General features: G+C 50.5%; 4 protein-coding genes across 12 annotated transcripts; 2 read left to right on the top strand and 2 right to left on the bottom strand.

Moving 5' to 3' along the window:
* Positions 1-20,395: 20,395 nt before the first annotated feature.
* CSRNP1 (cysteine and serine rich nuclear protein 1) lies at positions 20,396-33,217 on the top strand. 4 transcript variants are annotated; one of them, XM_047099269.1, is made up of 5 exons: positions 20,396-20,519; positions 26,837-27,087; positions 29,856-30,115; positions 30,645-30,959; positions 31,043-33,217. In XM_047099269.1, the coding sequence occupies exons 2-5, from the start codon at positions 26,877-26,879 to the stop codon at positions 32,021-32,023; spliced, it is 1,767 nt and encodes a 588-aa protein (XP_046955225.1). In that variant the 5' UTR covers positions 20,396-20,519; positions 26,837-26,876; the 3' UTR covers positions 32,024-33,217. The 4 variants fall into 4 exon arrangements, with proteins under 4 accessions (XP_046955225.1, XP_046955224.1, XP_046955222.1 ...); XM_047099268.1 differs by lacking the exon at positions 20,396-20,519 and adding an exon at positions 25,295-25,420; XM_047099266.1 differs by lacking the exon at positions 20,396-20,519 and adding an exon at positions 25,453-25,904.
* A 1,593-nt stretch (positions 33,218-34,810) lies between these two features.
* On the bottom strand, positions 34,811-70,962 carry TTC21A (tetratricopeptide repeat domain 21A). Its single transcript, XM_047100046.1, has 29 exons — positions 70,807-70,962; positions 69,385-69,514; positions 68,753-68,863; positions 67,936-68,102; positions 66,902-67,024; positions 64,223-64,380; positions 59,679-59,763; positions 57,497-57,595; positions 56,299-56,491; positions 52,550-52,647; positions 52,182-52,382; positions 51,256-51,385; positions 49,380-49,537; positions 48,937-49,152; positions 44,408-44,646; positions 43,539-43,611; positions 43,329-43,439; positions 42,824-42,962; positions 42,529-42,632; positions 41,117-41,305; positions 40,106-40,216; positions 39,341-39,422; positions 38,380-38,530; positions 37,964-38,125; positions 37,588-37,780; positions 37,275-37,499; positions 36,726-36,846; positions 36,542-36,609; positions 34,811-36,438 (listed from the first exon to the last, which is right to left on the bottom strand). The coding sequence occupies exons 1-29, from the start codon at positions 70,831-70,833 to the stop codon at positions 36,361-36,363; spliced, it is 3,942 nt and encodes a 1,313-aa protein (XP_046956002.1). The 5' UTR covers positions 70,834-70,962; the 3' UTR covers positions 34,811-36,360.
* A 122-nt stretch (positions 70,963-71,084) lies between these two features.
* On the top strand, positions 71,085-81,577 carry GORASP1 (golgi reassembly stacking protein 1). Of its 3 annotated transcripts, none has more exons than XM_047100175.1 (9): positions 71,085-71,177; positions 74,849-74,929; positions 75,449-75,652; positions 76,885-76,971; positions 77,121-77,251; positions 77,481-77,673; positions 78,429-78,579; positions 79,051-79,203; positions 79,440-81,577. In XM_047100175.1, the coding sequence occupies exons 1-9, from the start codon at positions 71,115-71,117 to the stop codon at positions 79,700-79,702; spliced, it is 1,326 nt and encodes a 441-aa protein (XP_046956131.1). In that variant the 5' UTR covers positions 71,085-71,114; the 3' UTR covers positions 79,703-81,577. The 3 variants fall into 3 exon arrangements, with proteins under 3 accessions (XP_046956131.1, XP_046956130.1, XP_046956129.1); XM_047100174.1 differs by having other exon boundaries at positions 71,085-71,255; XM_047100173.1 differs by lacking the exon at positions 71,085-71,177 and having other exon boundaries at positions 73,010-74,929.
* On the bottom strand, positions 81,578-125,287 carry WDR48 (WD repeat domain 48). Of its 4 annotated transcripts, XM_047100172.1 has the most exons (20): positions 125,224-125,287; positions 113,332-113,472; positions 109,626-109,704; positions 108,863-108,945; positions 108,618-108,747; positions 108,423-108,536; positions 106,578-106,666; positions 106,097-106,198; positions 101,491-101,715; positions 99,107-99,181; positions 97,907-98,009; positions 96,287-96,384; positions 95,038-95,145; positions 94,634-94,730; positions 91,440-91,535; positions 89,130-89,235; positions 87,945-88,032; positions 85,565-85,641; positions 84,220-84,412; positions 81,578-83,581 (listed from the first exon to the last, which is right to left on the bottom strand). In XM_047100172.1, the coding sequence occupies exons 1-20, from the start codon at positions 125,269-125,271 to the stop codon at positions 83,486-83,488; spliced, it is 2,148 nt and encodes a 715-aa protein (XP_046956128.1). In that variant the 5' UTR covers positions 125,272-125,287; the 3' UTR covers positions 81,578-83,485. The 4 variants fall into 4 exon arrangements, with proteins under 4 accessions (XP_046956128.1, XP_046956125.1, XP_046956126.1 ...); XM_047100169.1 differs by lacking the exon at positions 108,423-108,536 and having other exon boundaries at positions 94,577-94,730; XM_047100170.1 differs by lacking the exon at positions 108,423-108,536.
* Positions 125,288-139,971: the final 14,684 nt, after the last annotated feature.

Below are 139,971 nucleotides of genomic sequence, written 5' to 3'. Positions count from 1 at the left end.
ACCTGACTAGGCCACTCTCCCACTCTAGGGGAGGAGTCTTAAAATATGGTGATGTGACAATAACAGGTGATTGCCTTAGAGAACGTGGCCAAGGTAAACCTCTCTAAGGGGGAAAAACTCACCTAGGATCTAAATAACAAAGAGTCACATATGTGAAAATCCAGGGGAGGTGCACGCTAGGCAGAGGGAAGAGCACACACAAAAATCCGGAGATGGGGATCAGTTTAGCTCCTGAATTTCCTGGATACCCCTCCATCCACCTGCCTCCCCCTACATCCTGCCCCCCACAAGGTTATGTGGGAACTTGTCCACACGTTGCTTCAGTTGAGCAGGTAGGCTCCTAGCCTCCCGCCAGCCCTGGATTCAGCCCTCTACACCTGTCACAGCTCCGGTATTACCTGCTCTTCTCATATGGTGAGTTCCCCTGGGGCAGCAGAGCTCTGAACCGGAAAGAGCCAGTCCCGTGGAAGACAGTGGTGTGTGGGAGCAATTAAGATAGCAGATCTACCCACTTGGGACTAAAAGCTACATCCCTCTGGGTTCCTGGCCACATGTCCCTCTCCTCTGCCCTCTGTGCAATCTCACTTGATTACAGCAGCTTACAGCAGGACCGTTCTCATTTTTCTCATCTGAAAAGTGGGTGTGATTACGGTACCTCGTCTTGTGAAGACGAAGCAAATTATTATGTGTACAGGGCTTGGAGCTATGCCTAGCATCTTGGAACTCAAAGATGTCCATTTGTAGTGTTATTGGTAACTATTAGTTTTAATGTATCTTTCTCAGCTCCGGGTGGAGGTCTGTCTTGTTCATCTCAGTATCACTGCTGCTTATCAAAAGTGCATAGAAGGCACGCTGTAGATGTCAAACAAGTGATGCAAAGATGAATGAAATGATGAAGTGAAGTCAGTGATTCGCCCAGCTAACATTTATCGAGCCCCTACTTCGTGCCAGGTTCCATTCAGGATGCTGAGAATAGAGATGAACAAGGCAGAATTTATCCCTGACTTCATGGAACTTGGGCTTAAAGAGGGAAGACAATATATTAGAAGGAGATAATATCAGAAGAAGATAATGTCAGATATTGTGAAGGAAATAAAAACAAGGTCAGTCCACGAGAAGAGGAATGGCTGTTACTTTAGCTTGGGTGATCAAGGGCAAGCATCTCTGCGGAGATAACCTTAATGACTTTGGAGCCGGGCCCAACGACTGGAGGTGGCGGCCTAAGGGGACGGGCGGGTGGGCGGTGAGCACGCCTGCGGCAGCGGGCACCTAGGAGAGTAGCGGCCTCTCGGCGAGGCCTCGCCCGGAGCCCTGCACACCTGCCGCCACACCTGCCGCGGAGCCCGAGGCTCCGCCTCTCCTCCTGGCCGGAGTGGGCGGGGCTAGAGATGGGGCGGGACCGGAGGCCGAACGCGCGCAACCCAGAGCCCGCCCCCGGAGCGGGGCGGGGCAGGCGGAGGGGGGGGTGTCTTCCCACCCGCGGTCGCCAAGGTGATGATGACGTCACCCCGGCCGCCGGGTTCGGGGCGTTCAGGCGGCCGCCGCCGTTGCCCGGAAACGCCGGGCAGGCGCGCAGCCAGAGGCCGGCTCCTCGCGGCAGACGCTGGACGCCAGGACGCGCCGTCCCGGCCGGCCCTCGCTCGGAGCCTCCCTCCGGGATTCCTGGCGGGTGCGGGTTCCGGTCCTCACCCAAGTCGCGGCCCCACCCGGGGCCGACCTGCGGGGCAGGGCGCCTCCTCCCTTCTCGTCACTGCCCTTCGCTGCCAGCACCCTGCCTTGGGCCACCTCATTCCCCCCTTTCCCGAGCCACTGCCGTAGTCTGCCAAGTGGTCTTCCTTGCTTCCCCCTGTCTGTCCTAACAATCTGTCATCCACCCGGCAGCCAAAACTCTTGAGAGTTTACCAGATAGAGTCGCTTTCCTGTAAATACCCTCCAGTGGCTTCCCAGCTCATTCAGTCTTAAATCCAAGTCTTCTCTGCCTTTAGGACCAAAATGACTGTCTCTCTGTCTTCCTGTCCCAACTCCTTTACCCCCACTCTCCTCCTTACCCACAGCTCCCTAGTTACATGGGCCTTCTGGACCTTCACAGAATCCTTACAAAACGGATTCCTGCCTCAGGGCCTTTGCACTTGCTGCACCCTCTGCCTTGAAGTCTCTTCTTTCAGCTCTTTAGTGGCTGGGCTCCTTCTCACTCAGATCGCATTCAGATGTTTCTCCAGAAAGGCCTTCTTGATCTATCCCTCTCCTGCCCATTGCCCCTGCCCCGCCATCTAAAGAGGTCTTCCAAAAAGTTATCATGCTATTTTATGAAGACCTGTCGATATGAAATTATCTTGCTCACATATTTGCTTACTGTCAGTGTTCTCAACACTATTCCTGCATAGCAAATCACCTCAACCTTAGTGGTTTAAACAACCATTTTGTAATACTCATGAATCGGACAGAACACAGTGCGGATGGCTTGTCTCTGTACCGTGACGTATGGGGCCTCAGTTGAGAAGACTCGAAGGCTGGGGTAATTCAATAGCGAGTGCCTGGGAACATCTGAAAACTCATCCACTCGTGTCTGGCCGTTGACGCTGGCCATCGGCTGGGATGTCAGCCGGAACACATATGCACGGCCTCTCCGTGTGGCCTGGGCTTCCTCCTGGCATGGCAGTCTCGGGGTAATTGGACTTTCTACATTTCATCTCAAGGCTCCAGAGGCACGCTTCCCAACTCAACAAGGCAGAAGCTGCATCACCTTGTGTGACCCAGCTTTGCAAATCACACGAAATCAACTCTGCTACGTTTTGTTGGTTACAAATGAGTCACAAGTCTGCTTAGACTGAATGCAAGGGGTATTAGATACCGCCTTTTAATGAGGAAGAGGCAAAGTTCTAGAAGAACTTGTGGCCATTTTTGGAAGGTGCTATTTCCACATGGAGTTTTCCCCCACTGGAATGTCATCTCCATGACAAACCACTTCTCATTTATTGTTGCAACCCCTGTGCCTGCCAGAATTGTACAAAAGCACTTCGTAGCTCCCCGATCCATGTTCCAGAGTGAATACGTGAAGGTTTATCTTTCAAGGAGTCATTGGAGCCCAGATCCTCTTCCTGAAAGTGTATTTCCTGACCCAGCCCTTCATTTTGGCCTGGTCTGCTGTGGAGGAAGCCCACAGCAGTTTGCACTGGAAGATGGGAGTCAAGTACAGTTGTTTGTTTCTTTGTGTGTGGGGGGGGGGGGGCGGGTTATTGGAGATTGAGGAAGCCACATGAAGTTCTAGAAATGTTCTCCTGGAGAAGGTGTTGAAACCTCAATCTGATTTTTCTCACTGTAAACTCTGGAAATGCCCAGGTGAGGACTGCAGTTTGTCCTCTGGGCCACAGGGAGCAGGAAAGTGACCCAATGGAAATAGAGCTTTGGAGAGGTGCCTGGGGCAACAGAGAGGGGGCTGGAACACCTCCTAGGAGCGACTGCAGAGATCTGGGCCAGAGGTGACACAGAAGCCACCCACAAGCCTCTTACGGTATGCACATTTTCCCTGCTTTGTTATTGGTGAAGGACTTTCCTTCTGATCTTCCTGCAGTCCTGAGGCACGAACGGTTTCTCCTCTTTGTTTTCTTCTTTTACATGAGAATCAGCCCAGGCTTCTCCCTGCCCCACCCCCAAACATCAATCTGCTGGCTTCCCGGATCTCTCTTCTCCCGCCCTGCCATCTCCACTGTGGCTAAGACTTGGATGTCCTACTGCGGGAATAGCCAGCCCGGTGTCCTACCCAACTCCGCTGCCACCTCCAAACCCGAGTCCTCGAATCCAGCCCTGCCGTGGACTCCTCACCAGATCTCCCATAAAATTCACATTCCTTAAGGTCATTCAAGGCTCTTCGTGTACGGCTGCTACCTGTGTTTATACCCTTTCTCCATCCACTCCCCCACTGATATTCTATCCAGGCTGTGTCACACAGCCCTGGTTTGGCCAGAGGCAGCTTACCCAGTGCACACAGCAGGCAGGGGGTCTGGGGCCCAGAATAACTTTTAGGGACCCGTGAAAATGTTTTCACTTCTAAAATCAGATGGGAAACAAAGGACCGGTTTTTTTTGTTCTCTTTTGTTTATTTTTATTTTATTTTCTAATGTTCTAATGTTCTTCTTTTTGAGAGAGACAGAATGCGAGTGGGTTAGGGGCAGAGAGAGGGAGACACAGAATCCTTAGCAGGCTCCAGTCTCTGAGCTGTCAGCACAGAGCCCGATGGGGGGGGGGTGGCGGTTGGCTGGAACCCACAAACGGTGACATATGACCTGAGCCCAAGTCGGATGCTTAACCGACTGAGCCACCGAGGCGCCCCAGGGTAAAAAGGAATTTTTAAGTGGAAGAAATGATCTCAATACTTAACATCACCGGATTCGTCTTTATACCACCACGGTTGTAAAATCTATTTTTAAATACTTATTTTATGGAGGAAGACTCAGCTCTGAGGCCACCTCTTCAAGGAAGGAAAAGCCATCAAGAGTGTCCCTCTTTGACCTCTCAACCTTATGCAGTTTTGTAGCTTGGAAAACCCGAGTGTAGCCTTTTGGTTTAGTGCATCTGTCTTCCGTTGGCACCTGCAAGTCAATCGCCACCCCACCCCCGTCCTCCCCTCCTTGGTACCTGCTCCCCGCCTGTAGCGGACCTGACTCAGAGGCTCAGACTGGGAGGCCCCGGGAGTGGCGATCGGGGCTGGGCTCCGCGTCCGGGGGAGGGCGCGCGCGGGTGCCGGGCTGCCGGCCGCGGGGACGGGGGCGGGGACTCGGCCACACGCCCCTGCCAGCCCCGCCCGTCCCTGATCGGAAGAAGGAAGCTGCCTCCGCGGTTCCCTCTCTTCTTCCCCAAAAGCTCGGCGCTCCTCCTTCCGTCGCGCCCCCTTCCTCCCGCCCTCGCGCCTCCCCCGTTAGATTTCGTACGAAAAAGTGCTGCGGAGAATTCCCAGAAGGTCCCGGATGTGAAGTCACCGGCGTGAGGTCACCGAGCCCGGTTCCAGGAATCAGAAGCTTGGGGGCTGGGGCGGGAAGGAAGCGCAGAAAACCCGGGAGCGAGCGGAGCCGGGGGCGCCGTGGGCGGGGCGCCTGGCTCGGCGGGTCCCACGCCGGCCTGCAGCCGACCCCCGGGGAGGTGCCCCGGGAAAGAGTGCTTCGCTGCTCCCACGGGCGTAGGCATGCCGGCGGGACAGCAGTATCCCGGGGTGGCCAGCAAGAGCAGAAAGGCTGATACTGCTTGAGAGCAGAGCGGGTGGGGGAACAGGAGCGATACCCGCTGTTGGAGGAGGGGGCGGGGGAGGTGGGGTGTAGGTGGGGGGCGGGGCGCACGGGCACCGGTTGCGGAGCAACTCGACTAGATGAGCCGAACTTCATTTATTTTTTTATTTTTGTTTTTTTCAATATATGAAATGCATTGTCAAATGGGTCTCCAACGAGCAGGATTTTAAAGGGAGCAACCTTTAACGTAAGAATGGCACACGTAGGGGTTGACTTGTCCTGCGGACTTGCATGCAGAGATAAATTCTGAAGGCGGCTTTGGCTGCACGGCTTGCTGAGAGACCCGACGCGCCTGGGAGAGTCAGGCGTACCCGCAACCTACAAGCTTGAAGTTCCCGTTTACCAGGGCGGGGGAGCCTGGGAGGAGCCAGGCTCTCGGTGAGCCTGGGGAGGGATCAATAGCTTGAGCTGCTTGTGTGGGTCAGGAGTTCAGGGATGATAGAACTCCCAGAAGTTACTTGGAATCTGTAGCAGAGATGTTTCCAGAGGGAAACAGCTGGAGCACTTGGAGGGGGAGATTTGAGGAGGGTTTAACAAAAGGGCCCTTTAACAGGAGGGTAACAGAGTGAGGGGAAACCACCAGGACAAAGTACGACCCCTGGACGGGTGCAATGGGGACTTGACCATCCGTAGGTATGAGGGAGAAATGCGGAGGGTTGCCGGTACCTGGAGACAGAGTTCAATGGAGGGGACAGTATCCAGACGTATGTGATTTCCTCCAAGGAAGGGGATTTATTTTGGGGGTACTCGTTTGGAGGCTGCACCCTGCCAGGAGTGGAGAACTGCGGAGGAGGAGTGTAGGTAGTCCCTGGCAACGCTACACGGAAAACATACATCCTGACCTCACTCTCCTCCCTCTGAACTCATGTCTGCGTTGGCCAGTGGTCAAACCCCATGGAAAGCCAGACAGTTCATTCCCCGGGCGCAGAGCTGGGAGGAGAAGGGCGGAGAGAGGGTCTGGGGCAGCAAGTGGGAAGCACAGAACCCGGCCCTGGGGTCCGTGGTGAGCACCGCTGGGCAAGGCCATGGCTGGAGAAGGGGCTGCTTAGGGACAAAGGTTGCTGCCCCTGAACCTTCTGATATGTGGAGATTGAGAGAGAAAATAGAACAGGAAAGGACCCTCCAAAGCTACATTGATTGAGACAGGGGAACCAAGAAGGCCATGCTCCTGGCCAAGTGATACCAGTGTGTCACCAGAAAGAGGAAGGGAGAGAGTCCAGGAGCTGGGACATGCTCCCCATGGGTCAAGTAGAATGAGGGGGTATATATGTGTGGGATGTGTGTGTGTGTGTGAATAATGTACACAGACTGCTTCTAGAAAAAGACAAAAAGAAAAAGCCCTGTTAATAGTGCCTCTAGTAGAGACCCAAGGTAGGCAGAGACAATGAGGCCCAGCTTTTTATTTTCTTCCATTTTGGATATTTTTAACAAAGTACATGCATGGCTTCTATCAAAGGGAAGAAAATACAATTTTATTTTATGTTTTTAAAGAATCCCTCATGGCAGGAGAGAGATAATTTTACAGAAAGAGCAGATCCACAGTTTTCCAACAAACTGGAAGATAGTCTTGGGGTAGCCTTGGGATTTGAAGAGAACTGACCTGGCGTCTGGGAGGGTGTTATTGGAAGGATCCCCTCCCTGTCGGTCCAGCCACCACCTTTGGGAGCAGTGACCTCGGAAATGTGTTTGAACTGTGTTCTGTTTGTGCTGTCGTCCCCTCAGTTACTTGCCCTAACCCCGCTCTGCACAATCCAAGACTTCAGGAGAACTTAATCCTTCCCGTTCTAGTGTCTTTTTAATAATTGTACATGTCATGCTTTAAGTATTTTCAATCTTGTATGTTAAAAATAAACGAATAAATAAATAAATCCCCTGCCTTGGAAGGAACCACACGAGCTTGGATGTTGTCATCTTGGAACTGAGTGATGCCTCATCATTCTCTCTCTGCTGAAGCTGGGCTTGGATAAGGTAGTTCTTCCCGGCACAGCACAGAATCCTTGGGATTAGAAGCATCCCCTGCCCCCCCCAGCCCCAGTTCAGAATCAGCTCCGAGTGGATATTACTTCAGGATTGGGCACTGATTCTGAATCCCATCGCAGATCCTGAGGACAGGGACCCAGTTAAGGGTCCCAGTGGAACCAGCCCTGAAGAGCCTCAGGCCAACTTCAGGAAGCTTCTCCTAGCACTTGGAGGGGTGTCTATGGGAGGGGTGACTAGAATAGTGCCTGGCACATAGTTTGGTAAACAGCATGCATGACTGCCCCAATGGACTTTTCCACAGCTCTACCTACAAGAAGACTCCCCTGCCCATCGCTCACTACAATCTCTGTTATCTCAGAACATGGTTCCCGGTGTCGGCAGCCTCCAGTCAAGGTTGCTGCCCGGCGTGTGCCCATCTCTTCCCAGCTTCGTGCGCAGTGCCAGTAGCTTGAAATCAGCCGTGGTGGGAGAATTTACACCATGAACGTTGGCAAACACTGCAAATCATGGTTCCTCCCCACCCCCAACTGATTGTCAAACATTAACCAGCACACTACTGCCTCCGGTCTCGTCTCTGCCACTTACCAGCTCTATGACTCAGACAAGTCACATAATTACTCTGAGCTTCAGTTTGCCACAGTGTGGAGATCCCATGGTATCTACCTAAGGAATCGTCTGGAGGATTAAATGCGATTATAGTTCTGTAACGTGTTTAGCGCAATATTTGGCTTCTAGTAAAATACGCAGTACGCTTTAGTATAGTTCCAGTGTTCTATTGCTGCATAACAAACCACCCGCAAAATGTAGCGGCTTCATACACATTTATTTTGCTCATGAATCTGTAATATGGCCAGAACTTAGTAAAGATCACCCCTAACTGGAGAAGCGTAACGGCTGGGATCATCAGAAGCCACGTTCACTCAGACACCTGCCATTTAAGCTGGCTGCCAGGGCCCTTAGCTGTGGCTCTTGATCAGAACACCCATGAATGACTTCTCCACGTAATCCAGGCTTCCTCACGGACCAGACGGTGGCTGGGTTTCGAGGGTGAATGTCCCAGGAAACAGCCAGGGAGCAGCTCTATCACTTTTTCTAACTTAACCTTGGAAATCACCCAGTATCACTTCTTCCACATTGTATTCGTGAGAAGCAAGTCACTAAGGCTGGCCCATATTTAAGGGGAGAGGAATGAGATTCCTCCTTTTGATGAGAAGAGCGTGAAAGAATTTATGGGCATGTTTTTACACCATCACGACTGTTACTATTGTGGCCCTTAGGATACTCTAGTTTCTTGTAAGTGAATTATCCCACTTCTTAGCCTATGAGCTCTCTGCAGGAGGAAAGGGATCCTTTGCATTCATTAAGATCCCTCTCCCTCACTGCTCTCCAAGTGAACCTAGGGCCCTGTTTGCTGCAGAGTTCAGTAAATGTTATAGAAGTGAATTTCTTCTTACAGGAGCTGGCCCTGGACATTTGTACTTCACTGGATGACACCCTGTTGGTCCCATAGAAAACGAGGTGAGGGACTGGGCAGGGCACAGCCAGGAGGCCAGGACCACGACCCCAACAGCCTCTATTCATCCTGGGGCTGTGGGTGACCATGAGGGTAAGTTCATGGCCTAAACAAACTCCCTTACAAGCCTGCCCTGAAGATGGGTTGGCAAATCACTGTCTGGGAGTCAGATCATGGGTTCATGATATAATTTCTGTCTTGGCCTTAGATGTCCCAGTCTGTCAGATGGAAATAGGAAAAGGTCTGTGGGCTGGGCATTTGGAATAGATGATCATATTATTTATAACATTGGGCTAGAATCCAATTTCTTCTTCTGGAAATGGTTGACAAGGTTGCAAGCCTCTCTAAGAAAAAAAAAAAGCCGAGAGAAATCTCTTCCCTTGTGCTAGGGACATGAATCCCATCTCATAGTGTCTTTGAAATCCACAAAGCTGGGATCCCGGAGAGAAGTAAGTGTGTGTGTGTGTGTGTGTGTGTGTGTGTGTGTGTGTGATATTTGGGGAGGACTTTTTCAGGAAAGACCCAGGAAAGAGAGACTCAGACGAACCTCCATTTCAACGGTGGGGGCAGACAACAAGCTGGGAGGGGACGTGGAGGTGCAGACCGGCCAGCCCCAGCCCCTCAGCTGCCCTTTCCCTTATCCCTCGAGGTCCCTGTGTGCCACGTCTGGGTCAGGAGTTCTGGTCAGACCTTCCAAGACAACCCCTAAGGACATCGGGGCCTCTTACTGGGACTGCCTCCAACACAGGGAATTGGGCTGCCTGTGACCATAGAATGACCGACTCTAGGCTCATCAGGTGCCCCAGCTCAGTCACTTGTAAAAGCAGCAGAGTCGTCTGGAGAAGACTTTCCTAAAGTGGGGTTCATGAATCTCATAGCCAGCAGGGATGATATTTCAGAGGAAAAAAAAAAAAAAACTGCCTTGGGCCCATTTCCCCCAGAAGCAGACCCTGAGACAAAGATTTGAGTAGAAGTTTTTCACTTGGGAATGATCCCAGTGATCCTAGTGGAGAGGTGGAGAGAAGGGGAGGTGGGGAGGGGGAAGGAAACCGACACGGGGTGTGTTGACGAGTGTTTGCCCCGGCGGGCAAGTGTGGCTCAGTCCCCCTGGGGCCTCTGGGATGTTGTGTGCAAAAAACACGCCCCAGAGAGCCTCACCGTGGCCCGCTCTGCTTAAGGGCTGCGTCTGGGGCACTGGCTCCCTGGCACCACCAGCCTACCCTGTGTGCCAGCTGAGCGTGGTCCTGCGGCCGGAGAAACGCCCCAGGTTGACCATCAGGACACAAGCGGGGCATGGCAGGATCTGCCACACACAGAAGCAATTCTGTTTATGTACATTTCATAAGGTACATAATGATTTCCATAGAGATCCATTACCTTGTGATCATTATCATGGTTTTGTAGGTACACTTGTGCCTCCAGAACTTAGTTGGCCAGTTCAGCTCAGCTCGTGTGTGGCAGAGAGAGGGGGCCATTAACTGTAGTTCAACTTGCTAAGATATTTTCAACTGCCCTCGTGTTATTGTTTCCATCTCCCCTATTTCCATTTTATTGTCACTATCGTGGGGTAGTGTGGCCCCCAGTCATAAAGATGGATCCATAGTTCAAAAGAGGTTCATTAAAGCAAAGTTGTGGTACTGAAAATGGTTACAAACATGCTACAATATAAAATGTGAGCATATATATACCAGGGTAGGTGAGTGTGTAGAAGGAGATGATTTTACACAAGTAGAAAAAAAAAAAAAAAAAAGAGTGAATCAGAAAGACCGACGTGGGAATGGAGATCTGAAAATAGAATTTTGTTAGCTGATAATGCATTTCCTCCGGTCCCGGAGGCATCGTCTATTATGAAACTTTGTCAAATACTGGCCTGAGGCCCACTGAGACTTTTGCATCATCTTCACATCAGGCCCTGTAAGCTAGTTAGAAAACCAATCAAGCCTTTCCAGAATATGGGTAGAATAATCATGTGTGCGTGATAATTATGCATTTTGTCACCGAGGACAGAGAAAAGATCAAAACCAGAGAAGCGGGGCGCCTGGGTGGCGCAGTCGGTTAAGCGTCCGACTTCAGCCAGGTCACCATCTCGCGGTCCGTGAGTTCGAGCCCCGCGTCGGGCTCTGGGCTGATGGCTCAGAGCCTGGAGCCTGTTTCCGATTCTGTGTCTCCCTCTCTCTCTGCCCCTCCCCCGTTCATGCTCTGTCTCTCTCTGTCCCAAAAAATAAATAAACGTTGAAAAAAAAAATTAAAAAAAAACAAACAGAGAAGCACCGTTAAAGTTGTGTAATTTGCAGTGAAAACCAACACAATTCAAACCACGGCTTGCAAATGGAGTCATAGGCTACTGGGGGAAAGCAGAGCAAGCTCTTGGCAAAATTACTTGATCAAACAACACTTCCGGATGTCACATAAAATTATCAATAGCGCATAGTGTGAGAGAGCAATTTCTGTCCTGAGTGAGTGCTAGCAGACAATGGGCTTTATTGTTGACTGAAACCACTTGTGGTAAGGCTTGTTCATTGTTGATCCAGAATGTATTCCACCCCTACTTTCTTGATAGCAGATTCCTGACTTTGGTCCATGCACCAACGTCTCCAATCTCCGGCAATTAATTACAAGTAGTCTCACTCACTCACGGGCAGCCCATTTCCCACTTTCCCAGTCTCCCCAGCTGCTATAAGGGACCATGAAACACTGTCCTGGCCAGTGAAATATAATGGAAAGTGTGGTGAGGCTACATCTATGAAAGTTTTGTTTTGTTTGTTTGTTTGTTTTGAGGGTGGAGGGGCATTGAGAGAAGGAGAAAGAATCCCAAGCAGGCTCCATGCTGTTAACACAGAGCCCAACTCAGGATTCAGTCTCAGGAACCGTGAGAGCATGACCTGAGCCAAAATCAAGAGTAGGATGCTTAACCGACTGAGCCACCCTGGGGGCTGCAAAGGTTGTTTTGTTTTGTTTTGTTTTTTGTTTTTTAATAAAATGGGCATGTGTGCTGGTACCCCTCTTCTCCCTCTTCCCAACTTTTTTTTTTTATGTTTATTTATTCATTTTTGAGAGAGAGAGAGAGAGAGAGAGAGAGAATGAGCAGGGGAGGGGGGGAAAGAGAATACCAAGCAGGCTCTGTGCTGTCCGTGCAGAGCCAGATGTGGGGCTCAATCTCATGGTTGGGTTCATGAGATCATGACCTGAGCCGAGATTCAGAGTCGAAATCCAGAGTGCCAGGTTTAACCGACTGAGCCTCCCAGGGGCCGCCCCCTCTTCCCAACTTAACCATGGTCATGATGCCTGGTGCTGGGGCAGCCATCTTGCACATATGAAGCACCCAGCACAACGTAAAGGCTGAGAGAATTCTAGAGACATCAGCACTGACATTATTGAACGTCAGTGACCGCCTCCTTCCAGCCTTCTTGTAAACTCCTCTATGTTCAAAGCCATTGTGGCTTGGATTCTCTAGTCCTGGCCATTGAAGGCATTTCCGGTGGGTGTACCACTGAGGTGTGAGCTCTCCACAGAGTTTCAGAAAACACGTGAGGGAAACGTGTACCTGATGACTTTTTGCGCGATTTACCACAAAATCCCTTCGCCAGGTGAGCTGAATGCGCTTCTGGTTTCCAGGTGGGCTCAGCTTCCCCAGCAGGAAAAGGAGAGGCTAGAGAATGAGATCAAGGCATTGGGTCCCCTGGTTCCCTGCCTGCCTGTGAGTCTCCGGGCCTTAGATGTGCTCTTAGCGTGGGGGTGGGCCAGTTCTCTCAGTTCTCTCCTTCCTGGTGACCATCCCCCTTTCCCTTCAGGCCCCTGGGTGGTAACAGCTGCTCCCACCTGATTGCAACATCCCCTGAGGTGCTCCTACACCTACCTGTTGGTAAACAGTCCTTGTAAACAAGCTTTCCTAAAATCATCCTACTCCAGGCGTGCCTTTATCTGTCGGTAGGCCAGCTGATCTACCGGCATCAATCCACAGATTTGAAAGAAAACACGCGCACACGCGCGCACGCACACACGCACACAACTTGCATCAGATCACCGGCCACAGACCACCGCATTCACAAAGGCCAGCTGTCGGGCAACAGGCTGGCTCCTGACCTCGGTATGTGTGAAAACAAGTAGCCGGAAGAGTCCAGGCACTCAATTCACGGCCTCTCTGACCGTGTCTCTTAAAATACTGCGCAGAGAAATGGGCGGCAAGTAAAAGACAGCGTCGGACAAAGTGTGCCGGCTTGTTGGGGAAAGATAGCCACGTGAGGTGCTGAAATAGGAGGGGACATACAGCATCGCTTTGTGGCACGGGCGGTTCCTGGCTGTCCGTGGCTAGCTCACGCAGCAACTCAGCCGCCTGTTCAGCATCTTGATTACCCTGAACCTTTGGCTTCAGGGCGAGACTACAACCATTTTTCATGTTGAGGATAAGATATCAAGAATTTGAAGACAGAACTGTGGTGCCAAGGCTCAGCCTTTGAGAATATGACCCTTTCCCTACATTTGAAGATTTTCCTTCTCTTGGCAGAGAAATAAATCAATAGAAAGGCAACCACTAGACAAATTAGAAACAGACTATAAACTTTCAAATCATCAGACGAAAATACAAACGCATGGGCGCACACGCATGCATATCAAAGAAAACAGAAAAACACACATAGTAAAACAAAAAACAGAGGAAGCATTAAAGTAGAAAACATAACAGCGATAAGATGATAGAATTAAGACTAATATGTCAGTTACATCAACAGATGAAAATAGGATAAACCCATCCTTATAATAGGAAAAAGATTCTCACATCGAATCATAGAACAATCTCCCAATGTATGTTGTATAGAAGAGAGGCATCTGTACCAAAGTAACTTAGAAAACTTAAAAATGTAATATAAATTAAGTTATACAGGAAAATACTGAGCTGAGGCTTCAATGACCATCAGTCAGGGTTAAATTAAAAATGAAAACGTTAAATGAGACAAAAGGAGAGAGAGCAGTATCCAACATTAAGAGTCTACTTTTTAGAATTCCCCATGTACCGAATAGCATAGCGTCAAAATCAAGAATGAGATATGACAGGTAAGACTAACAATACACAGATAATGCAGGTATAAACTGAATGAAGCGCAAGAAGACATTTTAATCGACCCCATCAGCTCACGAACTATCAAGAAAACAAATGGTGAGAAGGAATGTGGAGAATCTGAATAGTAATTAAACATGATTGAATTTGAGAGGCAAAAAAACCCTTAAAATCCTTGCAAATGCAAATCAGCTATATCTCATATGAATCATTCATCATATCCAAGTAAGCTGATCCTACTAATGCAAATAGTTCAATAATATTAGGGAATCTGTAATGAAATAGACCGTATTAATAGATCACAGGAGAACTATGTAATAATTCAATAGATGCCAAAAAGACATTTGACAGATATTCCACATCTATCCTTGCTTAAAACAAACAAAACCATAACTGACCAGTAAAATTACGTATAAACGGCATGATTGAAAATCACAGGGGCACCTGGGTGGCTCAGTCGGTTAAGCGTCAGACTTTGACTCAGGTAGTGATCTCACCGTTGGTGAGTTCAAGCCCCCCGTCGGGCTCTGTGCTGACAGCTCGGAGCCTGGAGCCTGCTTTGGATTCTGTGTCTCCCTCTCTCTCTGCTCCTTCCAGGCTCTCACACTGTCTCTGTCTCTCAAAAATAAATAAACATTAAAACATTTTTAAAAATAAATAGATAAATTCCAAATGGATAAAGGATTTATATCTTTAAGCTAGACCATAAAACTCTAGAGGAAAGAACAGGTGAATTTATAATATTAGGACAGGAAACACAATAGGATCCCTAATGTAAGTACTTAAGAAATTTGACTTTATAAAAATGTTACACTTCTCTATGGTAAAACATACTATAATCCAAGGTAGAAAACAAAGCAGGAATGAGTACATCACGAGTGACAGGCAAAAGGGCTCATCCCCTTAATCCTCAAAGACTTAACCGTATACGAAATACGTGATGAATATAAACCAGCAGTTTGGAGAGAAACACAAGTGGCTTATAAAAGTCTCAACTTCACTCATAACTAGAGAAATGCTAATTAAAACAGTAAGGCATCTTCTTTGTTTTCCCTATCAGATTGGCAGAGATCACTAAGTTTGATCACGCCCAGTGCCAGAGAGAGTGTTGGGAAACACGCTCACTCGGATACCCTTGAGAGTGAAATTGGGGCAACTTTGGGGGAGGGTGATTTGGTAATATCTGTCAAAATCCTTTGCCCCAGAATTCAGCCGCTCAGATTTTTTTTTTTTCAAAATGTTTTTCATATTTATTTATTTATTTTGAGGAGAGAGAGCATGAGCAGGGGAGGGGCAGAGAGAGGGAGAGAGAGAGAATCCCACGCGGGCTCTTGTGTGGAGCCCTACGTAGGGCTCGATCCCACCAACCCAACTGACTGAGCCACCCGGGTGCCCCTCAACTGCTCAGGTTTTCAATCCGCAGATTTCCATTCAGAAACCTTCCAGTTTGGACAAACAAGTGCTCAAGACCTTACTTGCAAACCTTTCCTGGGTTTGCTTCCCAAGGCCTTAGCACAGTGGGTCCCAAATCCATTTTGTGCATCAGAATCCACTGGAGGGCTTGTGGGAGACAGGTTGCTGGGCCCCACTGCTATAGTTCCTGACCTAGCGGGTCTGGGGAGAACCCAAGAATCTGCATTTCTAACAAGTTTTGGGTGATGCTGATGCTGCTGGTCTGGGGGCCACCACCCCTTTAGCTTGTTGTGGGGACTCGGGTGGGTAGAGGGATGGGGACCTGGGGGGGGGTGAGTTCCTTTGAGGGAAGGAGGATGAAGCAAGGTGGAGAAGAGCAGGACTCCCCAACCCAGGACTGCGTAGAGGAGGAAGTGATGGAGTGAGCTGCCCAGAGAGGGACGTTTGAGCCACCTAAGGAGATAGGACTTTAGTCCTTGTTCCCTGCCTCACAAAGACTTCTCCCATACCCCGCCCCAACTCAGCTATTCTCCATAAATCCATAGGGTAAGGAGCATGTTAGCTGTGAGCAGACAACAAGGATTGCGAATCAGAGAGCCAGGCCGCCCTGGACAGGGAAAGGCACCCCCATTCCTCACACAAGCCTTGGAGGTGGTGACGTTGGGGTGGCACACTGGAGGGTATCCCAGCCGAGGGAGGGAGGTGGAAAGTGCTCCTGGGGACTCAGCTGCTTTGATTTGATTTTGAAAAATAACATCTTTTCCAAATATGGTGCTGGGAAAACTGGATATTCACATGCAAAAGGGTGACATTAGACTCGGACCTCACACCATATATAAAAACTAACTCTAAGCGGATCAAAGCCCTAAACACAAGACCGAATACTATAAAACTCTTCGAAGCCAAACGACACGAAGCTCCTTGCACCTGAGAATCAAGGTAGAGGAAAATTCTTACCCGTCTAAGAAATCTAAACAGCTGAACCTGACCTGGGAGCCCCAGGTATCCCTCACTGGTCAGGAGGCAGACTGACTTCCTGGTGGAAGGCTGAGAACAAGGGCATCCTTTTCACAATCGTTGCACCCCACACCCTGCTTTTATCAAGATAAAACAGTGAAGTGAACAAATCTGAAGTGTAGAAGTTGAGTTTTTACATATGTATGTACCTGTCCAACCAGGGCCCAGATCAGGATACAGAACATCTCCAGCATCCTAGATGCCTCTCTCTTTTTTTTCAAAGTTTATTTATTTTAAAGAGAGAGAGAGAGAGAGAGAGAGCGAGAGAGCGAGAGAGCATGAGCGCAAGTAGGGGAGGGGCAGAGAGAGAGACGGAGAGACAGAATCCCAAGCAGGCTCTGCACTGTCAGCACGGAGCCCGACGTGGGGCTTGAACCCATGAACTGTGAGATCGTGACCTGAGCCGAAGTCGACACTTAACCAACCGACTGAGCCACCCAGGCGCCCCCGCAGAAGCCTCCCTTATGGCCCTTCCCCATCAATACCCTCTAAGGTAATGTTCTCTATCCCTGTTTAGTTCTACTGCTTAAACGTCATAGAAATAAATGGAATTATAGTTTTTGCTCTTTTGTGCTTGGCTTCTTTCAGTCAATATAATATTTGAAAGACCCACCCTGTCATCTCATGGGGCGAGCGTTTGTTCTTTTTCATTGCTGTGTAACATTCCATTGCAAGATAAATCACAGTTTGTTTCCATTCATCCATTGGACACCTGGGTTTGTTTCCAGTTCTAGGTTGTTGGGGATAAAGTTGCTGTACAATTTTTGTAAGCGTCTTTTGGTGGACATAAGCACTTTGTTTCCCTCCTGGGTATACACTGAGAAATGGAGTTGGAGGATTGTAGACCTTACCTATGCTCAGCCGATTTTCCTGCCTCAAGAGAGTTTCCAAAGCGATTGCATAAATTCACCCTCCCACCCCAAATGCATGATAGGTCTGCCTCATTCATGACGGATCTTGGCATTATTCTTTTTTTAATTTTTCTGATGGGACCATTCCTTTATAACTTTGAAAAATATTTATTTAAAACTAGTAATAATTGTTTTATTTACCTAAAATGGGTGGTCCAGGGATGCTGAATGTTTGAGAAAATTTTTGGACTCAATTGTTAAGTATTCAGAAATTCCCCGAGGATGTGTGGGTGTGTTTCTGCCTATGTATGTGCCACAGTCACAGACGATTTGCTCCAGACCCCACCCTCCTTGCCTTGGAACAGACCCTGCACTTCCCCGTGAACAGGAAGAGCTTAGTTGGGATCCCAGAGGGAGATGTTTCCCATCACCAACAACATCTGGGGAACATCTGGAGAGCCCATCCCAGGACAGGGAGACACTTTGCTGGAGAAAACACATCACTTATTGGATTATTTTTGTTTTCCTATATTTTCTCTTATTCTCTTCCTTTCCTGCCCCCCCCCCCACAAGCCCCATTACCCACTGGGTCCCCTGCTCTAAGTCTCCACTCCAGCCCTTGCCGACTCCCTGCCCTGGCCTCTGTCTCATCTGGTTCCCCCAATACACAGCCCAGCAGGATGCAAACCTGGGCAGCCTGAGAGACCCCCTATTAACTCCAGTGTTCAATCCTGCCCAGTTGGTCAGCAGGCAGCGTCTTCTAGAAAATTAACTCAAGGAATGTTGAAGCTGGTGCAGTTCTCTGGTCCAATGCCTCCATTTTACAAGTTGGAAGACTGAAGTTAAGAGAGAGAGGGAGAGAGAGAGAGAAAGAGAGAGAGAGAACTAGAACTCCACTCCACTGTAGGTCATCATAGAAACCCCCTTTTCTCCTGGGGACCTGACCAAGGGAAGGGATTAGAGGCAGGAAGGAGGCGGCAATGGAAAAAAGGATTCTTTGGAACCAAAAAGGTCTGCAACCAGCAGCCACAGGGAGGACAGGGCTGACTGTCTGAGGGGGTGGTGGTGGGTGGGTGGCCACCTGCCATCATACCCTAAGGGCTGAGTCACCTCTAACAACTGACACCCAGCTCTGTAGCCTTTAAACTCCCTCCTGAGCTGTCTCAGCCACACCCATGGCTTCCTTACACCGCTGTATGCTCATGACCCTTCTGTCTCCACTTCCAGCCCAGCACTCCCCTAGAGCGCCAAGTGCACGTTTCCTAGGTAAACTTAATTTATTCAGCTGGTTCTTACCGAGCACTGAGGAGAGTGAGACACAGCCCCTGCCCTCCCACGACTCCTAGAAAACACAAGGAAACCCACAAGTAAAACACAACTGAGTGCAAGGTAAAGGGCAGGCTGGAGAGGAGCATCTTTGGAAGTCTGAATCAGGATGAGGAGGACACAGACCAAAAACTCATCACTGACAACCTGGGCTGGAGTGATTATCGAGAGTGTGGGTGGGAGCGCAGGGATAAGGCTGGGAGAAACTTAACGAGACTTAGGACAGAATACCTCCTGTGTAAATTAAAACTACACGCATCCGTACCAATATTAGGTGTAGAATGTGTAAAAGGCCACGTACACAGATTAGAGATGCTGAAATGGAGGAGCAGGGAAGGGAGTGGGGGGGGTGGGACCATGAAGAGAGAGAGGCCAGGCTGCAAAGGTGGGCACGGGCCAGGTTATCTGGCCTTTGTAGGCCCCACAGAGTTGCGACTTCATCTTGAGGACACTGGGAAGCCACTGGAAGCTTGGTGCCAGCGGTCCAGATACCTAGCGCACACAGGCGCACACTCAATGCATGCAGGAAGGACGAGGGCTGTAGGAAGCTTCCTTCAACCTGCTTTCCTCCCAGTTTTCTTCCCTGGAAAGGTACAGGGCAGGTAGACCCCTTCTGGCCCACTCTACATAAGCACCTGTGGCTCAAGAAGGGCCTTCGCCATCATCTCCACCCCAGAGCCGTCCAGGCAGGAGAGGTCACCCCCACCCCCCACCTGGAGGAAGGTAGAAAGGAATCCCGAGGGTTGGGCTAGTCAGAGACAGCATTCATCTAGGACAGTCGGAGAAAAACCCAGAATGCAGCGGGAGCGGGACTGGAAAGGGGGAGGGTCAAGCTCCCACGAAGGCTCCCTGGAGGAGGCAGTGCAAGCCGAGACCTTAAAGGCGATGAGATTCCGGTAAGCGGCGGCGAGAAGGCAGAAAGGCATTCCAGGCGGGAGGAGCGCCCTGTAGCAAAGGTGTGAAGGTAGAAACGCTCAAGGGACACGGGTGGTGGGTAAGGTTTGATCTGAGGTTGGGAGGAAGGGTAGAAGATGGTCTCCCGGCCAGGACTCGCTGCGGGGGCATGCACACACTTTTCCCTGTGCAGTGATACAGGGAGAGTTGGCCCCTAGTCAGGGAAGGCCTTGGCGGGAGCAGAGAAGGCAGTGGGCCATGTTAAGTGGCTAGGGTCTGGCTCAGAAGAAATTCTTCTTTTTTTTTTTTTTTTTTTTTTTAGGGAGGGATGGGATTGCGGGGCGCGGGGTGGGGGGGCGAGGGAAGTTGTATCCAGGACCCCCCCCCCCCCCCTCGGCTCAGTACTTCTGCAGGGTCTCTGGCCCTGGGGCCGAGGTGAAGGTCACGCCCACCGATTACCTCCTCCCCTCCCCCTCCCCCTCCCGGACCAGGTTGGTCTCCAGTCACAGTTTACTTTTCCGGCGCATCGTGGGGGGGGGGGGGGGGGGTGGTAAGGAGGGGGGCAGAGGAAGGACGTTTAGATTGGACGATAGCAACTGGCTCGGGCAGGGTTGGGGTCTAGGCCTGGAAGGAGGCCTCGGCTCCGCCGCCGTCGCCGGGCGGCCTCCCGGACGCTCCGCGCCGCTCCGGGCCTCAGTCTACCCATCCGCGAACGGGGGCCGCGTGGCGAGGTGGGGATCCTCGCGACCCGGCTCCGCCGGCCGGGCGCGTCGGCGACTTCGGGAAACCGCGGGAGGGGGACGGGCGAGGGCGGCGGAGGGCCGAGGGCGCGGGGCGGTCGCGGCGGCCGCGCGGGGTCAGAGTCCGCAGGGAGGCCCCGCGGCCGCCGCGCCGGGCTCCGGGCGGGGGGGAGGCGGCGCCTCCGGGGCGGGGCTGCCGGGCGGCCTGGCGGGAGGCCGGGCGTGCGTCAGCGCTGCGAGCCCCGGAGTTTTCCACTGACGAGGAGGGCGGAGCGGCGGGCGGGGCCGGGCGCAGCCAGTCTCCCGCCGCCGCCACCGCCGCCGGACGCTCAGAGAGAGGGGCGGCTGGGCCGACTGCGGCTCGGCGGAGCGCGCACGGGGTCGCGGCACCGGGGGCGTCCCCGGCCGGGACGCGGGTCGCATCGGTGCCCTTGGCGAGCGTGCGGATCGCAGGTGAGCACCGAGCAGCTGCGGGCCCGGCTGTCCGGGACGTCGGGGAGGGGGCGTCCCGCGCGGGGCGGGGGGGGGGGGGCTGCGCCCCTCCGGTCCCTGCCACTTGTCCCCCCGCCTCCCCGAGCGGGCACCGGGGCGGGGGGACGGCCCGGCCCGGCCCCTGACTGCGCGCCCGGCCGGCGTCCGGGGCGAGGAGGCGGGGAGGCGAGAGTGGCAGGTTTTCCGCTCCCCTCCCCCGCGCCACCGAGGGTACCCCGAGAAGTCTCGGCGCCCCGAGCTCAGTGCGGGTGACGGCCGAGCCCAGGTTGGCGCGGGCGGCTGGGTGACGGGGTGCGCGCGTCCACGGGAGAGTTTCCTTTTGACCCAGTTGCCTGAGAACTTTTCAGAAGTTCCTCGCGTGGCCGGAGCAGGTGACATTTGTCGCCTTCCTCCTCGGGCTCCCCCCGGGGGCGGGCGCCAGGGCTGCGGCGCGTGCCGTGCCCGGCGCCCCCGGCCAGCAGGGGTCAGGGAGGGAGTGGAGGGAAGAGCCAGAAGGAGTGAGGCTCCGTGAGTCACGGACCCCGGAGGGTGGGAGGGCGGAGGGAGGGAGGGAGGGAGGGAGGAGGGATTGTGTCGTGCGCTCACCTGTTTGTCAGTCACCGTCACACGCGGAGGCCACCGCTGTGAGTCACGGGCGCAGCCCCGCCGGACACCCGCGGGCACACGTAGGCTCTCTCCCACGCACTTCTCGGCTCCCCTGCACGTACTTCCCCCAGGTCCTCAGTTTCCCCTCCCCGGGGGCCCCTCCGCAGGCACGCACCTCTGGATGCCCTGGCCACAGCAGCCGGCACACACTTAGGCACTCCTGCTCCCTGGCACAATCACACTCGTAGCCCCCACTCCTGACACCGGAGGGACCCTCCCCAGCTCCGCGGCCCACGGCCCACCCCACACCTCCACGCGGATAGCTCACAGCCCTCTGGATGGGGCCTCTGCCGCTGGCCCCCCATCCTTGACATCACTGCCCTCTTCCACCTCCACATCCAGAGGTTACCGAGTCTATTCCCCTTTCTCCTGTGCCCTCCCTGTCCTGTCATCTCTCACCTAGCCCTGGCACCGGCCCAGCAGGTCACACCCCCTCCAGTCGGCGACTGAGCCATCTTTTTAAAATGCAAATCTGGTATATTGTCAACTCCCTCCTTAAACCCTGCTGAGGCTTCCAGTGCCCTGGGGCTAAAGCCTGTCCCGGCAGCCGGGGCTCCAGAAACCTGTCGCTGGATGCCCCCCCCCCCCCGCTGTGCCCCCCTCTGGAGCTCTTTCTACTTCCTTTCCTCCCAGAGACTGTTTTAACCCTCAGCTTTGCCCCTCCTGCCCCACATGCCTCAGACCTGCGTTCCCAGCGCTCACCACCATTCTGTAACTACACACTCCTTGCCACTAAATTCAAAAGCTGGGAGAGTGCAGCCAGTGTAGGTCTTGCTGTCCCTGTGTGCCCGAGTGCCTGACACTGCGCCTGGCATCTTATAGGAGCTCAATAAATGTTTGTTGAATGAATGAATGAATGAATGAATGAATGAATGAAGGAGAACGAAGGAGGCCCTGCTCAGGTGTCAGGTACAATTTCCCTTCTGCAGGAGCAGTTGCCTTCTGTAGCCAGCAAACATTTGGCACCTACCCAGTGCCAGGCTCTGGAGGCCAAGGCTGAGGAACCATGCCCTCCCCCCCGCCCGGATCACTTTCAGAGGGATGGTGGGGGAGGGGTGTGCTAAGGCTTCCCTTCTGCCCTCTTTGTGCTGCCCAGGTTGTTTTCCTAGCCAATCCCAGTGAGGGCCAGAGGGACTCAGGGGTGCCCTCCCCCTTGTCCCAGGAAGTGGCTCCTGAGAGTCTGGGGTCGTGTGCCCCCAGGTGTTGGGGGTACTGGCCTGACCAAGGCCTGGGGCTCTGAGGTTAAACGACATAATTCTTCAGATTCCCAGAGGAGGATAGGGCCAGCCCAAGGTGCCCTCTCCCCAGTACCAGCTGTGGTCGGGGGTTGGGGCACTGGGACTAACGAGTGGCACAGAGAAGTTGATGAGACTTCCCAGAGGCCCTGAGATATCCCCCTGACCCCCAACGAGCCTTTGTTTGCCTGGTACCCAGGCTGAGGTGGCCTTCCCTGGGTTCACATAGTGTGGCCTGAATGTGGAGATAGTTGTGGGTAGTAGAGTGGGGAAGTGTCACCCCTTCGTCCTGAGCTGTCAACTCCTGTGTGTGGTGACAGGAGGGTGGCCTGATTCTCAGGGCCCAGGCAGATCCCGGAAGAAGCCTGGCTGTCTTTGATTCAGAGCCTGCCTCTGGGGCTCCTGGGGGTGTGGTATTTCTGTCTGAGCCAGCTCCTGGGAATCGCTTCTCCTTCCCCCGGGACCCTAGGATGGGGGCTGTGTTCACCCTGGGAACAGTGCCATGGTTGGGATCTTGATTCCTGGGTGGCTACTGAGGGCCCCTCCCCCCTCCTCTGACTCACTGTCTGACACTTTTCTTGGACTCTTTCACTATCTTTCATTCCTTTCTCTGACTTGGCCTGTCCTTGTCTCTGGCTGTCTTTTTGTCTCATCCCCTGCCTCTGGATTCCCAGGTGGGACAGGGAGGCACTGAGATCCAAGGGCTGTCCCCTCTCCCTCCACCCCAGGGGAGCCTCAGGGACTTTGCGGGTGTGCAGATCTTGGGGGGGGGAGGGTCACCCCTAGAATGGACAGTGTGGCGGGAGCTTATCTGTGTCCCTGTTTCCCCGTCTGCAGCCTTGGAGCCTCTAACCCCCTCACCTTGAGTTCCCATTCTGTAGACAAGCCTGAGGCAGAACCAGGGTGTCAGGCTTAAACCTGCTTCCTTGATATCTATTTGTTTACTTCTGGGGAACAGGGAGCCTCCTGAGATGTCTGTGTTGGCACCTGTCTGCAGCCAATACTTCTTAACTCCCAGAACCACTCCCTTCTGTGGCTCAAACCCTCCGGTGCAGGCTGGGGAGTGGGCATGGCACCCCCCGCCCCCCTCCCCGCCCCGCCTGACTGTGACAGGACCAGGAGATCACTCTGAACAGTCACCCCTCAGAGGTCCACCTCTGCTAGAGGTGCCTTCTCTATGCCAGGCTGTTCTAGGCATGGGCACAGTAATGGCCAGGCAGAGAGGCCGTCAGCCTGGTGTGAGGGAGGGGCAGTGAGACCGTGAGAGAAGGGCCCGAATAGGGGAATCCCAGGGCCCGTGGGAGCCCAGAGAGGCATATAGTCAGGAGTGAGGGGTGGAGGTTTCAGGGAGGCCCTCTTGGAAATGACTATTAAAGGAGAGCGAGGCTGGGTTCCAGCTTGTGCAAAGGCCAGGAGGCGGGCAGGTCATGGCAATTAGGGAAACTGCAAGTTCAGCTGGAATATAGTGAGGGGAGGGTGGGGAAGCAGGAGCCAAGCCTGCCTCAGCCTCTCGTGGAATTCTAGGCTTGATCCTAAGGGCCAGCTTTCCTCAGCATGGGGGTGGCAGGGAGCCATGTGGTTTAGGAAGACCACTCTGGCTGCAGGGGGGGGTGACAGGAGCAGAGGCAGGGGACATTGGGCAGTAGCAGTGGGGACAGAGGCATAAGGGTAATAAACTTTTAAAGGTGAAGGAGACATACATAAAATGCATAAAGCCTATGAATCCCACGTGTACAGTTAGGTGAATTTTTAGCTTTAGACATTCATGGGACCCCCAGCTAGGTCAGCACAGAATGTTTCGAGAGGATTCCACCCCCCTCCCCCCCCGTGAGATTTCTGCTATCTCTCGCCCCCCTCCCCCCCCCCCATTCTGACTTGTATCATCACTGATTGGGTTTGCCTTTCCTTGAACTTCATTCCCGTGTATTCTTGTGTCTGGCTCCTTTCATCCCACATGACATCATTGAGATTCACATGTGTGTATCGAGGAGCTCGTTTTTCTCACAGTTCGGAATGACATATCCACTAAGCACTTACTGCCGGTCTAAGAACTTGGCATGCATGGATTCACGTAAACCTCCCAACCCTAGGAGGTTTGAAGGCCAAGAACCGGAGAAACGGAGAGCCTAAGGACCTTGACTGGGGTCACGCGATCAAGCAATAGCCAAGCCAGGGTTCAAATGCAGGCAGTCTGGTTTCGGAGCCAAGGTGCTTAACACTCTGCTGATGGCCCCCACAGTGCTGTGTCTGTGCCTAGCCTTGCGTGCGCGAAGTGAGCTAGTGTGCACTTGGAGGACTGGGTGCCTGGATGTGGCCGGAGGGAGCGGGAGGAAGGAGCCGAGTGAGGATGGCTGCAGGTTTCTGGCTTGAGTAACTGGGTGGGTGGCGGTGCCGTTACTAAGATAGGGAACACAGGAAGAGGAACAGATGGCATGGGGGGTGGGGAACAGAGACAAGGGGTTCGATTTGGGGCCTATGGAATTCTATGTTTCTAAGGGACAGCCAGGCACAGATAAAAAGCGGGCATTTGGTTTTGGCGGGGGTGGGCCTGGGGCTTGGGCATGGGATTAGGCATTCGGCACCCTGTGGACAGCATCTGGGGTTTGGGAAAGGATGGGGTCTCCCAGCGGGGCCGGTAGGGGCAGGCTGTGTGGGTATGCTCTGTCTGTGTGTGTTTCTGTGTGTGTCTGTGGGCTGCACGTGTATGTATGTGTGTGCCTGGCTCCAGGTCATGAGTTTCCCCATCTCCTGGGAGAGCCTGCAGGTCAGCTGGGAGCTGCGTTGTTTTTGTTTGTGGTTTTGCAGGGGGTGGGGTGGGGGGGGGCGCCCGGCCTGAGAAACTCCCCGCTGAGAAGCCCCCGGAAGCACCTGTGCGTTCTCTTCCCCTGGCCCAGTGTGAACGAAAGGTTAGCAAGGAGGGGGGTTTCTCTTGCTTGTCTCATGCCTGCGGGGAGAGGCTGTCCCGGGGACGAATTTTATCCGGTAAGTCCGCCGACCGCGGACCCCCTAGGTCTGGGATCCAGACACTTTGCGGTAGGCTCGCCAAAAGGGGACAGGGGCCTTTCGAAAGGACACCTGAGTAGGGGAGATCGGCAGCCTTCTGGTTGGTTTTTCCTGTTCTCATTTCCTGTGATGGCAGTGGGGGAGGGGCTCCCCAGCACTGGGGCCTCTGCATCGTTTCCCCTTCCTCCTGGTGACCTCCTGGGGCCCAGGCCTGAGCACTGTAGGACACAGACAAGGTACATGGTAGCCCAGCCCTCAGGACTGAGTCCTTTGGGGACTGCCAAGGGTGGCCGAGGCATTTAGGGGAAGGAGCCCCAAGTCCAGTCCCCTTACCCGAGGCCAGCCAGGCTGTGGGAGGCTCTGTGGTTGAGACCCTCCAAAGGGGAAGACACAGTAAGCTCTGTGTCCTGACGTGGCCCATGTCACCAAGCTACAAACAGGAGAGAGTGGAACATCTTGACCGGTCAGTTTCACTAAGAGTTGTGTGTGTGGTGGTTGGTTGGTGGGTTGGTTTGTTTGTTTGTTTTAAGGGGAAACAAACAATCTCCATAGGAAGTTAAGTCAAACAAACGGGGTTAGATATTGGAGGAGAGACACCATGTAGATGGGTTTTTAAAACCAAAACAGGAGTTGTTAGAGAAGCACGAAGCACGGCCAGGCCTGGAGGCAGGGGACTTCGGTGGGGCGGGGGTTTCTGAGGGAAAGTCTGAGCGGCTCTGTCACAGGAGAGGAGGGGCTCTGGAAAGTCCTGTGTCTGGGAATCGGGGCCAGTGTCAAAGCCAGCCTGTTTCCCGGAGTGCCCTGGTCAACCTGGCCCCGGAGAGGGAGAGGGAGAGGGAGAGGGAGTCTGTGTGTGTGTGCAGGGTGGTGTGTCGGTGGGTGTGCTGGGGCAGCCGGTGGTGGAGGAGGAGGAGGAGGAGGAGGAAGCAAAGCCACCACACAGGGCTGTGCGGGCTGTGGCAGACGGCCTCACACACACAAAGGCACACAGATGCGAGCCGTGTGAATCAGCCAGCCAGTGAGTCAGCCCCCAGGATTCCTGTCGGGGAATGAGCGAGGCCGGGCTGAGGGCTGCCGGTCCATCTGTCGGTCTGGTGTATGCATGTGTGTAGGTGGGTCGTGGGAGGTAGCGGGGAAGGTGCCCGGTGGTGTCCTGGGAAGGCGTTTGGGCAGCGGTGGTGGGAGTCTGCAAGTGCCAGGAGGCGGCCTTGGCCCTCAGCGCCTGCGCTGGTGGAAGGAAGCCTCCTGGAGCCGGGCCCCCCGGGCCCCCCGCACACAGAGTCGAGGGGGCGGCCCGCGACACCTGGGAGGGCAGGGGGAGCGGGGGATCGTGGCCGGGCGCCCCACCGCCTGCCCTCAGGCCTGCCGCTGAGAGCGCTCTCCTTTCCGTTCCAGGCCGCCCGTGCCCAAAGCCCAGAGTACCCCCGGCGCCACCATGACTGGGCCGCTGAAGAGGAAGTTTGACCAGCTGGATGAGGACTCCTCCTCGCTCTGCTCCTCCTCCTCCTCCTTGTCCTCTGGCCGCCGTTCTGGCTCCCGCTCCCCGAGCTCTTCCGTCTCCCTGGCCTGGGACTCAGATGAGGAGGGCCCCTGGGATCAGATACCCTTGCCCGACCGTGACTTCTGTGGCCCCCGGAGTTTCACCCGTGAGTCTTGCCCCGCCCCCCTCCCGGGAACCACCACACCCCTTCATCCTTCCTGAAGATGAAATTGGGAGGCCCACCTTGTCCCCTGACAGAGCCATTCTGGCCCCCGGAGGTCATGTCCCCGCGGCTTTGGCTCCCCACCTTGTCCACTTCCCGTAATACAGTGGTTACTCAGGAATGCCCTCTGTCCAGAGGCACCGGGCCGGCTAGATTCACCTTTGACCTTGGGACTCCCTGCTTAGAAGTCCTGCCGGGCAGGACGGAGCTCCTCACTGTGGCCCTCGGGCCCTCCGGCTGCAGCTCCTCCCTTCTGTTCCAGTTTCGTTTCTCCAGCTTGCACACCCTGTCCTACCTACGGAACCACCGGAGTCCCACGCCCCACACTTCTGCACCGCGGGGCCTGTCAGGCCGGTCCCTCTCCTGTCAGAATGCTGTTTGGCTTTGCCTGAACATAGTGGAAAGGTTTCTTTCCCCCAGTTATTTTTCAAGCTGGCATAATTTTGATTTCGAACTGACAAAGACAGCCCTAAAGTAGTATTCCTCAACCTTGTTTTCCATTATTATTGCCCCCAACCCTAAGGAGCCTTTTTAGACATATTTTTCTTTCTTTTTAAATTTCTTTTTGTTTTGTATATATTTTTTTCATTTTATTTATTTTTTTAGAGAGAGAGAGAGCAGGGGAGGGGGACAGAGGGGGAGAGAGAGAACCTGAAGCAGGCTCCACGTTCCGCGAGGAGCCCGACGCGGAGCTCGATCTCATGACCATGAGATCATGACCTGAGCTGAAATCAAGAGTCAGACACTCAACCCACTGAGCCACCCAGGCACCCCGAGACATAGTTTTCCTAATTATGACATTCCTGCCATGACATTTAAAATTTTTTTTTTTTTTTTCAACGTTTATTTATTTTTGGGACAGAGAGAGACAGAGCATGAACGGGGGAGGGGCAGAGAGAGAGGCAGACACAGAATCGGAAACAGGCTCCAGGCTCTGAGCCATCAGCCCAGAGCCCGACGCGGGGCTCGAACTCATGGACCGCGAGATCGTGACCTGGCTGAAGTCGGACGCTTAACCGACTGCGCCACCCAGGCGCCCCCTGCCATGACATTTTAATACCTCAGATATGGTGTCTTTGTTTATGTACTTGTTGTACATCTTTATATTATACTAGAAAAAGAGTATGATTTGTAGCACATAGAATCTAACAGTATGTTGACTAAACTCCTGTAGGTTTATTCTGGAAATACAAGAATGGCTTAATGTTATAAATATCATAAAATATAAAATACTATAAAATCCGATCTTATACTTTTATAGTTTACTATAAAATATAGGAGCCACTGTAGATGTTGAAGGACATTTGATAAAAATGTCATGTTCCTTCTGGATAAGACCCTTGATAAAGTAGCAATAAATGGATGCTACCTTACATGATTAAAAAATATGTGTCTCGACCCAAAAAGCTGGCATTCTGATTAATGAGGAAATATTAGAAGCAGTCCAACTAAAGAAAGAGATGGGGATCCTGTCACCACTGGTAGTTAGCATTGTTCAGTAAGTACTCGCCAGTTAGCAGAGAGGATGAGAATTCTATATATTGGATTGAGACAGACAAAATAACATATTGCGTGGAAATACATGAAATTGCCAGTATTCAACTGCTTTATGGTTCAGCCTAATAAAAAGGAACGGTATACCAATATGTGTACAGAAGATACCAAATACATAGCTTACTACCCAGTATACAATCCATAATTTAGAAAGGTAATCCCAGGGGCGCCTGGGTGGCGCAGTCGGTTAAGCGTCCGACTTCAACCAGGTCACGATCTCGCGGTCCGTGAGTTCGAGCCCCGCGTCAGGCTCTGGGCTGATGGCTCGGAGCCTGGAGCCTGCTTCCGATTCTGTGACTCCCTCTCTCTCTGCCCCTCCCCCGTTCATGCTCTGTCTCTCTCTGTCCCAAAAATAAATAAACGTTGAAAAAAAAAATTAAAAAAAAAAAAGGTAATCCCAAATAATAGCCTAAATGTGTTCCAAAATGCAGAAGCTATAAAGGAAAAGATCAATATATTTTTAATTATGTAGCCTTAGAAGTTATTTTATAAAATGCCTTGGGCAAAAATAAAAGACTAAAGGGGCGCGAGGGTGGCTCAGTCGGTCAAGCATCCCACTGCAGCTCAGGTCGTGATTCCCGGAGTCCGGCTCTGCGCTGATAGCTCAGAGCCTGGAGCTTGCTTCGGATTGTGTCGCCCTCTCTCTCTCTGTCTCTCTGCCCCTCCCCCGCTCATGCTCTGTTTCCCTCCGTCTCTCAAAATGAATAAACATTTTATTTAAAAAAATAAATAAATGAACAAATGAATAAATAAATATTAAAAGACTAAAATATTTGCACAGATAGGCTAGATGATTACTATCTCTAATGTCATATATAAAGAGCTCCTGCAAATCAATACAAAACTACAGAAAACTGCATAAGGAACCTATAAATGGCTAATAAAGATGGGAAAGATGCTTAATGTCACCAAATGCTCTCATTTGGACTGGTAAATAACAGTAAGCCCATGGTGACCTAGGAGTGGCGTTCAAATGGACCAGCTCTCATCCCAGCCAGGCTGGCTCCATTTCTCCAGATCCGTTCGGATCCATTGCTTTCTTTGGGCTAGGAGATCGGAGGGGGAGTGTGAGGAGAGGCAGCTCGCCATCTTCCTGGAGGTTAAGCCGTCCCTCACGGAGAACTAATGCCCTGCCCCTTCCCTCCCTGCCTTCCCAGCCCTGTCCATCCTGAAGAGGGCGCCCCGGAAGCGCCCAGGCCGCGTTGCCTTCGATGGCATCACCGTCTTCTACTTTCCTCGGTGTCAGGGCTTCACCAGCGTGCCCAGCCGCGGTGGCTGCACTCTGGGTATGGCCCCCCGCCACAGCGCCTGCCGCCGCTTCTCCTTGGCCGAGTTTGCACAGGAGCAAGCCCGGGCTCGGCGGGAGAAGCTGCGCCGGCGCTTGAAGGAGGAGAAGCTAGAAGCCCTGCGATGGAAGGTAGGGAGACCCGCTGCCCCGCGCCAGCGCCTGGGCCAGCTTCTCAAGTCCTGGCCGTGAGGGGGCGGGGCCTCCGGGGTGGGAGCCCGGGTGCTCATTACGTATTTGGGGAAAGAGGCCCCTGGGGCCAGTGTTGCTCGGCCAGGGCCTGTCGCCTGCATTATCTGCAGAGTGGGGTGTGGGAGGGCCTGTTTGCTGCAGGGGTTGGGGGCACGGCGCCGGGAGCTGTCTGGGGGCGGGGGGGTGCCAGGAGCATTGCAGGGAGGGCGGGAATCTGGAGTTGATGTGACCCTGGGGGTCACTGTGTCTGGCTGGTTGATGGTTGGGTGGGTTTGTCCATGGACTGGGGAATGACAGGAACGGGAAATCTCTGCAAATGCCCCGAAGGCAGTGTTCTTGGCCTCCCAGCTCACTGTGGTGTCTATGGTGCCCGACCCAGAGCGCTTGTCGGGTGACCGATGGCCGTGGGTGGGGGCAGAGACCCCTTCTGTCTCTCACATCCCTCCTCTCTCCCATTCATTGGATACAGCTCACGGAGGCTGGCGTACCCGAGACGGAGGCCGGCCTGCCACTCACAGTGGACGCGATCGATGATGCCTCCGTGGAGGAGGACTTGGCTGTGGCCGTGGCCGGTGGCCGGTTGGAGGAAATGACCTTCCTACAGCCCTATCCGGCCCGGCGCCGGCGGGCTCTGCTGCGGGCTGCCGGAGTGCGGAGGATCGATCGCGAGGAGAAGCGGGAGCTGCAGGCCGTGCGCCAGTCCCGCGAGGACTGTGGCTGTCGCTGTGACCGGGTCTGTGACCCCGAGACCTGCAGCTGCAGCCTGGCGGGCATCAAGTGCCAGGTGTGGGCCGGGGAGGGAGGCCCGAGCGCGGGGGCTTGTCTGGGCTCGGGGGGACCCTCTCTCACGCTCTGCTCTCTCTGCAGATGGACCACACCGCGTTCCCCTGCGGCTGCTGCCGGGAGGGCTGTGCGAACCCCAAGGGCCGCGTGGAATTTAATCAGGCGCGGGTGCAGACCCATTTCATCCACACGCTCACCCGCCTGCAGCTGGAGCAGGGGGCCGAGAGCCTGGGGGAGCTGGAGGCTCCCGCTCAGGGCGGCCCGGCCAGCCCCGGTGAGCAGGCGCTGGCTCCCACTTTCCCGCCGGCCAAGCCCCCCGCGAGCAGCGAGCTGGGAGACGACAGCTGTAGCAGTGACATGACCGACTCCTCCACAGCTTCAGGCACGAGCGAGGCCCCCAGCGGCCCCACCCGCCCAGCCCTGCCCGGCCCCGGCTTCCAGCCTGACATGGATGATGACAGCCTGGCCCGGGTCCTGAGTTTCAGTGACTCGGACCTGGGAGGGGAGGAGGAGGAGGAGGAGGAAGGGGGAGTGGGGACCCTCGACAACCTCAGCTGCTTCCACCCAGCTGACATCTTTGGGACTGGTGACCCCGGTGGCCCAGCCAGCTGGACCCACAGCTATTCCAGCTCCAGCCTCACGTCAGGCATCCTGGATGAAAATGCCAACCTGGATGCCAGCTTCTTCCTAAACGGTGGCCTTGAAGGGTTGGGAGAAGGCAGCCTCCCGGGCACCTCGGTGCCGCCCGGCTCGGACGCTGGCCAGAGCAACTCCGTGGACCTCAGCTTGTCTTCCTGCGACTCCTTCGAGCTGCTCCAGGCCTTGCCAGACTACAGTCTGGGGCCTCACTACACCTCCCGGAAGGTGTCCGACAGCCTGGACAACCTCGAGGCACCCTACTTCCCCTTGCCTGCCTTCTCTCCGCCTGGGGACGCGGGCTCTTGCTTCCTGGAGTCCGTCATGGGCTTGCCTGACTCAGCCGCCGAGGCCCTGGCTCCCTTCATAGACAGCCAGTTGCTTGAGGACACCGCCCCGGCGTCTCTGGTGGAGCCTGTGCCCGTGTAAGGCCCCGGGGCACCTTGTCACGGCCCCAAGAGCCCTGTTGCTGCTTTGTTGTAATTTGGGGGCTCCCTGAGGCCTGTAGGTAAGGGTCTCCCGTTGGCCGGCTCGCCCGTGCGGGCGCTCCTGATTTTTGTGCAACACTCTGGATTGATTTATTTATTTTTGTAAGTTTCTGTGCCGAAGAGAGGGCGGGGAGGGGGCCTTCCCTTTCCGCCACCCTGCTCCCCCGCCCCCCAAGCCCACACAGTCTCTCCTTCCACTTCCACGGTGTGCGTGCCAGGGACAGGAGGACGTAAGCCTTCCCTGGAGCTTCGCAGACCCCGTTTCGGTCTCAGATGATGTTCCTTAGCCCGAAGACAGCAAGACAGGGCAGCAATCAGCCACTTCTTACGGCTTCTCCTGCCATCCTGAGCCCCAGACCCATGGGTGGCTGCGTTCTCTGGACTGTAAAGACTATAATTTATTTCCATAATTTATTTGGAGACTAGGAGGTGTCGGCCTCTCCCCCCCGGCTGGCGGGCAGTGCTGGGGTTGGGGTGGGACACAGGCCCCCGTGAGTCCCTTTTGCCTTGTAGTCCTATATCCCTGCCCTTCCTGGGCTTTGGTATAAACCAGGTGTGGATTTGGGCCCTGTGGTCTGCTGTGGCAGCTGCCTGGCCCCGGGTGGCTGAGGACAGCGTCCAGGCAGGGGGCTGGGTGGGGCTGACCAACCGTGACCAAAACCTGCCCCACACGGCCTCCTCTTTTTCCTGTCCTCTGCCATATCTTCCTCCTCCCCAAAGGTCACAGCCTTCATTCTGGGCCCATCAGTGTAGAAGGGAAGCAGGAAGCCCCAGCGAGGGCGAGGGGCTAGCCTCGGGGCCCGCAGCACGCCCCTGACCACTATCTCAGGGCTTTCTGGGCACGCATGCCAGCCTGGGCCGCCTGCCCGTGCCCTAAGGCCACCTGGCTGGGGTGAGGGGCGGCTCCTTGTGGCTTTTATGCCGTTCGTTTGCTGATGTTAAGTTTTGCATCCTAATTTCTATATCGTCCCTGAGTGTTAGAGCTGTATAATTTATTCATCTTTCTCCATGTCTGTGCCAAGAAGTCCAGGCTGTGGGCCTGCCTTCTTGCCTAGGAGGCCTTACCAGCCCGCGTGCTTGTGGGAACACCTTGTACCTGAGCTTACAGGTACCAATAAAGAGGCTCTATTTTTAACACCGGTGGTTTGCGTTTGTGGGACCTGGAGGTGGGGGTGGGGGTGGGGGTCTACCCTCAGGAGGTGCTGGGGAGGGAGGGGGAGGCGGGCCCTGCAGGGCAGCGGGGACACCGAGCCTCTGCTGGGGTAGGGGTGGAGACACCACATAGTGGGCCTCCTTCCGCGCAGGCCAGTCATGGCCAAGTGGGAGGCTGGCCGGGCAGGCCTTTGTGTAAACCCGTCTCTCCCCAGCGGTCACCTGGGGTGGTGGGAGCAGCAGGGCAGTCTTCTGAGACAGGGCCATCTGCCCGGGGTTTTTCCCACTCGGTCACGCGGAGCTGGGGCCTGGCTTCGAGGGTGAAGCACCCCCCCACACCCTCCCCCTTTAGGGGCAGACAGTGGGATGTAGCCGGTAGATGCCTCCTGTGGGGCCCAGCGGCTGGGGTCCCTGGGGACTTGAGCCCCGGAAGCTGCGGGACCTCCTGGGACCTCCTCCTCCTGCACCAGCCCGACCCGTCTGACCTGTCCCCAGCAGGCGGTCTGACCTGTCCCCGGCCTAGGCCAGAGGAGCAGGCCTCGCCCTGCCCTGGGGAGTCCCAAGTGTGGGGCCTGAGGAGGAGCAAGGTCGACCTCCCCCTTAGGAATAATGGCTTATACGAGAGCTGGGAGGGAGGAGGACCAAACAAGGACAGATTTGGGTCTCCCTTTTCTCGCTCTAATCGTCTGCCTTTCGGCCTGGGCTGGGCTCCCCTTTATTTCATCTCTGTGGCTTACGGGGTAAGAGCATGGACCCTGAGTGCTAGGTTCAAATCCCAGCTCTGCTATTACCTAGCAAGGTGACCTATGCAAATCACTTCCTTTCTACGACTGCAGTGTCTTGCTGTCCCCAGTGCTGTGCAAATAATAACACTACTTGCCTCATAAAAGCTTTTCCAGTTCACGCATACACAGCACTTAGGAGAGTGCCAGGAGGGTGCAAGCCTTGTGTGCATGTTTGTGACTTCCGTTCTGTTTTCGTATTGCTGCCTCTATGTTTTACCCCCCTCTCTCTCTCTCTTTTTTTTTTTTGCCAGTTCTGTCACTCTTTGGGTATCTGTCTCTTGCCTCTGGACATGCATGGATGTGACCGTGTGGCCATATTGTCAGTGGCCGTGAGAGGACCCAGAGCTTGGAGCCTGGCCCGTGGTGCGCAGCCTGTTCCTGTAACCAGCGTAGCCAGGGACAGCCGGGACTTAGGCTCCTCGGGGTGGAGTATCCCCACGCGGTCAGCGATGCTGCCTCCCCTCTCACTGGTCCCTGGGAGCCCTTTTGCAGAGATTGTGTCAGCATGGATGCTTCAAAGTCTGGGTCTCTCCAAGGGCTCTGAGGCCCTGCTCTGACGAGCCTGGGGGTCCAGGTGGCAGGCTCCTGCAGCCCCACCCCGTCCCTGGCTGGAACCCCCACAGGTTCCTGCCCCATGGATACGGCCCATGGCTGGACTGGACCTGCCCACCTCCCCCCTAGGGCAACAGGATCACTTCCTGGCTTTCTCTTCTTTTCTTTCTTTCTTTCTTTCTTTCTTTCTTTCTTTCTTTCTTTTTAGGTAAATGAAGACAACTTAGGTTTTACAGCAACAAAAATGTGATTAATATACAATCCATGACAGCATCATTCTCCAGACGGGCAAACCTGTCTCTCAACAACCCACCCCCAAGAAACCGGATTGTAACGCAGATGCCAGGAAAAGGGACTGGTTTCCCAAAGGAAGGATGCTAAGTAACCTAGGGAAAGCGTTCCAGGTCATTGACTCAGACCAAGAGGCCGTGCACCCGATCAGCAGGATGTTATAGAAGCAAGGTTCTGCTGTCACGAAGGATAACTGTCTGTTCTACAAGGGACCCCTACCGGTTCAGTTTCCAAGCTGTAGTCACTGGACGACAACTCATAAAAACTGTACCACAGCCGCGTCCTCGCACTCACGCTAAGTGCGTATTTCACTTTACATCAATTGTATCCATGTGCTTAAAAGTTAGAACCATTGTAACAGCACTCATGAGTTCACCAGTTCATCGTGTTTTCCTCTAATAGAGAATACATAATATGGAGGAATGATGTTTTAACACATAGTTATTCAACTTCAGCTGTCTGCCGTATATCATTGGCAGGGATTTGTATCATGGTTTGGGAACACAGATCTAGTCTAATTTCCTGCCACGGAGGGGAACACGGAGGCCCAAAGAGTAGAAACTCTTGGGAAGGTCACACTCCGGGCTTCCAGTTCAGAGGTCCTTCCCCTGAGGCCTGACTGGCCCATTCTTGCCGTCATGAAACACAGAAGAGAGGTGTTGGGAGCTCCAGCCAAAAGTGACCGCTGTCACCCTCTTGCCAGGTACAGGTAATACAAGTCATCTAACTAGAGACACTGCTTTTGTCCCCAGAGGTGGCAAACGGGTTTCTGGAGGACTAAGTTTGTTGGTCAGTGTCTTTTACAAAATCTTAAGTGAGAACTATTTTTTCCTGGGCTGTATTTCCCCGTACCAGGCATGGGAATCACGTTTGTCCCAAACCAGAGAGGACCAGCCGAGGCCAGCCGAGGACTTGACGAGGAATCAGAATGTACGGACAGAGTGAGCCAATGAGCCTCAGAACCTGCGGGATGATGGCGTCCCTCGCACAGAACCTCAGCTACGGGGCCTTCTGAGCGGGCTCTCCTATCTGTGCCACTTCCGGGAAGGGTGTGCGGGCAGCAGGACAGGGGCGAGCAGTCACTTCTTGAGCTCGGGGGCTCTGGGGACCAGACGGGAGAGGGGAGGCACTGACCTAACCATATTAAAATCGCTGTGGGGATTTTTAAAAAAAATCACCTCTTTGCTCCCTCACAGAGTCTGGAATAAAAACGGAGCCCAACAGAAGGTGCCCAATGAGCCCGGCAGAAACTAGCTTGGTTGGTGCCCTTTTTTCCTCTGAGCAAAACTGCTTCTTGTGCCTGAAAAACACAAAGCTTTGGGATGCCCCTTAGATCAGACGAGGCACCATCCAAAGAAACCACACACCATACAGACACGAGAAGAATACGTCATTTTCGAATCTCCTCTCACTGACCCACTTCCGACCTCTACTTCTGTAGAAGTGAAATGTCTGTAGGTTGATGGCTTCTCCCCGCCCTGGCTCCCACTGACCACAGCTAGGGCCTCAGAGACCCTTGGGCCTTTTCCAAAATTTCTTCTCTGATTTGGGGGTAGTTAGGATGCTCTCCGAGGACCTGGGAACAGAGGGAGAAAGCGTGTGCGGCATCAGGCAGGGCCCTGTCACCAAGCCCCTTCACCCCTCCTCCTGGTGCCTCCCAGCCGCTGATGGTGGCTTACCGTGTGACAGACTTCAATGGCCTCCACAAATCTCTTATCCTTCAAGTAGTTGAAAGCGAGTTTGAAGCCTGTCCAGGGGCAGAGGAAACACACACGGTGGCACCTTGACCACCCAAGAGCCAGGGTGGTGGTCCTCCCGCCCAGCTTCCTCCTCACCCACATGGGCCCTGGCTGGTGGCCTTACCCACGGCCGGGCTGGCGTGATGACTGTACTTCCAGGCCAGCTCGTAGTTGGCGGCTGCGTCTTTGTAGGCCTGCTCCTTCTCCATGATGAAGCCCATGTACTCGTAGGCCCTGAAGCAGGACTGCAGGGAAAGCCACACCGGATCCCAGCACAGGGTGGAACCAGCGGTGGGGGGAGGGGACACGGGGCGCGGGGCGGGGCAAGGGAGGGTGGGGAGCCGCGTTAACGCCGACCTCTCACCGACTCCAGCAGCACCCCCCACCTTTGCTGGGGAGGGGTCACCTGTGCGCCCCTTCTAGGATACCCCTATGCTTGCATGGCCCCTTTCTCCACAGCGCTCTTCGCTGACCTGCAGGCCCCTGGACCTCATGAACCCTTCCCATCTCTCTTCACCATCCCGCATTCTCCTCTCCCGGCTCCCCGACTCTGCGCGCCTCCTCTCGCCTCGCCCCGGCCCTTGCATCTCCTCTGCCCCCACGCCCCGCGCGCCCCTCCCGGCCGCCTGGACGGGGCGTCCCCGCTTTCCCGACTGCAGCGCGCCCCCCCTGCCTTGTTGTATTGCACGCAGCGCCGCAGCAGCTCCGAGGCCAGGTCGAACTTGCCGCCCTGGCAGTAGACGTCAGCCAGTAGGAGCCAGCTCTTCTCCAGGTCCTCGGCCTCGTCCGGCGTCCACGGGGCCTTGGCCAGACGCTTCAGCTGCGTGCGGGCCTTGGGGACCTGCTTCAGCAGCGCGTGGGCCTGCGCCGTGGCCAGCAGGGCGGGGACGCTGTCCTTCTGCACACGGGTGGGAAGCAGGCGTCGGCGCGCTGGGCCCCCCCCCCCCAGCCGGGCCCCCCGCGGCCCACCCAGCGAGCCGGCCCACCTCGGCCTGTGCCATCGCGATGAAGGTGCCCAGCGCCGCCTCCACGTTGGCCTTGTCCCTGGTGGCCAGCAGGCAGAGGCTCTCCAGCAGCCGCAGCTGGGTCTGGCCCCAGTCCGAGCGCGGGTAGAAATCGCGCAGCAGCTTCTCGGCGGTGCGCACGGCGTGCTGCTCGAGGGCCTTCCTGTCGGTGGAGCTGCGGGCGTCCGACGTGAGAGTGGCAGGCTGGCAGGCCGCCTGCGGGCCCACGGCCCACGGGCCTCACGTGGTCTCTACCCCGCCACGTGGCTATCCCCGCTTCTCCCAAGGGCCCGGCCCCTGCACCCCACCTCTCCCCCCCCCCCCCTCCACCACGCCCGGAGGTCAGCCGGGCCCCTACTTGCTCTCGGCCACCAGGTTCTTGAAAACCTCTCCGCCCACGACCTCGTTGTCCGGGTTCAGGCAGATCTGCACCATGTAGTAGGTGGCACTCTGGCCCCAACTGCTGTCCTTGCGCGCCTTGTTTAGGAACTTCAGTGCTTTGTTGGGCTGCCCTATGCGCCTGTAGTGGAAATGAGACACAGATACCAAGAACCAGAGAGGGAAACTGAGGTCCGGGGAGTGCAGGGACACACGGGCGCCACTCCCGGAGTCTGCACGGAGCGGGGCTGGGTGGCCGGTCTCCCAAACGCCTGCCCCGCAAGTCAGTCGAATTTCTGCTTCCCCAGTGCTGAGCGGAAGCCCGGCTTGCCTGCCAGGAAGGGCCCCCTGCAGGGAACTGCCCCGAAGACGAAGACACCCCACTCCCCAGCTCACCAGCAGTAGATGCCTCTGCAGTAGTTGAAACCTGGCTCCAAAGGAACACGGCTGGACATCCTCTTGACCAACTCAAAGAAGACAGGGGCATCCTCAAGTCTGCCGCTTCTCCATAGCAGGTCAATTAGTTTATTCCATGCCAGAAAGTTGTCTACAATAGGAGAGAAGATGCCAGGCTGTGAAAACCAACGGCCAAGGCCGACTGGGCGCTGTGGCCTGGCATGGAGAAGTGAGGGGCCCAGCAGACACTGCCTATTTGGGCTGAGCGGGGGCTTCCAGCAGCTTCAGTGTCTCCCCTGGTCTCCAAAGCTGAGCAAAGGATAATCATCACACTGAAAAGTAGCAGCTAGAGCTTACACAGTACGTTAAGCATTAAGGGCTTTACCCACACACACCGAGGTAGCTATTTTTCCCTTTCCACTGAGACACAAAAGTTTTCGGCCAAAAGTCACACAGCTGGTAAGTGGAAGACCGTGAGTTAGACGTAGGCAGTCTGGCTCCAGGACCCCGCGCTCCTAAGGGCCGCAGTCCGCTGGGCCTCGGGGCAGAGTTGGCTGTGGGCCCGCAGGGGCTGTCGTCCGAGCCTCAGGTGTGGCGGGAATGTAGCTACCTAACAGGGAGGGTTTCTAGCCACCTCCAGGTGGCTGTCACCTCAGAAGGGGGCTATGTCCAGTCCAGTGGCCGTGATTCGGAGACAGACAGGCTGTCCTGGGTCCAGGGCCAAGCACTGCCCTGCCTGAGACCAGGAACTGGCCCCTCGGACTCGGGAAGGGCCAGCACGTTCCATCGGTGCTTTATCAGTTTCCTGTCTCTCTGGGAACAATCAGAGAGGAAGGGGCTTCCTCTGCCCAGTCAGGAAGGAGGGGAGGCGGCCCACCCTTGTGGGGGAGAGCAGCCCTTGCTTGGTGGGAACTGACACAGGCCATCTCAGTGGGCAGTCTTGATGTGGGCAGTTCGCTACCTGGTGCTTTCTCCAGGACTTGGTGGTAGAGATTGACGGCAGCTTCGTATTTCTGTTTTCGAAACATCAGGTCAGCCATCATCTGTCAGAAAACACACAATGCTCCGGGACTCCTGACAGTTCGCCGGGCTGTGGTGGGGAGGCTGGGTGGGCGTGGGGGTAAGCAGAGAGGGTGGACAAGGACGTCCAAGGTCGCCTCTCTGGGCCCTGGGAGGAGCGGCCACAGGAGGAGCCCAGAAGACAGGGCCTGCTTGGGGTGGGAGGAGTGCGGGGGTGAGGTCACAGGTGGGAAGGTAAGCCCAGGGGTAGACACCAGTGGGTCCCTTTGACAGCCAGCAGAGCCGGACCCTCCACCCGTGTCCGAGAACTGCCAGCTGCAGGCAGCGGAGGCAGAATGAGGTCTCCCCACTCCTGTGGGGCGGCCCTGGCGGTGGTCTGGGTGTTAGGGAGAGAAGTCAGACTGGAGAGGCCTTTTCCCACATACTTCTTTAAACCCAGGAACCTGTCCACCCTTGCCTTCACCCACTGTGGGTGTGGTTTCCCCTGGAGCCCGTCAGCCTCCCCGCCTCCCCTTGGAGTTGCCCCGGCTGCCTGCCGGCCCACCCCTACCACGTGAAGGGCATCAGGCCCAGTGCTCAGTCCCCTCTGCCTGGTGGCCCCTGGGGGTGGGTCAGCCAAGCATCGGAGTTATGGGGCCGGGAGGCAGCCCTCGCGCGGTGGCGGGGACCCCGGGGAGGGCCGGGGGGAGGTCCTGTGGCCCCATACCACTGAGGCCATCTCGTGGCTCTTCTCCGTCTGCAGGAGATCGGCACAGTGCTGCTCACACAAGTCCAGGTGGCCCTGCAGCAGGTAGAGGCGGGCCAGCTCCAGCAACACCTGGGACGAGGCCGGATGTGATCAACCAGGGAGCATCATGGGAAAACTCGGGCTGGTGTCTCACTCTCGCCTAGTCCATTTTTATTCGTTCCGCCTTCAACATATGTCCCCGGCTCCCCCTTCTCCCCCAGTCATACCACGTGTTTTACCAACCAACCTCTGAAACTGGGGGCCTGGGCAACTCGTCCTCCTCCTTTGGCTTGGACCTAGCCCCCTCTGGGCAGCCCTCTGTGGTAGCCTCTGGGCCAGGCACCCGTCTTCTGAGTTCCCGCAGTGTGCAGACCCACATGCAGGCAATGGAACTAAAAATGTGCTCATCTGTCCCTCTGCCTGAGGCAGTCTGTGGGCAGGGACCCTGTCTTGCCCCCCGCGGCCCCCCGGGCCTAGCACCGTGCCTGGCGCGTATGATACGTCTCTTAAATGAGTGCGTGTTGAACGAATGAATGGCTGTCACTAAGCTCTTCATCGGTTCTCCTAGTGTGGACTCCAGCCACCACTGCCTCATCTGGGCCACGCCCCCCTCACGACTCTAAACCTCCTTGGAGGCTTAGTCTGGCTTCGTGCCCAAAGACCCCTGGCAGCCACGGCTGTCACTGTGCCCGTGCCTTCAAGGGGGACCTGGAAATGCCAGACTAACGTGACTTTTGGGAGCATCTTCCCCGCTCTACCCCGCACAAGGAGCTGTCCGAAGTGAGGCCTCCCAGTCTTGGTCCAAGGGCTGATGGCTGAGGGCCCTGGGGTCAGCCAGAGCAGGCTCCCCACACCAGGGGTCCCGGGCCCCTTGACCTGCAGCTCCTCAGGGAGGCACAGGGAAGGACCCGGCCTCTGCCCCTAGTCAGGGGACTCCGCAAGGCAGCAGGGCCCAAGAGAAGGAGCAGCCTCTGGCTTTGAGGACCCCACCTTATTGTCATCAGGCGAGTAGAAGAGGGCATCCTTATAAGACCGTACTGCCTTGGCAAACTCCTTCTCTGCCAGGTGGTGCTCCCCAAACTGGACACAGATGGAGGCTGCCAGCTGTTTCTGGGAGGGGATCATTTCTGGTTGCTCCAGTGCAACACGCTTCAGGATCTGAGACTGGAGGTCCATGGCCTTGGGAAAGCAGTAAACTCGGGATCAGAATCCCGGGGCCTGATGCGCCAGATCTCAGGCCAATTCACGGAAAGAATCCCTACTCTCGTGTCTGTGTCAGCAGATTATCAGAAAGGGCATCTCAAGTGCCCTTGAGCAAATCTGGGTCACTCTGGGCAGGCAAGACCCCTGGCTGAGTACTCAGGAGGCAAGCTGGCTCTGCCCCTGGGGCAAGATGGGAAGCAAAGGCACTCAAACAAAACACTCTGTTGTGCCTGTACTTGTTTACCTGTTTCCATCACGCCTTGATACTTACCGTGTCTAATTTGCTCTGGCCCTCCTACGGGCTAGAAGAAGCACACAGTAGGTGCGCAGGGCAGGCTGCGTTTTGATGGATGCATTTGCTCTGAATGTCGCCCTGCTGGGAACTTGGGGCAGCCTCCACGAATATCCACAACATAAAATGATCAAGTGAGTAACCAGGGAGCATCGGGACAAGAAGAATTGGTGATGCCGGGGTTAAGTCTTGGGAAGTGGGCACAAATCAGCACTCGGCTTTCTAAGGGCCAAACGGGAGTGGGAATCCAGTGGGAAACAAGGGAATAAATCGTCTCAAGCCGTCAGAGTGGGCTTTCCTGGTACAAGTGCAGAAGGCATCTCAGGAACAAGCAGCCAGCCACACCCTTGCGGAGAAAGATCGAGGGAGGTGGGATAGGAACGGCCAGGAACTGTCCCACTGGGGCAGCCCAGGGGAGAAAAGAGCTTAGGTTGGGACAGGCCAGACCTGGTTCAAATGTCAGCTCCCCCATTTACTGGCAGTCTGACTTTGGGCACATTTCTTAACCTCTTGGAGCCATATCTGTGAAATAGGAATGTCACAGTGCGTATCTCAAAGGGCTACTGTGAGAATTAATAGGAAAGCAAAAAGCCCAGTACAGAACCCACCATAGAGCATTCAGTGCCCGGGAGCTGCTCGCATTGTCCATTATTATCCCACGGGCATCCCTGCCGACTCCCTGCTTTCTCCGACCCAGCCCAGCCGGGCTTGGGGCACTCCGGGGCACCATCAACAAAGAGCACAGGTGGGGGAATAAATGGAAGGCCGAGGTCAGAGGTGTGACCCAGGTCCTCTTTTGAGTGCCAGCCCTGGAGCCTTCCAGACCTGCAGTCCTATCCTTCCTTTTATAGCTCCCACCAGGAAATGGCCAATAAAGAGCTTGAGTCTATTGTCTAATGTCGATTACCTTGTTCAAAGTTCCCATCACGTCTTCTTTTTTATGACTCTTGTAAACCTTTGCCAGCAAAAGCAAGCACTTGACGTTGTTCATCATGGATGGGAGGTCTTTGGCTGCAAAGAGTAGAAACTACTCCGATTTGAGTAGAAACTCAAATCAGTGTTCTCTGGTGCCTGGGAAGCCAGGGATGGGGGAGGCAGGGGACTGGGCTCAGGACCCCAGCTAGCGCCCATCCCCATTCCGCAGGAAGAGACTGCAGGGCGGGGGCAGTAGGCTAGGGAAGTGACTTCGAAGGGGGCCTCACCAAAGTCGTGTTCCAGTGACTGTTTCAAAACTTTTTCTGCTTTGCTGAACTTCTTTAACTTCAGGAGCAGTTCAGCGAGATCACAGCACAGAAAGTCCTGTCCATTGATCTTCTGCGCAGCCTCATAATAATTAATTGCCTTTGGGCAAACAGGAAATATTGGCCTCGGGGTCTGGTTCTACCTTGAGTGCCTCAAACCGTGTTCTCCTCGGCGGCCACCACACCTGTGTGTCCCTCCAGAACACAGAAGCCTGCGATGAGAAGGCCCTCCCAGCTGGCAGAGGGCTCAGGCTCGGCGTGTGTGTGTGTGTGTGTGTGTGTGTGTGTGTGTGTGGACAGCTTCTGAATTCTCCTCTAGCCAGCCCCCCTCCCCCACCCACTTCAACAGGGAGCTACGGTGGGAACGCAGCCACTCCCTTCCCATCCAGAAACTTCCACTCATGCACCCCCCTCCCTCTTCCCTGTTGGGCTGGCCCACACCTCTCCCCACCCCAGCTAGCCTGACCTTGGTGTACTGGTGGGTCTTCACATAGGCTTGCCCGATCCTGCTGACCAGCGATGCATCATGTGGGTTCTTTCTATAGGCCTCGTCATAAGCCTCCAGGGCCTTCTCAGGCTGGTGGGGAAAGCGTCCAAAGGTCTCGGTCTCTCTTCTCTCCCACTGGAGACGTGAGATTGGGGGGCCACTTGGCAAGGCCACGAGGCTTTCACTCACCTCCTGAATGTTCATGAAAGCATCCCCCAGTAGCAGGCTGGTGTGGGGGCCAGGCAGTTGTTCACAGAGCTCCCTGCAAAAGTAACCAAAGACTTAGCTTGAACCTATGCACTCTTTGTGTTTCTGAATTCATCTCCAACTCTTCTTTCCCATTCATTCATTCATTCATTCGTTCACCTAATACTTACTGAAAGCCCACTGTGCACGAGGCACTGTGCTAGCTACCTTAGTCCAAGCTCTGCTTATCTGTTATCTGGACCATGCCAGAACATCTACCCTTTCTTCTGGCCTCCAGTCCTAACCCTCTAGGCCCCTCTGCATAAGCAGGCATCCTGCTCTTTCTAAAACTCCGGTGTGGCCGCGTCACCCCACCCCACTGTTTATTAGTGTCCCACGGCTCTTGGCTTTGCCTCCCCCCACCTCCGCCCCCCAGCGCTGCCTCCCACCTGGATTGCCTAGATAGGGTTCTGCTTGAGGGAGGGGCTGGGAAGGTCAAATCATAAAGACAGCTCTCCACCTTCCTGCACCTCACCTTGGCCACATCGAGTCACTGGACATTTCTTCAAGGACAGGCAGAGTCAGGGGCCAGGGCAAAAGTGCATACCCGTGGTGCCCACCAGAATGTGGGCCATTCGGGGGAGGCCAAGCAGGATGGATTCAGTTCTGTATCTTCAGAACTCGGCAGTGAGCCGGCCTGGCTAAGCTATCACGCTCAAATGCGGACGCATGGGAAATTCTGTACTTGCATTGCATCTAACACACTTGGACGGTGCAGACTGGAGACCCAGGTTGAGGAAACACAACCTGGAGAAGCCACTCCCTAAAACACCACCGGGAAGGAGGCTGTCAGGGCGCTGCCTGGGGCTTACCGGTAGCAGCCGATGTAGAGGCCGATGTCTTTGCGGGTCTGCAGGTAGATGTTGGCCATCTTCTCCTTGGCTTCCACGTAGAAGGGCTGCTTGGGTGCGACGTTCCTCAGCGTGCTCAGGGCCACGTCCACGTTCCCACTGCTCAGGGCCAGGTCCACGTTGGCAATGGCGATGCGGATCTCCTCCGGTGTGCCACTGAACTCGTTGATGGCGTCCTGCATGACCTTGGTGGCCTCATGCTAGAGCATGGGAACCCAACAGACCTCCGTTAGCTGTCACCCACCACGGGTGACCTGAAAACACTTGAAATCTCGGGGCGCCTGGGTGGCGCAGTCGGTTAAGCGTCCGACTTCAGCCAGGTCACGATCTCGCGGTCCGGGAGTTCGAGCCCCGCGTCGGGCTCTGGGCTGATGGCTCGGAGCCTGGGGCCTGTTTCCGATTCTGTGTCTCCCTCTCTCTCTGCCCCTCCCCCGTTCATGCTCTGTCTCTCTCTGTCCCAAAAATAAATAAACGTTGAAAAAAAAAAAACACTTGAAATCTCTTGGAGGCGACTTAAAGGGATCCCTCTTCCCACTCCTGCCCCCAGAGAGAAATGAAATATGGAGACAGCCAGGAGCAGCCTTGCTCCACGGAGGGTGAGGGGAGGATGGCTCACATCCACCTGCAGAGAGTCTCCAGTGGCAGAAAGAAGAGAGATCCCTTCAGTGTCCACCACCACTCTTCCTGGGGGCAGGGGAAAGGTGCCCAGCTAGCTGGGGGTACAGAAACCCTCGACCGTTCCTTAGCACCTCTACATCTGTTGGCAATTCCTTCTTGTGGGAGACCGATGGATGCATCTCCTTGTACTTTCCTGCTTTCGGTCAAAAGTATTTTAATGTTACTGTATTTGGCACGTTAGCGGTCTGTTTGAATGATTTCCTCATTATATTCATGCCCTTGGTTATTTTAACAAAGTTGCTTTCTTTCCCCATTTTGGTACCTTCGGACTGGGATTCAGCCTTACCGGACATTTCTTCCTCAATCTCTGCTTTCTTTTTGTTGGCTTGGTATATTTGTATCATCTTTTCCCTCTCATCCTGGGCCCTTTGGTGTTTGAAGTATAGAGAGTAAGGGTTCTCTCTGTTGCTAGTTTGAACCACGCTGATGCCTCTTTTATTTAAGAGGTACATTTATTTCATTTACAATTTTGTTACCACAGATACGTTCTTGGGTTTTCTGGCAACAGAAAACTTTCTGTTTTCATTTTTTGAAAAATATTTTTTTTTTGAGAGAGAGAGAGAGAGAGAGAGAGAGAGAGAGAGAGAGACAGCATGAGCAGGGGAGGGGCAGAGAGAGAGGGAGACACAGAATCCCAAGCAGGCTCCAGGCTCCGAGCTGTCCGCACAGAGCCCGACGCAAGGCTCAAACTCACAAACTCGAAGATCATGACCTGAGCTGAAGTTGGATGCTTAACCGACTGAGCCCCCCAGGCGCCCGTTTTCATTTTCACATGCTGTTGTGTTTGGCTTTACTTCTGCCTTTATGACCTGCTTGATCCTTTCTTTTCTTCTTAACTCTTGATTAATGTGGTGGAGATCGCCTCTTAAATTCTACCAAGAGTCATCTTTCTATTAAGAAATGTCTTGTGTACATTTTTTCCCCACATTCTATAAAGTGGAAACAATTAGCATGCTTATAATAATGCCACCTTCTCCCTGAATTTTTTTTATGGGATGTTATTGTTATTTTGATTTTAATAACTTTTATGTTAAGAACTTAGCAATTATACTGGCTTTGGGTCAAGCCCAAAGGTATAGAGAGGTATATGGGGAGAGGTATAGAGAGTGGGAGGACAGGGGATCCGAAGTGAGCTCTGTGCTGACAGCAGAGAACCAGAGGTGGGGCTCGAACTCGCGAACCGTGAGATCACAACCTGAGCTGAAGCTGGACGCTCAACTGACTGAGCCACCCAGGCGCCCCCAGTGACCGTTGATCCTTGGTTCCCATGACTCCATTAGGATATTAGTATTAGGATTTTTTAAATATTTATTTACTTATTTATTTATCTGTTTATTTATTTATTTAAAAGTAATTTCCACACCCAACGTGGGGCTCTCCCCCGATCCATTTCTTCTCTCTTCTGCAGGAACGTTTATTTTGCCTCGGTTGGATATCTGTGGTCTCTCTCTTTCTTACCCGTCATCCCCTCACATCACTTCAATGATTTTCTCACCCCTTTCCTGCATCAGAGAGCTTCAGCAAGGGTTCAGCCACTTTCTGTTTTGTCTCGTGGGACTATAATTTTCTAATAGCATCACTGTTTTCTATGCGTACTTGCTTTAATTCTGCCAGCTGAACACCTCTGGGGATCTCTGGTGCTCTGCTTTGAGCTGGTTTTACAAGATTCCATGTTTCCATTTTCATCGAATATAGACAAGTTCTCTTAGAAGTATTTCTTCTTAGGGATGCCTGGGTGGCTCAGCTGGTTGAGTGTCTGACTCTTGATTTCAGCTCAGGTCATGATCTCAGGGTTGGTGAGTTCGAGCCCCATGGTGGGCTCAGTGCTGGCAGTGTGGAGCCTGCTTGGGGTTCTCTCTCTCTCCCTCTCTCTTCCTCTCTCTCCACCCGTCCCCTGCTCACACGCTCTCTTTCACACTTGATCTTAGCCAAAAGGCCAAGAAGCGATCACATGCTCTCTTTCAAAATAAATAAACTTTAAAAAAAGTATCTCTTCCATTTTTTATAGAACTCTTTCTCCCCAAGTGTAATCTTCACTTGTCTTTTGCTTGTGATTTTGTTTCCTCTCCCCTCTTTCCTCCCTTTCTTCCTTCCCTCCCACCCTTTCGTCTTTCCTTCCCTTCTTCTCCTCCCTCCCTCACCTCTGTCCTTCCCTGTAATCACCATATTGGACCCCTTCCTCAAATGGGACCGGTCCCCCCTAACCTGGCCCTTTGCCCAGGAACTAGGCTGGGGACGGACAGGGTCTAGCACAGCTGCCCTAGGCTCACATTTCCCCTGAGCTTTCTGTGGGTCTTCCTTTTGGGGGTGGGCTTAATGAGAAGCTGGGGTCAGGACAGAACCCCTGGCTCACTGTGAAGGCCCCAGTCTGCAGACCTGTCATCTTGGCAAAGCACGCTGCAGAACTCTTTTTCGGGTTATTTCCCTCCTTACTTTCCTCGGGCCACGTCTCCTAGAAAGGAGCCCGGACAGAGAGAAGCAAGGAGGCATGTGAGCAGGGAGTTCTTGCTCAGTGGCCCTGCCCTTCCACGGGCTGGACCCGAGTCCCTCTAGGAATGCCCCTGCTTCTCCCCGCTTGAGCACATCTCCAGTCCAGAAGGTTTCAAGCAAAGGCAGGAACCTCGGGCCCCGCCTCACTGCACCCTGCTTTCTTTCTCGCCCACCGATAGTAAGTTCCAAAAGGACCTTGCTAGCTTCTCTCCTCTATCCCCAGCTGCCAGATGGTGCCTGGCAGCTAGCTGGCCCTCAATCAATAGCTGAATCGACTGACTGAATCGACTGTGCTGGGATGTGGCCGTTCCCTAGGTTTGTCCTAGGTGGAGATTCCTTCTCTACTTTTAATTCCTGTGCTCCTTTGGGCAGATTTAAAGGAGGAAAGGACAACAAACAGGCTTCCGCATCCCCACCTCTACCCAGAAGGCGGTTTTCTTTTTTAATGTTTATTTTTGAGAGACAGAGAGAGAGAGTGAGGGAGACAGAGCGTGCGTGGGGGGAGGGGAGAGAGAGAGGGAGACACAGAATCTGAGCCGTCAGCACAGAGCCCTACACGGGGCTCGAACTCACGAACTGTGAGATCACGACCTGAGCGGAGGTCAGAGGCCCAACCGACTGAGCCAACCAGGCGCCCCCCGGAAGGCAGTTTTTAACTTTAAGGAGAAAAGGGCCTCGCGAGCTGTTCCTTCTCTATGGCAGCCAGATGCCCCCGTACTGCCGGATTAGAGATGCTCCTGGAACTCTGCCGACCCTCTCCGCTGAGCAGGTGAGTGAGTGAGGACAGCGAGGCCGTGGGAGCCTGTGGAGCCAGCTCTACCCCCCGCCCCCCACCCCGTGTTCCCCGCTGCTCCTTCACACCAGCGTAGGACGCTCAGGTGCTTCCTGTCTTTGCCAAGCCAGACCTGCCAAGGCCCCAGGGCTGCCTCATACAGTTGAGCAAATTATATACCACAAAACTCCCAAGGGGACACAGTTCGTAAAGACCGTGGTGTGATTATGGCGTCTACCGGGGCTGTGCCTTACCCAATCTGCACAACCACCCGTGGCTGTCCTGATGGGCCTGTGTGCTCTAACTCTGTGAGATCCTCACGGGGACAGTGAGGCAGGCAGGCAGGGGACAGATCAGGTGGGGCTCAGCAGGCTTTGGACGTTATCTAGAGGGCACCGGGAGCCATCGAGGCCTTTGGGCGGGGGTAAGACATGCTCCCAAATGAATAAAGGCTCGAATGATAGAACAAACCCAAGAGCCTGGTTCCCAGGCTTACCCCGGACCTCCAACATGCCCCAGTCCCCAGGGACGAGAGCGTGGTGTTTCTTACCAGCTCCCCATTCATGCGGAGGGCGTCTGCCAGTTCCAGTAAGAGGGACGCCCGCTCACTGGGCTGCACGGAGGGCCCGCGGAGTTTCTTGCCTTCTTCCGTCTTCCGAGTTGGTAATTTTATGATCATTTTCAGCGTCCTTATGGCTTCTGGATAGTCCCCACGCTTGTTGAGGGCCCTGGCCTTGACCAAGTGGTACAGGGGGTGGTTTCGGACCTAGAGGAGCAGAGTGGAGTGTGGGGCCCCGGTTCACGGCTGCTGCTCAAGGCACCCGGACTGGAGAAGGCCGCGGAAGCCCACCGAGCCTGCCCTGGCCTTTGGCCCGCAGAAGGGTCTGAGGGATGCCGGGAGCTCCTGGGGCCTCTCCCAGGGCAAGTGGGGGCTGTTGGCCAGCTGGGCTTGGGGAGGCGGGGGCGGGGCGACTGGGCACAGAGGACCCCCACCTGGAAGTTGTGACTGACGCCCAGCTCTAAGCAGTGGGAGCACATGGCAAAATTGCCCTGCGCCAGGTAGATGTGGGACATGAGGAGGTGGGCGTCCACGGAGGTGGGGTCCAGCTCCAGGCAACGCTGCAGGGTGCTCTGGGCATTCTCTAACTCTCCTAGAAGCGATAAACAGACCTCTACATCCAGGGGTCCCTGGGGGACTCCCAGGACCCAGTATGTAGAGGCAGAATGAATTTTGTGTGTTCCGTTACCCAGAAATACCCGAGTTGGCCATTTCACCCAGTTCTGTTCTGTTTCACTCAGAGGTCTCTTCTTGAAATTACAACCACCCAGACGCAAGCCTGGAAACTCAGACTGTGGGGCAACCCTCGAGGAGATGGCTAAGGCACGTCACTGCTCTGTCCAGAAGCTCCGGGGGACGCTTAAGTCTCGAGTCCCACACCTCAGAGCAGAACGGAACCTAACAATAGCAGCAACTGTAATAGCCCCGTCTTACGAAGCACTTGCTTTATGCAAAGCACTTTTTGGAAAGTCGGGGTTACTATGTGCCCAGCCCTGCAAGATGGGCGGTATTGTCTGTGTCTTTTTGATGTAGGACTGGAACCCAGTTACATAAGTAACTCAGCTTACGAGGGACAAAGTCAGCATTTAGACCCAGGGCCATCGGCTCCTGAGGCTGAGCTCTGCCTGCCTTGGCGCTCAGGGGCTGAGGGCTCTCCCTGCAGCCAGACTGGCCCACAGCCGGCAGCAGTGCAAGCCCAGGGGCGGGGTGCAGTGAGCTGGTAGGAGAGTCCCCCTCTCTCTCCATCCAGGTCCCTCAACAGCTCCCGCTCAGGGCCCATAACCTGGCGGGGAGGGGAGCAGCTGCTTCTGGGTCCCACACTCCCTGCTCCTTCCATGTGCGCTGCTGCAGAAATGCAAAGATGTCACTATGGCAACCTAAGCAGCTGGAGACCTTGCTTTGGCCCTCAACTTGCTTGTTGCCAGCTGCCCGCACCCCTGGGGGAGTGCTCCTGCCCTTGCCTCGTACCCGGGAGCCCCTGAAGCTTGTGGGTAAACCTGGAAACCCAGATGACAACGGGGAGGCCCACGGATGAAGACAGGGTCGGGGGAGGGGCCGTCTCTGCACGGTGTGACCCACGCCAGGCCGTGCCAGAAGCCAGACACATGCCATGGCATTTGGGATCCTTCGGAAGCCCCCAGCACACCAAAGTTCAGCCTGCCTTCCAGGCAGACTGGGGTGCAAGGCCACAGGTGGAGAGTCCTCAGAGGGGACAGCAAGGTTCCCCCGGACGCGTCTCCCCTTTCCCTCTCTCTCCAGGACCTGGGTCTCGAGACAGGAGAAGCTGGAAGGACATTGCTCTGGCCACCCTGAGGCTCTGAGAGCCGAATGCTACAGGGTCCCACCTCCCCGTGATGCCCTCCGGCCCACCTTTTAATAACTGCGACCCTGCCAGTTCCCATCCCCTCCCCCGCTTTGGTTTCCTCCATGGAATTCCTGTGTCCTAACAAACAAGGCCGCGTGCTTCTCTGTTCCGCGTAGCGTCTATTTCCCCTTACTAGAATGCAGACCTCATGAGGGCATTTCTGCCTATCCTGAGGACCAGTGCATCCTGTGCGGAACTGAAGTTCAGCCACTTCAGCCGCGGTACCCCCGGTACCCCCGCGCAGAGCGAGGAAGCCGCCAGTAGCAGGGGGGCGGGTGGGAGAGACCCCTGCTGGTGAGGGAAGTCAGGCCGGTTTCTGGGGAGTGGAGGCCAGGGAGGTGGCCGGGCCTGGTGAGGGTGTGTGTGTGTGTCTGTGTAAACCGCCTGAGGCAGGGGGCTGCGACCCCCGGGGCGGTGGCTGAACGGATGAGCAGACGCGGGCTCACCTGAGAGGTACTTGACCTGAGCCATCACATACAGGGGGTCGATCAGAGCTGGCGCCGCTTTGACGACAGGATTCAGGATCACAGCGACTTGTTTGAGAAGTGGAGACACGATCTGGCCCGGTGACCGGGGCTGTAGGAACACGGGGCCTGGCTGGACGGTTTGCCCCATTCCAGAGAGACTCCTAAAGCTCTCAGGAAACACTCTCTCAGTGAAAGAATTTTACTTTCTTCCTCGTGTTTCTTATCCAGTCCGTGCCATCTAGTGCTACCGGGTAAGCTGCAGAGAATGGGGACTTTGTTTTGCTGACGGTTGTGTCCCCAGTACCTACCACGGCGTCCGGCACACGGTGGTGCACTTAATAGATATTTGTGGAATGACTCATTACGTGGCACTGGGGGGGGGACATTACGATAGCAAGATAAGATCCTTGCCCACGGAGAATCTTGACTGGCTGGGCAAATAGGCAAACAAGTAAAGCAGGCAAAGAAGGAAAGACTAACAGACTTCTTAGAAGACTTGTGGGGGAAAAGGGAGCTGGTTATTGTCTAGGATAAAGGCAGAGGCGTGGAGCAGTGCCCTGTTCCCGCGAGTGTGGTCTGTGGGCCAGCAGCAGCGGGATCCCCCTGGGGGCTGTGCTGACAGCTCAGAGCCCGGAGCCTGCTTCAGATTCTGTGTGTGTGTGTGTGTGTGTGTGTGTCTCTCTCTCTCTCTCTCTCTCTCTCTCTCTCTCTGCTCCTCCCCTGCACACGCTCTGTCTCTCTCAGTCTCTCGAAAATAAGTAAACATTAAAAAAAAAAATTGAAAAGCAATGGGTCCCCGAACTTCAGGGGCTCAGAGCCGTCTGCTGATGGGGCCAGACGAGGTCTTTGCCCCCGTCCAGGCCTATGCTCCTGACCCCCGCCGTGCAGATGGGACTTCCTCTAACCTGCTTGGGGCAGAAGAACAAGTACTCCCTGGCGATGCAGACCAGGAAGAGGGGGTCCAGCTTTTCAAAGTACTCGCAGCCCAGGGGGAGGCCCTGCATGCCGGCGAAGTGCAGTCCCGCAGCCTCCCTCAGGAGCCGGGTGGCTTCCTGCTCCCCCTTGTGCTTCCTGGACGCCAGAAGGGCCTGGAGGAAAACCAGCACCTGGGGGAGGCAAGCCCAGGTCTCGGCACCAACGCCAGCCGGGCCGTGGGGAGGCGAGCGCAAAGCAGGAGTCCGGGCCGTGTTGGCTGCTGGGTGCCGGAAACTGGGGCGAGGGGAGGGCCGGGGACACAAGCCTGGAGCGGCCCGCGTCCCCAGGGAGCTCTGACCTCAGACTTCCCGAGACACTGCTGCACCTCCTTCATAAATTCCAACTGCTGTTCAGCCTCCTCCAGGTGGCCGTCCGAGATCTGGCACCAGATGATCCCTGGGAACGGGGCAGAACAAGCGTGAGGAGCCAGCTCGGACACGGAGCCAGCAGGCCCGCGGGCCAAGAGCAGGGATGAGACGGCGGAAGGACGGGCGGCTGTGCAGGGGGCCCTTCCCCACGTCTCCGCAAACGGAAAGAGGGATGCTCGCTCCTGGTAAAGAATTCGAGGCACGAGGCAGGCGGGGAAGCATATCCCTAGCTCGTGCTCTGCCTTTAACCATGCACCGTGGCTGGGACATTTTATTTAACCACTGCCCCGTTGAAGGACACCTCATTTCGCATCTAGTTTGCTTTCGATGCTTAAATGCTCCAGTGCCACGGTAAACATATTTCCGCGTTCTGATTCCTGCAGTCGAGTTGATTGGTCAAAGGGCGTGTATATCTCAAATGTTGATAGATAAGGCCAACTTGTCCTCTGGAGATGTTTGAATTAGTGTTACTGCCAAGAATTTGAAAGTAGCCTTTCCCCACAACCTCGACGACGTGCTTCACTCTTTGCCAGTGAAAACGTGAAAAACAACTCATTTTAGTTCCTTTTTTTTTTTACTAAGAGGGGAAAGGAGCATTTTTCCATACATTTAATGCCCCTTTCCTTTCTCCTGTGAATCTCCTGTACCTAGCTTTAGCCTGATTCTTTTTTTTTTTTTTTAATTTTTATTAATTTCTGAGAGACAGAGACAGAGCACGAGCGGGGGAGGGAAGAAGGAGAGAGAGAGAAGGAGACACAGGTTCTGAAGCAGGCTCCAGGCTCTGAGCTGTCAGCACAGAGCCCGATGCGGGGCTCGAACCCACGAACCGTGAGATCATGACCCGAGCCAAAGTCACCCGCTTAACCGGCTGAGCCACCCAGGCGCCCCTAGCCTGATTTTATTTTAGGGCGATTTGTTTTCTCTTCATAAATATTAAGATTATTAACCCTTTATAGCAAACATTTTCTACCAGTTTGCCATTCACCTTTTAACTATTTTTCACTGTCTTTTGCCATCCATTAGTTTTAAAGTTTTACATAGAGCAGTAAAATATTTTCTTTTAGGGCTTCTGAGTTTCCTCCAGGGAACCCAAGTCCAACTGAACTTTTATGTTTAAATGTTTAATTCATCTGGAGCTTTTAAATTAAAAAAACATTTTTTAAAATAATTTTTACCCCTGATGTGGGGCTTGAACTCACGACCTCAAGATTAATAGTCACATGCTTTACCAACTGAGCCAGCCAGGCGCCCCTGAAGTTTATTTCTGAATATGGCGTGAGCTGGGAACTTCCCTTTACGTTTTTCATACTGGATAGCCAGATGTCCAACCATGAATTGTTGAAACCTACCGCCATATTGGTTTGAAATATCACTTTATTTGTAAGACCTGTTTCTGTTCTGTTTATCACCTTGTTTACTCCAGCATTGACTTGGAGCTGACTTACCTACTGGCGTTCTGTAATGTGTTTTGAGTTTGGGAAGACAAATCCTTCTACTCCTACTACTATAAAAGAGGAATCTCTTTCATAGATATTTCTTGGTCATTTTGGTGTATTTATTCCTGACTGTCTTCCTAATGAACATCTTGGTTTTTCACTTATATGCATCCCGCTGTTTGGCTCATCTATGGAGTTAATTTACTTTGCAATCGTATTTGTAATTTTCAGTAACTTTTTCGTTCTCTACAATCTTTGCCATAGTAGCCTCTTCTTTACTTATTGACTGACATTGTAGCCTCTGAAAACCCTGGTGTTTTAGTGGGGGGTGGTGAAGTCTTTTCTGTATCTGGCTTTAAACTTGGCTCCTCAGAGGGCCTTGGCTTTGCATGGTCCACTTGGCCCCTTTCAAACTGTTAGCAGATTTACAAACGGACTAGACTGATGAGTATTAGCAGCTGAGGCAGATTTCCCAAATTGTTAAGGTCACTGTTTTTCTGGGCACTGGACTTCCCTTCTGGCTGACTGGCGAGGGGGCTCCCCTGAATGAGGAAGTGGGGAAGGACTGAGCTGGGTGGGGGCTGTCCTAGGGGGTGTGGCCTGTGTGTGGAGCAAGTCTTTTTGTCCTTCATGTCCCTGGTGGTGGTGGGAAACAGGGCTCTGCTCTGCTCCCTCCTGCCCCACCGCCTTGAAAGGTCTCCTTGATTCCATTCTCTGGTCCCCCTGTCATCTCGCTGACTGCCCCGTGGCTTGTGTAGCTCCCAGCCTCCAGCGACCAGGAGCTTGCTTTTTTTTTTTTTTTTTGCTCTTTTTATAATGTTTATTTTTTTATTTTGAGAAAGAGAGAGTGAGAAAGAGAGGCGAGAGAGGGAGAGAGAGAATGCCCGGCAGGCGCTGGGAGCGCAGAGCCCGACGCGGGGCTCAGTCTCACAAAGCGTGAGATCATGACCTGAGCCGAAACCAAGAGTCAGACACTCAACCGACTGAGTCACCCAGGCGCCCCTTGTTATTTGTCAACTTTTGTTTTTCTTGGAGCTCTTTGGGAGAAAACGGGTCTACTCGTTTCTTTAGCTGCCCCGTCTGTGTACCATGTTGGCATACGGCTTTCCAGAGTGGCTTGTCATTTCCTTACTTTTGATGCTATCTGTTTTATATCCTCTAGAAATGTGACGTTCTCAAAGTTTCTGGTCCACCAAAGGCAGCTTTCTCTGTTTCTAGGCCTGCGTTATCTTTTCAAAACGTCTTCCAGGATTTTATGGGTTTGGAAGTGGAGGAAGATGCATGGGCTCACGAGTCAGCTGACGTGCTGAACAACCTCTCAGATAACCGTGCTGTGCTGGCGAAGAGCCTGGACCATAGAGAGAAGTGGCTGGACCCAAAAGACACGGCTCCTGAGAGCTGGGGCAAGGAGCCAGCCTGCCTTGAGCCTGGGACCATACAGTTTCCTCAACCGAAATTAAATTGCTGGTTCAGAGTTCACCAGACGCCGTAGATTTGAAGGCTTAAAAACAAAATGTGTGAAATGAAAATTGGGGTCTGGGAAATTTACTGACGTTTCTCTAGAGCGGGGTGGGCGGGCCTCTGGACAGACAGGGAAGTAAAACTCTCAAAACTATTGCTCTGGTGGCCTTTCAGCTCAGGGCCTGCAGAGGGAGAGTCCAGGGGCTTTGGGTTGGGGTGCTCCCGGACTGGGACCCTCTCCACCACTGGCCTTGCCGGGCCTGAGAAGAGGCAGGGCCCCCGAGCGGGAGGGGCAGGGTGCTGGTCCTCCAGGGGGTCACAGTGTGGACATCGGAGGTCTGATGCAGATCCGAGTGGCTGTGGCCACACTCTGACAGTTCCTGTGTCTCTTATATCTATGCTTGCTGATTCATGGGGTGCCTGGGTGACTCAGTTGGTTGAGTGCCTAACTCTTGATTTCGGCCCAGGTCATGACCCCAGGGTTGTGGGATCGAGCCCCGTATGTGGAGCCTGCTTGAGATTCCCTCACTCCCTCTGCCCCTCCCCCACTCACACACACACACACACACACACACACACACACACACACACTCTCTCTCTCTCTCTCTCAAACAAACAGACACCAATTCATGGAAAGGCACCCCATCATACAATGTACTCCAAAACTCACACACCCTCTAGGGAAGATGCTTCCCAGCACCTCTCTTCTGGACCCACGGAGGCTACCTTGCGACCTGCCTTCCCGCACCCCCCACCCCCTCCCTTGCCCGGACCGCATAGACCTGTCAAGGCAGCCACACTGCTCTCGTCCAATTTCATGGCCTCCGAGTACCACAGAGATGCCTCCTTCACTTGGTCCTGTAGGATGAAGAGATAGCCCAGCTCCGTGGCCACGTGGGCGTAGGCGGCTGTGGCCACGAATGTGCGCTCAATGAAGCCACACACCAGCTGCAGAATCGCCTGGTGCCTTCCACACTGCAAGGAACGGACACGTGGGAATTGGGAGACCTGTCAGTCCAGCCCGTCAGAAGTGGCCGTGTCAGGCTGTCAGAAGCAAGGCCGTGTCAGAAGTGGGGGACACTTCTGGCAGTCCCGTTTCAGGTGCTTGGGAGAGACTAAGAGGGGCCCATGACCCATATAGCCGGGGCTGTGCACTTGTCCAGCTTCCAAAGCCTCACACTGGCCACATCTGTGGAATTTGCCTCCAGGCACAGGTCCCTCCAAAGGGCCCACCTCCTGTCTGAGTTGCCAAGAAGTTTTTCAAAAACTGAAGGGGGGGCAGAGTTCTTTGCGCCCTGTTGGTGGGACGTGGCCCCGAGGGCAGCCATGTTCCCGGCCGTGTGTAGAGAACGAGCACAGAGAAGCAGACACAGGTGTGTGTCCCTGAGGGAGGGATGGTGTCCCAGTGGCATTCAACCGCACGGTTCTGGTTCCTGAGGCCTCACAGCCACCCCAGATTTTGCAGCAACTCCTTCTAGTCAATCTGCTTTGGGGCTGAAGGGTCTGACAGAGACAGACTGTTTGGCGACCTGGTCTGTTTGCACCTGCCTGATGGCAGAGGGGGTGCGGGCAGGCCTGACTTTCCAGGTCACTTCCACAGAGAGACAATATGGCAGTTGGGTGCCCTGGCACCCCGAGCTAGAGGCAGGCATAGCTCTGCCGTGTAACAGCCACAACACTGCTCTCTTCCCCCAAATAAGGAGCCTCCTACTCTAAAAGCGCTGTCAGACCCAATGGCTCTGATCTTTACAGCGTCCCTGAGCGACATCTGGGCCAAGGAAACGGAGTGTATGAGACACAGGTGTTGTTCAGAGGCGGGTAGGGGCCGCTAGGTATGGGCCATCGGCCTGAGAGGCCAAGTTGGAGCCAAAGAGGGGAGGGCAGGGTCCCCGGGGGGCTCCCAGGGGGGGCCATAGGACTCCCCTTAGGAACACCCGGCCAGAAGCACGATTTCAGAAACCTGGAAAAGAGCCTTCTTACCAGCCTGCTAACCACAAGGATTTTTTTAAGATGGAGGTTTGGATTTTGGGGCTCTCTTGTCTCCAGTGCCTTAATCAGGTTTCTAACATGATTGGCAGCCTGTGGGGACAAAACAGACAACGTCAGAGGCAACATATAAAGTGGAAGCTGGGCAGAGGTTCACAACCCCGCCGTCCCTTAGCACCCCCTGGGAGATCTTAAAACACCCATGCCCAGAGGCCAGCCCCAGAGATTTGGGTTCAACTGGACCGGGCTGGGCCCAGGCACCAGTATGATTTCAAAGCCCCGTAGTGGAACTTTCAGGAGCTTATGCACCCAAGAGCTGGCAGTGCCCCTTTGTTCATGGATTTGCGAAGAGAAGTTGCCCTTTCGGACCCACCCGGCCAGAGCCAGAAGCCAGCTGTCATGGTGCCCACACAGCGGCTGACCAGGCCGGCGGCACATCACCTGGGCTGGCCCAAGAGCAGATGGTCATGGCGAGTCCCTGGCCTCAAGCCTCTGCTCCATTGTGACATGAGTCACCACACTGGTGCCCCTTGTCATGCCAGTGAATCCTCTCAAAGGCCCTGGAAGTCAATAGAGCTGTCTGAATTGTCCAGTCCGGCAGACAGAGGGTCAGAAAGGTTAGGTAATTTGCTTGAGGTCACTCAGCCAACCGGGTGACTGACTCCAAAGCCTCTGTCCTTTCTGGTTGACTCCTCTGTCCATTCCCTACCGAGGAGCGAGGAGCGGGGAGTTCTTAGTTCCCGGTTGCAAAGAAGCGCCAGGAGTGAAACCCCGGATGGGGCAGGTCTACTCTGCTCTGTCAGTGCAAAGCAAGCTTAGCACTGAGCAGCCTGGGCCAGGGAGAGGTGGGGGGTGAAGGAGGGGCATTCAGACAACTCTGCCCTTAGAATTAACCCTCAGGCCCCGGGAAGGCCTGCCCAAGGCTCCTGGGTTGCATAAAGTTAAAGACAGGCCCATCTGTTCTCTGGTTCCTACCCAGCGATGGTGCTGGGGACTCTTTTGAGGGTTCCTTCTAAACACGGACTGTACCCTCTGTCTCACCCCACCGCACAAAACCCACAATCTCAGAGCTGCGCATAAGGAACCGGAAGCTTCTTCTTCCTATCATGACCCCTTAGCGACTCCTGATTTGCCACGCTTTTCACAGAAGCAGTGTATTTACTCAAAAGGCAATGTTATGGGTTGAGAATGCAAACTCTTCTTAAAGATAAAAACCTATCCTGGTATTGAGGTTTTCATGAAGAACTGTTTCTGTGTTTGGGGGCTGTTTTGGGTTTCTGTGGAACACTACAGGGCTTAGGAGCAAGTTTGGGGCTAGGCTCTACCTGGCCAATACCTGCTTTTTCTGCAGACCTACATCATTGGAAACGCCTAATAGAGTATATGTGGGGTTTCCTTTATTCACAGAACTATGTGTTCGACAAGACATCTATCTGCTAAAACTCTGCGAAAGACCCAACAAATTTAAAAAATCTTAGGTAGTGGAGTACCCCAACAATCTGTACAATTCTAGGGTGTGCTGGTTTAGGGGTGAATATGATTTGGACTCATTCACATTCAGAGGCTGTTTGAAATTGAGAACGAGGCAGATGTATCTACTCTGACCCCAAACGTGGCCCTAAGGTACAAAAATTGGATCCCAAAGACTACAGGTGGGGAATTTTTGAGGTACGTCCATATTCAAGTGGAGATCAAAGATGCCCAACAGAAAGAACTCTGGGTTATTTTGAAGATTAGATTTGGACTTAGGGGGAACTATGGTGATTGGCAGTGGAAGGAATCACATGTGAAAATCCTTACATAAACATTTATTGACTTAAAAAAAATTTTTTTTTAAATGGCATTTCGTGACATCAGGCACTGTTCCAAGCTCTCCCGTTTGTCACCCCGTTTAATCCTTATAACAACCTCACAAAGTGGTGGGAATTTTCTCCACTTTATGAGTGAGGATCCCAAGGCTTATCCAGGTGAACCCGAACCACAGTCAACTTCACTGCCGACCCAAAGAGCAAACCAGAGGACTTCCCCTTGACAGGGAGTAGGAGGGAGGGAGGGAGGGAAGGAGCTGAGATCCAGGGAGCACCCTCCAAGACCCTGGGGATGAGGGCACTAAGAGGGCTTCCTCTCAGGCTGTGCGTGTTTCAAGGTCTGACTCCTGAGTCTTGAAAGAACTTACTATGGTTATGTTTCCTTCTCTTGCAAGTTCATGCACAGCTAGGATTTGGCAGGCGTCAATATTGCTTTCATCTTTTTCTAGGATTCTGAAATAGGAAGAGGAACCCCATGAATCGAGAGTATTCACAGGCAAGGCCAGGGTGATGTGGCAGCCACTTCTGATTGTCTTGTATTATCCATTCTACCCTTCTCCTTCTAATAACAGAACTCCCAGGGCAGCACCTGGGTGGCTCAGTAGGTGAAGTGTCTGACTCTTGATTTCAGCTCAGGTCTTTTTTTTTTTTTTTTTTAAATAGGCTCCACCCCCAGCGTGGAGGGAGACCAGGGCTTGAACTCACGATCCTGAGATCACGATCTGAGCTAACGCTCTGGAAAACAGTGTGCAGGTGCCTCAAAAAATTCAAAATAGATCTACCCCATGGCCCAGCAATAGCACTGCTAGGAATTTACCCAAGGGATACGGGAGTGCTGAGGCACAGGGTCACTTGCACCCCAATGTTTATAGCAGCACTTTCAACAAGAGCCAAATGATGGAAAGAGCCTAAATGTCCATCAACTGACGAATGGATAAAGAAGATGTGGTTTATATATACAATGGAATACTACTTGGCAATGAGAAAGAATGAAATCTGCCAATTGCAGCAACGTGGATGGAACTGGAGGGTATTATGCTGATAAGTCAGTCAGAGAAGGACAGATATCATGTTTACACTCATATGTGGATCTTGAGAAACTTAACAGAAGACCATGGGGGAGGGGAAGGGGAAAAAAAAACCAGACAGGGAGGGAGGCAAACCACAAGAGACTCTTAAATACAGAGAACAAACTGAGGGTGGATGGCAGGGGGGAGAGGAGAGAGTGGGTGATGCACATTGAGGAGGGCACTTGTTGGGATGAGCACTGGGTGTTGTTTGTAAGCCAATTTGACGATAAATTATATTCATAAAAAAAAAAAAAGATCTGAGCTGAGATCAAGAGTCAGATGCTTAACCAGTGAGCCACCCAGGTGTCACTTCAGCTCAGATCTTGAGCTCAGGGCTGTGAGTTCAAGCCCTGTGTTGGGCTCTGTGCTTGGTGAAGAGCCTACTTAAAACAAACAAACAAACAAACAAACAGAATAGAACGCCCCACTTGGCTGGGCACTTGCTACCCAGAATAAACACTACATCTCCTAGCCTCCCCCTGCAGCTTAGGTGTGGCCCTGTGACTAAGTTCTGGCCGACAGGATGTGAATGCAAGTGTCCCATGTGACGTCCAGCTGTATCCTCACAGCATATGCCTTCCATTTCTTCTCTTTCCTCCTTCCTACTGGCTGACATGTGGGCCATGTGAGCCGCATCTTAGATAGAGTGGCAAGAAAGAAGGGGCATGGGACCCTCCAGAGTAGTGTTGCTGTCCCTGTCCTGGGCAACCACCCGAACTTTTACCTGACAGAGGAATAACCTTTCACGTTATTTAAGTCATGTGTGTGGGGTGTCTTTGTGACAGAGGCCATTCATATTGCAGCGAACACAGGCGTGATTATCGTACCATGGTCCTGGGGTGGCGGAGAGGTGCCTGGGGGCAATCCGTGGCTGTCAGATGGAAAGGGAACCTCGCTTTCCATCATGTGTTTCATTGTGAACATGCGGTTTCTGGTCATACGTACTGTGGGGTTTTCGATGTTCTGTTTCTTTATAGGAAATTTCATATATTTTTCAGCCTGCTCAGGGATGGCCTTCTGCTTAATAGAGGGTTACTTTAGGGGCACCTGGGTGGTTAAGTGTCCAACTTCAGCTCAGGTCATGATCTCACAGGTTGTGAGTTCGAGCCCCGCGTTGGGCTCTGTGCTGACAGCTCAGAGCCTGGGACCTGCTTCCGATTCTGTGTCTCCCTCTCTCTCTGCCCACCCCCCCCCCACACACACACTCTCTCTCTCTCTCTCTCTCTCTCAAATAAACATTAGAAAAAAGAGTGTTACTCTAATGAACACACAAAATTCTAACATGATTAGTTAGGCACAGTTAACATTCAAACAGTTCTAACCATTCATGGTGATTCTGAAGGTACTCACCAAAAACATTTGGATATTTAAAAAAAACTTAAAATTAAAAAAAAATTATTTATTTAGAAAATTTTTTTTAATGTTTATTTATTTTTGACAGAGAGAGACAGAGAATGAGCAGGGGAGGAACAGAGAGAGAGGGAGACACAGAACCCGAAGCAGGCTCCAGGCTCTGACCTCTAAGCAAAGAGCCTGATGTGGGGCTTGAACCCACGAGCCGTGAGATCATGACCTGAACCCAAGTCAGTTGCCTAACCGACTGAGCCACCCAGGCTCTCCTAAAAAATTTTGTTTTAAAGAGAGAGAGAGAACCAACAGGGGAAGGGCAGAGGGAGAGGGAGAGGGAGAGAGGGAGAGAGGGAGAGAGAGAGAATCCCAAGCAAGCTCAGTGCTCAGCACAAAGCTGGTCTCGATCCCATGACCCTGAGATCGTGACCTGAGCTGAGATCAAGAGTCAGATGCTCAACCACCTGAGCCATCCAGATGTCTGCCCCCCAAAAAACTTTTAAATAACTTATGCACTAAAGAAGAATCAGAGTGGATATTAGAAAATTCTTAGAGCCAAAATGATCCTGAAAATATATGCATCCAAATGTGTAGATACTACTAAAAATGGTGCCTTGAGGGACATCCACAGACTTACACACTGATATTCTAAAAGAAGATTGAGAATGGATCAGCCAGGCATCCACCTCAAGAGTTGAACAGCCCTTGATCCAACAAGAGCAGAACAGCCCCAAAGGAAGAAGTCACTGGAAATCATAAAGGGCAGACATTAATGAAGTAGAAAACAGAGATGCGGTAGAGACCATTAACAAAACTCAAAGCTGCATCTTTAGAAAGACCAACAAGGGGGCTCCTGGGCGACTCCGTCGGTTACGCGTCTGATTTTGGCTCAAGTCATGAACTCATGGTTCTTGAGTTCGAGCCCCACGTCGGGAGCCTGAGGCCTGCTTCAGATTCTGTGTCTCCCCCCGCCCCGTGTCTCTCTCTCTTTCTCCGTGTCTCCCTCTCTCCCTGTCTCCCCTGCTCCTGCTCTGTCTCTCTTAAAAATAAGCATTAAAAAAAAAGTTTTTGAAAAGACTAATAAAAGAAATAACTTATTCTAATGTTGACAAAGGAAAACAAGAGGACAGGGAAAAATAAATAATATTAGGGATGGAAAGAGAAACACACGTAGAGGGGGGCAGAGATTTAAAAAAAAAAAACAAAAGCAATGGGGGCTAGGCGCCCGGCTGGCTCAGTGTGAAAAGCAGGAGACTCTTGATCTTGGGGTGGTGAGTTCAAGCCCCACGTTGGGCGTAGAGATTACTTAAACCAACAAACAAACTTAAAAAGGTAAGTTCTGGGAGCACCACTACCTGGGAAAACCTCCAGGAGGGCAGGCATCGGGTGTGGGCCTCAGCCCTTTGGCACTAAACACCGGGGCAGGGGGGCTGGGCGAGGGAGGTGGTGGCTTTCGGCCAGGTGTCCCCAGGTATCCCGCTGGCCGAAGGCCAGGCCTCCAGAGCAAGCTCTTGAGCTAGCTCCCGCCAAGGACACTGGCCAGGTTATCAGCCAGGCCCACACAGGCACCGCACGTGGGGGCCCCCGCGGGCCGAGCTGGCAGGAATCCCGTTCATTTGTGACCGGCCGCCTCTCTCGGAGACGCAGATATCAGTGAAGATCATCAGAGACATTACCGTCCGTCCACAGCGGGGCAAGGGGTCTGCTTGCGATTTGTTTTGTTCTTGAACTGTGTGGGGTGTATTACTACCACAATTCAGTAACGCTTCACAGTGATAACTTGTGATCGCTCGGGGAAAAAAAAGAAATTAGCCTGCGACTCTCTTTGGGGGAGAACATTTAGAGTTACTTAATAGAAATAGTTGAGGCGCTAAGAGTTTAAAGAGAGAGGCTTCAGTTTATCTAGAAAATCCCATCCTCAGAAAACCTTCCATCAGACAACCCTTCCCCTGAAGTGGTCTTGTTTTCTATCGACGAGGACAGTGCTCCCAGGTCACCCTGACGAGGTGCCTGGCTTCCACGTGGCCCAGGGACTCCCTAGAGCTGGCCGTCTGGCTGACGTGCCCAGCCTCAGCTAAGTCACCGGGGACCTCTCCCCCTGAAGCTTTTATCACAGTATATCATACCCATAGTTGAAAACAATTAAACAGTGCAGCGGTCCCTTTACTCCCCCCTGCCCTCCTCTCCTTAGAGACAACTGCTTGTCGTCCCATAACCTGGTTGCTTTGGGTTCTTTGGGTCGTTCCCTCCAGCGCCCTCCTACACGATCAGCTCGTGCCTCTAGATAATGCCCATTTCTCTGTGTGCCCATCAGACCGAGTCCTCCCTGCCCTCCCCGTGTGATCGCATCACCATTCATACCTCCGCTGTCAACAACAGTCATTTTTTGTCTTGTTCCGTCAAATACATGGCGTCTCCTATCTCCCCAGCTCGTACGATGGGACCCTATCGGCGCCCTCGGCTGGCAAAGAAAGGAAGCGACCCCCGCCCCTCACCTGTGTCCTGTTTCTACCGCCTGCTCCCAGTCCTGCCGAGCCAAGAACAGCCGCATCTTTAGGACGAGGGCGGGCAGGAAGCTCCCCGAGGTGCCGGTGATCTGGTTCACCACCTCCAGGGCCTCCGAGTAGTTCTGCTGCAGCATGAAGTATGTCGCCTGTTGAAAGCCCAAGAGAGGAGTCTCCATCGGTGCCCACGAAGGGAGGGGGCGGTGTCAGTGTCTCTGCCAGGACAGGAGCAGAGCCTGACACGTGGGCACTGTAGGCCCCCTCGAAGCCCCTGGGGAAGCAGTCAGCGCTCAGAGCGACAAATCAGGGTCCACAGCAATCGTGGGCTCCTGGACAGGCAAGGCAGGGGCTCCAGGGAGACGGGTGAGCCCCGAGCAGGCGTGGGATCTAGCAGGGCCACGCGAGGGGACCCGCCGGAGGGAGGCCTGGGGGTGCCGGCCACTTCTGAGTTCCACCAACGGCCCACTCGTTTCCCATTCGCTTTCTTTTCTAAATTTTTTTTTTTAATTTTTTTTTTCAACGTTTATTTATTTTTGGGACAGAGAGAGACAGAGCATGAACGGGCGAGGGGCAGAGAGAGAGGGAGACACAGAATCGGAAACAGGCTCCAGGCTCCGAGCCATCAGCCCAGAGCCCGACGCGGGGCTCGAACTCACGGACCGCGAGATCGTGACCTGGCTGAAGTCGGACGCTTAACCGACTGCGCCACCCAGGCGCCCCAATATATTTTTTTTAATGTTTATTTTTGAGAGAGAGAGAGGGTGTGAAGTGAGGGAGGGCCAGAGAGAGGGGGACAGAGGATCTGCACTGACAGCGGAGGGCCCCGTGCGGGGCTCGGAGTCACGAACTGCAAGATCATGACCTGAGCCGAAGTCAGATGCTGAACCCCGTTCGCTTTCTTCAAGCTTATCGCTGAAAACCGCTCAAAAAAACCGCTCACCCAGGCCCAGGGGCGGCTAGTGCTTGCAGGTAACCCCCTTAAAAAGCGTCTTGTTTTTCTCTGTCAGGGCCCCCTGGGCCAGAGTTTGGCTTCTGCAGGCCAGTGTCAGCCACCAGGTTCTCCTGAGTGAGGCACGACATGTGCCTGAGGGGCAGAGGGCACTGCTCCCAAAGGACTTGAAACTGGGCTCTGAGGGGAGCTTTTGTTAGACCTTCGGCAACCCGCCCTTCCACGACTTATTAAGAACAAGAGGAGGACTGTTCTAGATGAAGTTATATGCATACATGTGCTCACTGCAGCCCTCTTTCTTTCTTTTTAATGTTTATTTATTTTTGAGAGAGAGAGAGAGAGAGAGAGAGAGAGAGAGAGAGAGAGAGTCAGGGAGGAGCAGAGAGAGAGGGAGATACCGAATCCGAAGCAGGCTCCAGGTTCTGGGCTGTCAGCACAGAGCCCAACACGGGGCTCGAACCCATGAACCGTGAGATCCTGAGTCAGACGCTTAACCGACTGAGCCACCCAGGGACCCCACTGCAGCACTCTAAGTATAAACTGTAGACGATCTCAGGGTCCAAACAACAGGAGATCGGGGTGACAAATTATATTGGGCCCAGGCGACAGGGGACTGGCTTGATGGAGATGTTCAAGGTGACATTTACATATGGTGGAATCTTACGTGAAGGAAAGGGAACCAAATGACAGGATGCCCTGTGACTACAGCTGTATTAAACATATTAAAGATGTCAATATTAAACATACCAAACAACGCTATCTCCTGCCCTACGGAGGTGCTCAGTGGGAACCCTTTCAGGACCAGGAGAGCTGGCAGCTGACAGCTGACCCCTGTGGGGTCATCCGTGGCTAAAGGAAGCGGCCTCGTGCCAGGGTCACACCCGTCCCCAGGGGGCAGCCCCCATCCAGCACGTGGTCAGGGAGGGGCCGCCCCAGCCCTAGATCCCCGACTCGGCTGAGGCCTGCGCCGTGTCATGATGCCACTTCTGTCACCCAACCCTGCTCCTGTCCCTTTCCCCACAGGTGCTGGTCCCAAGGGCGCCCCCCGATAAACCTCCAGCTCCAGGATCACCTTGGATCCTGCTTCCCAGAAAGCCCGGCGAGGGCACATGTGGAGCCGCGTGCCTAGAAGAAAGACTGGGAGACGCTGCCCTAAAATGGCCGCGTGAGTTGTCTGGAGCAGGGGGGCTGAGGATGTCGTTTTCATTCATCTTTTGACTTTAGTAGCCTTCTGTTTTGTTTTGTTTTTAAATGAGGACACGTTCACTTTTCTAAGATATATACAAAGAGAAGGGAATAAGAGGCTCGTTTTTCTTTCATAGGCTGATTCCGTGAGGGTCACGTAAGAAAAAAGGAACTTCACTTAAGTGGAGATCAGAAAACATAAAACTTGCAACGCACCTCCCTCCTCTTACGGCCCACTGAATTTAACGGGTGAGAAAGGAGAGGCAGAGACAAAAGGACAGACCCTGAGAAGACCCCCCCCCCCGCCCCACCCATGCAGAACGAGACGGGAACCCACACCGAGCCGAAAGGACTGTGAGAACCGAGTGGGCCCTGGGCTGCCGTGTGACCCTGACTGTCTCTGGGCCCCCGCTCCTCATCGGCCAGGAGAGGGCCTGGAGACAGAGCGTCTGGCCCGAAGTCCCCTGGTGGATCTTTGGCTCCAATGGCCCAGGCAGAGACAACCCCCCGCCCCGCCTCCGTCCCCCGCTGCCCACCTTTCCCATCAGCCCCAGCACATCTTTGGCGTCCTGCATTCCTTGTTCCAGGTACTTGATGGATTTCTTCACGATGTGGGGCTTGTCTGAGGTGAGGTCCACCCAGCCTCTGAGCACATAACCCTGGGATCAGAACAAGACAGAAGATGAAGTCCTTGGCCGCGCAGATAAGCAGCCGGGCCTGGGAGGTGAGGTCCGAGGTGTAGTCGGACCACATTGCCCTGAAGCATCCCTCTGCCCTGGACCAGGGTTTCTCACTCTTTACCGTTACTCTCCTCCTAAGGAGCCTTTCCAGACATTTTCCCGAATCGTTTCCCCTCCCTCCAAGACATTTTAATATCACAGATATACTATCTGTTTATGTAGTGTGTAAATCTGTGTTTTATACTTTTTGGTTTTTTTGCCCCCACCCCTCCGTGTGTTATATAGTAAGATTTTTTTCACCCCCTCCTCCGGGAACCAATTTTCACCCCTTTGGGGGAGGGGGTGACATCACCCCTGCCGCGGTGGTGACTAGACTGAGCCTAGATTGAGGCTTCAAACTCTACCATTAGTACAGATGCCCCACGTGTGAGATCCCCCACGTGTGAGATCCACAGCATGTGAGATCCAATATGCGATCCACGGTATGGGCCGCCGCCGACGGCCAGCAGACCCCTGCAAGAAGGCAAGGTAGGCCCACGGTGGAGACCGCTCATCTAGTTTGCCAAAAGAACCAGGAAATCTGGCCTTTTAGGTAAAAACCTTTTGGTTTCTCAGTGTCAGCAACTCATCCGAGATTTTAAAAACATACAGCCCCGGCTACGGAACACCTGTCTGCAGATTAGACTCCGGACACGTGCCAGCGTGTACTCGGCTGAACCCTGAGACAACGTGGGCGGGGGCCCCTGTGAGACCCAGGGTCTCGTCCGTGCTCACGTGCGGCCCTCTCCCAGTCCCCGGGGTGCCCCGGGGGGAGTAACGGTCACCCCAGGCTGATGTGTTTGGATGCGGCTTTCTGCAGCTGCTGCCCTCATGATGCCCGAGGCAGGTACCTCTCTGGGGCTGCTGGCAACTTTCAGCATGCGGTCGATGTACTCCTTGGCCTTGTCACGGTGGCCCACGAGCCAGAGGAAGAGGCCGGCATAGTACAGGGCAGCTCCGCCGGCTGTCTTGCGGATTTCCTTCAGGCTGTTCTCGAGCTCCTGAACGGCTTCTCGGTCTGTGAATCCGAGAGGAGGGGGAGGGCAAGGCAGAGTGAGCAGGGCGGCCTGGCCCCGCAGGAGGCACTGAGGGCTCGGGGACCTCTCTGGCCGCTCTGAGCCTCCTCTAACACGCGGGAGACTCCGAGGAGCCCGGGCGCTGGAAACCCCAGGAGCCGCCCACGCCCGCACTTGGCTTTGCTGGCTGAGATGTATCTTCTCTCCTCTGTGCCTGGCAGCTTGCTGAGCAGACAGACCGAACCGAATCGCCTACCTCAGGCCCACAGTCCGTCCTGGGAGGGGACATCGTGGTTCGTAGCGTCTTGGAATCTTTCCCTGCCTCTAGAGAGGTGGACATTAGGGGTGGGACTATTTACACCAACTCGATTCGCCCTCATCAAGATCTTGGCGAAGGAAAGAGGGTGTCTCCCCAGCTCTTGGGAGCTGGAAGGAGGACCCCTCCCGCTGTCACCCTCTCTGCGCATGGCTCCCACTCAGTCGGGCCTGGGCACGGGTCTTCCTTGAGGCCCCTGGGGGAGGGAATGGAAGCCCCTCCTCACTGGCCAACAGCATGTGCTGTCATCGGGGCACGTATCTCCCGCGGCGGCCCTTGGGGGCTGTATCTCAGGAGCGGGGCGGTCTCTGCCCCGCTGGGCACGGCCGCACTCACCGACAGCTGCACAGCACTTGTGAGCGTAAATGAGGGCCATGATGGAGCACAGGGACACGTCTGGGTGGTTCCGGATGCTCTCCAGGTTGCTGATGGCATCCTGGATGCGCTCTGCAAAGAAGAGCCCACGTGGTTACCTTCCGGGGCTCCAGGACGCTCTGCGGCAGACACGTGGGAACCCGTCGCGGAGCTGACCCGAGACTTGGCACCACCTGGCTCCAGCCAGAATCATTGGGCTAACTGGTCCCAAACGTCCCCAGTGGCCCAAGTTCCCTGAAGGGGCTGTTGGTACCAGGGTCCAGGCTGCAAGGGGCGGCTGGAGGGCTTGGAGCTCAGATGTACCTGTGGGTCCTCACAGGCTGGGACTTCGGGCTGGGGGCCATTTCTGAAGAAAGGCCTCAGGGCATTCCCAGCCAGCTGCCCAAGAGCCACAAATTACATGTATCCCCCTGCGCCCAAACTAGATACGGATCACACAGCCATCTGCGGATTAACCTGGGAGTCTAGCCGCTGAGCGTAAGACCTCTTCCGTGGGAAGGTGACTGGGGTGGAGGCAGGCATCCAGGCGGAGCAAGAGCGACAGTGCTGGGCTGGTGCCTGAGGTCGGGAGGCCGACACTGCCCAGTTCTTACCTTCTCTGAGGATCCCATAGGTTTTAAAGAACTGCAGTACGGGGTCGTTGCTGAATTTGTCCAGGCCCGAGGCCGCAGCCTGCTGCACGTGGTGGAAATACCGTTCCTGGCTGTAGTAAATGACCCCAGCCTGTGGGGAGGAAGTCACGGCTGCAGCAGCCCCAGTCCCTTCTCTGTCTCGGTTCTGACCCACTTTCAACCCCGCTCCCTGCTCCTCCTCTGTTCCGGAAAAGGAAGAGAGAAAGGACGTTCAGGCCTCACTCTGTTCTTCCCCAGCCCCGAGAGCAACTCCATGCCATTCCCTAGGAAGGAGTCTGGAGGTGTTTGTGAATCATCCACAGATTATGGGTCAACGTGATGGAGAATTCAGCCGAGGCTTTGTCTCAGGAAGGGAATAAGGGGAAAGAGAGAGGACAAATGATAAGAATGGTGACGCCACTCGTGAGAGTTGCAAGTTATTGTGGGTTAATCGCCTGTTGGGAACTGTATCTAGGGCTTTCCGTCCATTATCCTATGCATTATTCTCTCCATAGCCTTCACAGTTTAAGAAGCTAAAGCCCATGCACAGTGTGGCTTCACAAAGGTCATGCAGTAAGACGGGCTGAGATGTCAAAGTGAAGTCTCACTTCCCCTAAAGGTTGTGGGTACGGGGGTTGGGGAGAGATGTGGTTGGGTTGTAAACAGCCTCGTGGGCCATTTGAAAGAGCTCAGACATCATCCTCAGGGTAATAGGAAGCAGCTAGAATGGGTTTAAGCGGGAGGAGGGATGTGTTCATGTGTGTGTGGGGGGGGGTGTGTGCGTGCGGATGGATGAGCAATGGCTCTGGTGCAGGGACTGCTCGTGAAGAGAGGTGAAGCAGAGAACTATGTGGGGTGGGGCTGGGGGTGGGGGTGGGGGGGCTGTTCCAGGTGCCTGGGGAGGGACGGTGGTGATTCTGGACTAGGAGATAAAAAGCAGTGGGTGATGTCAGGAGACATGTAGGAGCTGACATTTCCCGCTGATTAGAAAGGACCTGAGATGGGTTACAGTTAAGGCTCCAGAATCAAACAGCGGTGCCATAACTGAGATGGGGGACGCGGAAGAGGCAGAGGCAGGGGAGAGGGAGATGATGGCAAGATGACAGAGATGGGTTCGGGATACTTTGGTTTGGGGGAACTCGAGGACAGGATTGGGTGGGGATACCGATTTGGGGCTTAGGGTGCACAGAGAACACCAGAGAAAAAAAGATGCGCTCGCCAGGAACAGTGAGGCCAGAGGGGGCCAGGCCCTTCGTTAGCGGCCGGCGCGGGGAGCGAAAGGCGGGTAAAAGGCGCAGCAGGAAGGGTCGGAGAGATGGCAGGAGAGCAGCCGGGCGCGAGGGTCTCGGGGCCAGAGGCGGAGAGTTCCGAAGGGCAAGGCTGGGCAGCGCTCGGGCCACGCACCATAAGGGAGGAGTCGCTGGTGCTCATCTCCGGCGCTCGCGGCTCCGAGCCCGGCTCAGGGGGCGTAGAGCTGAGCCGGATTCCGGAGTCAGGGTCCTGGGCACGCCTCTCGCGGCCGGAAGTTGGAAGAGCGCGTCCCTGGAAACGCAGGGGGCGGGCCGGTTGCCTAGGGCGTCAGAATCTAGGGTGGGAGGGGCAGGCGCCCACGTGACAAGGCGCGGGCAATCGAGCGCCGAGACGGCCGGTGCGCGCTGGTGGCGCCGGGCCGGGCCGGGCCGCTGGGTGGGCGCCGCCGCCGGGCCGCCGCCATGGGCCTGGGCGCCAGCGCCGAGCACCCCGCGGGCGGTGCCGAGGGCTTCCACCTGCACGGGGTGAGTCGCCCCCGCGGCGCCGGTGACCTTGGCTGGGCGCCCGCACGGAAGCGACGGGACGCTTATCGGCGGCCCGAGGTCGGCAGCGGCGGGGTCTCGGCCCCCGAGGGGCCGCCGGGTGGTGTCGGTGGGGGCGGGGGCGGGATGTGCCTCCTTCCCGGTGGGAGCCTCCTCCGGGAGGCGGCGCCGCGGCCCTCCGGCCCCCGGCCTGTCTGCGGCCGCGGTCGGCCCGGCGCCGGCCCCGGCCCCGAGTGCCAGCCAAGCAGGAAGCGGGAGCGTTTCCTGGTCCCGGAGTGGCACTTCGCCCGGATGAAGATTGCACCAGGTTCAGCCGGGAGGCACTTGTGCACTTAGGTCCTATTTGCGGTCGCCTCCGGGCTGGGCCTGGGGAGAGAGCCAGCGACACTGAGACGCTAGCTCGCCGCGCTCGGGTCCAGGGAGTCGGGGTGGCCGAGAGGACGCCGACTGCCAGGGAGCCGGCCGGCCCGCGCGCCGCCGTCATGGGGTCGACAGGCCTCGGGCCGGGGGCTCGAAGGGCAGCGCGAACCAGCCAGGGAGAGCGGGAGCGGGAGAGCCAGGAGAATGGCGCAGAGGGCACGGGGAGAGCGCTGGCAGCAGGGGAGGGACCTCGGGTGAAACCCGCGGAGAGGCGAGACCGAGAAAGTCGTCTTGGTGCTGCGACCAGGAGGTCTGGACTGGCAGTTCTGGGCAAAGTGAAGACGGAGTGGGGTTCCTCGAGTCTGAAGAGGAGGAGAGGGGCCAGCAGCCAGATGGAGAGTTGGGGTGACAGTGTGTACCCCGGAGAAGGAGGGCTGGGACAGGAGGGTCTCTGACCCCAGAGCGCAGTGGGTAAGGACCCTGTGTTTTCCCTTGGGCACCGTGGATAGATGCAGGGCTGAGTGTAGGCAGGGCGTGTCTGTATCGTGGCGGGAGGCTCTGTTAACAACCGCAAGAGGGGAGGGCTAGAGGAGGGTTTTCCTAAAAGGAAAGCCAGGCGGGCTTCAGGATTCTGCCTGGGTGATGGGCTTTCCCTGGTTGGCATCACGGTGAGGCCCCCGACAGAAAAGGTGGACGTTGGGATGCATCCAGGAGAGTTTTGCAACAGGTTGATGGAAAGGGAAGGAACTGAGGATTTGGCAAGAGGGAGGGGTGGGGCGATGGGGGCAGTGAAGACAGGAGGGGCCTGCTGGAGAGGGCAGAGTGGAGAGGACTGGAGGCCTTCCATTCCCCCGAACGGACATTTGTAAGCACCTGCTCTGGCAAGCGGAGTTCGGGGTGCCAGAGATAAAGCAGGGGACAGAACAGACGTTGTCCCTGTTCTCATGGAGCCTACGTTTGGTTGCTGGCCCTGAGAGGAGGCAGGCACAGACGAAATAGATCTCGCTGCTGGGGTGGAGGATAAAGCCGAGGAAGTGACAGATGGGTCAGGACAGGCCTCTCATCAAAGCACCTCGGAAGGAAGGAGTGGGCAGTACGGACACTTGGGGGAAGAAAGAGCCTTCTGGGCAGAGGGAGGCCCTGAGGTGGGCTGGGCTTGTTGTGTTGAGCAAGTGCATGGACGGGGCGGCCCCTGTAAGCAGGGCAGCGGTAAAGGACGAGGCCGGATTATATTGGGCCTGGCATGCTGTCCTGAAGGTCTAGGATTTTATTCTGCCCTGTGGAGCCATCGGGACGTTTTACGTGGAGGTGCGACATTTCCTGCTAACCTCTTTTTTCTAATGTTTATTTATTTGTGAGAGAGAGAGAGAGAGAGAGAGAGAGAGGGAGGGAGGGAGGGAGAGAGAGAGGGAGACAGAGGATCCGAAGTGGGCTCTGATCCCTACGCGGGGCTCGAACTCACAAACCGTGAGATCACGACCTGAGCCACAGTCAGATGCTTAACCGACTGGACCACCCAGGCGCCCTTTACTAACGTCTCTTTAAAAATGGAGGACGCATGTGCCGTCCTCTGTCAATATTGGCGTTCTCATCATGTGCCAGCGCGTTGGAGAAGACCCTGCCCTCGGCGAGCTTAGAGCCACGGAGGGTTCCCAGGCACTGGTTGTTACAGGGTGGTGGAACAGAGCTGGCTCTGGGTTGCATTTCCTGGGGCTTCCCCTCTTCTGTAAGTCGGTATGAGTTTAAGGGTTAAATGCAAGGTAGGGCAGGTGTCACAGTCCCCTGGCACGGAGCCTGTCCTCAGCAAGGGTAAGCTGCCGTCACCGTCACCGTCACTGTTAATTACATTAGGTCCCCTGCTGGGGGACACAGTGGAAAGTGTTACAAAAGCACACCCGGTGGGTTGTGGGGTGGGGGTGATGAGAGCCCCCCCTCCCCCCCAGGGAGAGTGGGACTGAGGGCAGCGCTTGCTGCTGGAGTGGGGGTGCTGCGGCAGCGGCATAGATTATTAGTCCCGTAGAGCCACAGTGGGTGACGGCGGAGCCCAGGGCGAAGGCAGTGGAGTACAGCCAGAGGACAAGGTCACAGCCGAGGCTGAGTAGAGGTGCAGGAGGCAGCTGGGAGAGGGGCCAGCTGGGATTGGAGTCGGTTCCTGAGCTCACTGTCATGGGAAACCATGGCAGCTTTGGGAGGTGGTGAGCAGGGGCCCAGCTGGTGGTGTCACAGCCAGGAGGGGTTCCTAATTCCAGGGCCGAATTAGCTTTGATCCAGAGGCTCAGTGTGAGCTCTCCTTCAGCTGGGGGGATCCAAGACTCTAGGGGCTGGTGGGTAGTCGAAGCCACAGGGCCTTTCCATTGTGGAGGCCACAGGAGCCCAGTGTCCTCTGGGCTGATGCCTGACCAGCAGGACATCAAGTGCTCACAGCCAAAGGCCTGAGGGCGTGGGTGGGGGGGGGGCACCGCAGGGTCCAGCCCCGGGTATAAAGCCTGCATTGTTTGCACAAGGCTCTGTAAATGGGGCCTTTGAGATGGATTTCTACCCCAGCTGGGAGGCCTGGTTGTTGTGTGTTTGGAGCCAGCAGTGAGTTCCGGGAGGACAGGGCAGGGGGCCCCCCTGGGCTAGGAGTGGCTCCTGGGGGACCTGTGTACCGCGCAGTGGGGACTAGGCTGTGAGGCCGGGATCCGGCTCTGCTCACTGGGCGCCCTGCTCAGGCTCATCCCTTGGGGCAGTCCCTCCGGTCTGCTTTCCTCAGCCACACTCCTCAGCCGCTGCCACGCCTCCCCAGCTGGTCTTGAGGCCGTCACCACAGGGTCCGGAGCCCTCTGGGATCTGGCCACAGGCTGCCTTCCCCCTCTTTCTGAGCACAACCCTGGTTCCGTCCTGGGACCCTCCCTTCCTGTCCACATCTAAACCTTTCCGGTAAACTCTTCGGCTTCCCTGTCTCCTAAGCCTCCCCACAGGCCTGTGCCACCCTGTGTCTCTGTGGCCTTCTAGAAGCCCCCAGGGCTGCCCTGAGCTCTCCTAGGAGGCCTGTCCGGAAGCATGCTGTGCGGATCATGATCAGACAAGAGCCATTTCCTGTAGAGGAAAATTTGTGCCCCGGAAGGCGGCAAGAGAGGATTGAGTTACCTCGACCGTGCCCACGTGTGGCCTGCCTGGGACAGTTCGTGCAGTGCACGTGTCCCTGCTGGGACGCGGGGATCCGTGATGCGTGGCCTCTGAAATTGGGGGCTGGGGCTTTCTGGGAGAGGCACGGCGTTGGGGTGGTGACGGTGGCCTCTGCTGTGGGACAGGTACAGGAGAACTCCCCAGCCCAGCAGGCAGGCCTGGAGCCCTACTTTGACTTCATCATCACCATCGGGCACTCAAGGCTGGTGAGGCTCCACCATACGATGTCTGTCTGCCTTGCTTGTGTGTGTGTGTGTGTGTGTGTGTGTGTCTCCTGTCCCACGGCAGGCCCCATCCTGCTCTGCCTCCCTTTTCTTCTGGAGGGAGGCCCAACCCATCTCTCCTTCTCCAGGCCTCTACTTAGCCTCACTGGGGCTCTCCCAGGGCTCTGCTCCTAAGCTTTCCGGGAGGAGGCGAGGGGGCTCTTGGAGCTGCCTTTCGGGGCCTGAGAGGTGCGAAGGCTCTGGCCGAGGGGCGCCTTGTAGAGGGGCAGTCCTGCCACGCTCTGGACCACTTTGTTGTGTTCCCCAGGGGCTGAGGGAGGCAGGTTTAGTGGTGCCTGGGGGCACCCTGTGGGGGCTGCAGGGGTCGCCGGCCCAGAGCCCACCGGGGCCGCTGGCCGCCCAGGCCCTTCCTCATCTCAGACCCAGACCGGTCCGAGGGGCCCCGACCCGGGAGTGGGGGTGGGGGGTGGGGCCCCGGCGTCAGCCCCACTGCCCCTGCAGAACAAGGAGAACGACACGCTCAAGGCCCTGCTGAAGGCCAACGTGGAGAAGCCCGTGAAGCTGGAGGTGTTCAATATGAAGACCATGAAGGTGCGCGAGGTGGAGGTGGTGCCCAGCAACATGTGGGGCGGCCAGGGCCTGCTGGGAGCCAGCGTGCGCTTCTGCAGCTTCCGCAGGGCCAGCGAGCACGTGTGGCATGTGCTGGTGAGTGGGCCCAGGGTGGGCGTGCGGGGGAGGCGGTGCCCGCGCGCAGGGGGAGGCGGGGGCGGGGGGGGGGGAGGGTAGGGGGTGGGGGTGGGACAACCGGGAGAGGCCAGCGGCCAGTGCTTCTCTGTTAGAGGAGTCCCGGAGGTCAGCTCCTCGTCACCCCGCTTGTGAGCCAAAACCTTGGTTTCTTGTTTTGAGAGGCGGGGTACCTTCTCCTGGAGGGGTGGTCGTGCTGCCAGAAGGCGGCCGCCCTTCACAGCGTCTCTTCCGGTCCACGTCTTCCGGTCCACTCCGTGGTCTGCCGGGATCTCGTCTTTGCTGGCAGGTCCCCTGCTTTAGGCCCCCTCGGGCCTTGGCTTGCTGCCTGGGGGGCTGGGTCTTGACGAATCGCAGCGACTGAGCTGTCACAGGTGTTGCTGTTAAGGTCTGTTCGCAGACACACACGTGCGTTCCCTGGTGGTGCCCACGTCCTTGAAGGAGTCCTGCAGCTTGGTGGGCGGAGGGCTTCCCGAGCTGGCAGTGGACTGATCCGATTTGTGGCCTCCACCGTCGCTTACTGGCTTCTCGCGGGAGGCTTCTCCGTCTTTCAGCCTCCCTCGTTGGTCCAGGAGCGCAGTGGGGGTGACGATGCGGTAATCCCTTTGCACTTCCCCCGGGGGCGACTGGGAGATTGGGAATAGTAGAGTTCCCACCCCCCACCCCCCCAGGGAGAAAACAATCCTCGGACCCAGTCCTGCTCACTGCCTCCGCCTCAGCCCCTCGGCAGGGGTCTCCAGCCGCAGGCCCGCAGCAGGAACCACACAGTTGGCACTTACGAGGGGCCGACGTGTGGTTTTCATTCTTCGTGTGTGTTCTATTTTTAATCTTCTCGGCAACCCTGAGGTTGCCCGTGGGGAAGTACTGTGTATCCTACTTTTAACTGTGGGGAAACTGATGCTAAGGGGTTAATAAGTATTTGTCCACAGTCGCTGGCTCGGGGTTGGTGGAGTCAGGAGTTAACCCAGGTCAAGATCGCAGAGCTCAGGGCCGTGAGCGGCGCCTCGGTGCTGCCCTCTGCTGGACAGCCTGCGGAAATTAGGGGGTGGAGTAGGAGGGTCTGGGCTTGAGGTCCTGCAGGGCCTGGGGACAGAGGACAGAAGTCCCACTGAGTACCTGGAGAGGCAGGCCCCTCCATCCTCCCCGCCCCCAGCTCCAGGAGCAAGACGGGCAGTTGGTGCTTCTTTCCGCAGGAAGTGGAACCCTCTTCACCCGCCTCCCTTGCCGGCCTGCGCCCCTACACAGACTATGTGGTTGGCTCAGACCAGATCCTCCAGGAGGTGAGCAGGATTTGGCTTGCCCTCCCCGGGTCCCTGAAGGCTGTCGCCGCCGGTGTGGAGATGGGTGCTGGCCGCGGGGTGGGCCTCGTTTTGTTGGGGCCTCCGATCCCTGTGCCGGGAGCAGGGCTCAGGCGCTGGCTTTGTCGTAGTCCGAGGACTTCTTTACACTCATCGAGTCCCACGAGGGGAAGCCCTTGAAGCTGATGGTTTACAACTGCGAGTCGGACTCCTGCCGGGAGGTGACTGTAACTCCCAACGCAGCCTGGGGTGGAGAGGGCAGGTACTTGCTCAGTGGGAGGGCTGCGGGGCGGGACCTGGCCGCTGGCCGTGGACCAGAATCGCACAGGGGGGGTGTGGAGGCTGGGCTCTGGGTGCAGAGATGCTGAGGATGAACACGGGGCCGGGAGGCGCCCTTTTCGCTCTTCCCCTGCCAGTCGTGGGTGGGGTTGGCGGATCTAGGACCGACTAGGGGACCACCCCTCGGATTGACTGTTTCTGGACTTTGGCAGTCTGGGGTGTGGCATCGGCTACGGGTATCTGCACCGGATCCCAACCCAGCCCTCCAGCCACCACAAGAAGCCACCTGGTGCCCCGCCGCCTGATGCCCCGCCGCCTGATGCCCCGCCACCTGGACCCACCCCCCAGGACTCTCCTGCCCCTCCTCGCCCAGAGACCGGCTCCAGGCAGGGTGACTACATGGAGGTGCGTGGGGGGCATCTGCCAGTGGGGGGACCTTCCTGTGGGCAGAGGGGCCTGCCACCTGGGAAAAGAGGACTCTGGCATCGCCGGGGGCCCGTTTGTGGAGCTCTGGGGAGGACCTTTTGCTTCTGGGACCTAGTGGAAGCGGAAGGTCCCGTCCTGGGACAGTGAAGCCCACTTGGGTTCTCCTGCCACTTGGGTCTGGAGGTGAGAGTAATGGCAAGGCACTAGTTGTCATTTTCATTTGAAACTGAGGCTCGGAGGTGGGCATAGCCTCGTCCTGTGCCTCGGTGAGTCTGGTAACGTCGGGTCAGAGGCCGGGCTCGCGGAACCCGGGCTGGGCGGGTGTCTGGCCGAGTCCGTAGGAGAGCGCCGGACCTGCCTTCTCGGCTGTTGGAAGAGGCGCCTGAGTGCCTCTGGGGCACCGGGCTGGTGCCTGGGGTCTGTACCGGGGTGGGGCATGCAAGGATCGCTCTCCAGGCACGCTGGAGTTCAGGGAGGGCCTTCTCTTCTGGCGGGTCATGGGAGGGGCCGGGTGGACACGAGGGGCTCCTCCTGTCAGCGCTGCGGGAGAGGCCACACCAGGCCCCTCGTGCCCAACTTCAGATCACCTGGACGGGGAGGGGGCAGGTCATCGAGGCTGTCTGCGCCTTCAAGCGGAGCGCTGATCCCCTGGCAAGCGTGGGCCGGGGGTTAGGGTGGACTGTGTGACCTGAAATGCCCCTGCCCTGTTCCCTCCTCGTCCCTGGCCCCCGCAGGCCCTGCTGCAGGCACCCGGCTCCTCCTTGGAGGAACAGCTTTCTGAGCCTGGGAGTCCCAGCCGTGGTGCTCCAGACCTTGGGGGACTTGCACGTCCCATGGAGACTCCTCTTCAGCCTCCACCTCCGGTCCAGCGAGTCATGGACCCAGGTAGCGAGCGGGTCCCGGACGGCAGGCTCGGGGGCCTGCCACCCCTCGGTGCTGGAGTGGGCGTCGGGTTTAGGGCGAGGCTTTCGCCCAAGTGCCAAAACCTTCCCCGGACCTGTCGTCCTGTGGCACATATGTCCTATGTCGTATACGTGAGGATGGTTGCAGGTGAGCCAGTGCCGCGTGCAGATGGGGGGACGGCAGAAGGGAAGTGGCCTGCTCAAGGTCACGCGGCACTCTGGGGACAGAGCAGGCAGGGTCTGGGCTCCCTGCCACAGTGCTATTCCCCTGAGGCCCAAACGCGGACTCTTTTCTTTGCTCGGCGGTAGGCAGTGGGGACCGCTTGGGGGTTGGGTGGGGGCGCCCCCACGGGCTGAGGACATTGCAGGTTTAGGCCCGGCCGGGTGGCCCAGGGTACTGGCCTTCCGGTGGTCGGGGTTTTGTGCTGGGAAAGACTCGCGCCCCTTCCTCTAGGCTTCCTGGACGTGTCGGGTATCTCCCTGTTGGACAGCAGCAATGCCAGCGTGTGGCCCAGCCTGCCGTCTCCCACGGAGCCGACCCCCACAGCCGTGACAGCCGCAGGGCCCGAGGACGTCTGCTCCAGCAGCGGTTCTCACGAGCGGGCTGGTGAGTGGCCGACGCCCGCGGAAGCTTTCTGGGAAGGGCCCTGGGCTGTTGGGAAGGCTGCCCCGAGTTTCTCAGCTGGGAGGGAGGCCGGCTTTGGGGTGAGATAGAGCCTCGTCAAGGCATTTGTACACCGGAGCCCCCCTTCCCCATCACCGCCTGGGCTGGGGGTTGGGGGTCAGAGGAGCGGCTGGCCCCGGGTCCCGCAGGCCTCCTGAGCCCCACCCTGTGTGTTTCAGGTGAGGCCACGTGGTCGGGGTCAGAGTTTGAGGTCTCCTTCCCGGACAGCCCAGGCCCCCAGGCCCGGCCAGACCACCTGCCTCAGCTAACCCTTCCCGACAGCCTCACCTTTACGGCCTCACCGGAAGACGGGCTGTCTGCTGAGCTGCTCGAAGCACAGGCCGAGGAGGAGCTGGCGAGCACAGAGAGCCCGGACTCGGAGGCGGAGGCTGAGGGGGCGGCCGGCCAGGCCCGGCTCTCTACCCCAGAAATAACGCCCTAGGCTGGGACGAGGCCCGGTGGCATTTCACGAGGCCTCGGTGTGGGGCAGCAGCTTGGGCCGTGCCGCGCGGCCCAGCCTCCGGCCCGGTGCGTCCAGCTTCCTAGGCTGCAGCCCCCAGTGACGTGCGAGGGACTTCGGCAGGCAAGGGCTCTTGTGTCCGCTCGGACCCTACCGGTCTCGAAGAGATGACGTGTCGGCCTTAATTCTGCCCGACGGTCCTGGCTTTGGGGAATCGGGCACTTGAGAGTCTCAAACGAGTCCATTTGGGGCGGTGGGAGGCTGGGAGCGGCACCCAGGTTAAGTTCTGCAGGAGCTGGGGTGGGAGAGGAAAGGACTCTGCTGCTTGGGTGGGACAAAGCGAGTGGGTAGTAAGGGGAGGCCGTGGGCCTTGGCATCTTTGGGCCACGTGCCCTTCAGTCCGGCGCTTCTCCTGCTCTGGTCGCTATGGCTGTCCGGGAGGCCACGGCATCCAGGCGGGGTCAGGGGTGCAGATGGGAGTGGAGGAGGAAGGGACGGGTGTGGGGTGTTTGCCTGGCACTTCATGGGGCTGGCCTTGACTCGGCCCGCACAGCTCAGCTGGCCCTGCGTGTACTAGAAGGCAGCTCCGTGCCTTGGGGACCCCTGGAGCCGCAATCACGGTCTCTTCGGTCACGTGCCCTCCTCTCCATGCTACACTGCACAGGCGGTTCAGGCTGACATACGCCAGTCCCAGCCGGAGGAGAGAAGCAGTGAACGTGTCCACCTCTCCTGGGAGAGGAGGGGTGGAGACTGCAGGCCCTGCATCAGAGACTCCCTTGATCTTGGATCATGACGTTTCTTCTTCCCCAGGGCCGACGCCCCTCAGACCCAGTGGTGCCTCCTGTCAGCTCCCAAACTTCTACAACCATCTCTTCTAAATACGCAAGGCTTTGTCAGCCCCAGCGGTGAATAAAAATGACAAATTTAAGGTCACCATCCTAAGCAGACTCTTTCAAAGCGGGTCCTGACCGGACCTCTTTAGATACTGCTCCCGCTCCACGGGGGAAGGCGGGGGGGGGGGGGGGGCTGGACGAGAGTGGGTAAGGGCCGCTCCGTTCTTCCCCACAGTTCGGGAGGAGGCTGCTCCCTCCACCTCCAGGTGCCCTGAGAGGCTAACACGAGGCCAGGTTTTCTGCTCTACTTGGCTCCTGCAGGCAGGGGAGGGCTCCATCCAGGAAGGGCCCCCTCCCCTCCACGGAAGTGCTTCCCGACTTGGCTTCAGTCCCTCCCCTTCCTGCGTGTTGATTGCCACTTGGGCTGCCTCTGGCCTTGTCTTCTAGCTGCCACCCAGCGGGAGGTGCCACCTTTGCTGCTTGATGTGTAACGTCTGCACTTAACGGGGCCCAGATTTCTGTTAGGCCCAAGGCCCACGGGACGGGGACTCTGCTCTGGGTGGCACAGGTCAAGTATACGGAGGGAGGGCCCCCGGTTAGCGAACACTTCAACTTCCTGGCACTGTGACAGCATTGAAAGCAAGCCCTTGTCAAACCTACCGGAGCAGCCGATACGCTGCAGAACAGAGACACCAGCGCCGGGGCTTGGTTCTTGGATGGTCTGGGAGCCCAGCGTCTGTCCGCCTGCGGGAATCCGGGCACCGGAACAGCATCACCACGGGACCGTTCTGAGAGCAGCTTCCCTGAACTGCAGCCTGGGAGTCTGGCCCAAAGTGCCCTTCCCTTCAGAGCTGTGGCTCTTCCCTCCCTTTTACGCACTCCCCTCCTTAAACTGGGTGATAAAATGGGCGTTGACGCTGATTATTGTCAGGATAAACACTAAACATGGAACCAGAAGTTTCTCTGTAATCTGCTATGAAGGAAAGTGACAGGTGAAAGAAATAAATGTGTACTACACTTCAAATATTTTAACTAAAGCCTTTATTCTATACAACCGTGAAATACAGATTTTTACCCTTTTGGCATTGCAGGCTGTCAAATTTTCTGGAAACTATTACTGGTTTGACTGGAAGGAAAAAAAGAAGTAGAAGCATGCCGAGGGTCAGATGGATGACAGGAAGGGAGTGCAGCCGCCCCTCACGCCTCGGCACACAGGGCAAACCGGCCCGGCAAAACCCGTTCTGTGGCCCAAGGCCCCCTCCCGCAGACACAGCTGAGGGCTGGTAAATGAGCTGTGGGGATTTTTGGTGGTTGTGTTTCTGTCATTAATTCACAACTATTGCTAAAAAACGTGCACCGAAAGTGCACCGTTGTATCCAACAGATAGAAAGGACTTTAAAAAAAGAAGCCGGTGGCTCCGTGCGTGAGGGGGAAAGACTCCTTGGGAACGTGGCACCTCTTTGCTGACTTCTTCAAAGTGCTGGAGGCAGTGACCTGTCCACTTTCCAAAGGAGCCTGACCGGCGGTGAGGGAGCCCTGTCTCTCCAGTCGTGCAGGCAAGGGAATCTCAAATGGTCAGGTCTGGCCCCGGGCCCGTCAGCTGCCTCCAGCCGAGCCTGGGGAGAGGCCAGGGAGGAAGAAAGACCTTCCCCGCCCTGCCCGGCCCCTGCTGCCGTGGGGACTGACCGCACGCGAGAGGGGGAGGCGACCGGGCCCGGATCAACTGCCCTCCGAAGGCACTTGTGCTTCTGGCTTCATACAGGAGGCTTGTCTTAAGTAGTTTTACGGGGCGGACCATTGTTCTGTGCTGAATACGAACGACCCAAAGGATTTCTTCTCGCCAAAAGTTGAAGTGTTTATCCCCAATAAGTTACATTCTGTACAAGACTCAAAGGATTCTAGGAAAGCTTTAGATCGTTAGAAAGAACAGTGAAGAGAACTCTGGGTGCAGGCACCACACCGCCGCCCTGCCTGTGAAACTCCGGAGGAACGGGTATGTGTACTCCCAGGACAGAGTATCCAGTCAGCTCACCGGGACACCAGGCGTTTTAGGTCGCGTGTAAATGAAGCTACCGTTCCATCACGGTCTTGGGCCTTGATGGCATCACACTGTTCACCCAGAGCGAGAGCCTGTGGCGTCGCCTGGCTTTTGCCCATAAACAAAACCGGGCACCGTGAGGAGTGAAAGAGCCGCACCTCCCTGCGGCCCACGGCACCGCGGGGCACCGCGGGGCGCGCTCCAGTCTGGCGGTCCGAGGGCTGCGGTCCGGCACCCGGAATCTCTACAGGTCTTCCTAAAAGAACGCATCTGAGATGCAGGGTTAAAACGAGCCCAAGAAGGAGAATTTATTTTGAAGTGGGCTGGCTCCTGAATTGTACAACAGCAAATTCCTATTAAAAATAACTGTCATAAGTGTGAGAACATTTGTTGTGTTTGTTTTTAATGACCAACTCGGAAAAAGCCTTCAAAGGTGCTGCGTGGATGGAATGTACTCTCTTAGAAAAGCTACAGAGCGTGTGGGTTTGAAGTTGAAACACAGTGACAGAGGTGGCTCTACCGATGTGTCTCTAACAAGTGCTAACAGACAAAGGTAAGGTCCTTTGAAACAAAAGGAGGAAGCCGAGTCTGTGCTGGCCTGTCGTCCGTTCTCTGTACATCTTGCAAGACACAGTCCTCTTCGGGGGCGGGGAGGGGGGGCGGGTTGTCCTGCTCTGGCTCTCTGCCTCCCTGGGGACAGCTTAATCTACACATGGAGACTGGTTTCTATATTACATCTCGATTAGTCGCTTCAACTGAAAGAGAATCTCGGTCCATACCAAATCGGCCGCTAGAAGTCTTGCTCCCATTGGGGCTCGGCGGGCTTCCTAGGACTACTCTCGGGGCCACGGAGGAAGGTCAGTAAATGCATACCCAGGAGCGCCTGCCCGCCCTTCACGTGGACTTCTGGCGGTAATGGAGGGTGAGGTCGCCCCCGCTCTTCCAGATGAAGTGCTTCACCGTCCGGAGGTCCATGTTTGGATCCAAAACCTGAACGGCAAAAACACAGGTCATAAAAAATGTCAGAGCCTCTACTGCGTGATACCTAAGACCTTTATTGTGAACTCAGACTCTCAGCAGGCGACCCAGCTCGTCCCCACCTGCCGGCCTGCTCGTGCTGACACAGCCGCCGTGACGCGGACACAAACCGGGGCCCCGAGAGACGTGCAGCTCGTGCGGCTGGGCCAGAAATCCCAACTCCAGCCGTTCCTCTGAGGAAATGCCTCGAGTGCACCTTTACTTCAAACAGCTCCCCCGGGGCGCCACCCACCTCCGCTGCACGTCTCCACCCAGCACAGCAGGTGCTGCTCTGCGCACCGAGGCCAGCGGCTGTCCTTCTCTGGTCGGGGAAAGAAACAGCCACCGGCACATTCACATTTACACATTCTCTGTGTCCTTTTCCGGAGAACCTCCCAAGGGTAAATGGGAGCTTCAGGGTGGGCTGAAGAGCCCCTTCAGAAGGGGTCTCACCAGTAGGTGGGAGAGACCCAGCACTCCCTCCTCAGAGTCTCCTTAAAAGCAGAAGCACCCCCAAAGGCCACAGACGTGGGAAGCGTAATCACACGACACCTGGCTTTCTGAGCATCAGCACTAGAGAGAATGGGGCCGCGGTCCTCGAGTGCACTTACCTGGTCCTGGCACAAAAGTTCGATTTTCTCCTCTGCCAACACAGCAATATCCTCCTCTTTTTCCTGTTCCCCTGGCTTTTCGTTGTTAGAAGAGCTAGTGGTTTGCGACTCATTATCCAAGTTGATGATTTTCTCGTAAACGTGTTCCATTACCTTCCGGACTTGGAGCATGTCACTGGCGGAGAGTCTGTCTCTGCAAAAAAAAAAAAAAAAAAAGCAAGGGCAGAGTGTGACGTCAGCCAATCGCCGGACGTTGTCTTACATGCTCTTTGGTGTCCCCATTTGGTAAAGATAAAGCAAACCGCAGAAGCATAAACCAATAAATGTTTTCAGTCACTGCCTTCATCTATTTTAGAATTGCCAACATATTCTCTATAGTGTCCTCCTGAGACACAGATAGCGGGTAACTGAGATTAAATGCACGTTAAGACTTACACATACATAAAGAACAGCCTTCCGGGTTTTATTCCCTTAAAGACTTTCCTAGCACAGCAGCAGACTGAATGCTCCTGGGAGGGAAGGCAGCCCCCGGTGATCACCCACAAGCCCAACAGCCAGCCGGGTATCTCCAGATGGACGTCCTGCAGGAACCTCAAACTCTCCGTGTCCAAAACTACATTCATCAGCTTCCTCACTCCCAAACCTATTTCTGTATCACTGACGTCAGGTTGCCAACCCAAGCAGCTCAGGCTCAAACTCTGAAAGCCATCTTGAACGTCAGTCATTACAAGCGGAATCTAGGACTCGCTTTAACATAATCCGGGGTGTGTGTGTGTGTGTGTGTGTGTGCGTGTGTGTGTGTGTGTGTGTAGGTGGGGGGGGGTAGGCAGAGAAGAAGGAAAATGTTCAGACATGTGTCAATAACCCTGAAGCTGTTTGACAGGGTAACGGGTTTCATTCTAATCTCCTTTTCGTTATGTCTGGAAATTTCCCTAACAAAAGGTTTTTAAGTCTTGTTGAATACCTCTCTTTTGAAACTCTATCCATCCTTACATGTCCAGCTCAAATTCCATGTCCTTCAAGAAGCCTTTCCAGAAAGCTCCAGCCCCAAATCCATTTCTCCCTCTCTCCTCATTCCCCAAGTATCTGTGAAAGCAGTCTTTATATACAAACTGTGTCCTAAACTATGCTGTGGCAAGAAACAAAATCCAAGTCTTACTTTTTTGAACTTCTGTGGCCTACCACATAGGTACTTGGTAAAGGGTAAATTGTGTAAACTTTCAGTATTATGAAACTAGCTTTAGATCTACGACATGTCTCCTTTGCCATAAAAGCAATCATAAAGAATAAAAAAATCTCTGGCAATTGATTCGATCCGGCATCACATGACACTACATTTACTTACTTTTTTAAGGTTTTTGCTCCCGAAGATGCGTGAGGTTGGAGGTAGAAAGGAATTTTGTTGAATTTGGGCATATTTTTCTGAAATATTAAAAGTAAAAAAGGCATAATCATTTCTATTAGCTGATGAGTGAAAATGAAGTCAATAAAAAACATGATTTACCAGTTAATAGTTATTTTACAATTCAAATGAACTTCCTATGAAATTTATAGTAAGCTATCCAATCACCTAAGCCTAGTGAAAATGTATCCAGAAAAGTCTCGCGTTCAGTTTCGTAATAAAACGTATACAAGATAAATGATACGTCAGTGGCAGTGTGAAACTGCAGTATGGCTCTTCCCAAATAACAATTCAAGGTATTAAAGGGAAGCAAATATTACTTGCTATTTAAAGCAAAATCTCAATTCCACGTTGAAACATTGGGGCTGATACTTAAGGGCCCAAACAGAAAATTCAGTGTCTGGAGAGAAACCCACAGCACCCACTTCTGAGCAAAACCACACACTCTAGGCTGGTGAGGCCCATCATCTAGCTGGAAAGGTCACTGAGGTCCCCCAACTTTCTCTCCCTCTCACATCAGGTCTGAGGTTTTAATCAAGAGTGGAAACTTCAGCCAAACGCCTAGGTGTCTACCATGAAGTAAACCACATACTCAGATGAAGGATAAAATTAACTGGTCATCTTTTCTCTGGGTATCACTCCCCTTCAAGCCTCCATGTCATATCCTGTCTGGGTGTCTCCTCTCGGGAATAAGCCACAGGCTGAACGTCAGCAATGCATCCCAGGTGAGTTTCACACTCAAAGAAAGTAGTGCTTATGGGGAGCTCGGACTCAGAGCTAAGAGCACAGAATACCCATCAGGTGTCACACTGGCTTTAGGTTCTTGGAGGTGTATCTGGACAGAAAACACATTTTCTGGAGGTTGTAGAGATTCAATCTCTTTTCATAAGGCTTTAGGAATATATAAAACAGATCAACAGCACATAAGAGAGTCTAGAAACAGACCCATGTGCATATAGAAATTTAGTACCTGATAAAAAGACAGCATTTCCAATTACTAAGAAAAGGATAGGTTATTCAAAAAAATTGTTTTGGCACACTGGCTATCTGTTTGGAGGAAGTTAGCATCCTACCTCACACTAAACAGCACACATTCTCATAAATTACAGATCTAGACACAAACAATGATCACAGACGCACTAGAGAATAGGCAAGCAAGATGTGACACTCAGAGCCATGAAGATCAATCTGATTACACAAAAATTCAAACTTTTTGCCTGGTGAAAGACACCAACCACGAAAAAGTAATACTTCAACTGAGAGGCACAGATAATAGTCAAAGGGTGACTGTTCAATATGAAGAAGTCCTACAAATCAGGAAGACACACAAACTCCCCAACAGAAAAAGGAGTGAAGGATACAGAGGCAATTCACAGGAGAAGCACAAACAGCCAATACGAAAAGACGCCTAGCTTCAGTACAGATGGAAACAAACAAACCAACCCACATTAAAGACCGACAAAGCAAAGACCGACAGTGTCGGTCAGTGTGGAAAAATGGGCACTCATGCACTGTTGGAGCCTCTGTGGGGGCAAATGGGCTGTGTCGTAAAATTTAAAACACGCAGACCCCTGGATCCAGCAATCCCACTTCTAGGAATTTACCCTAAAAAGTATACAAAGATACACGTACAAGGATGTTGACGGAAGCATTGTTTGTGATAGAGAACACTGGAAACAACCTTAACGTCCCTCAATCGGGGACCAGATAATTAATTATACAAAGACATACTATGTAATCATTAAAAAGGAATGACCCATATGACGTACAGACATGAAAAACCATCCAACACATATTTTTAAGCAAAAAATAAAACCAAACCAAGTTGCAGAACAGAATGTATAATAAGATTTTGTGCAAAATAATGAACTGTGTGTGTGTGTGTGTGTGTGTGTGTGTGTGTGTCTGTATCTACACACACACAGAGGCACCTACACACACACCTGGATAGTACCTGCTTGTGTACGCACAGAAAAAAGTCCTCAAGGTTGTGCATTAAACTACGAAAAGTTATCGCTCTAGGGAGAAGGACAGGAGTGGATGGAAGAAAGGGAGGACTGGGAAAGAGGTGGGCGTTTCCCTTTATTCGTTTGTTTTCTTTAATAAGCACATGACATGTTTATAACTCAATCCAACAGAGATATAAACTGACACGACTCATTACCAACTTCTTCCGCAGCCCTGGAGCTGCAGGGAAGCAGAGGGGGATTCCACTTGGAGCCTAGTTTTGACTCAAGTTTAGGACGGCACGGTCTAAAGCTGTTCTCATGCCTTCGTGATCTGGAAAGGACAAAAGGGCGAAGCAGGAGCGAAGGACACTTACATCCACAGTGATGTCAATGACCCATTGTGGCACTGTCTCATTAAGAAGCATCGACTCAGTCTCACCCCCGGAGTCTCGGCAGAGCAGCCTAAACATAACCCGTCAGGTAGTAAGTGACACAAGCAGCACAAATGACAGCCCCCCGTCAGCAAACATTAGAGGGAGGGACCCTACGGAGCTCATTCTGGGCAACCCCCCCTTGACGGCAGCCAGGTGGCCTGACTCAGTCTGCCGGGAGGGAGAGCAGGGCCCCAGACCTCGAGGCCAGGCGCACACTAGCGCCGCTCCTCTGAGTCGTCGGGTGATGACAGGAACCCTGGGTGGAGGCAGAACAGCCCAGAAAGCTCTCCTGCCGGGGGCTCCCGTGCAAGGCACAGCCCCCCCCCCCCCCCCCCCCCCCGCGCCTGATGGGGGGTGGGGCGGTTTTGGTAATGACCCTCGGAGGATTCTGAGCTCAAGGGCAACAGAAGCGTTCCTCTCACTTTTGGCCCAGGGGAGACTCCAGTGAGCTCCCCCGTGGCTACAGCAGGGCCTCGCTGGCAACCTGAGGGGAAGCTACTCCAGCTTCCCCGCGGGGCCTCACGAGGGACTGACCGCCTTGCACCTCAGGCCGGGGCACCACCGAGCACGACGGTTCTCAGGAGCAGCCCAGGCGGTCCTGCAGGGCCCAGCCCGAGGGAAGTGCCCTGCTCTGATGCTCTGAGCAGGGACACCTGGGGATTCCTGACCCCCCAGTCACGCTGGCTTAGGTGAGAGAGAGGGAGAGCTTCCTGCAGAAACCACCAGAGAAGCTGCCTGAAAGCAAGGTCCCGACCTTACTTTCACACGAGACGCTCAGCTCTCAGTTAGAATGGGGCCGACTGGCATCAGACACTGAATTATCGCACGGAGATGGAAAAGCTTCCGAATCACACCCATAAAAGTTAGTAATGAACAACTTATGTTTGGACGTGCCTGGCTGGCTCCGTCAGTAAAGCAAGCGACTCTTGATCTCGGGGTTGTGAGGCTGAGCCCCATGTTGGAGTGATCACTTTAAAAATAAAATCTTTAAAAATAATTAATCAATTGGCTAAAAAAAGTAAAATCTTAAAAAAAACCAAACCCCAGTTTATCATGTTTGAGTCCGTATCTCTTAGCAAATGGGATGCTCTCTTCGGCAGGGTCTCCGACCTTCCTTACCCATACCTGAACAGTGTGCGTCCCCCAGCTTCACCAAAGATCACAGGAGTGTGGGGGGGGACTTGAAAATATCCATTTCCCTTCTGCACTCGGTTCTCCTGCTCCCCATTTACTAGGAAAAGATGCACATGGTGTCAGTATCCAGAGCTAGTGCTCAAATGTAACATTTTGTTTCTACAGGCTTCAAACCGCCAAGCTTTTAAAGTTCAAAGTCTGAGAAGTCAGCCAGTCAGATAAAGGGACAAAACCAATCAAAGTTAAATTTCCACAAAGAATAAGGACGGCAACTTGGGGTGTATGTACCTCATGGGAAATGACTGTATACTTTTAGGGAATTTTAATCGAAGACATTAACATCTGAGATTTGAAATAAGGAGCGAACCATCTACTTCAGCCACAGGGAAGTCTAGGTCAGTCAGCCTGTTTACAGACGGCGGTCCGCTGTTGTGCACGTGGGTAGAACACCAAGATCAGGAAAATTTCTGCGGCCAGAAACAAATTTATGTTTTGACGGCCGCCATAGCCGATGGCAGAGGTATCAGCGAAAAGTAAAACCCCCAAAGCGGCCCGAATCTCCTTCTTGTTATTCCCTGCAGATTTCATTTCCCTGCTTTCTTCGTAACCTTCTGACGAAGGGCGGTTGAGCCCCACTCCAGTGCCACCTTGTTCACAGAGACACCTCTGGGGAATCTGGAAGCCACGTCACCCTCTGACCCTAAGCACTTTCAGACGCTCTCCCACAGCACCCGGCACCTCCCTGCGATCTCGTAATGCTCTCTCTGCTCCATCCAAGGAGCTTTCTGCCCTGCCGGAACGTCGGGCCGGAAAGGATGCGGTCCGTGCCCATTTATCTCCATCAACCCTGCCAGCAGCTCACGGCAGGCCTCTGGACGCCTGGGCTGCTCACCGAGGGGCATCTACGCGACTCTGGAGAGCCCACGGTGCTGGTGCCGATCACCACGCGGGTGGAGCAAGCAGCGGTCTGGCTGCACGGTGGGGGGGCCCCGCCCCCCGCCCTTACTACGGCAGCTTGAGTTGAGGATGACCCGGATTCCTGCGACTCTTTCCTTACTCCCGCAGCCAAAGCCTGGACGCCAGTGGTGCAGACTGTCCTACCAGTTTTTGATCTTGATCGTCTACTTGGGCCTCTAGGGCATTCTAACTGTCAGCCTGCAGGTGGAGAGGGACGGGCATGGCTGGGAATGACATGCCCACAGCTACACAGCTGATAAATGCCAGAGCCCACACTGAGACCTGGCTTTTTCCACCCTCTGCTGAAGATCCTTCCGTCGAGTTTCTCTGGCTCAGAGCCCCCTGTACCATTCTGATGGGGAGGGGCGTGCACCAGATGACACAGAACAAAGGCCACCACGGGTGGGGTCGGTGCCCTCTGCGACAGGGATATCAGAAGACTGGCTTGCAGAGAAGCATGCACAAGAGACCTTGCGCACAAGAGATTTAAACTGATTATGGATGAATGAGCCAGAACAAAGGCTCTGGCAGGAGGTCCTGGTCATTACTGGCCACCAGAAGTGGGCACTCTTCAGCAGAATCTTCAGAGAATTCAGAGAATATTCAACAGAGTGAGCCCTCGGCAGGTAGGACTCAAGGATTCTTCAACTGGCTAATAGGTGACATATGAGCTGTGAAATTGTTTTCTTTTTTTTTCTCTTCATTCAATCAAACTGAACCGAAATTAAACTCGAAACATGTTCTGCTCTACTGCCCAGAGAAAGTTATTGCCACTGTCTGAGGCACACATAACTTTTCAATGTCCTCAGTGACATTAATTCTTTACAAATACCCATTCGCTTATCCTGACACTTCTGGGTTGAAATTTGATTCTTTGAAACGTTTGGAGCCAAAATCAGGTAGATCATCAGACTAGGTAATCCCTGTGTTTCAGGCTGGCATGAATTATGACCAGGTAAGGACAGAAATGGCTTCCTGACGCAGCTAAGTAGCTAGCTCTGGAGGTGAGTCCAGCAGGACCACAGATGCTCTGAGGAACAGTCTTCTTTGGAAGAAGACTGCTAAGCCGCTTGCTTTTAAGGAGAAGGTCATTTGGATATATACGGTTTTTTTTACCCATCTTGAGCAGCTTCACGGAAAGTGCTCTTGGAATCTCAAGTCAAGACCGGACGTTCTTTGATACGTGGAAGGGTGATAAATTGGGCACATCACAAGTATTTATTTTGTCACAATTTAGCAAATGCTTCCAAACATTTCTTAAACATCCTTAGGATAACAAACACTCCAAGCATCTTAAACTTCCGAGTAATTTTAAGTCAATTATTTGGATATAAAAACACGAACCATGGTTTACTTCATTTTCTTCTTCATCCATTGGATTCACATGTGTTCTAGGCCAATATTCTAGGAGTGCCTGCAGTAAAAGTCCTCCTAAGTTCACTGCAAAAGAGTTAAAATGAAAAGACATGGAAAAGAGAGTTATTAGTTTTCACCTAAAAACAGAGGGAAAGAAATAAAAATTGTTTCCACATATTCGGATGTTACACTCGTAACCCGATGCCAATGATGTTTAAAAGACTTTAAAGATTTTGCCAAGTCTATTAAAATTTATCTTAGAATGTTTCAGCAGTGATAATACGGAGCAATTAACTGGTTGTTCTGATAATGTGGAGCTATCTGGTTGTTCAGATATAACCATTCTTTTTTTTTTTTTTTTTTAATGTTTATTTTTGAGAGAGAGAAAGAGCAGGTGAGCAGGGGAGGGGCAGAGAGAGGGAGACAGAGAATCCCCAGCAGATGCCGTGTTGTCAGAGCAGAGCCCAACGTAGGGCGTGAACCTATGAACAGTGAGATCATGACCTGAGCTGGAGTAGAACACTTAACCAACTGAACCACCTAGGTGCCCCAAATAGGACCATTTTAAAAAAATGAACAAAAACAGAGGCCTGGGTGGCTCAGCTGGTTAAGCATCTGACTCTTGGTTTTGGCTCAGGTCATGATTTCACATGATTTCTCTCTGCTGACACTGGGGAGCCTGCTTGGGATTCTCTCTCTCTCCCCATCCCCCGCTCACACTGTCTCTGTCTCTGAAAATAAATAAATAACTTAAAAAAAATGAAAAATGAACAAAAATGGGAATTACATTCTTTAAAGAACTATTTCCATGTGGAGCCACTAAAACTATATTTATGTACATCAGGTATGTCTACATACTACCTTCTCAGGAGAACAGCAACCAGAGATGTAACCAACAAAATATAATAGACTTTTATACGTTTCTTCTCACAATACACAAGAATTAACTCAAAATAGATTAAAGATTTGACTGTCAGAACCATAAAACTCCTAGAAGAAGGGGTGCCTGGGTGGCTCAGTCCGTCAAGCGTCCAACTTCGGCTCAGCTCATGATCTCGTGGTTTGTGAGCTCGAGCCCCACGTAGGGCTCTGTGCTGAGAGCTCAGAGCCTGGAACCTGCTTCGGATTCTGTGTCTCCCTCTCTCTCTGTTCCTCCCCTGTTCGCGCTCTGTCTCTTTCTCTCTCAAGATTAAATAAAAATTTTAAAAACTAAGGAAAAAAAAAAAAACCCTAGAAGAAAACATAGGCAGCAAGGTCCTGGAGCTTGGTGATGATTTTTTGGATCTGACACCGAAAGCAAAAACAACAAAAGCAAAAGTGAGCTAGTGGGACTACATCAGGCTAACAAGCTCCGCACAGCAAAGGAAACCATCAACAAAATGAAAAGGCAGCCTACGGCATAGGAGAAATCTCTACAAATCATAGATCTGATAAGGGGTTAATACCCAAAATATACAAGGAATTCATACAACTCAACGGCAAAAACAAAAATGGAAAACAAGCAATCCAATTAAAAAATGGGCAGAAAGGGGCTCCCGGCTGGTTCAGTTGGTGGAGCATGTGACTCCGTTCTCAGGGATTGTGAGTTCAAGCCCCACACTGGGTACAGAGATTACTTAAGAATAAAATCTTAAAAAAAAAAAAAAATGGACAGAAGATCTGAATAGACATTTTCCCAAAGAAGACATACAGATGGCCAACAAGTACATGAAAAAAAATGCTCAACATCACTAATCATTGGGGAAATGCAAATCAAAAGCACAACCTCACACACATTAGAATGGCCAGTACCAAAAAGATACAAGGTTAAGTGTTCATGAAAATGTGCATAAAGGGAACCCTCTTACACTGTCGGTGGGAACATAAACTGGCGCAGTCACTGTGCAAAACAGTATGCAGTCTCCTCGAGAAATTAAAAATAGTAAATGCCGTATTATCTCGCAATTCCACTTCTGGGTATTTACCCAAAGAAAATGAAAAAAACCAACTCAAAAAGATATACACACCCTTATGTTCACTGCAGCAGTATTTACAGTAGCCAAGATATGGAAACCAAGTGTTCATCGATAGATGAACGGATAAAGAAAAAATGTGGTACGTAGGTACAACGGAATGTTATTCAGCCACAAGAAAGAACACAATCCTGCCATCTGTGATAATTCAGTTGGACCTTGAGGGCTATGTGGAGTAAGACAGAGAAAGAAAATACCAGATGATCTCACATATATGTCGAATCTTAACAAGAAACAAAAGACAAAATAGACTGGTGGTCGCCAGAGGCAGGGAGCAGTGACGTGAAGAGGATATCAAAAGGTACAAACTTCCAGTTATCACGTAAGTAAGTCGCGGCGACTACTATTGTTGTGCACATTTGAAAGCTGCTAACAGGGCAGATCTTAGACGTTCTCATCATAAGCAACAACAGCAACAACAAAAATGTGTAACTATGTACTGTGGTAATGGATATTAACTAGATTTATGATCATTTTGCAATATATACAAATCTTGAATCAGGTTGGACACCTGAAACTAATATAATGTCACATGTCAATTATACCTCAATTAAAAACAAACAAACAAAACCAAGGAAGACACCAGAACTGTTTCCCAGCTTTACTTTTCCTACCCTAACAGATTTCCAGAAAGGATTAGGGGTAGAGAGTGTGCTGTGTGTTTAATTGTTAAAGGTAAACCACAGACTGCGAGAAAAACCCAGGCCCCCAAAACATTTATTTATCTTAAAACCAATTTATTCAAAGTTACTTATTTATTTATTTTGAGAGAGAAAGAGAGCCTGAGCTGGGGAGGGGGGAGAGAGGGAGGGAGAAGAGAATCCCAAGCAGGCTCCGTGCTGTCAGCGTGGGGCCCAACACAGGACTCAAACTCACCCACCGTGAGATCACGACCTGAGCCAAAATCAAGAGTCGGACACTTAACCGACTGAGCCACCCAGGCGCCCCAAGACCCCCAAAACATTTAAAATGGTATAGTATTTTCAAATTCCAGGAGGGAATATATGTATTTCTTGAAAAGTGATTTAAAAATGCCCAAATATTGTTAAAAAAAAAAAAAAGGGAGCACATAGCAAAGCAAAGCAAAGCAAACCAAACACAAAAAAACCTAACCCAGCACAGATCCACCTTCTCTTTCGAAAGGAGGGAGGGAAGGACACTTAAACGCACGTTTTGGATCTGACCCGTCAGGGCTGCTGAAGCCAGCGTCTTTTGCAGAAACCCAAGCAGCAAAACAATCACTCTCATCCAAAGTAATAGTCAACATCTGTCAAAATAAAAACACTGTTAGCAGCATTCCAACACATTCTCCAAATATGCCCCTACGTATCTGTACTAAGTGCTAAGCCACAGATTCAGGACCAAAATGTGTTTCATGGGATTCACTGGAACTACAGTTTAATTTCCTGGGATACCAAAAGGCACTTTTTAACTGCATTTGGCAAGTATTAACATGAAAAACTTACTGCGTTCATACTTAAACATAGGACTCCGTACTTAATAATACTTAATTTTGAGCTACATAAGAAACTTTCAACTATCCCAAACTGTACGAATATCAGTTGCAAACTCACCCCTGTTTTTAAGTCTACTGAGAACCAATTTGGCACATACACCATCTTAAATCTTTTCTTAATTTCATCCTCAAAATCCACTTTGCCCAGATCTTCAACTTTACATGCCTATACAGCAAAAAGAAAGTATGGGAATTATCAACATAAGTGGTGAACTGATTTGATTCCGACTTAGGTACTCAAAATTTTACACATATTCACATCTGTCTCAATAAAATGGAGTCAAAGAGACATTTCAACAAGGACGTGGCCAAATAGTTGCAGGTAGATGCTTTAAGACAAAAATATCTGCTATTACACTTTTAAGTTAAATGAAAAAAAAAAACCCAAAACCCAAAACGTTCTCTTTTTGGAATTGTCATGTTGGTCATACTGATAAAACACATCATCACACTGACCTGGAAGCAATGTTAAATGAGGCACAGACAATCTTCCAGGAACAAAGAACGGTTACTAAACACCCTAGGAGACACGGGCAGCTGCTGTGAAGACGAGAGCTACCCTACAGGCAGCCCGGTAAGGTTTCTCTTTCTTGACCCTTCCGATCTCTCCTTCACTGCCCTCGAGTGCTCCCCAGAGGCGTGTCCTGACCTCCGCGGGAGCCCTGGGGCGTTTCCCATCACAGCTCACCTCCATTCCGATCCGTGTCGCGGAATACTCCCTCCACCACCTTGTCACATCAACGTGGTTCTTTCCTGAGGGTCAGCTGTCTTCTCGAAGGCTGACTCTGCTGCCTCTCCTCTATCCCGTGCCTCCCCGATGGCACATGGAGACCACTTATTCCCTCGCCTCCACGTAGAGATGCCTGCTTCTCTGAGGCTGCAGGATACTCTACCCCGTTCCCTCATTCCACCGGGCAACCTCTGTGGCCGCTCTCCCTGGGCAGAGGCTGGGGATCCTGCTAACATCCTACAGTGCACAGGACAGATCCCACGCCACCCTGCCTCCCTCGACAAAGACTTATTTGGCCCAAAATGTCAATAGTGTCAAGGATCAGGACTGTGATGTATTCTTGTTAAGGCAAGGCAGCATATAGCAGAAAGGTTCCATTCAAATTTTAGGTGCTTAAAAAGATGAACTATGGCCTTATCTATTATTTGTATTAAAAAGTACCCCCAAATAAGGTATTAATGCAATCAAATCTTAACTTACACACTTACTGTCTTGGTTACTACGTATATTTTTTACAATAAACAATACAGGTGATACATGATCCAATAACTTACGTTTTATACAAAAAGATACTCACCTTCAATACATCCCAATATGCCACATTATTATTGGTATCTTTGGTTAATATATGTCTCTTATCATTAAGAATGTGACACTGAATAATACTAGCACCCCCTAAAGGAAAAAAGAAACCCACACGATTAGCAAAACAATTCTCTATTTAAATTCACAGTATGGCAATAATCACTAACTGGCATGTAACAACATAAATCATAACATCCATCAGAAAGAAGGCGAGTCAAAAGATACATAGATATTAATATATATACATATAATTATATCTAAGGCAATTTAAGGCCAAAGAAAAACTGTCTCATCTTAAAAACAGATTATAGCTTTAAAAACTCACTACTTCGAGGGGCTTCTAGTGGAAAATTGTTAAGGGCAAACAGTTTTACCCAGTGGGAAAAGTTCACAATTATTATTATTGTTATTTTTTAATATAATTTATTGTCAAATTGGTTTCCCTACAACACCCAGTGCTCATCCCAAAAGGTGCCCCCTCCTCAATACCCATCACCCACCCTCCCCTCCCTCCCACCCCCCATCAGCCCTCAGTTTGTTCTCAGTTTTTAACAGTCTCTTATGCTTTGGCTCTCTCCCACCCTAACCTCTTTTTTTTTTTTTTTTCCTTCCCCTCCCCCATGGGTTCCTGTTAAGTTTCTCAGGATCCACATAAGAGTGAAAACATATGGTATCTGTCTTTCTCTGTATGGCTTATTTCACTTAGCATCACACTCTCCAGTTCCATCCACGTTGCTACAAAGGGCCATATTTCGTTCTTTCTCATTGCCCTGTAGTACTCCATTGTGTATATAAACCACAATTTCTTTATCCACTCATCAGTTGATGGACATTTAGGCTCTTTCCATCATTTGGCTACTGTCGAAAGGGCTGCTATAAATACCCACTGGGAAAAGTTCAATCGGTGACAGAAAATCTCTGAACCAGTCCCATGGCTAACTTTTGCTTCCTGTCTTCCTTCTCTCTCTGATGCCACCTGCACGGACATCGAACTGCAGACGAAGACACCAGTAAGTACCTTGACCCCACACTCCAGCATTCAAGACAGAGTTGCCGCTTCCAGGGGCAGCACAGAGAATACAAGGATCAGACCTGACTCTTTCTGCCTTGTGCCAAGAGACAACATTCAACTCTCTATAGATTTTGCAAAGTGGTTTGGCTTTTCCAACACCATCATTATTCTGATGCTAGGCAAAAAGACTGTACCTCAAGAAAGCCCACTTTTTAAAGTCACTAAATCGCATTTAAAAAAAAACAACTTATTTTTGAGAGAGAGAGAAAGAGAGAGAGAGAGAGAGAGAGAGAAAATGAGTGGGGAGGGGGACAGAATATCTGAAGCGGGTTCTGCGCTGACCACAGAGAGCCTGATGTGGGGCTTGAACTCACGGCCTGAGCCGAAGTCAGACATTTAACCGACTGAGCCACCCAGGCACCCCAACACTAAGTAGCATTTAAAAAATGTATTTCTTCTATTAAAAATAAACCTATATACTGTGTCTCTTGTTGACAGGAGAATTACATTTAAAGGAAAGCCATCTCCTTTTTGTCTATCTCTTAGTAACTATAATTAACCTTAGTAAAAAGTATCGTACCTTCCACCTTCCCTACTCACCTTTAATAACCTGGTCAGGCTGCGTACAAAGTGGTGTTATAGGATTTGTACAGTCATTGTCATAATCTCCGGAGGCTCTGAAATTATGAATTCCCTTCAAGGTCTAAAGGAACAAAATTCATTTTTTAATCATTTTACGCTTTATAATTTGCCAATCCGTTTCAAGTGGCAAGAAAAACAAAGAACAAGAAAAAACAAAACAGTAAAATCAACCACAAAATATTTAGCGACAAAGTACAATTACCTACCACGATTTAAAAAAAAAAAAAAAGTATTAAGAAGGGAATGTCAACATTATCTTTTTGGAGAGAAAAATAAGCAATCTTCCAGGTAAAGCTATTGTTGATTTCAAATTGGGACAATGAAATTTAGACAAGATATATAACATTTTTTACCATACCAAGAAAGCCCACTTGACTGGCATATCAACAAATAAATGTAAACACACTCTCTTTTGTTATCCACACATAATCTGATAAGCAAGAAAACTTAAATGTTCTTTAAATAACACTTAAGGATTAGTAGTATTTTTGATGACTTCTCTATGCGCATCCTCTAATTCTATCCCTGTTCTACAAACCATGAGGGAAAAGGAAATGAATTTGAAAGCACCATTTTCTAATTCTCTTATGCTTAGAAAAACAGAATCCTAGCCAAGTGTCCCTGCCGTGTTGGTACAGGGATTCCCTGCTTTCCAAAAATAAAGCGTTCATATGAAACTTCCATTAGCCGAAACTGTAAAGACAAGGAAGCAATCGCCATTTCATAAAAGCAACAATCCTCTTCCGATTTCTTTTGGTTACAGAAACTGGGTAACACAGGAATTTGCAGAAGTGAAGTAGTATAAAGCAAACTTCTGGACAGTGGGGGAAACCTGTACCCAGGCTGCCTTCAAATGCAGTTCTGTGAGGTCAGAAGCTATACTGATATTTTTTGGTTTTACCGGGCAACGGTGCCTATTCTAAGCACAGCAAATGTCCATCTTGGCTCCTGACAAAGAAGTCGGAAGCTTCATATTGACTTTTACCTTAATTTTAGTACAATCCTTAGGATGATTCACAGAGGCTTTCATGTCTTTGCCACTGTTCAAAAGCATGCTGGGCTTTTTCATCTTGAGCATTTGCTACTGGTATCCGGCAGGTCTGTGATAACAAACCACATGTTTGCACACCTTTGCCAGGTGTATGGAAGCTCACTTACCCATTTATTTACTGTAGACTTAGTCGTCGCGACCCAGATTGCGGGAGGGGGATCAGCTGACCTATCAAGCTCCATCTGAAAACAAAGCACAGAAACATTGCTTTCTTGAGTGCTGATTCTCCTGAGTCGCTGGGACTAGCTATGTATTATTAAATATCGACTCCTGCTGACGGTACCCTGGCATGCATTAAAAAGCTAGGGGGCATGGGGCGCCTGGGTGGCTCAGTCCGTCAAGTGTCTGACCTCGGCTCAGGTCGTGAGCTTATGGTTTGTGGGTTCAAACCTTGTGTTGGGCTCTGTGCTGACAGCTCGGAGCCTGGAGCCTGCTCCAAATTCTGTGTCTCCCTCTCTCTCTGTCCTTCCCCCCACTCGTGCTCTCTCTCGCTCTCAAAAATAAATAATAAACATTGAGGAGAAAAAAAAAAAGCTAGGGATGCACAGGGGCACCTGGGTGGCTCAGTTGGTTGAGTATCTGACTTGATTTCAGCTCAGGTCGTGGTCCCAGGCTCATGGGAATGAGCCCCGCAGAAGGCTCTGTGCTGAGTGTGGAGCCTGCTTGGGATTCTCTATCTCCCTCTGCCCCTCTCCCCTGCTTGCTCTCAAATAAAAATTTTTTAAAAAGAGGGAGAAAAGCTAGGGATGCACAGAATAACGAGGCAGTCTCTTTGCTAAAGGAAGCGTGGCCTCATAAAAGTATAATAGGGGTGACTTCTCATCAAAAACAGTGGCTTAAAGTCTGTGTGATTTTAAATTAATTAATTAATCAGGGGATCCAAACAGGTACAGTCAAAAGGATGACTTACATAATTTTTGGTTTTGCTCTTTTGTTTTTCTGTTCTTTTTTAAGTTTATTTTATTTTTTGAGAGCATGCACGCGTGTGCACACAAGGCGGAGGGGAGGGGCAGAGAAAAGGAGAGACAGAATCCCAAGCAGGTTCCATGCCATCAGTGCAGAGCCTGATGCAGGGCTCAAACTCACGAACCATGAGATCGTGACCTGACCCGAGATCAAGAGTTGGATGCTTAACCGACCTGGCGCCCCTATTCTTTCTTAATGATAAAGAAATAGATCTTTCTCTATGAAGATGTTTGTACTAAAAAAACATCCTGAGAATACAGCAAAAGTGAAAAGTATGCAAGTAAGTCCCCCACCCACCTAAGAATAGTACACCTGTGAATAGCTTACTGCATCTTCTGTATTTTTAAAATAGCACACGTATAGAAACACATCCCTGCACCCATGTACATAGTCTGCACACAAAATCACTGTGTAGTCAGTCAACCACTATTCTTCCCGTGCCAGGAAACGGAAGGTTGGGAGCTGTGGGACAGGCTGGACTCCTCGCAAGAAGGAATCCCCTCAGTTCAGAGTGACGTTTCTTGTAACACACAGTTATGTGGGCACTAAGTCCTTTTAGGCTTTCCTCTCCCCTGGCACTGCAAAACGCCGCGTTTCTCCTCCCTGCCGTCTGCCCCCAGGAGCCTGCTTCCTGCACACAGGCTCTGACTGCAGCAACTCCCTTGCTTCTCTAGGATTACTGGGTGTGTCCCTGGGGGGCACCACCTATTCTGAAGAGCTGTACTCGGCCAGTATGTGTGCGCTCATAGGCCACGAGCATCCCCTCAACCGTCTCATTTGACCTCTATTCCTTTGCTTCAGCTCTTCCTCTTCTACTGTGGTCTGGGTGTCAGATGTCGCTCAGTTTTGTGGGTATCTGCAGTTTTGTCTCTTGCTTTCCCGATTGTTTTTGGACGATTGTTGTGAAAAGGAAGTCGTGCTGCCTTTATGCCTCCATTTTAAACGTGGAGTTCTCTTCAGTACGGTTTTAACGTGCGATGCTGAGATGATCAGTGAGGCCGAACGCGCGGTCATGTGATGACAGGCCATTCTGCAGTCCAGGCTTCACTTTTAGCAGGTGTCAGTATGGACGGCTTCCCAAGTACTCTTTCACCAACACGCCGGACGCTGGTCAGCAATTGGGACTACTGTGAGGTAGAAACGTCAGGTTTGGAGTATGAACCGGCTCGTTCTCTTCTTCCGAAGCGTTCTTCCACATCCTCCCTCTGAGGCACTGGTCTTTCTGCTTTGCTGTCTGCTCGCGGATACCTGAACTTGTCACATTCCTCCACTTAGGAAAGGTTAGGAAAGCCGGGGGAGCTCAGGAGCAACGTGGGGCAATCGCACTAGGATTCGCCAGTGGGAGAGCTACGTGTCACGAACGTACCCGAAAAGTCACAATTTCTTCTACAGATGACTAATAAAACTTAAAATATCTTTTTTTCACCACCCCACAGCTGTGTGAGTTGTGTTCTAATACAGATTTTGCCGGATTTGGCCAGCACGTGTAACAATCTTAGGCACAAAACTAAAACACAGGACATACCTTGAGAACTGGTGCTTTTTCTTCACAAATTAGTACCCGAATGTCAGGGTTTCTTAAGTCTGTACAGTAAATCTTCCTGTCCCTTCCACCAGAATACACGTGTGTGAAGGCGTCATTGACCTGCAGAGCCCAAACGCCTTCATCATGGACTCGGTACGTCGCTATACATCTCTGTTGGCCAAGGGACCAAAGGCGAATTGTCCCATCAGAACTGCCCGAAAGGCACTGAAAACAGAGAAAGTTAACGTTAGAAAAAGTTCCGGCCAGAAGGTTCCTGCTTTCCTGTGTTCTGTAGCCGGTGTCTGTCCTTGTTGACTCTACACTGTCAAACGCACATGTCTGACAACCTGTATTTCTGCCTCTGATAAACACTTCTGATAAGCACGCACCATAGGCTCACATGACCGAAGGCAACAGTACCTGCTCAAGCAGGGGGAAAAAACTGCCTTTGTCCTCTCTTGCCTGGCCACATGCAGGATTAGCATCCCCTGGGAAGTTGTTAAAAATGCAGATTCCTGGGTCCGATTCCAGACTTAATGTGGCAGAAACTGTGGTGGTTTCTGTGGTGGTAAGTTACAATCCATGTTTTGATGGGCTCTCCAGGTCATTCTGGTACTCTAAGGTTGACAAGCTTTGCACTAGGCCAGCAAGCCTATTAGAGCTAGGGGTCACACTCCGTCTCATCCTCCTGCTCATGGCAATGGATTCCTGATGGCCTGCCAGGTCTCTGAGATTCTACTAATAGGAGTCAGAAGCAAATCCTAGTCCCAGGCTTACCACTCACTCTCTGTGACCTTGGGTACTTCCCATCTGAGCCTCAAGTTCAATGTCTATTAATATAAAATGGGGACCTCCAGCACTCAGAGTTAACATTAGCAATTCTGACGCTTTCTAAAGGTTCCGGAGCATCAACTGCGTAGAAGTTGCTGGCACACAAATTAGGGCCGAGCACGCTGTGAGTCCGACAGAAGGAGGCTGAATCAGCCACATGCCTGGTGTTCGCTACCAGTTCCCATGGTGACTTGCCAAAGAGAATAAACCTTACTCCTCTGAGGGAACAAATGGCCTCAAGGAGAAGCAAGGGCTGGTGCTGGCGTATGAAATCAAGTAGGCAAAAAAGCTTAGAGATTTGGGAAGTGTCCGAATAGATGAGGCCTTCAGGAATGTTAAAGATATACCGGTGTGCCCCGTGACTGGAAGGACCCTTTAGAACTCTGGACAAGGTTAACTAAATGAACACGTACCAGGAGACTCCCCCATAAGTGGCCGGGAGCATCCGTGTTTGAATCACCTGTTCCAACTGGTCTACAAGGCAACCGAGAGACCAGCCAACAAAGAAACTGCCCCAGCTAAGTTACAAGCAGACCTCCAACGTGTGCGCGGGAGGACCGACACAATCTAATGGAGGAAGGGCAAGGAAGGGCTCGTCTTCCACGAAGAGACGCTACTCTGAGGTGGTGAAGCTGTCAGTACAGCTCTGATCCCTCAGATCCTAGGCCGTGTACCTACAGAGAGTAAGTCTGACAACTTGAGGAGGAGAAACTCCACCCTAAGGTGATGGGCTGGAAGTCCTCAGAGCCTGGGCAACTTGCAGTTACTCCCAAACCCAAAGTGTAGAGCTGAAAGCCGATGAGGGAACACAGAGCTGTATCAACCCTGATACGGAAGACAAAATAATCTCTGATGGTACCTGTATTCTAAGACTGCTAAAAAGCAGGCCCCCAAGTAGACAATGATTGCTTTTAAAGTATAATGTTGGTGAACTTCCTTGTAGTGGTCGGTAGTGTGGTTGAAGGATGTGCCTATTTTATAGGACTTCTAGTGCCTGACAGCTTGCAGGAGCTAGAGTCGTGCATCAAACTATCTCCACCCTTCCGGCAGATACACGTGAAGACCCTGTCATTAGGAGGTAGCTCTTGGGACTAGGACAGGAGGCCCTGAATGGTTCTGCTACATCAGACTTAGGGGCACAGAGTCTACAGCCCTGATCGGGGGGATCTGTGCTCCTGAACGAGAAAGTAGAGGGGCCAGTGTACCAAAGCCAGGCTGCTGTTGACCAACACGAGTGTTTCTGGGATGGTTGCTCATACATAACTCAACTCCCAATAGCAGCCACGTGAGCATGCTAAGCTGGCAAGGAATAGTCTGAGGCTTCAAGACCCCTGGACCCATAAGATAAGGTTACGCAGTACTTAGGTTACCAGGAAAACCCTCTGAGGGACACATAAGGATGTCACTGACTCAAACTAAGATGGCAGATGGTCCCAGCTCCTCGAGCAATTGCCTGAGCAAGTACAAGGGATGAGATGTCCAGTGGCTCGGCCCAGTAATGTTGGCACCGATCAAAACAAGCTCAGTGGCGACAGACCTCAAACAGTAAGATTTGCTAAACAATAACAACAACAAAGGAAGAGGATGTCCACAGGATTCACAGGCCTATTACACACACACACACGCACACACGTTATTTTTTAATGCTTATTATTTTTGAGAGAGAGGCAGAAAGAGGGAGACAGAGAATCTGAAGCCGACTGCACTGTCAGGGCTGGGCCCAGTGTGGGGCTAGAACCCATGAACTACAAGATCATGACTCAAGCTGAACCACTGAGCCACGCAGGTGACCCTTATACGTTATCTTATCACTAGTCCTGACTTACAATGACACCGGAGATCCTGTGTTAGAAGCTTACAGGGCAACTCCGCAGGATACAGTACATACCCTGGTCCGGTAATTGTTAACTATTTCTCTCATATATTACAACAGTTTGAGAATCAGTATGCCAAGGTTTCTTTTTCCTTCCTCTCTTTTACCCAAACAACTAGTTAGCACTGCTGTTATGTTGATCAGATTCCCAAATGTTAATATGTTGTATTGGTGGTTAAATTTACATTTAGCCTCCAGCTGCCAGTAAGGACAATGGATGGAGGAGGAAAGGGAGAAGGAGTCTCTGCCTGATTACGCACCCCAGGGCTGACGGCAGCCTTTCAAGCCGTCTGCGCGTACAGTCCAGTCCGTGGAGCTGACTTCACAGAAGTGCGTCTGTAACCACGTGTGCTAAATTGCCTTAAGTAAAAGCACACTCCTATCTGTACACACAGGAGACAAAGCAAGGAGTATAGGAGCTAGAGGAGCTTTAGAAAATCTGCCCAGCCCACAGCCCCCTTCTGAAAACTGTCTTATCCACATCCCCTGTTTCGGGGCAGTTGCACAAAGACCACGTGACCCAGTCAAATCCCGAACAAAGCCAACAGAACAAGGCAGGGTCAGCCATCCTACGTGGAGCTCAGTAGCTACACTGCAAAAACAGCGAGGAGCGGACTGAACCGGGCTTCTCAGACTCCCATGCAAACAGGGCTGCAAAGGAACTCAAGAGCTCTAGAAAATGCCACAGCTTACAGACAAGAATATACTTACTACTTCTAACTTTACCGACATTATGATCCCCACGTTGCAGATGAGCAAACCAAGGACTAGGAAAGTGAAGTCCTCTCCTCGAGGCCACACAGTAAGTACATGAACACTGGGATGTAGCTCTAAAGACCTCCGTGGGCATCGTCTAACTTCTCTTTGCCTGGTTCTGAAGGATGATTTCCTCTCACCTCCGGAGACAAAGGCTCCTCTAATTCACATGGGAGGCAACTTGCATGACGTAATTCCCACAGGAGTGACAGACTGATGGCACTTCTCACTGTGCCACCTCCCCACTCTGCTTTTCCTAACCCACTCGCAATCAATTCCAGCTAGCTCCGGGCTCCTCCCTGGCCCGTGAGCAAACATGGCTGGGGAGACGGGGGCACGGGGCAGAAGTAGGCCCTAACTGCAAACGGTGCTCGGTTTTTGTTTTTATTACCTACATTGATGGAAGATCATTTTCCCACTGCTACAGAACAAACTGAATTGTGATTTATAATCCACAAATTATGTACCCAACAAAGTACTAGGGTACCAGTACGTGTTCAAACATTACCAAAATGTTTGTAAGTATTATGTCAGATGTCTAAACTTACAGACTGTATCTACAGAGTCAAATGACAGGATTTGGCCCAAAGTCAAACCCACTGTTAGGAAATTTTCACTAGCAGAAAGCATTCAATACCAAAACTTCCTTCTGCTTTACACAAAGTAACATTTTAAATTATCTTATCCTAAGGGCGCCTGGGTGGCTCAGTTGGTTAAGTGTCGACTTGGGCTCGGGTCATGATCTCCTGGTTCGTGGGTTCAGGCCCCGCATCGGGCTCTGTGCTGACAGCTCGGAGCCTGGAGCCTGCTTCGGATTCTGTGTCTCCCTCTCTCTCTACCCCTCGCCCGCTCACACTCTGTGTCTCTCTCTCAAAAATAAACATTAAAAAATAAATAAAAAATAAATTATTTTATCCTATACCCATCGTAACTGCATATAGTCATTGGCATTAGAGTTATTCTGAGGGAACCTCTTGTTTGGTCTCTATTTAAGTGAGGCAAACAGAATTAATTTCAAAATGTGGATTACTATTAGGTGCAACTGGGGTATTTTAAGGATTGGAAAGTAGACCACTCTTCAGAAGTTTCTGGTGCATGAAATTTGAGACAAGGTCACTAGGTAAACATCCACGTGCAAGTACGTACCTGTGTACCATCCCTGTTCAACAGCAGAGCTTTGACATTGTCTGTGTGCCCTTTCAGCTTCATTAGTTTCGCACATGTTCTTGGATCCCACACCCTTAAAACCTGTGTATTTTAACAAAATGTTACATAAACTGAACACACACCTGAACAAATTTCAATAATAAATGACCGAGAGGTCAAATGACAACCATTACACTGTGAAGGAAATACTGTTTTGCCAATGGGCACCGACTGAGGCTCCCGATCTTTTCAAGTAGGAGGAACCCCTTCTAATGTCAAAACGTGAATAGGCCTCCCCCACCCATTCAGCCCACCCCCGTCACCACAAACGACAGTAATTATATAGTTATATTCTTATTTGTTCAAATAAAACCTTTCCCTTTACAAAATCTCTGTCTGTGTATTTAGTAATTATATGGATCGAATTATTTTGGTGTCTCTGTTTTCCGGTGTTAAAATATACCCGTTAGCTCCCCCTTACCTTCTCAGTGGACCCTGATACAATGATTGTTCCCAGTTGATTCATTGCCAGGCTATAAATGGAATCTTTGTTCCCACTTAAAGAAGAGGCTATTAAGGATAAACAAAGCTAAATGTTAACAAAATCATCATCTGTTCAGCAGTTAGCCAGCAAAAATTTAAGTTTAATTATTTGGCTTAGAAAATCTTTGTGAGTGTTCTAAGGAAAAGAAACCTTGCTATGAGGGAGATCATTCTAAACAACAATACTGTTTTCAAAATTTACATCTTGTCTAGATTTGAGACACAAAAGTGCTCAATAAATATTTGCTAAATTGAACTGCACTGCCATTTAAAAACTATCCACATAAGTAATGTATTTTCAAAGATATACTCGTGCCAATAAATATGAACAACATATCCAAACTCACCGTTTTCAAGGAAACACAAGCCAAAACAAAAAATATTATTTTCACCTATCAAATCAGATTTCAATGAGGCAATAATTAATTCTCAAAAAACAGTACAATGGTACTCTCATACATTACTTGTGGGATAAGTATAACTTGTTTGGTACATCTCTTGGAAGGATATTAGGCAATGTTTAGTGAGAATCATGTTCATGCTCTACAATTCAGAACTCAGTTTCACTGAATTGAAGGAAGCTACATATAAACTGTCTATACAGTATCATCCTAATTTTCAATAAAGAACAAATATAAGCAAAAATACTGAGAAGTTACGAGTAAAGGAGTTAATATACGTATTTAGAAAAGTAACAGGTTATGTAGTAAGTGCTCAGTAACTGTTAGCTATTAGAACTTCTATAATCATAAATCAGCTTGTGTGATATCCTCTCTAAACGATTCTAAGCAAGATGTATCTGTTGCAGAATCTGTAACCCTAAGCCCGGTCTCTGACCTGGGGACAATCCTGCCTTCTTCTGCTTTGTTCCCTCTTGTTAGTGTTTCTTTGGGGCAGGCCCTACATCTAGGGAGCTAAATAATGTGTCATGACAGCCCCCAGCAGAGATCAGCTGCTGGATCACTACAGTAATGCCCTGGTGAAAAATCAAGGAGATCAAGGGGCGAGTAGTGTTTAGAGCTCTGCATACTTCCTAGGGAAAAGGGTGGGAACAATATTCAAGAAATTATAAACATCAGTCTCCCAACCTGCCCTTCCTGGCACATCCCAGATTATATTAGGCCTGTTTTAGCTATGTCAATGTGAGTTTTCCACAGTCACGAAAAGCTGGACCCGTATGTAGAGATCTAGATAGTTCAGGCCTACATCCTGAACACAGACCTGCCAGGCCAGCCTTAGCCACAAATGTGCTCCTAAAAGCCCTCTGACACCTGGCCTAGAGGACGCTAGTGGGCTGGCTCAAGTGTGAGGCTCAGTGTCAAATTTAGACTCCTATGGGTCTGACCTGGTAATCTCAGATCTCTTAGCTGATGAGGCATCTGTGCAATTAACGTGTTGTGAATGTTTCTGAATTGCCTCTGGAGGCACCCTAGCCTCTCCTGATCTCTTCTGAAATTGGCTGGATTCTTTAGGGTGGCTCTGAAAGGGTCCTGCAAAATCAGTGCAGGGAGCCTTTTCTTTCTTTGTGTATTTTCTATGTTGGCCATTAACTCAAGGGCTCATAGTAACACTTTTAAGAGTCAGAAACTGCCTGCATTGTCAAGTAATCACCACCTCCATCAACAGTGTCTGCTGAGATTGTGACCCTGGACCAGGCAATGCTACGGGAGGTACAAAGTGGTAATAAGACAGACTCTTTTGCCCTGCAGGAACTTACACTTTAGCTAGGGAGCTAAGACATGCACATGTACAAAAATAGCCAGGTTACACCTGGAGAAGTTACCATTTTTAGACTGCAGTGAGGAACTAGCTCCTTGTTGTTCAATCATAGTCTTGGGGGCTAGAACGCTGTAGGTAGAAGCACTCTCAAAATATGAACCACTGTCTCGATGCAAACCTATCAAAGATGTTTCATCACCCATTCTTTACTTATGTCAACTTGAATCACTTCCAAAGAAATTTTTTTCAAACACCTTACTTGTGACAGTGTTGTTTGAGGCAGTCAATGCTGTTAAGGTATTCACATCCCAAAGGAATATCTGTCTGTCCAACCCAGCTGAAGCTACCAGTTCTTTATCCTTGGCATAGGCTAAGGCCTTTACATAATCCTGTAACAGAACACACACACGATGATCTACTAGATCAGTAAGAACAGGAGTCACAGAAAGTACTGAGATCTCAACGTTACACTAAAGACGCTGAAAATTATGTTTGCCGTTTTACCTTATGTGTCCTTAGTGTTGACATGCAAAATCCCTTATGTGCATTCCACACTTTCACTGTTGTGTCAGAAGAAGCAGATATTACTAGAAGAGGCAAAGAATAAATGAACCCCTTAGTAAGACTTTCCATCATTTTAAGGACTCATAACAACGTAACATGCTTTCAAACTGACATTCATAGACACACACATATACTTGAATATTTACAGTATTTGTAACATTAATTCCAGTATCTGTTAATGTTCACACACACACACATCTAAAACCTCTTCCTAGAACCTATTTTCGAAACATGTTTTTAAATATGCAGGGCAAAGTTTTTTAATGTTCCAGTTGAAGGCACAACTAATTTGATTGAAAAAAATTTTTCTAACACAGACTGCAAAACTAAGAAATGAATCTTACCATAATAAGAACAAAAAGAGACATTAATAAGGCTAACAGAAGACTACATATTGTATGAATCTGTTTACATATATATAGCTTGAATGTAGGCAAAACTAATTTATAGTGTTTAGCAGACAGGAGAGCAGTTATTTTGGGGCATGAGGGAGTGACTGAAAGGGTGGTCCAAGGGGGATTTTGGTAATCTGTACCTAGACACGGGTATTCACCTTATGAAATTTTACTGAGCTGTATTCTCAAGGTGTGTGCTTTTCTGCATGTATGTCAGACTTCAATTAAAAAGGCACATGAAAAATAAAAAAACATACCAAGTTGAGTGAAAAACTCCCAGAAACCCAATAATCTAAAGAAGTACTTACATGTTTTCCCATTACAACAAAGCACAATGTCGTTTACCCAATCGGTATGGTGTTCCATAGATGCTATATATGGATCTTGCTAAAATAAAAAGAAAAATTGTGAGAACGTCACTAGTTTACATTAGAGGACAAAATATATATTATGAATTACAGATATGTTTGCATTCTTCAATTAATGTGACCCGTTACTCTCGGGTCATAAAATTGACAACTGAATTCAGAGTACAATTTCATCAAACAGTTGATGCTTCTGTATTACAGATGTGAATAGAAGTTTTGTTTCAGGAGTTTTATTACTGACGAAAGCCTGGGTTCCTAGGGCAAATTCTTACTTTTTACGCCTCTAGTGAGTGAAGGCAACAAGATCTGGGCTAGGCACCGCACGTGACACAGGGCGCTGCAGGCAGGGGTTTCCTAGGACAGGACGTGAGCAGATCTGCAGGCTGGCAGTGTCCGAATCAGTGGTGGTGAAGGCTCACCACAGACACAGATATGAAAATGAGGCTGATGAAGCGGAGAGGAGCCCAGCCTAACCCCCTACTGCTGTTTTGACTTTCTGAATTAATGTCTTCCTCATGGTATCTACAGTCCTTCAGAAGGCTATAAGAGTACTCCCCATGCTACCGTACCAATTCAGTAACTTGAGATTCTTCCACTCCTCTCTCTTGGCTTAATTACCAGGAGTTAAAGAACAGTATTTCATTACATGCTACACCCAACACTTCAAGGGGGAAGAGAACAGTTCTCTACAAGTCTATCTGACAAGTGATGCTACTCAGTCTCGTTGTAAAATGAAGACCGGAAAAAAGATGTCTAAGGGCAGGATGGGTAGGTTTTCTAGATTCTTTCAGGCTTAAACTTTTTTTTTTTTTTAAATATGAAATTTATTGTCAAATTGGCTTCCATACAACACCCAGGGCTCATCCCAACAGGTGCCCTCCTCAGTACCCATCACCCACCCTCCCCTCCCCTCCCTCCCACCCCCCCATCAACCCTCAGTTCTCAGTTTTTAAGAGTTTCTTATGTTTTGGCTCCCCTCCTCTCTTTTTTTTTCCTTCCCCTCCCCCCATGGTCTTCTGTTAAGTTTCTCAGGATCCACATAAGAGTGAAAACATATGGTATCTGTCTTTTTCTGTATGACTTATTTCACTTAGCATAACACTCTCCAGTTCCATCCACGTTGCTACAAAAGGCCATATTTCATTCTTTCTCATTGCCAAGTAGTATTCCATTGTGTATATAAACCACATCTTCTTTATCCATTCGTCAGTTGATGGACATTTAGGCTCTTTCCATCATTTGGCTATTGTTGAAAGTGCTGCTATAAACATTGGGGTACAAGTGCCCCAATGCCTCAGCACTCCTGTATCTCTTGGGTAAATTCCTAGCAGTGCTATTGCTGGGTCATAGGGTAGATCTATTTTTAATTTTTTGAGGAACCTCCACACTGTTTTCCAGAGCAGCTGCACCAGTTTGCATTCCCACTAATGATGCAAGAGGGTTCTGGTTTCTCCACATCCTTGCCAGCATCTATAGTCTCCTGATTTGTTCATTTTAGCCACTCTGGCATGAGGCGGTATCTGAGTGTGGTTCTGATTTGTATTTCCCTGATGAGGAGCGACGTTGAGCATCTTTTCATGTGCCTGTTGGCCATCCGGATGTCTTCTTTAGAGAAGTGTCTATTCATGTTTTCTGCCCATTTCTTCACTGGATTATTTGTTTTTCGGGTGTGGAGTTTGGTGAGCTCTTTATAGATTTTTGGATACTAGCCCTTTGTCCTATATGTCATTTGCAAATATCTTTTCCCAACCCATCAGTTGCCTTTTAGTTTTGTTGATTGTTTCCTTGGCAGTGCAGAAGCTTTTTATCTTCATGAGGTCCCAATAGTTCATTTTTGCTTTTAATTCCCTTGCCTTTGGGGATGTGTCAAGTAAAAAATTGCTGCGGCTGAGGTCAGAGAGGTTTTTTCCTGCTTTCTCCTCTAGGATTTTGATGGTTTCCTGTCTCACATTCAGGTCCTTTATCCATTTTGAGTTTCTTTTTGTGATGTAAGAAAGTGGTCCTTTATCCATTTTGAGTTTATTTTGTGATGTAAGAAAGTGGTCTAGTTTCATCCTTCTGCATGTTGCTGTCCAGTTCTCCCAGCACCATTTGTTAAAGAGACTGTCTTTTTTCCACTGGATATTCTTTCTTGCTTTGTCAAAGATTAGTTGGCCATACATTTGTGGGTCTACTTCTGGGGTTTCTATTCTATTCCATTGGTCTATGTGTCTGTTTTCGTGCCAATACCATGCTGTCTTGATGATTACAGCTTCGTAGTAGAGGCTAAAGTCTGGGATTGTGATGCCTCCTGCTTTGGTCTTCTTCTTCAAAATTACTTTGGCTATTCGGGGTCTTTTGTGGTTCCATACACATTTTAGGATTGCTTGTTCTAGCTTTGAGAAGAATGCTGGTGCAATTTTGATTGGGATTGCATTGAACGTGTAGATAGCTTTGGGTAGTATTGACATTTTAACAGTATTTATTCTTCCAGGCTTAAACTCTTGTGAGTGTTTTACGTAATTTGCCTGAAATACTGTAAGTTCCCAGAATGGTGACATTCCAATTCAAATGTGAGTTCCAAAAAGCATTTCAAAGTCCTATTTTCTTAGTTTCTATGTTTCTGACACCGGGCCACCACTGTTTCCGTTGGTCACAAAATTCAAAACCCACAGGACCAAAGTCCACTTAAAGAAACATTATCCAGCAACCGTGCAAAGCAGTGGCTCTTTTTCAGACTGCACATCAGACTTGCAAAGCTTGCTAGAGAGACACGGACTTTTAAAACCACAAGGTCAAGCATCAGGGTTCTGAAGTTAAACTGTGCTCTAATTCTCTGTCACCTACTAGCTATTTAAGCATGGGCTTCTCTGAGCCTATCTTCCCAGCGATGAAAATGAATCATAACAGCTGCCCTGAAGGTTGATGTGAGAGTTAAAACCACACTGGATAGGAAAGTGCTAAGACTGTCTGGTACATGGCTAGGGGCTCTAAATGCTCCTTCTCTTTCCCTGAATCTTCCTTTCTATGTCATTGACAATACATGCAGTCAAACAAAATACAGGAACAGTTCCTTTCCATCTGACTGGGGATTTGTCTTTACATAGATTTAAGTCCTGTTCCCTGTTTAAGAAAACAGACCTTCAATCTCCCGAAGAAGTGGAACATGTTGTCTTTATACTTTTATATCAACTTTCTATTAACTAATGAGGCCTACTGATTTTTTTTTGCTACCCTACTCACTTTTAAATAAAGAAACCAAATGTTTGTTCAAGATTAATTATAAATGTAAAAGCATATTCGGCCTTTATTTTTTTTATTTTTTTTATTTTAAAGCACTGACAAGGGTTGCCAAGAAGCTTTTGGGAAACATACTTAGAACAGAAAAATAAATTGTTGAGAGTAATCCTCCTACCAGACCAACCTCTCTGTTCTTTTGTAGGAGAGAGCTCTTATCACACGCCTAGTTTATGGAGTCCCTACCTTAGCTAAAACACTTTTGAATACTCTCCTACGGGTGTTTTCTCAGAGGCTTACAGAATTCTGGTTGCAGTGTACCAAATACCTCACTGCTCAGAGATTAAGTCTGAAACTGTGAAAGGTGCCACTTGGACAGACTACAATTTACTGAGTAAATGTGAAATGTGAAACTCAATCCCTGCCTTACCTTGTGCTGATTGACACTCCATATTCTTATGATGGAGTCTCGACCGGCCGTGAAAAGTCTGTTCAGTGCTGGATCCAGCTGCAGGGCATTGACTCCATTTCGATTGTACTTCTCTACTTCATCTCGAATGACATAGGAAACCTGAGAAATACGTCCAAATTTGCTTTTTATAAAGTTGTAAGACATGCGATAATATGTAGCCTACTAGTGGCCAATCTGAAATTCAAAATCCCTTGTTTTCCAATATAAAACTTATTTTTCAACCCGCTGAGACGCTGAGGAGTGGAGAAGAATGACACCAATAACAGCCGAGTCCAGGATAAGCACGAATGAAGCTAACTTCCCGCAACTTCCTAACCAGACTCTTCCCCAGTCTTGTCTCTCGAATCCACTTTCTACAAAGCCGTTGTAAATTGGAACGTGTCTCACCGCTGCTCAAAAACCTCTTCAGGTGCCACCCTCCTAGACCCGTCATTTGACCCGAACTCCTCTACTGGTCTCCAGTGCCTTCTGCATCTCTCCTGCCACCCATCTTTGCACACTCTGCTCGCGGTTCTTACACACCGTGCCTCCAGACCATCGGTGCCCTGGCCCCTCTGTGTGGAAGCTCCCCTTCCTACTCTGCCGCAGTCTTTACACGTGTTTAGATGACGCTTCCTCAAAAGGCCTCGTCTGACCTGCCAAACAAAGTGAGGTTTTGTGTTCCTGTAATACACTAACCCCTTCCTTCACAGAGTACCTTGCCTTACTTCGCCGCCATCGGTAACCTGTCTGATCACTGTGAAAACCCAGGAGAATCAACCAAAAGCAATTACAACTAAGAAAAAGGCAGCCAAAAGCAAAATGTTTCTAATCTAATGAAATAACCAGTGAAGACAAAATGGGGGGGGGGGGTACTTACAATAGGAACAAGAATGAATACCCAGAAATATATTTTGCAAGGGAGACACATAATCGGCAGGACAAGGTATGTAAAAGAACGACTTGAATAAAGGAGACATGCCGTACAGGAAGATTCAAAATTAATAATTCTTGCCTAAATTTGTGAATTTAGCCCAACTTTGGTCAGAATCCTGTCAGATTTCTTCCTAGAAGACAAAGTACATACAGTATACTGTCTCTGAGGGAATACCCAGTCATTTTTTTTTTCTTTTTTTCTTTTTTTTTTTTATTTATTTTTGGGACAGAGAGAGACAGAGCATGAACGAGGGAGGGGCAGAGAGAGAGGGAGACACAGAATCGGAAACAGGCTCCAGGCTCTGAGCCATCAGCCCAGAGCCCGACGCGGGGCTCGAACTCCCGGACTGCAAGATCGTGACCTGGCTGAAGTCGGACGCTTAACCGACTGCGCCACCCAGGCGCCCCGTTTTTTTTTTTTTTTTTTTTTTAAAGATGTTTGACTACATTGTCTTCTTTTTTTTTTTTTTTTTTAATTTTTTTTCAACGTTTATTTATTTTTGGGACAGAGAGAGACAGAGCATGAACGGGCGAGGGGCAGAGAGAGAGGGGGACACAGAATCGGAAACAGGCTCCAGGCTCTGAGCCATCAGCCCAGAGCCCGACGCGGGGCTCGAACTCACGGACCGCGAGATCGTGACCTGGCTGAAGTCGGACGCTTAACCGACTGCGCCACCCAGGCGCCCCCCCAGTCATTTTTAAAAATGAAAAGATATTCCTTAGAGATCTTAAGAGGTATTATTGTAAAGGTACTAGAATTACAATGAAGTACCACCACAGGAATATAGAAAAAAGGATCACTAGAATGAAACATTTGGAAACATATTTTCCTGTTATAAATTTTTAATTTTTGATATAAACATAGTATGTCAAATGAATGAGGGCATGATAAGTTATTTAATAAATTATCTAGGAGCATCTAATGATTCCACCGGGAATAATTATATCCTTTCTCCAAATCTGAAACCAAAATGAATTTTTATATGAACTAAAGATTGAAAATTTAACAATTTAATCATAAAAATTCTTTTTAAAAAGACAGGCAAATATTTATAATCTCCAGACAGAGAAGGCTCTGCTAACATGAAAAGCAACAGGGTAATCTTTTCAAAGAAAAAGGCCAACGCGGCTATGACCAAACACAAGTCTATACCTTGCGCGTGTACACAACTGTTCACAACAGCACTATTCACAACAGCCAAAAAGTGGAAACAACTCAAATGTCCACCAACTGACGGATGGACAGACAAAATGTGGTATATCTGTGCAACGGAATATTATTCAGCCATAAAAAGCAGGGAAGTATTGACATAGCTTATGACACAGCCAGAATCTTAAAAACATTATTAGGCTAAGTTAAAGAGACCAGTTGCAAAAGGCCACCTATTTTATTCTATTTATATGAAACATCCAGACAGGTAAATCAATCTACAGAGAAAGAAAGCAGATGAGGGTTGCCGGGGGCTTAGAGGAGAGGAAAATGGGGGTGACTACTAACAGGTATGATGTTTCTTTCTGGGGTGATAAAATGTTCTGAACTAGGTGATCAATGCACAATGTTGGGAGTTTACTAAAAAGCACTAAATTGTATACTTCAGCAGGGTGAACTTGTAAATTTTATCTCAATACAGCTGTTATTTAGGGAAAAAAAACCCTGAATGTCAAAAAATAATATGAGTAAGGTTAAAAGGCAAACATCTAACTGGGAGAATAATGAAACAGATATGAAAGACAAAAGTTCACTCTTGAGAACATACCAAGCATCCTTACAAAACAGTAAGAAAAAGTCAAACTCCTTAACAGAAAGAGGAACAAAGATCACAAAGGGGAAATTTTTAAAAAAGAAAAGAAAATGGCCAGCAAACGCATAAATAAAGTCACAAAACAGGCCAGGGTTGTATGCACAAAGACAAGACTGTTGTTTTTGGCCTAGTCTTTTGGGTACAAGTAATTGTAATAGAAATTTGCAAATGAGCTTAAATTGAAAAAAAAAAGAAAGAGAGAGAGAGATAATTTAACATAGAGATACAAGGATATCTATCAGAGCCCAAGGGCAAGAAATATATATAGTCGTGACTCATAAGAGACATTTTAAAATAAAATCATGGCACTTCTCTGTTGAAGCCTTCCAAAGATTTTTTTCACGGCATTGAAAGTCCAAATTCCTCACGTGCTTTGGATCTATCCTGTGCCTTCACACTCACCTCTAACTAACTCCCCCCAGCGTCTTTCATGAGAGTCGCCCCAAAGTCCTTTCTGTTCCTCCGATACAACAAACTCTTTCACTGTTGACTGTGCCAAGAAGATCCCCTGAGTCTACAACACCCACAGGAATACCCTCCCCCTGGCTTTTATCTGCTTTTATCTTGTCTGGCTCACCCTGGCCCTTCGTGTCTTAGCAGAAAGGTCACCTCTTCCGAAAGGCATCCCCTGATCTCCTTCGTCACTTACCCTACTTATTTCTCCCGTGGTTCTTACCACACTCCATATTTCCCTTTTTTTCCTTTTATCATTAAGTTTCCTATGCTTTGAGAAAGCCCTTTCAATCTAGAAACTTGTGGCACTTCAGCTCTGAGAAACTGAGAAACTTTCTTGTATCAAATCATTAATAATGATTTTTGCTTCCTTTGCTCCTTCTTAAATTCCCATCAATCAGATGTTGGAACTTTCTTTTTTTTAATTTTTAAAAAATGTCTGTTTTTGAGAGAGAGAGAGAGAGAGAGAACGCAAGCACAGGAGTGGAGGAGGGGCAGAGACAGAGACACAGAATCCAAAGCAGGCTCCAGGCTCCGAGCTGTCAGCACAGAGCCCGACGCGGGGCTCGAACCCACAAACTGCGAGATCATGCCCTGAACTGAAGTTGGACGCTTAACCTACTGAGCCACCCAGGCTCCCCAGATGTTGGAACTTTCAAACTGATCCTTCATCTTTTATTCTATATTATTGATCTTTGCCCTTTTGTTTCCTTTTGTAATACCTCCTTTACTATTTTTTAACTGCTATTATTTTTTTTAATAAACTTCAGTATGATGGACAAAACAGAGGTGGTATCTTCGAAAAGGAAATGACTTGGTAAATTATGGCACATCCGTCCCAGGTGGTCATTAAAGAATCAACATGAACTATACACACTGAAATGCTCCAAGACCTATTACAGTAAAACCTTGTTGTTAAAGAAAAAAAATATTGGCTGTAGAGATCAGGAAAACAGGATTCAGGTCTTTTAACAAACACGGATGAAGCATCCACCGGTGGCCAGGCTCGATTCTAAATGCTGAGGATCTTGTGAGCAAGCACAGAAGTCCGCTTGGAGCTTTCATTCTAGTGGGGGCTGGAGCTAGAGAATATAAGTCACAGCAAGTTAAGTGACATTGGCTGCCCTCCCCCTGCAGGATACAGGCAAGCTGTGTAGGCAGATGAGATGGAAGTAAAAGAAGGAGAAAAGCAGAAGGTACTGGAGACAGGAGCAATGAATGAGTGAACAACGTCCTGGAAAAACTCATTTAGACAGAGTCAAGAGTACAAGCAAAGGCAGAGAAGAGGAAGACTCATATCTTTAAAAAAAAAAAAAGGGGGGCAAGGCAAGGAGCAGAGGGCACTGTAAGAACTCTGCAAGGAATGGGAAGATAGACCTTTGGTAGGAACTATGCATTTTGTAAGAGACATGTAAAGGGACTGACAGGAAGAAGACTAGGGCAGTGCCCTAGCAGGAAGTACCCAGCCAGACTGCACTGTAAGTATTTGTAGCTGGCTCAATAAGTAAGCACTGTTTGATTAACTTGTCTAGCAATTATGTGGGACCCAAAACAAAGAAATCAGAGTGGGGACGATCCACTAAACTTCATGTGGTAATACCCCTAGAGTATTTGGTAATGTGCCAGAGGGCAGAGGAAACACTATCCTTGATTATTTTATTTCAAGATAATCAGATTAGTTTTCTATCGCTGAGATATACATTACTACACATTTAGTGGTTTCAAACAATTCCCATTTATTATTTCACAGTTCTGAAGGTCAGAAGTCCAGGATGAGCTTGGGTAGGTCCTCCGCTTAGGGTCTCTCACAAGGTCTAAACTGATTGGTCAAAATTTGATTGGTCTGTTCTTTCTCCGAGGCTCTAGGACAGTTGGCTTCTAAGCTAATTCAAGTTGCAGGCCTGCAGGCCGTTTCCTTGCTGGCGGTCAGCCAGGGGTCCATCCTTGCTCCTAGAGGCTGCCTGCAATCCTTCTCAAACTTTCTACGTGCCCTCTCCTGCAAAAGAGGGACTCTCTCGTGCCTCAAATCTGACTTCTGCGTCCAGTGGGAGAACATTCTGTTTTTAAGGGATCATATAATTAAATTGGGCCCGCTGGGATAATCCAGGATAATCCCCCCTTTAAGGTCTGTAACCTTAATTACATCTGCAAAGTCCTTTTTATCATGCAACATAACATATTCACAAATTCCAGGGATTAGGGCATGGGCATTTGCTGGGGGAGGGGGGATTCTGCCTAACACAGTAACAATTTTTTATATGAAAACAAATATAGATGTATCATGTAATAAGTACAAAATTCACAATCTTTTTAAGAAAAGAAGGGGTACTTGCCGGCATTTCAGGCTCACAATGGAGGCACTCTGAGATATTACCCTGCACCCCGCCCCCCCCCCCCCCACAGTGTGCATTGACTCACCTCCAGCTGGATGTCTAACAGGCATCTTAATCGTGCCATTGCCCAAACCACGCTCCTAACAGTCCTCTCCAAACTAGTTTTTCCCAGTCTTCCTCACTGAGAGGCGTTAACGGCAACTCCATTCTTCCAGTCGCTCGGGCCAAAAACCTTGGTGCCATGGTTAATTCAATTTGTCTCATCTCACATCCTGTCAGCAAGTCTAGTCTTGCAAAATTTAACTACTTCTCACCACCCCGTGTGGAGCCACTATCACATAGCATCTGGATTTCTTTTTGTTTTCCTGTTCATTTATTCATTCTGAGGGAGAGAGAATCCCAAGCAGGCTCTGCGCTGTGTGCCAGTGCTCCCCCCTCCCCGATGCGGGGCTCGACCCAGAGAACCCGAGAGATCACAACTGGAGCCCAAATCAAGAGCTGGACGTTCAAGTTTAACCGACTGAGCCACCCAGTCCCTACCCACCCCCACCCGGGTTTCTTGAACAGCTCTTGCTCCCCCTGCTCTGCCCAGGCTGGTCCTGTTAAAACACAGATATATCATGTATATTCCTCGACTCCAAATTCGCCAGGGCTTCCCAGCTCGCTCAGTGTAAAAAGCCAAAGCCCTCGCTATGACCCGCAGCACTCCTAAAAGATCTGGCCTGCAACGACCTCTCTGATCTCATCGCCTGCTCCTCTTCCCTCACTCATTCCATGCCAGCCACAAAGGCATCTCGAGCACTCCACAAGCAGGCCAGGCACATTCCCACTCGGGACTTCTGCATTTGATGTTCTCACTGGAATGCTCTCCCAGATGGCAATCTCATTTGCTTCAGCTCCTTACTCAAAAGTCAGCCTCTCAGCAAGGCCTTCTCTGGCCACCACCACTAAAATTTCACTTCCCCCTCCGCTGCTCACCACTAACCATTTTTCACATCTGAAACTTATTTTCCCCCACATTATCTTACGGAAATTTCAAACACATATAAAAATCGAGAGAATTACACAGCCAGTGTCTGTATACCCACATCTGTTCTACAATGAACACTGTTTATGTTTGCTTTATCTCATACCCATCCAACCATCTGATCTGCTATTTTCAATGCGTTTCAAAATAAGTTGCACATCATCAACATCACTTCCCCCTAAATACTTCAACGTGTATATCGCTGTCTAGACTCCATTATTTATTTATGGCTTTTTTTTAATGGTTCCTTTTTTAAGGTAAAATTTACATACAATGAAATGTAGAAATCTTAAGGGTACACAGATATTTCTGACAAACACGTGTATCTGTATAATACAAACCCCTACGAAGACATACAGAACATCATTACCACCCTAGGAAGCTCCCTCCTCTGCTTCCCAACCTCTACGTGCCATTTCTAGGCAAACTAGAGCTCACTTTTTTTCACCATAGATTAGTTTTGTCTGTTCTAAAACAATCCGTAAGTGGAATCACACAGCTCTTTTGTGGAAGGATACTTCCAGCTATCCAGGTTAAATCAGGTCAAATTTGGCCAAGAAAAACTGGCCAAGTTTCAGTAATTCTCACATCTGTTTTCCCTGTTCAATCCTGTGGCTGCTTTCACAGCCACATATACAATGGCTGAGTTGAGTGGCTATGACACAGTAATGTGGCCTGCAAAGCCTAAAATACTTACCATCTGATCCCTTAGAGAAAAAGTTTATTGACCTCTGTTCCAATGGATGCCACAGTGGTACAATTTTTTTTTTTTTCCTACTATCCATCCTGTATAAAAAGTAACTCATCTTGGACATATGGCTAATTTGTAAGGGTCCTTCCTTGAGAAGCCAGGATTTGGATTCACTGTACTTCTTTTAAAAAGTCTCAAAGATTAAACAACCAACCCAAAACTGGGACTCAGACTCAGAAGTAAGGACCCACACTACCTTTGAATAGGTCTGGAATAACTAAATATTTAGCAGAGAAAGAAGGTAAGTACTGATAGAAGAGAACTTTGTTGGTTGCCTCTCCATTCCCCATTTCTGCTCCTAATATTTTCCTTAAGGCAAGCAAATCCTAGAAGAAAATGTACAGGAGCTACTTAAGACACTGTAATCTTGGATACTGCGTGAAAGGACATGAGGCTTGGGATGGGACAGCCACCAAGTGGAAAGGCCAAAGCTGGGAGTTTGGGAATCGAAGAGAACTCCTAAGCAGCCCGATGGTAAAGTTTCTTAGGTTAGAGAGTCACAGTGAGCCTGCTGGTTCAAGATTTGCATGAAACTAGAACTACCTCTTGAGTTTTCATTTACATGAGCCAATACATATCTTTTATTATGGGAGCCGGATTAACTTGGATTTGGGGTCATTTCCAAGGAAAAGAGTCCTCCTGTTAATGGAAGGCCAAGTATTTATATGTTTGAACCATCACTGAGTACTATGGCATAGTCAGCATAGTTGTTTCTCCTAAACCAGTAGCAGTAGTGACAACCTCACCCCAAGAATTCTGAAGCAAGTGAGAAAAAGGTCATTGTTGAAGGGAAGATGGAGAGTTGGGGGGGGGGGGTAGAGAGAGAGAGCGCGCACACATATGCGTGACAACCAAAAGACTCAGGTTTTGGAAAATCGTAACACCAAGGGACCACCAGGGAGTGAAATGACTTGCTTTGATACTTTACCAGGAAAAAAATCTGCATCATATATCTGAATTCACCAATTTGATAGTCTGATAATGTTTTTGCCAATCACACATCCACCCCTACCCCTCATACTCACTTTCAGGCTTTTTAGAAGTTGAAAATGGTAAGACATGTGTTCATTCTTCATTATGTCTATAATTAATAAGCAGTATGTTTGGACCCCTCTCCACTGTCTATTTATCGGTATTATAAGTCTCAAGGTTCTTTTTGGCCTACAATTTAATCACGAAGCTCAGGGCTACTGCCTCTTGGTACAAGACACAGACAGCCAAGAGGCACAACATATTTATGTAGCCATATATATGTTTTCCAAAATGGAAAGATTTTATGAGAACAAAGAATGTTTTAAAAAGCTCAAAAATATAAAAGTTAATACATATTTTAAAATAAAAGATATCCCATTTCCTGCCTTACCCATAATCACATAATCTAAAACATAGAGATAATCACTGTTAATAGCTTTTCAGACTTTTGAAATACATTATTTCCTTGTGGAAATGGGACTATGTAATGTTGACTTATTTTTTTTTTACTTCTGGACACTTTTCCTTTTTAGTAATACAGACTGGACTTATCTTTTTAACAACCATAGATTAATCCACTACATACTGTACCTAAGTTACCTGCCAAGTGACTACCGATAGACATTTAGATTTTTTTCACAATGACAGCATTCCAAAAATAAACCCGCTAGCACAACCAGGGAAAGATATATGCATATGCGCTTCTGTTTTTTAAAAATATTTTTAATGTTCATTTTTGAGAGAGACAGACAGACAGACAATGTGAGCAAGGGAGGGGCACAGAAAGAGGGAGACACAGAATCCAAAGCAGGCTCCAGGCTCACAGTTGTCAGCACAGAGCCCGATGTGGTGCTCAAACTCACAAACCACGAGATCATGACCTGAGCCGAATACACTTAACCGACTGAACCGACTTAACCGACTGAACCACCCAGGCACTCCTGTACTTTTGTAAAACAGACGAGGAATTGCTGGGTCAATGGGAATGTGTATTTAAAATTTTGACAAACAGCAAGACACTAAACAAATATTATGACATTTAGAATAAAAAAAAATCACATAAGTTGGGTACACATGCACAAGGAGGTATAGAACATTGGTTTTCTTTTTTTTTTAATTTTTTTAATGTTTATTTATTTTTGAGACAGAGAGAGACAGAGCATGAGCAGGGGAGGGTCAGAGAGAGAGGGAGACACAGAATCTGAAGCAGGCTCCGGGCTCCGAGCTGTCAGCACAGAGCCCGACGCGGGGCTCGAACTCACGGACTGTGAGATCATGACCTGAGCTGAAGTCGGACGCTCAACCGACTGAGCCACCCAGGCGCCCCAGAATATTGGTCTTCAACCAGGGGCAATTTTGGCCTCCAGGGGACATTTGAAAGTATCTAGTCATTTTTGGTTGTTGAAACTGGGAAGATGGTAACATCTAGTAGACAGAAGCCAGGATAATGCAAAACAACTTACAATGCATAGGATAACCCCCCCCCCTCAATAAAGAATCATGCAGCCCAACATGCCAACAGCACACAGAGTAAAAAAACAAAACAAAACAAAACAAAACTGGTCTAGGATTATATATCACATGGTCCAAAGTAGCATTCTTTGAAGAGTAGAGGACAATTATCATCTTTACCTTTATATTGTTTTGTGGGGTTCTTTGGCAACAAACATACACTAGTTAAAAAAAAAAAAAACACTTCCATAAATAAAAGTTCTCCCTCACGTTGAGATAAAATCAATCTCTGTAGCTTCTCACATTGGTTCTGGCTCTTGGGGACAAATTCTGAAAGCAGCTAATAAGATTCACGGAAGATTCTCTTCATCAGACTAATCTTAGCTCTGCTGAATGCTTTTCATAGGACATAGTTTTAGGTTACCTCACCAATCTGATAGCTAGACCTATCAAGAACAAGGTACTAAGTGCTGGTCCCCAAATTGTAGTTTTGTACTCTGATCAGCAAAGAATGGAATTATCTCCCTCGTTAAACATGTGATGATTCATATTCAGCTTATTAAAACATTCAATTTTTCCATACACACTGTGGTGAATTTACATTTCCTCATCTTGCACTTTTATATTGCTTTTTAATTTTTTAAATGCTTATTTTTGAGAGAAAGACAGAGAGAGAGAGAGAGAGAGTGAGTGAGCAAGCAGGGGTGGGGGGGCGCAGAAAATCCAAAACAGGCTCTGTGCTAACAGCAGAGAGCCTGATGGAGGGCTCAAATCCATGAACTGTAAGATCATGGCCTGAGCTGAAGTCAGACACTTAACTGACTGAGCCACCCAGGCGCCCTTATATTGCTTTTTAAATTTAAATACAAGAAACTGAGGTGGCTGATTAACTCTCCTTTATTTACTACCTTACGGTGTACCACTCCAGTGTCTAGAATACAATTAAGACAAGTTTGAGTTGCATTTTAGTCAGGAGCAGTCATTCTCACCCACCTGGCTTGGATGCTGGGGTTATATAATCCCGTTACTGGTGCACTTAAAAATCACCTAACAGGGTAAGCAAGTGTAGATTCTAACTCAGGACACTGCATTGATCAATGAGATCAATAAAACAAGTAAACTGCCCAGAAGACTATGGCCTACAGCCAGTAAGGGTTACCTTACTGAAGATAAGGGTTTTTGTTTGTTTTTACCTATTACATACTCGATTTTAACCTGTAGATCTACATACGCAGTGTTCCATATTACTTATTCCTATACTGTCTCAATTCTTTGCACATCTTTGGGACTAAACTAAGTGCTCAGGAAATGTTTAATGAGTAAGTACACAAACCTTTACTCCTACATACAATCCACCTGCAGGCAAACACCTGTAATAGGGCTTTTACTCCTCGCACCGTTTAAAATAATAGGTAGCAATAACTCTTAAACGTACCCAAAATAAAAGTGGATTCACGAAGGCATAAAGCACACACCGAAGGGTTGGATAACTCTACGCTTGGAGAATAAATTACAGAAACAGGAAAGAAAGATTCGAGGATGCACAAGATGAAAAAAATTAATAAAAATGATCGTTTCCCCACTAACACTGGCACACTCCCACGTCGTTTCCACCTCACAAGGGACAAAGCTTCCGGGGGGGGGGGAGGGTCGGGAAGGCAGGGGGCTCCCGAGCAGAATCCTCCGCAGAAACCCCGCAGGACCGTGGGCACCCCGCTGCCCCGCCACGCCCCCGCACAAGCCCACTCCGTGGCCGCCCGCCGGGGAATTGCCCGGAGGCCTCTGCTCAGACGCGGCTAGGGCAGAGCGCTTTGAAGAAAAGCAAGGGAAGGGGGAGGCAGGTGGGCGGGGAACGAGCCCATCCAGATCCCGCAAGCCCACAAGAGAGCTGCAGACCCGCAACCCTGGGCTCCGAACAGCGCACCCGAGGGTCCTGAGACCGGGCCAGGCGGGCCCAGCCAGCCGCCCGCCGCCCCTTCCTCAAGCCGTTAACGCCGCGGCCCCACCCCTCGCCGCTGCCTGCGCCCCGTCCCGCTCGCCCCAAGACGCTACCCTGGCCGACCGCGGCCCGAGGCAGCTGCTCGTTGGAGGTGGGCCCGGGGCCGCAGGCCGCGTCCGGGAGGTCGAGGAGCGGGGCTCCCATACCTGCACTTTCCTCCGCCCTGCCGTGTTCTGCCGGTGATGGGCCGCCATCTTGCATGTTGACACTCCTACGTCACTTCCGGAAGTGTCTGGGACCGGGCGGATGTCCCGCCTCTTCCCCTTTAGCCAAGGGCAGGTGGTGGAGCCAAAGTTGGCCTGGCCTTGTGCTCACCTGATGCTGTTTGTCCGTGTGGCCGGCGGCTCTCTGGTGAGGTAGAAGCACCTAAAAACCGTTGTGTGGTGTAGTGGTGGCGGAAAGAGCGCCGCTTTCTGAGCCGAAGGAGCAGTCCGACTCCAGCTCCGTGGCCTTAAACCGTGGCTTGCGCTGCCCTCCGTTCGGGATGCCTCCTCCAGAGGTCCAAGCAGGCAAAACGAAAACGCTGAAAGAATTAATGCTGGACATGGGAGGCTTGGACAGACCTCTCCCCTCTCTGCCCCAGCTTTCCTAGGCCGCCAAAGGAACCTACCGATTTGCCACGAAGTACCTGAAATTGTAGAATTATTAAATTGGTTTCGAGGGAGGGGAGAAATAGAAGGTTCGGAAAGAAGTGGCCCGTATCTTCAGGAGGAGCAAAATTTCTATTTAAATAAGAGATAAAAGGGTGTTATAAGAAGGCGAACATTAAAATTGGTCCTGGAGATAACTTTTCTAAGTTAACAAATCCTGAAGGAGTTGAGGCTCACTCTTGTATCTGCTTCAAGGCATCTCTTACACTAGGACGGTTAGATCTGGATGAAAGTTTGCCTTGGGGACGCTTTCCTGACAGTAATTATAGGTGCTGAAGAGCGCCAGGCTCTTCCTTGTGAAAGTGAATTCTTTAGAACGGCACTGTCCCATACAGCATCCGCTAGCCACATGTGGCTACTGAGTACTTGAAATTAGCAACTTCAAACAGGTAGGCTGAAACTAAACTACCTGCCAGATTTCAAAGAAAGGAATAAAATATTTCATTAATAATTTTAATATAGATCTCACGTTGAAATGATGTCTTGGAAATACTGGTAAAATAAAATAGATTATTTCTTTTTTTTTTAATTTTTTTTAATGTTTGTTTATTTTTGAAAAAGAGAGAGAGAGAGAGAAAGTGCAAGCAGGGGAGGGGCAGAGAGAGGGGGAGACAGAATGCAAAGCAGGCTCCAGGCTCTGAGTTGTCAGCACAGAGCCCTATGCGGGGCTCAAACCTGCGAACCACGAGATCATGAACCACTAGATCATAACCTGAGCCGAAGTCAGATGCTTAACCGACTGAGCCACCCAGGCGTCCATAGGTTATTTCTTTTTACTTTGTATAATGTGGCTATTAGTATATTTGAAGTTACATACATATCTCACATATTTCTATTGCATAGTGCCAGTATAGAATGATGCTTTAGAAAGTTCTTGTCTAGACAAATGCCTTTTTAAGTTAATAAATGTGGATTAGAAGAGTAGAAACTGATATCAGGAAGCTTCTTAAAACTTGCAGTGGTAACATGTGTTTTTTTTTAAGTTTATTTATTTTGAGACAGAGAGCATGAACAGGGGAGGAGTAGACAAAGGGAGAGAGAGAATCCCAGGCAGGCTCCACACTTTCAGTGCAGAGTCTGGCACGAGGCTCCAACTCATGAACCACGAGATCATGACCTTAGCCAAAACCAAGAGTCAGACCCTCAACGAACTGAACCACCCAGGCACCCCTAGCAGTGATAACTTGTAGATAAGTTACCATTACTGCATTTTATTATGACACGTTCACTCATTTATTAATGTGTTCATTCAACAAAATATTATTTAGCATCTGTTAACTGCCAGGCACTATGTTAGGTGCTGGGCATCTAGTGGTGAGTGCACATAATCATAGTACTTAGAACCCCAGGGTAGGGCAGGATTTAATTAAACACATAAGTGAATATGGAATAAGTACGATGCAGAAAAATGGTTATAAGACAGGAAAGAATCCTTGAGTCAGGATCTGAGGATAGAGTTAATTTGGCAAGGAGAGGAAACAGTGTGAGCAAAGGTCTTGTGGCAGGAGGGAGCATGGAACATTCCAAGAGTTGAGGACCAGTGCTCAGCGTGCAGAGAACAAGGAGAAAGACAGGCAGAGGCCATACCCAGAAAATGCCAGTTGTGTACCCATGAAGTGCCAGGCATTGTGCAGGCTTGTTGCTCTGCACAATATGGTGGTACCTGCCAGAAATGGTTTGTTAGATTGCAGCGGTCCTACTTTGGTCCTGAAGGACAGTGAAGTCATGATGTCCTTTTAGTGTGCAGAATGTCCAACAGTATTGGGGCACCTGGGTGGCTCAGTTGGATAAGCAGCCGACTCTTGGTTCCAGCTCAGGTCGTGATCTCACAGTTTGTAGATTCAAGCCCTGCATTGGGCTCTGTGCTGATACAGTGGATGGAGTCTGCCTTGGATTCTGTCTGTCTGTCTCCCTCTCTGTCCCTCCCTGCGTGCACTCTTTCTCTCTCTCAAAAATAAATAGAACAAAAGTTCTATAAATAGAAGAAAAGTTAAAAAAAAAAAGAAGAAGAAGAAGAAAAGAATATCCAGCAATATGTCTTGAAGTTCACTCTGCCTAAAAGGAGAGATGGCCTTGGGTAATAATAATTGATGGTGCAAGGCTAATTATTTGGCCAGTTGGTCAAGGACATTGGAAAGAGCAAGACTGGAGAACTGGTGACAAGGAAGATTTGGGATGGGATATGCCGATGGACCCGGCAAAATGAAACTTGTGCTCTGTGGGGGAAGCTCAGCCTCCTTTTCCAGGCTCAGCACTGGCTCAGTGGAATCATGAATGAAACAGAAAGGATAACAGGACTGGAGCTCTGCCTAGGACCACCACGCACTGTTGGGCGTTCAGGTTGCCAGCAACAATGACCAGTTCTGAGTTGGTGAGATAGCCCTTGCTCCGGGAGGATCAGTCAACCATTTGGAGGCAAGTCATTTCCTTTGGCCCTACCCAGTCATTGAGAGAGAGAGGAGTTATGTCCTCTCTGCAATATACTTACCCTACATTTCCATTTGTTTCCCTGCTTGCTGTGCTGGTGTAAACACCACCATCTGGGGATTGAATGAATGCTTTACATACAATCATTGTGTCTGATGCCATATAGCTTCTGACCAGGAAACTCACTCTGTAATGAAAGAAATAGCACACTGGGCTATTGCCCATAGAATTCATTGGTCTAATTGCACTGTCTGTCCCCAGGAAGCACATGTCTTACTGAAGATGTTAGTTATGGTGCTTTCTTGGAGATAGCCCTTTTTGCAGCATATGCTTTGAACTTAGTGTCCAATATTTGGTACTTTTCCTTCATGTTCTTGCTGTCTATTGCTGTATAACTATCCCAAAACGTAGTGGTTTAAAACAACTACAACATTTACTTTGCTTACAAATCCATAATTTATGCAGGGCTCGTGAGGACAGCTTATCTCTGTTTCACTTTCCACTTAATGCCAGCTGGGGCAGCCAAAAAGTTGGGGGCTGAAATCATCTAAAGCCTCCCTCTTTCACATGTCTGGGGACTGATGCTGAATCTATGGCCAGAACATCTACTCATGGCCTTTCCACAGTGCTGTTTGGTTCCTCACAACATAGTATCTGGGTTCCAAGGGCAAGCATCCCCAGAGAGAGAAATGTGGGTGGAAACTGTAATGTCTTTTCTAAACTAACAGTGGAAGTCCAATAACTTTTTTTTTTAATTTTTTTTTTCAACGTTTTTATTTATTTTGGGGACGGAGAGAGACAGAGCATGAACGGGGGAGGGGCAGAGAGAGAGGGAGACACAGACTCGGAAACAGGCTCCAGGCTCCGAGCCATCAGCCCAGAGCCTGACGCGGGGCTTGAACTCCCGGACCGCGAGATCGTGACCTGGCTGAAGTTGGACGCTTAACCAACTGCGCCACCCAGGCACCCCAGTCCAATAACTTTTTTAAAGTTTATTTTGAAACAGCAAGAATGAGGGAAGGGCAGAGAGAGAGGGAGAGAGAGAGAGAATCCCAAGCAGGCTCTGCACTGTTAGCACAGAGCCCCATATGGGGCTCCATCTCATGAACTGTGGGACCGTGACCTGAGCTGAAACCAAGAGTCGGACGCTTAACCCTCTGAGCCACCCAGGTGCCCTGTGGATATGTTTTAAAACTATCAGGCTTCCATAGGCAAAATTAATGGATTTAGGAACAAAGGGATGTTATGGAACTTAAATTTTTTTTGAACTTCCATTCTCTGAGATTCTGGTTTGGAGGTTTTGCTGGTTTGAAGGGTTTATTACCAAAGAAAGGAATTCTTCCAACAAAGGCTGAGCAATGGTTCCACTGATTTGGGGGTAAGACTGCCATCTAACCATGTTGCACGCCTTGTGTCACTGGAGAGGCAAGAGAAGGAAAAGGAGAAGAACAAGGTTATGGTATTAGCTGGAGTGAGTCACCCTGATCGTGGAGCAGATAGTTCTATCAGACACACAGATCCCTTAGCAATGAAGGTACTGGCTGAAAGTAAAGGGAACTCAGAATGGCTTGTGGAGAAAGGGAGTCACTAAGGTGGTGAAGTCCTCATGATCAGCAGAAGCAGTGAGAGCTGGCATCTATACTTGTATCTCCTTTCTTGAAGAGTATCATGTACACTTTTATGTGTTTTAATTTTTATTTTATTTCTTTGCCCTCTACTCCACTGTTATGTGTAGGGTGTGCTATTGTTGGTAAACTTCATTATTTATTTAGCCTACAAGTTACAAAGGAATGGATATCAACCAGAGGTTCTGGACTTAGACATGGACAGATGGATGTGGTAACTGATGAAACATTGGCTGACTTTCCCGGAGAGTTATAGAGTGAAGTGCGCCTTTGATTGTATGAAGGATATTTGCAACATTTTAAGTAGCACCTTTTTTGAAGTATAAGCATTGAAAGCAGCGGTTGTATCAGTGTTGGGCAGCCAAAGAGATGACTTTGAGTTAGACATTTGTGTGGTGTTATTTTCCGCCGTTTACCATTTGAGTTCCTTTTCTGTGTTTGGGGAATCCCCGCTGTGTTTCTTGGTGGTGATGAGCATTGCTTACAGAAAGTGAGAAAGACGGGTACTAGCTTTTTCTAGCCTTCTTAACAGTGAGAGTGTATGTATGTGACCTCGGCTTGATCAGTCAGATGACACCTTGACTTCAACTTTATGAGAAACTCTGAGCCAACACATTCACAAAAATGCTCCCAAATTCCTGATTTATAGAAACTGTGTGAGATAATGTTTCTTGTTTTAGGTACCTTCCTTGTGGGAGAATTTGTTATGCAGCAATAGATAGCTGATACATCCTCCCTTCTCCATAAGGAGGGGACGCGTCACAGTACCTACACAGCTGTGCAAAGATATTCTCATCATCAGTCTCCGTAATCACTATTTCATTCTTTGTCTTGTCTTGTGTAACTGCCAGGAGGCTTATCCTGGAAGAATTCCTTCATCAATCTCTTAGCATTTCTGGCATGGGCAGATTAGCAACTTTATTCAAAATGTAAGAAGGCTTGACAACTATTATATTGTTCTCAGATTTTGAGATCTCTGCCTAGGGTCCTAGGCAACATGAAAACTTTGCTATCCTGCAAGAAAAATCCTCACACATATTAAGTAAAAATGCAGTAAATGTAAAAAGTAAATTAGAGTTCTAGAAGGCTTCTACATCCAAATAGACCAGATATGTTCTTTCTAAATCTCTCTGGTGGTTGATGCTGCCAGTTACTTGAGCAAGTTAACTAACTTCTGTCTTCAGTTTCCATATCTGTAAAATAGAATAACAAGGGTATCTATCTCATATGGTTCTTATGAAGGTAAGTGAAATAATCTATGCTAACATATTACCTGGTATGTAGGGAATATTCAGTACATTTTAGGTATCATTTTTAATCATCACCTTGCTCACGAAACATTGCCAAAGTGCCGTATTTTCCGAGGGTAGATTGTCTCAGAAGTTTTATGTAATGTAGGCTCTATCACTTTTTAAAGTTTTCAAACCAACTCGAAATTTCATATCTTTTATTCTTGCCTCCTCTCTTGTTCTCAACAGACTGGAAAAAGATTTGTGAGATGATAAGGCGTTTTTAAAGCGTGAGCACCCTCATGCTTAAATCCCTGTTTTTTTTGGTTCCATGATCAATCCATTTATTGAACAAAGTGAAGGTAAACAGATATGTCTTTGTACCATACCTCCAACTTGCCATCTTGCCATCACTAGGGGGAGACATGAATGTTGTCTTGTTTTTTGTTTTAATTATTTAAGAGGAATTACTATGTTTTTTTAATGTTTATTTATTTTTAATTTTTTAATGCTTATTTATTTTTGAGAGAGATAGACAGAATGCAAGCAGGGGAGGGCAGAGGGAGAGGGAGACACAGAATCCAAAGCAGGGTCCAGGCTCTGAGCTGTCAGCACAGAACCTGACACGGGGCTCGAACCCATGAACCATAAGATCATGACCTGAGCTGAAGTCAGATGCTCAACCGACTGAGCCACCTAGGTGCCCCTATTTATTTATTTTTGAGAGAGAGAGAGAGAGAGAGAGAGAGAGAGAAAGAGAGACAGAGAAAATGAGCCAGGGAGGGGCAGAGAGAGAGGGAGAGAAAGAATCCCAAGCAGGCTCTGCACTGTCAGCACAGAGCCAGACGTGGGGCTTGAACCCATGAACTGTGTGATCATGACCTGAGCTGAAATCAAGAATCAGATGGTCAACTGACTGAAGCCCCCCAGATGCCCCGAAGAATTAATATGTTTTTGAAAATTTGTTTACAAATACGAAACCATATAGAGCCTTGGTTTGCAACTACTACTGTCCTAATGCATTAATTTGGATATTTGAAAGATGAATTTTAAAAAGTATAAAATTTTCAGCCTCACATGGAAGGTGAAATAAGCTTTTTAATGTAAGCCTGTCATGACATCAGTCAGAAATGTGGGGAAATTGAGAAACTGCATAAATTTTCCTGTAACTCTTTAATGATTCTCTACTAAGAAGAGTTTGATATATAACAGACATCATAACATCATAACTACATTATAATATCATAACATTATAACATCATAACTACATAAGTATGCATAAGCAATGCATTTTATATAATTTTTATATCAATTTTTATATCAATTTTATATAAGTAAATACAGAGACTCAGAATGCGTAAGATGTTTATATCAAAAATTGTGCTATGCCTTTTATGCCTTGTCAGTAACTCCTCAGGTTTAAATGCAGTCTTAGAAGGTATGATACTAAGTGACTCATCATTCAACAGTTCACTTATTTCTGAACACACTGGGAAAAAATAGCCTTTGGTTCTTTTTATTACTTTTTGTCTATATTTTCCACATGCCAATATTAGAAATATACACCAGTCTCTTGCGCTCCAAAAATGTTTCCACCTCCTTCCAACCTCCCACTGGAGGGCAGTAGAGAACCATCGAGACCATCACTGATTTTGGACCTCCCTGGCTCTAATGTGACAAATTAAATCTTAAAATGCCTAATACTTATTTCCTTCTGCTAAAATGTCATAATCAAAGTATCTTTTCAGGAAATCAATATGCTTCCATAAAAATGCCATAATTTATTGTAAAAATAAAAGAAAATAGAGCAAAAGTTTTGCATTTATAAGCATATACTAAGTGGAAAAAATTAAAACTACATCACAAATGTGCTTTGTTTGCGGTGGGATTTTGGTAGCTGACTGGCTGAAACTTCCCAAAATGCTAGTCCTAAAGAGTACATTGGATGTGAATCTTGCTCCACAAACTCTGCTATAGCACATTAGATTATTAAAATTATATCAACCGTAATTTTGAGCACCCAGCCAGCCAAAATGATGGCGAAGTCAACTTAAGTCATTTCTTAGGCTCCCCTAGTCACCCTGATCCAAGTAAATCACTCATAGATTTCAGGAGTTATATATAGGGAGGCACAGTAGTCCCAGGCCACAGTGGTTAGGTCTGCGATGCCCAGTGCCCTTTGAAAGTAGCCAGACTTCTGGGATTTTTTTTGTTATAGCTGGAAATCCCGGTGCCTTGGTCCCTGTTTCCCTGAGATCACTAGCCATCATTGATCAGGTTCTGTCACTGTTAGGAGGAAAATTTTTCCTTTACCCTTCAAGGTTCTCTTGGCTGGCCTAAGAATTAAGTTGACAAGAGGTAGAATCACAGGAAAAAAAATTAAATTTAATTACATACATAGGGGGACTCCATAAGAATATGAAACCCACAGGCAGTCAGGAAATTGAGGCTTATCCAGAGCTAAGGAGAAAGGGCTGGGGGTCTGGGACTTCAAAAGGAAGATAATTCCCAGGAAGACAAAAGAGATAAACGTTTGGTAAACAAATGTGGGTTGGGCCATCCAGAAACAATGGGACATAAAGAGGAGTTTTGTACTGTAGTTGTTTATGGTGATTGCTCCCTTCCTGGAGCAGGTCCTCTGTCTAAATTCTTCTGGCCATCAGTGGGAAGGTCAAAGTTCTTCCTCAGCCTTTTGTTTCTTAAAAATAACCAGCCTAAAATAATCCACAAGCCATAGAGAAACATTTTGGGGAGGCAAATTTTGCATCCTTTACAGTCAGTCACCAACCTGGACGCTTTCAACAGTGGTCGCAGGTCGTCACCCCTTGCAGAACCTTTCCTGATTTCATTGACTTCTCTGCCTTCCAATGAGAGTGGATTTTTTTCCCCTACTCACCCTTTCCCACCTAGATTCATAGTTTAACCTCTTCAGTGATCCCCGGCTTTCACTAAAGGCAAAACCAGATGTAGTCTTTAGGCATAAGGCCTACTAAGCACTGGGGACTGGCAACCATCAGCAGAAGGTGGGGAAGGAAGGAAAATTGCAGCAAAACCAAAATACAGTCTAATGTCTTAACAAATTATCCCCACAGAAGCTGGAACTGAAGACCATTCTTTGCCTAGTAATCTCCCAATGGAAACCGCAGGCATTCTTCATGCCTCTAAGCACCTTCCAACTGCATTCAAAATCAGGGCCGTGAGTCTGGAAATCTTTCTTTGCTAATTTGTTGTACATGAATGCCTGTAGAAGCCTTTGAATGGTAAATGCTGTGGGAGGGGCAGTTTCCATGGTGACTTTTCAGTGCACCCTTTTCCTTGCACTTCAATTAGATCTTCATTGCTGAGCTGCTGTGAATGAGAAGGTAAGGACTCGGTCACATCTGGAGGGCAGGAGGCTGCATCTAGATGCAGCCTTTCTAGATGCAGATACATTGTGAACCCGCTGAGTTGTACTATGCTTGCCTGGTCCCATCTCTACACGGTTGCCCCAGCCCCACTGTGGGAAAAGATGTTTGCAACACCCATGACAAAAGGTCAATTTCCTTAACACCCGAACAAGTTAATGTGAACAATACCAAAACAATAGGGAAAAATGGGCAAAGGACATAAATAGCTCCCAGAGAAAGAAAATTGATGGCTTACATTATATGAAAATATGCCAATCTAATTCATAATGAAAGAGATATGTACTTAATTAGATAAAGATTCCATTTTTTACCTACCACCCTGGAAAAGATCTTAAGGTTTGATAATGTGCTGTGTTCAGAGAATATGAAAAACCATCATTTTATACACTCTTAGTGGGTGGATAAATGGGTATAATTTCTTTGGAGAATGATTTAGTCCTTCTTCTAGAAAGACATCCTACAAGTGTAATTACATTTGACTTAAAAACACAAGTAAAATCATATTTATCGGAGCCTTGTTGAAGCAAATGATGAATAGATTAAATGAGTTACTGATAAATCAGACAGTTACTCAGACAGAGACAAAAATAAAGTTAGGTTTTCCTCACACCCCATGAGTTGTGTGTTCAGCCTATTGGCTAAACACTGTTAAAGGATAATTCTCAAAAAAAAAAAAAAAGTAAAATCATGACTCTCATGCAGATATAAAATGAACACGTGTTCCAGATTTTATTTTGCTCATAACGAAGGAACTAGGCAGATGTCATAACTGGCTCAAAGGAGAAGTCAGAGAAGGACAAATTCATGTGGAGTAAAGGAGTGTTGAAATGAATGTGCAAAATGTGGGTTTTCCACAGGTGGGGGAGCTTGTCCCTGCACCTGCCAGCATTGATTTGCATGTGGGTAGACAGGAGTTACTTTGCATTGTTATCTGTGATTTACAGAGTTGTAAAATAGCTCTCAGAAACAGAATCAGTTAGGCTGCAGGGTGTGCTGTGGTGCAGTTTCCACGGTAGCTATTTTCTGTACGAGCTTTAAGTGACTTAAGTGATAAATGCGAGGAGTCTAATAGAGTGTAAAACACTGGAGGCCCAATTATATTCCAAAAAGGACGTTGAAGTATGGGCACATGTATATATGCACATACACATCGACTGTTCCTCTACGGAGACAGAAGAAATCAGTGATTGTGGCTGACACTCAGGAGAGGGATTGAAAGTTGGGAATGTGAAGCGAAAGAGGAATCTGTTTTTCACCGTCCACCTTTATATATTGCTTGATTTTTTTCCTTTACATTTGCCACGAGTATGTATTATTTTTCCAAGGCAATCTTTTGTAAACCTCCGTGTGACAAATAATAAAGCAATAACATGTATAAATCAAGCATCATAGGAAGTACGCGGAGAAATGCATAGAAATGTAATAGGGGAGGGGAGTCCTTAACGAACCTCTTTCGGGCTTTGATTGTTGATCAGACAAAAAATAGATAAAGCAATGAAAAGCAGCTTTCAGCACGGATTGCATATTAAGACCAATTAGGGAGCTTCTTTGGAAAAGCTGTTTTTATTTCAAACCTATGCAGAAGCAGACAGACCGGCCTAATGAACCCAGGGGACCCAGCACCCACCTTTCACAGTTTTACCAATTCATGGCCAGCTAATTCTCCCTCCACCTTCCCTCTTTCCATACTATATTGAAGCAATCCCAGGAATCATATGCTTTCATATACAAACATTTTCTCTAGCAAGTATCTCTAAAATGTAAGGAATCTTGTAAAAAACATAGCCACAATACCATTATCACTTTTTTAAATAAAAAAATCACAAGCACAGTATTCTTATCACACCTGAAAAATAAACAGCAACTCTTTAACTTCATCAAAGATTCAGTGTTAAAATCTCTAATTGTTTTATGAATGTCATTAAAAAAAACCAGTTTTGTTTGAATTAGGACCTGAATAAGGTCCACACATTTTGATTAGTTGACGCATCTCTCAAGTCTTTTATTGTAATCTAAACATTATCTGGGGGGCTTCTAGAAACTGTTGTTGTCCAGGCTCCATCCTGACAGTGTTGAATTTTACCTGAGCCCAGTGCTCTGGAAAACAGTGACAGTCAAGGCACGCACACACACAGAATCTCTTTTGTGTTCTGGAAAAGGCTTACTACAAAGAACCATCATTTCCCATATGACTTAGGTAAGTCTCATGCATGCTCCCTTGTCTACCTATTACAGGGCTAGGCACAGACCCTCTCAGTTCCCAGCCATGGCCTCATAGATGATTAGCTGACCCACTTGTTCCCGCTGACCAATCAGAACAAAATCCTTGTTAACCAAACTTTGGTAAAGAGTCTCTTCAAGTCTCTGAGCTTTGCCCCACCCCTAGCCTGAGCCAGCACATAACTCCTCCTTAATAGCCTCTCCTCAGGGTTTACATTCTCTGATCTACTGTCCCATTAGGTCACCCTTTCACCCCACTTCCCCACATCTAGTTCCTTCCAGTCTTGTTTATTCTTCTCCATAAAGGCAGAATTCTTCTTGCCTAACACTCGAGATCTTATGGTCAGAGCTTCTCCCTGCAGCACCAATCCCTCCCAGCTCCTTCTCATTAGTCCTTTCCAGGAGTCTCTCCTTACTAAATCTGGATTTGTTTTTTTATTTGACAATTCCCAGAAATTTTGATATATTTATCTCCCATTGATTATAATATGAAATGAGATTTGAGAACCACTGCTTAACAGATGTCAACCATGCAATTATGAGGATAATCTAATACATACATATCTGTGTTTGTGTTCCTCTAGAAAACAGGTTCTGAGGCGAGGTCTTGTGCAGATGGTTTATTTAGGAGGTAATCTCAGAAAGCACAAGAGAGAGAGCAGGATGGAGGAGAACCCCATCCAGGATGCACAACGAGCAGGTTTCACCTATGGGTAACTGAAACTTAGTTCCTTTGGGGGACTCTTGGAAGAACATGTAGAATGTATGTTAGATTTGACCTCTCCAGGGACAGCAAAGCTGGAGTATTTATCCGCTTTCTCCTGTCCTTCACTGGTTGAGCAGTTGTCTCTGAGGGTTTTAAGTCCCAAACTTTGCTGGGCACTTTCAAGCAGAGAAGCAGAAATGTATAGGTTTTTGAGGGGACCATCAGCACATTGTCCCCTGCAGCTGCAGGCAAAGTCCGAGGGGTAGGGAACTGGAATCAAGAGCGTGTGCTACTGTGTTGAACTTTACTTTTCACTTCTGGCGAGTGCCAATCGAATGGCAAAAGTTGGCCACAAAGGATTCCCTATAAATTCCCACAAACAGACATTTTAACTAAGATTTGTTGGATACTTACTCTGTGCTAAAGGATTTACATGGATTATCTTCGTTTAATTCTCAGGGCAACACCTGAAATAGGTATGATTATTATCTCAGTTTTACAAATGAAGAAATTGAGCCTCAGGTTAAATACTCTGCCCAAGGTCATACAACCAGGAAAGACAGAGCAGGGATTTAAATCCCAGCCTCCTGACTCCAGAAAACAGTGCTAACCGCTCCGCGGTATACTTCCACATAGCCTTTAATCATAATGTGGGAAAACTACAGATTAATAATAACAATGCTATAACGATCCAACAATAAATACTCCTATCGTTTGGGGATTAAAAAAATTTCTCTATAGAGAAAATGAAAACGCCAATAAGAAAAACCCTATATGGCCAAATAGATGAGTTCTGGTTATAGCTGTGATGAAAAGGAATATCATTATAAGTAAGAGTGACATTATATGAATCAAGCATTCTGCTCAAAAGGTTAGGAAAAGAATAAATCAGCATTGGATAATGTAAGTAAGGAATTAATAAAAATAACAATAGAGAAGACTTCCAATTCAGCTCACGATGGAGTAACGGGAATTAGATGTACCCTCCTGCCTGGATAATCAAAAAGCAGACAGAACGTATGAAACAGGTTTTCAAGACGCTCCATCAGGCAACAAAGGACAGTGATCCCTGATGGGAAACGAGGTGAGCCCCACCTTGAGAGAGTTTCCAGGCCTTGGTGGAAGAAGAGGAACCCAGGCAGAGCCCAGCAGACTCCTTGAGGAGGAAGGAACTCGGAGTCTGGAGGAGAATAAGAAAGCTGGAGTTCTCAGGATGGGCTACGAAACAGGAGAAAACTGCACATTGGGAGAAACCCAGAGACACGTAGAGTGTTCTCACGTCTTCAGCAGAATACTGGTCAGTGAATGCATGTAGAGAAATAACCTGTGGACAGGGAAAGCAGCACCCAAAAGTGTGAGAGGTAGCAATGCACAGTGCTCACACAGAGCCAGGAATGGTGCCTCTTCCCACCAGCCAGACTGGGAAACCTCAAGACGCACAGGGCACTGGGTAAGGTACACACAAGAGTCTTAACCTCCATACTGGGAAACAGTCAGCCCTAGAATGAGCACTGTGGAAGTCCCACCCAACAAATCATCAAATCAAGACCAAAGGATCAAACGCTTTCCAAGTTACTTAGTAGTGGCCCAGAACGAAGCTCAGAAATATTTACTGGAAGACAAGTTGTCCATACATAACAAGTGAATTTTATAATATCTGCTATCCAATATATAACTGCCAGGCAATGCAAAGAAGTAGGAAATATGACCCATGATGAAGGGACAAATTATTCAGTTGAAACCACCCAGAATGGACACAGATATAAGAATTAGTAGACAAGGATATAAAGTTATAACTATATGTTCAAAAAGTTAGGTAGAGACATGGAAGATGTTTTAAAAAACACTCAAATAGAGCTTTCAGAGATGAAAATTAATAAGTGAGCTGTGGGACTTCAAGTACCCTAATATAAATATAGTTGGAGTCTCTGGGGGGGGGGGAGACAAAAAAAATTTAAATGAATAATGATTGAAAATTTCCCAAACTTGAGGGAAACTATAAACATATACATATGAAACTTCACAAATATTCAAGCACAATAAAGTTGAAGAAAACAACATTGGCGCCCATCATAATTGATGAGGGAGCGTAAGGCAAGCTGACACCCCCACACACCCCCCCTCCACTCCCAGTAGGGATATGTGTGACATTCCTCAGGCACTCCTGGCTGTCCAAGAATAAAGGAAAGGGGAAAATAAATGGTTAACTGAGAGATCATGGTTCTGCAGGACATGAGTTTCCATCAGTTTACAAATGTACAAATGTCTTAGCAAATTATAAGAAAAAGGCAATCTTATCAATAGCCTAATCTCCAGAAACCCATAGACTCAGTTTCCTGGAGCCCCCTCCCCTCCATAGTGATGGGGAACAAAGACAAGAAGGAAATGACAGGTAAAATTAAATTTCTCTGTAACCTGCAGTCCGTTGACAAATACTTGAGGCAAATACAGAGAGAACATTTCTCTGGGAACCCCCTACTGTCCTAAGGTTAATGCCTTACTAAAGGGAAAACAATCTTAGCTTGACAATAGCAAGGCCTCTGGTGTCTTAGGAGTCCTCATTAGCATATGAAAGTCCTTTTGGAGGCCTCCCTTTTGCTTGCATCTACCTCAAATCCATGGTATATAAT

The sequence above is a fragment of the Lynx rufus genome, unplaced genomic scaffold (genome assembly GCF_022079265.1).
Source record: "Lynx rufus isolate CCGP_SWC_20201006 ecotype Redwood Valley unplaced genomic scaffold, mLynRuf1.p SCAF_5, whole genome shotgun sequence".
NCBI lineage: Eukaryota > Metazoa > Chordata > Mammalia > Carnivora > Felidae > Lynx > Lynx rufus.
The sequence above is the reverse complement of the archived record's forward strand: the minus strand, read 5'-3'. Positions and strand labels throughout refer to the sequence as shown.

Bases quoted from the DNA above. Each gene is read 5' to 3' on its own strand.
- CSRNP1 (XM_047099266.1), top strand. From the start codon at position 25,861: ATGTCACCAAGCTACAAACAGGAGAGAGTGGAACATCTTGACCG. The intron at 27,088-29,855 runs GTGAGTCTTGCC...CTGCCTTCCCAG, and splicing joins TGGCCCCCGGAGTTTCACCC to CCCTGTCCATCCTGAAGAGG. The intron at 30,116-30,644 runs GTAGGGAGACCC...CATTGGATACAG, and splicing joins TAGAAGCCCTGCGATGGAAG to CTCACGGAGGCTGGCGTACC.
- TTC21A (XM_047100046.1), bottom strand. From the start codon at position 70,833: ATGAGCACCAGCGACTCCTCCCTTATG. The intron at 68,103-68,752 runs GTGAGTGCGGCC...TCGGATTCACAG, and splicing joins CAAGTGCTGTGCAGCTGTCG to ACCGAGAAGCCGTTCAGGAG. The intron at 36,847-37,274 runs GCAGGGGGGGCG...CTTTCCCTGCAG, and splicing joins GCTGCGTGCAATACAACAAG to TCCTGCTTCAGGGCCTACGA.
- GORASP1 (XM_047100173.1), top strand. From the start codon at position 74,612: ATGATCAGACAAGAGCCATTTCCTGTAGAGGAAAATTTGTGCCCCGGA. The intron at 74,930-75,448 runs GTGAGGCTCCAC...CTGCCCCTGCAG, and splicing joins CCATCGGGCACTCAAGGCTG to AACAAGGAGAACGACACGCT. The intron at 75,653-76,884 runs GTGAGTGGGCCC...TTCTTTCCGCAG, and splicing joins AGCACGTGTGGCATGTGCTG to GAAGTGGAACCCTCTTCACC.
- WDR48 (XM_047100172.1), bottom strand. From the start codon at position 125,271: ATGGCGGCCCATCACCGGCAGAACACGGCAGGGCGGAGGAAAGTGCAG. The intron at 108,946-109,625 runs GTAAGTACTTCT...TGCCTCTTCTAG, and splicing joins TTGTTGTAATGGGAAAACAT to TAATATCTGCTTCTTCTGAC. The intron at 98,010-99,106 runs GTAAGTGAGCTT...TTGTTCCTTTAG, and splicing joins AGTCTACAGTAAATAAATGG to ACCTTGAAGGGAATTCATAA.